The following is a 144,179-nucleotide window of genomic DNA, read 5'->3' as shown; positions in this document are numbered from 1 at the left end:
ACATCATGTATGGCAAGTTGAATCCAATTTCAGCCAAATGTCTTCCACGTCCTCATACAGCAGATCTTCAGTGTCCCTCTAAAGTGTGAGTGAAAAAGATGGGTATTTAATGATGATGTCGACAGATGCACAAAACCAACCCAGCCGGACAATCAAGAACAGCCACCGTCAAAGACAATCTTTAAGCTGCAAGACACATGAGATAAAGGGAGGCTACCAACAAATCTCCACTCATTCAATGAATAATCAATGATTACTCCTTACCTTTTCTCTTCGACAGCAGAGCTTCCATTAACATTATGCCAGTAGACAAACTCAGAGCACTCACACCAACAACAACCCTCACTCCCTCGTACATTGAAATTTACACCTGGCCTGCATCCGAGCTGCTGCTGAGCCATGGGTCATTCATAGTGACTGTGCATTACAACGAAAGGTTAGTTCAAGTGGCAAATCCATGTTTTTAATGGGGCAATGTCCAGTGCATGCTTCCTCAGCTTCACAGCGGCAGCTGATTGGGGACACGTATCCATTAATGACCACATTTGCACTGATCCAGACATCACTCCAAATTTCCGTCACTGTTTCAGGGACTGGGGAAATTAAAAGGTGTTAGAGTACAATTGAACATTAATGAATGTGTTTATCCCATTGCCCAGAGATATAAACGAGTTGCTTTTCATCTACCAAAGGCAGTAGAAAAGAAAATAGCAATGCTGCAAAAAATTGACATCATAAAATGATCCACTGGACCCACCCCGTGGATCTCGTCAGTAGTGGTACTGCCAAAATGAGATAACAAAGTGGAGGTGCGGATTTGCATTGACAACCCTCAATCGAATTGAACAATAGAATGTGAAAGGCACCTAGGACCTCACATAGCCGACATGATAGCATAACTCAAAGGTGCCAGAGTAGTTTCCAAGTTTGACCTGGACAAGAGATATCATCAGCTGGAATTGGAGGAGAATTGTAGATACATTAGTATGTTCTCTACACACATAGGTCTATTCAGATACAAAAGACTGAGTTTTATTGTCTCTCAGCCGTTAAAATCTTTCAAGGTGTAATTCGCAGAGTCATCCAATGTGTATCAAATGGACTTAATTACAGTGATAACATTCAAATATTTGGGAGCACTAAATAGGAACATGACAAGGCGATTTTAAAGGTATGTCAGCTTCTCACCAGTGCAGGCCTCACGTTAAATATCAACAAATGTGAATTCTACTAAAACAGACTGAAATTCTTAGGAAACCTGTTCTTGGAGAAGTGACATGACTCTGGACCCTGATAATGTGAAAGTGATATCATAAACCAAGCCCCCATAGGATGTGGACATGCTGCGATCCTGTCTGGCCATGGCTAGCTACTGCACCCATTACACACATGACTATGCCACGCTGAATACCCCACTACGTGAACTAGCAAAACAAAACATAAAATTTCAGTGATCCCCAGCCTGCGAAAAAAGTTTTCGAATCCTCAAAACTGCCATCAAAAAGCAACAGTCAGGGTCTACCATGACCAAAAAACTTCACACAGAGATAACAGTGGATGCAAGCCCGGTAGGACTGGGTGCCATTCTTGTCCAAGACAGCAGCCATCCAAATGTTCAAAGACGCATTGATGCATATGCCAGCAGTGCCAATCAGACACTGAGTGAGCCTATTCTCAACCAGAGAAAGAGAGTCTACTAGTCGTATGGGCCTGTGAGCCCTTTCATGTTTTCCTATATGGCAAACGGTTCATAATAGTTACTAATCATCAGGCTCTGCTGACAAACTTTGGAAATCCGAAGGCCAAGATGCGCAGAGAATCGAATGTTGGGGGCTACTGTTCCAAGAATATAAGTATGACATCATTCATAAGCTGGGAAAAGCTCAAAACCCAGCCAGCTATTTCTCTCAAGTTCCTGTGCAGCTGCAAGCATTGAAACTCTCGCCTGATGAGGAATACCTGAACTTCCTACTACAATCCAGTGCTCTCCCAGCCTTGTCCATGGATAAAATTGTATCTGCCACTATTGCTGATGAAAACATGACCATGGGCAAGCAACTGATTAACACTCAAACATGCTAAGTGAAAAACAAAAAGTAGGGGACTTGGTAGAGCTCCAAAAGTTCAACTACATTTGTCAAGAGCTGGCAGTAACCCAGGAAGGGATTACCCACAGAGGATCAATAATTATTCTTCCAAAGAGATCCAGCTCATGTGAGACATCGTGGCAACTAAAAGAGCCCTGAGGGAGAGATTGTGGTTTCCGAAGTTGGATGAAAATGTTGAGGAAGCTCTAAAAAATGTCTCATTTGTAACTGCTTGTCATAAAAAACCACTCAACACCCAATAACAATGTCAGATTTCCCGGCTCAAGTTTGGGAAAGGGTTACAATTGATTTCTTTGTACTGTTAACAGATTTTCAATATTTAAGGATCTTTATGAATGAAAATTCTCGCTTCCCTTTGGTAGAAAGCATCTTGTTCACCGGGTATGTGAATGTCATGAGCAGCGTGGGTGACATCTTTGCAACGTGGGACAATCCCTAAATTCTAAAGTCTGACAATGGCCCTCCTTTCAAAAGTAAATAAGTTAAGGAATTCTTGACTTTCTTAGGAGTCAAGCATCAATGGAGCACACCACTATGGCCTCAAGCTAACAGTGTTTTTGAATGATTCATGGACAGTGCAGAGCACTGTTGTGAAGGGAACGGACCCGAGTCAAAGCACTGTGTCAAGTTCTGAGAGTCTATTGCTAAACTCCTTACTCAATGACGGGAGAAAGCCCTGCCACCCTCATGTTTGGCCGAGCAATTCAAACAAAGGTTCCTCAATGGACAGAGGAAAGGAGAGTAGATGTTATAAGACTTCAAGCCAATGGACAGACGAAAGGTGAGTGGATGTTAAAAGACTTCAAGCTTTATCACAGAGACAATGAAGGCGTATGCTGACAAACAGAGGTAAGCCTGAGAGATTGCCATTGGCAGCAGAGAATGGGTGCTAGTCAGAAAAATGCAAAGACAGAAGACAGACACCTGTTTTGCAGTAGATCCGCTACAAGTATGGAGAGCAAAGGAGCCATGATCACAGCAAAAAGGGTCGGAAATCCATCACTAGAGATGTGTTGCATTTCAAGCAGATAACCTGTCCTGTGGAGCCTTCAGATCCTCCCAGAGAAAGCCATCCAAAGCTTTTCATGTCTCCGCCTCACGCAGTGGTGTCCATGGAACCCCTTGAGGCCACACCCCATCAAGTGATCACCACACGGCCTAGAATGCATGTCACCTCGCAGACTGATTGAAAAAAATTGCTTATTCACAGTCTAATTATGTCAGTGCTCAGATAACTCAGGGGGAGATGTAGCATTTGAGTAGTAGGACCCTGCAGAGCAGACCCACCAAGCGCAGTAAGGGAAATAGGTCACAGCTGGGTGTGACCACTTTGGGGAAAAAAGACAGAAGTGACATATTGCATGGATAGAGGTGCTGCAGTTATGATCAAGTAAGAAAACAATAAGAAGGTGTAAATACAGGGTTGGCCAAGATGGCGGAAAAACTCCTGTGAGCTCTGCCACGGCCTTCTAAAAGCGCACCGATCCTGGGAGCGGGCATGTCTGGAGAAGTTACTCAGACGGGGGCCCAAGTGGTTCATGGCCCCCCACGCCATGAAGAGCACTCTCTCCAACCCTACTTGGCCAAGCGGGGACACTGGCATGATCGCGTGGCTGAGTAGGAACCAATCAAGATGGCTGCCCGGGACTGAGACCAGTGCCTGGGCAAGCCAATTAATCAAAGAGAAGTCACCGGGGACCCACTGGGGTAGCTCCTAGGACCACATGGAGCATACCCCACAGGGCCTGGTGTGCAGTCACCTCCAACAACCAGAATCAAAGGCGCATGGGCCCCCAACCGGCCATCGATGATCTGAAGTGACAGTCTCTGACTGCCCGGGAGGGGGCCTCCTTCCGGTCTCGCTGAGCAGAGTGCATGAGGAGTGCCAACTCCAGCTTGGCTGCTAGGGCCACATCGAGCAAGCAAGGGGCAAGCGCTAAAGTCCTGGCACAGATCCCAGCAGCTCGACAGGACATTGATGGGTGACTGCCTGGGGGAAGGCGGATGGCCCCCACTTCCCCCTATTCCTACCTCTGCCCCCTTCCACCCCACCTGGACTGTTGGAGATTCTTAGCAGGGTCCACTGGAGTGGAAAAGGGTGACCTGGGTGGGGGGCCAACATGGACCAGGAAGAGGGAGGCACTCCCCAGGAATTACTGCTCATGCTGCCCCCGGAGCTTCACAGCTGGGACAAGCAGGTCAGATCCCTCTCTCCCTGTGGCTGGGGTGAGAGGAGGTTGCCCAAAAGGGCCTGAGTATGCAGCCAAGGCCCCTACCTCAGCTACTCATCCTTGGTCGCTTCAGGGGGCCCTAAGCCAGAAAAAAATGGATAAACACATGGGTGGGGAGGGGCTCGGCCAGACGTGGGAGAGCCCGGAGACTCGGTCCCTAAAGGTGGAGACAATGATGTAGTCATACTACAGGCCATTCAGGCTCAAAATCGGCTTTGGAGGTTAAGATTGGAGAGGTGGTGGCAAACATCTCTTTGCTGAGAAGTATCTGCTTCAGACCGTTGACTGCGTGACAGAGGCAGAGGGACAGTTCTCTACACTGGAGGACACAGTGCGGGGCTCTTCTTGGAGGTGTCCCACCTCTCACAGTTAACCAGGCAGAGGATGCAATGAACAGGACCTGGTGCAACAACCTCTGGTTTGTCGGTTTTCCCGAAGAAATGGAGGGTACCTCCATGGGGACTTTCCTTGAGCAATGGATTCGATCTTGGATTGGCGGGGCTTGGCTGTTCCTCTGTTTCATCATCGAGAGGGCCACAGGTGACTAATGCAAAAGCCCATACCAGAAGCTCCCCCTAGACCTATGATCTGGGGGAACTGAATCCTCAACTATAAAGACAGGGATTTGATCCTTAATAGTGTGAGGGAGAAGGGGATCCTCTCATATGATGGGGGTCGAATCATGATCCTACCTGATTACACTCGACAGGTTCAAACCCATCAGATATCCTATTACTAGGTTAAACAAAAACTCTGTACCCTTAATCTCTCCTACATGCTTCTTTTGATGCCCGGCTGTGAGTACTCTACAACTCGAGGTCACACTTTGAAATCCCGAGAAGGCATGAACTTGGCTCATGGAGCACCATCATCTCACCCGGCACCAGCCACTGGACTGGCAATCAGCACCGGACTCCAGGCGAAGAGGACAGATGAGCCTAGGTAGGGAATGGCCCAGGAATTGCTCCGAATGAAGAAAACTCGGCCCAGCAGAGGCTGAGGGTTTGATGGATCTTGGGAGTAGCCACCGGAGAAGAAAGACAGCCTCCTTGAAAATTACCACAGGTGGACTTCACCATAGGGCTGAACCTGACCCCTGATTCTTAAGGAGCCCTGATTGGGGCCATACTGTAGCTTTGCTTATTGCACACCAGCACCATTATATGCTTCTGCATCCCCTTTTTCCCCTTTTTTCTTTATTATTTCTCCACAGTTGGGCCGGGTGGGGCTGACGGCCCTTTCCACCTTTTTAAATAATTCCCAAGTTAGCTTTGGTTTTAACTTTGGAGTTTGGGGGAAAGACGCTTCTTCTGCATTGGAAGTATAGAGAGAGGGGTAGTTGGGGGTTTGGGGTTGGTTCTGGGTATGTGGCAGATTTGCCCCACTGTGCTTTGTTGTTAATTTTGCTCTCATGACCACACTATTTGCATCTACAGGCTGCACCTGACGGGTTTCAGTCTGGTCTTGGGACCTGACTCATCTTTGGCAGGGAGGGTTTGGAAGTACTTTACCAGCTCCCTCACTTATGTCAACCACCATAGCCACTATGCATAATTTTACGGTGATGCAGTGGAATGTCAATGGTCTGCTGGATCAGAGTAAGAGAGGCAAAGTGCTGCAGTATGCGCACTGACACTCTCCATGATATTCATGCACCGGGAAACACACCTCTGGGGTGATAATAGCCCCTTCCTGGCTAGGAGGGAATATGATAGGGTGTTCCACACCGTCTACTCCCAGGGATCGTAAGGGGTGGCCATTCTGCACAGACAGGTGCCTGCTACTGGTGATTTCCAAGGTTTCTCAGGACGATGATGGGAGGTATGCCATCCTGAAGGGGTCGATGGAAAGTACCCTGTATAATCTGATTTGTGCATTTGTCCCACCTGCTCTGGCACAGTCCACTCTGGAGAGCCTTTGGGCACTCATACTGGTCCTTCCACAGGGTGTAACTATCATTGTGGGTATTTCAATAATGTCATGTCTGACCAGTTTTGGCACATGTCCACGTCTCTCTCTCAAAGGGTGGGGAAGGAAAAAATGGCATGGGCCGCTGGTCTGGGGCTGAGCGATATAAGGAGGATGTGGAAGCCTGGATGCAGGGTCCATGCTCACACTTCAGCAGCTCATAGCTTGGTTTCTCGCATCAATTTCTTATTACTGATTCATAGCGGCCCATGACGTCCTAACACACTACTGGCTTGGCAATTCTCCCGGGGGGAATATCAGACCATGCACCACTGATGGTGCATTCTGGTGTGCCTGAATGTGGGGTACATCCCAAATGCAGTCTCACTGCATGGTTGCTGATGGGCGGGCATTTTTTTTCCCACCTGGATCTGGAACTTAAAGCTTTCCTGGATGTTAATCAGGGCTCAGTGGATTCCCCTGAATCATTATGGGGCACCTGCAAGGAATGCATGAGAGGAATTGCACGATCTTGCGTCAGGGGGCGAGACAGCGAGCGGCTGGTACAGATTACAGAGCTCAAAAGATCCATTCTATCATGAGAGCTGAAGACCAGGGGAACCCCGACAGAGTTCCTCTTGCGACAATTGGAGCTCCATAGGACCTCCCTGTACCAGCTGTGTCTGGAGAAAGCCCGTAAATGCTGGATGCCCTCTGCCCACCAGCTTTACGAATGGAGGGATAAGTCCAGCCAACTCCTTTATTGGCTGGCGACCAGGGACATTGAGTCTTGATTCGTACCCCTGTATTGGGCGGGTCTGGGATACTGGGGGAGAAGATCACCGAGATAGTCTAAACCTTTGCTCAGTATTACGAAGGACTGTATGCTGAATGAGCCCGACCACCTCAAGAATTGGACTTCCACTTGTGGTTATCTCACTGCCCTGGCTGTCATGGGCAGACAGAGACAACCTTGAACAACCAGACCCCTGGACCAGATGGGCTCCCATTGGAGTTTTGCCTACGGCTTTGGCCTGCAATTCCCCCTCCCATTCTTAACACGTTTATGGAAGTGGTCGCAAATGGATGTTTTCCCACAGAAATAGATCTCGCCACACTGGATGTGTTGCCTAAGTCAGGATGGCAGTCGGACGAATGTGCCTCATACCACCCTAACTCCCTCATTACCATGGAGGTCAAACTGTATGCTAAGTTTCTGGATAATCAACTCCTGAAGATCCTGACCAGCCTTCTCCATTAGAACCATTGCAGGTTCATTCCACACCGTAGTACTAGACATTATATAAGATGAGTACAGCTGGTGCTGGGTGGTATGCATGTACTTGGTGTGTCAGCAGAGATTATACTCAACAACTTCACAAAAGCTTTTGGCACCATCACTGGGCCTTCCTAGAAGAGACCCTTCTTTGAATGGGCTTTGGCTTCAAATATCAGGCTTTTCTTAAAGTACTTTATGCAGCCCCACAGACCCAAGTAAGGGCGAACAGGGTGATGTTCACTAGGTTCCCTGTTCATCGGGGCACCCGGCAGGGCTGTCCCCGCTCCCCACTCCTCTTTGCATTGGTCGTTGAGCACATAGCGACCTGATTACTTTGCGATGCACAGGTGTGAGATTTCGACTGGGGTCTCGCATTGGACGATAGGATAGCCCTATAATCGGACATTGTCCTGTTGTTTCTTTCCCAGCCTGCTCTGAATGGTCCCAGATTTATTCACATCCTGAGCACATTAGGTTCGGCCTCTGGGTTGCGAGTTAACTGGGAGAAATCCATTACGGTCCTCATATGTCAGCTTAATTTCTTATTCTTGGGAGTGCATGTTTCGTGGGAGCCAGGACTCACCTGGATCCTCAACCTCTGTTCACTGCTAGGCTGAGTTTGTGAAAATATGACTAGATAGGGAAAGCTTCCTCTTAACTTAATAGGCATATTCCGCAGTCTTGGTTCAACACTCTGGCATCGATGGTACAGCAATTCCTAAGGGCCAATAAACCCCCCAGATCTGCATGTGGTAAATGCAACAGAGCCACTTACAAGAGTGGGCTAGCCATGGCTGACATCTGGTTCTACTACTGACATCACTCATTCTGGTGGTGAGCAATTGAGTACAAGGGGAATAGGGAGGACCCAGGCTACAGGGGTGAAGTAGCACTCATGGGCCTGGACAACATAACAAACATGCTGGATGGGCCCTAGTCCCAGAGACATTACCAGAGTCACAGAGGTGGTGTTTGTGGCCTGGAGGGCAGCACTGAGGTGGATGGGCTGTGACCAACTGCTCACGATAGAGACCCTCCTTGGGCAGGCCGAAGTCTGGAAAGGGTCACAGGTCTGGAGGGGTTCCGGGGATAGGCCCACGTGGGCATCACACAACTGGGATATGTGTGGGACAGGGGTCACATTTGGTACTTCCAGGACCTACAATTGGAATTCCACCTGCATGCTTCCCAATTCTATTGGTATCTCCAGCTCCTACACACTCTTGCTGATTACCGGGAGGACATTCAGGAGGTCCCAGAACATAACTCCCTGGTTGTGTGGGAACTGATGGGTCTGTTTGGAAAGGGAGAAATAGCACAAATATATAAAAGCCTAGTTGCACATTCCCTGGACCTGCTGCGCCGACCCCAGAGGGCACACTGAGAGGAGGATGTGGGACCCATGGAAGACGTAGGTTGGTGAGATGTCTGTATGGCACCCTGAGTGTTGTGGATCTTAGCACGGCCTTGGTTCTTTCATTTCAAATTTCTACACTGAGCATACCCTACACCCTATCGACTATGGAAAGCTATGGTGGCTGACTCTCCTCCATGCCTACGGTGCCAGGCACCTAGAATGGACTTCTTTCATACAGTGTGGGCCTGCCCCATCATACAAAGATATTGACTTCAAATATTTTCGATCTTGTCTGGGGTGGTGGGCTCCGATGAGGAAGCTGTTCCCAGACTCGCTCTTCTGGGTATAGTGGAGGACATTGGTGATCCAAGAGGAGACAGGATGCTGGTGGGGCTGGAAACTCTACTGGCTAATAAGGATTAGCTAAATGCTGGACCTCTGCTAGTGCTCCTCCTGTGGAGGCGGGATATGGACTAGTGCGCATAACTGCAACATACATTGTGTTTGCTTGATGGCAGCTTATTGGTTGTTTCGGAAAACAATAAAAAGGTTTTATATATATTTTTTTAAAGGTGCAAATCCTGAACGTTGGTGTCAAGCATTATTTCAGTGTCAACCATCACTCTAAATACGGCAATGGGGCCCTCCTACAGACCCCACTGTATGTGATCTGATTCCTAAAAAAATTTGAAATTGGCTCTGCTCCTGATTGGCACATTAAATGTCCTCATAATTTCCCAGTATATAATACCAAAATGTAACCAAGTTCTATAAGTTAAATGTGATATATTATAATAAATAAATGAATAGTATATTGCAGCACTGTGTCACCACTAAAGTAAAAATGCAAACCATGACTGCAAGCCTGCCACAAGTAACTTGGTGGAGCAGGATTTAAAATGCAAATTCGACCTGTCAAAATAATCCTTTTTGACAGGCCCAAATTATCCTTTTAAATGTTGATAAGTCACTCCTAAGTAAGTCTCACTGCCCACTAAGGCAGGGTTGCAATATATTTAAAAGTTTGATATGTAAAAGGTTAAATATAAAACACAGAAAAGGCATAACAATTTATTTTCACTGTAGCAAAGATATCTGTTCCTCAGAAAAATGCAGGAATCAATTATTAAAGTTAATAAAGTTATCTGTGTATAGAACCCAGATAAAATGTATGTTTTGGGTCTTTTACATTTTTTTATTACAAATCCAATTAATTGGTAAAGTTGGATTTGTAAGACATATTTTACAAAAGGTACTCTTGAAAAGTTAACTTTAACCTGCCCAAATCCTCTAGAAGCCCATTTGCCTGAGATAACAACTGCTACCCAGGAGCTGACTAGGTGTGAATTGGCTTCCAGAGCTGAGGAAAATGCCATGTGTTTGGGGAGAAGATCACCTTCCCCTGACAAGATGTCTGATGCCTGTGCCCAGCCACTTTCATTTCTTCAAATGATGTCCACCATGTCTCTAGCAGAGGTAGCTCATACCTGGGCCTACATGCCTTTTCTCTGATTAGTCAAACCAAGCACCCATCCTGGCGAAGACAAACTTCTCCCAGACTGGTTTTGTGTAACCAAAGAGGAGGGTTGCCTCATTTGCCTGGCAACTGCTCTAGAGTGGGCACAAGAGCTCTGTACAAGGGAGGAAAAGTTCTGTCAATCTGGAGTTAGCTAAAGAGGAGCACTGTGGGATTGTTTGCATTAGAGCACACAGGAACTGCTGCAAAAGTTTGTAAGGTTACCCCTGGCAACTTTTTCCCTGTTGATCAATGAGGTGTAAGAAGTCCCCACCACCAATAGTTGAACTAAGCATACATGTTCCACCCCTGGGCACCCTCTTCAGAACACTTCTAGACCTGTGGAAGACAGAAGAAGGACTGCACCTGTTGTTATGACCTGTGAGAAGAACTCTAAGGGCTGAACCTGCTGCCATTTGTACCCAGGGCAAGGAAGTGGACTCCAAGGCTTAGTTGGCTCACCTTCTGTTATGCTACAGGGACACAAAAGCTACAAGAAGACTACTTTCCGGGAAGAGCCCAGGTGACCATTTCGAAATTGTCCGGCCCTGGAACCTGCTGGTGGCTTCTGTTGGAGGGAGTCCTGATCCCCAATTGCTGTTCCTGAGGTCTTGATTCAGAAAAGGGGGTGGTGATGGACAGAGTTTCTGAATTAAGCAGAATACTCGTACCCAGTCAACAGATCATTGCTTGATCCATCACCGTTTTTTAGCTCACTGCACCATCCCAGCTCAGAACCTGGCTACATGCAAATTAGTCTGTCCCTGGCCCAGTGCATCATGGGAACAGGGCAGACCAAACTACCAAGCCAATTCTTTTACTGGAAAGGAAACAAGCTTCCGGGGACCGGTTTCTGGCATTACAGCCGTCTTCGGCCCGGCTTGCTTGAATCCTGATGGTGCAGTGAGCAAGGGACTCATGTCTGAGTATACCCTTCCACGCTTATGGTGGACAAAACGATTCAGAAAAGGGGGTGGTGATGGACAGAGTTTCTGAATTAAGCAGAATACTCGTACCCAGTCAACAGATCAGGGCTTGATCCATCACCGTTTTTTAGTTCACTGCACCATCCCAGCTCAGAACCTGGCTACATGCAAATTAGTCTGTCCCTGGCCCAGTGCATCATGGGAACAGGGCAGACCAAACTACCAAGCCAATTCTTTTACTTGAAAGGAAACAAGCTTCCGGGGACCGGTTTCTTGCATTACAGCCGTCTTCGGCCCGGCTTGCTTGAATCCTGATGGTGCAGTGAGCAAGGGACTCATGTCTGAGTATACCCTTCCACGCTTATGGTGGACAAAACGATTCAGAAAAGGGGGTGGTGATGGACAGAGTTTCTGAATTAAGCAGAATACTCGCACCCAGTCAACAGATCAGGGCTTGATCCATCACCGTTTTTGAGCTCACTGCACCATCCCAGCTCAGAACCTGGCTACATGCAAATTAGTCTGTCCCTGGCCCAGTGCATCATGGGAACAGGGCAGACCAAACTACCAAGCCAATTCTTTTACTGGAAAGGAAACAAGCTTCCGGGGACCGGTTTCTGGCATTACAGCCGTCTTCGGCCCGGCTTGCTTGAATCCTGATGGTGCAGTGAGCAAGGGACTCATGTCTGAGTATACCCTTCCATGCTTATGGTGGACAAAACGATTCAGAAAAGGGGGTGGTGATGGACAGAGTTTCTGAATTAAGCAGAATACTCGTACCCAGTCAACAGATCAGGGCTTGATCCATCACCGTTTTTTAGCTCACTGCACCATCCCAGCTCAGAACCTGGCTACATGCAAATTAGTCTGTCCCTGGCCCAGTGCATCATGGGAACAGGGCAGATCAAACTACCAAGCCAATTCTTTTACTGGAAAGGAAACAAGCTTCCTGAGGTCTTGGCAGGCGTCAGAGTGTCTTCCTGCTTAACCCGTAAACCTGGGACTTTGGAACTTTTTAAAGACTTTTTGCCCAGAGAACCGACAGAAGGCTGGGACAAACCTGCCAAATTATCTGAGCGGGACTTTCTTGCAGCAGCAAATCTGTTTCAGCAGGACATCGCAGACAAGGTATCCAGCTTCATCGAGCCCTGTTCAGCTACAGCTTTCAGGCTTGCCCTTTGGAGGAATTTTAGGTCCAACAAAGTTCAACCGAAAGTAGAAATCTTCGCAGGGTGAAGATTCCGAAATTATCTGGCCAGTGATGGACCTTCCTAGATCGTGAATTGTGAACATCTTCCCCCTAGAGCTATTTCACCATAAGTCAGCAGATTCAACAAGACTTCATCCAGTGGCTATCTGGTTTTGTGGAACACTTCTCGGCCACAGAATGCTGCCTTGCCCTTTTGAGGATTTTTGACTTCCATTTCAGAGACTAAGTTAGAAGGTAAAACCTCTGACTGGGATGAACCTGGTCTCTGCATCTGACCCACACTTCATTGTTCCTAGGTTCTGGAAAGAGAACAATTGGTGGACAAAATGTTGAAAAATGTCAAACATTCACCCCAGTACAGAGATCTAGGCCTTAATTCTTTTTTTGGCTCTCCATGCCATTACAGTTTAAACCCAGTCATATGCAAATCAGTCTTGACCTTGCTCCTCATAGGAGCAGTCCAGCTTGAACTGCCAGCAGGAGCGTGGAATTTAATAAAATATCTACCTGCCCATGGGGAAGGTTGCTTCATAAATCTACTCTACCTGTAACAAAATCTGATTGTCCCTTTGGTGCCATGTAGTGCGGCGACAAATTATGGCAGCAATCTCATTATATAAGAGCTCTGATATAGCCTCTCTGATTATGCCAGGACTCATACCATAGTAGAGTTTGAATATTTGCAATCCCCTTGAAGGACTGGGTTATTTAAGACCCAGCGGTGCCAGGGAACAACACCTGAAACCTTCGTGGGTAACCTGCTCCGGCGTACGAATCACAGAGACACGGGACACTTCCTTCGGCGTCAAAGATTCGAGCTTTATTTACTGCAGGGAACACAGAAGTCACGGCAAGTACATCATGTGCTACTTGTGTAGACTGCTTCAAATTGGTTCTGTGGATCGCTCCTTTTATACACATTTTACCCATAGGGTTACATGGTACACAAAAGTTTATGACCCGGTTCCCACAATTATCCCCCAGAGGGGTCACTTTGGTCCCTTTGATGCACACAAGGTCCGGAACATAAGTGCGGAAACATTTGGCGGTTCCCAACTGTAAAAACCCATCTTCCCACCATTAGTACATTCCAATCAGCAGTAAAACAGATCGAAGAAGGAACAAGGACAGGTGCAAAGGAAGATGGAGACAGTGGGGAATTGGAAAGGGTGTAAAAAGGAAGGTCTCTGGAAACACGGGCTACAGGCATCAAAGGGACGTGCCTAATGAGATGCACGGCTGAAACAATAGACCGGCACGGCGAGATGAGCCTCGAGCGGGGCCATCTGCCTTACAGTATCATCCCCCTCGTCATAAAGACAGTTTCAAAGGACATGTGGCTTCCGCAAGTATTTTTGGGAATCCTAGGGTCTCGAAGCGGACAAAGTCCGTTCGCTGGCTACTTGAGGGCAAGAGACAAAATGGATGCCATATCTAAGATGGAACCCGTGGGTACAGATAGAAATACCCACGTAACAAACAAACGGTTTAGGTTAGCACAGCGAAACTACACACACCCACTAAACTCGTCATTTGCGGTTCATAGATACCAGACTCGACTATATTCGTGCGAGTCGAAAACACCACTTACAATTGTCACGGAACCTCAGACGCTGCTTTTGCCCTCATGTAGGCAAGCACTAGTCGGAATCATACTCGATATTCATCAGACCATCTAGATGTTGCTGTAACATAGCTCTGTCCAATCGAGCTTCTTTGGTAACAGGCGGCTGTCTTATACACGTCGTAGCACAGAGGCCACATAAGGCAGGACCACACTGCACGCAAAGGCAGCACGTGAACAGGAACGCCACAACAACTCCGATAATCATCAGAATCTTCCAACCCCAAGTCGACATCAGGCCCCAAAACCACCCAAGTAGCGTCCAACCCCCTACGTCCACGTGTATGGACTCAGAGATCTTATGCAACTTTGAGATGGCTTGATAAACAGTCGGAGCGTTATCAGGAATGAAAATACAGCAGCTCGAATGGATCACCTTGCATACCCCACCTCGATCTGCTAAGATCACGTCTAAAACCATACGGTTTTGTAACGTCATAAGTCTATCCGCCTGAAGTTCTGTGGTGATATTACCAAGGGCACTGGCAGTAATATTAGCTGTCGATTCCACCACTCGAGTCAACTGTCTCAGGTTCCTACTATTAACCATAGGCCCCCAAAACGGGAGGAAACCCTTGAAAAAGTCTCCTGCCTCTTGACCGGCAGTGTCCTCTTCGTTAATTACGCCTCTCACAACTCTGGTCTTGTGATAATCTGCATCTACGGTAAACGTCGGAGGCAACAAATTTGCGATAAAACATGAGCCCACAAAGTCGAAGGGCAACCATGCATACGCATGATCATGGCAGATAAAGCATGTACCCTTGGCAGCCAGAAACACAGGGGACGAGACCATCGGCAATATGTAATTTTCAGTGCAAGCACTCTCTCCAAGTCGGGCTTTCGATCTTCGGCCACGACCTATGAGACAAAAATTACCAATGTGGGGTACGACCCATATCGGAGGCGAGCTTTTAAGCTGTTTTTCACTAGTGAACACACTATACTCGCCTCTACTCAAAACCCTATAGGCTTGTACCTCTTCCTCGGGAATAAGCGTGGGATCATAGATATCGCTATCTAAATCCTCTATTGCTATAGACAAAGGCTTTTGATACGAGCCAGGGCCAGAGTAGGGAGAACGTGGTTCTCGAATGGGGTGGAAACCTAGTGCGCTTCGAAACATTGTTTGAAATGCTCGAGCAGAACCCTGGGAACTATAAGGTAAAACCAAATATGGAATTCCCTTATCTGTGGTATGTGGCATTAACCCACACACCCAACAATTGGTAGTGTTAACCACTAACTGGTGCTGATGAAGGAGCTGAATAAAGGAATGATTGCGAAATTCTGCACGTCTAGCCTGCTCGTGTTCGGGTAAGATATGGAAGGAATGAGGAGATACAGTAGAGGTGAATTTAGAGTCAGAAGTAGGAATAGGTGTAGGTATGGCAGAAGGTAAGAAGTACGACATCATATAGTACACCCCACCCGCCAAAAATGCAGAAATAATCAGAAACAATACAAATATCTGAAACATAAAACATTTCGTACGACTAAGTCGCTGCAGCTCAAATCTTTGTGCCTGTGCTCTTTCCACATCCATCAGCTTTGAAAACGCCATCCCCTATGACCGTCCGCAACGTTTCTTGACGCACTTCGTTCTGTGTAGCAGTAGTCAATTCCCAGGAGTTCCCAGGAACCGACGGTCTTTAACCTAGCGTCAAGACCTACTAACCAGAAAGAAGTACGCGCGCGGCCCTACGGCCTTTATTTATAATCAATGTCTCTCAGCTGTGGAAGCAAAAATACGTAGAAAAAAACTTTCAATATGTACAAAAATAATTACAATGATACAAGTGTTCAGACTGATCGTGGAAAACGGGATAATGCAATTGTCAAAGGACAAAACAGGATCTTTTTATTAGTCTTTAGTGCGGGATCGCAAAAAGTATCGGATTTTCCCAGGACGTGTCTGCTCGTCAAACAAAGGATCCGTTGAAGGGACAGCGTCCTGCTGATCAGTCGAATGTTCTGGTCTTGAGTCTTTTGATGACAAATGTTCAACAGGACCTTACTGCTGCACTGAGGATTCTCCAACATGCTGCGCGTCGCTGAAAGGAACAAACGCCGACAACCCTTCGGTTTCAGTTGATGCAATTCCTCTCCTCACCCACGAGTCTGCCGGCAACGGAATAGGGACTTTCTTCGTATGGGTGGCGTGCACCCAGTTTTTCCGCCCCTCAAGACGAACAGCAGTTCTCGTGGCAAGGAGGACCTGGTAGGGTCCGGTGAACCTAGGCTCCAAGTTCTTCTTCCGAGAAAAATTCCTGGTAACCACCCAGTCTCCAGGCTGGAGCTGGTGTCCTGGACCCTCAGTCTGCGTCGGCAGTGCTTCGTAAACCTGTTGGTGAATTAACCTCAGTTTAGCAGTCAAGTCATGTAAGTAATCGATCAACATTGGATACTCAAGATCACAGAACACACCCGGCCTAGGGACCCCCCAAACATTCGCAGGACGACCGAACACTATTTCATAGGGGCTAAGCCCTACTCTGGAATGTACAGTCGCCCTAGTTGACAGTAATGCTAAGGGTAAAGCGTCAGGCCACGAGAGACCAGTCGTAGCCTGAACCTTTGCTAGCTTTAGTTTAAGGGTGCCGTTATACCCCTCAACCAAACCAGCTGACTGGGGATGATTGGCGCTGTGGAATTTCTGATTAATTCCAAGGCCCTTACACACACTCTTCATCACACTCCCCACAAACTCACTTCCGTTATCTGACCACACGACTCTAGGCATTCCGTACCGAGGAAAGTATTCCTTCAGTAGGATTTTCGCAGTAGACAAAGCAGTGTTGTCCTTGAGAGGATAGGCTTCAATCCATCGGGAGAACGCGCAAACCACAACTAAAACGTATTTCAGGTTATTGCATCGCTCCATATGGATGAAGTCCAATTGAATCACCTCAAAGGGACATGAAGGGGGAGCAAAACTGCCAGGAGGAGTTGGGGTTCCCTTACCAGGATTGTATAACATACATACCATACAGTTCTTAACCAATCGTTCAGCACATTTCGAGATACCATCATTCTTCCACACAGGAGATAACAACTTGCAAATACCTTTCACGCTAATATGTGCTAACCCATGTGCCATTGTCACAACAGCCAGCACATACGCATCTGGTAACATCCATCTTTTCTGATCCGATAAATCAATCCAACAACCATTCGCATCCAATTTTCCCGTACTTTCTTTCCACTTCTTCTTTTCAGTCTCAGTGGTCTCGTTCTGAATTTCTTTCACACTTTCAATAGTGTCTTCACACATGCTTGACTCTGCAGGCCACCTAACCGAACTCGTCACATACATTCTAGTACTAAGGTTCCGGGCAGTCTCCTTAGCAATCTCATCCGCAAACGCATTACCACGACCAACATCATCCGTCACCTTACGATGCGCGCTGCATTTAACAATCGCTACCTGCTTAGGCAACGTAAGTGCATCCAAAAGATCATTCACAAGCTGGCCATGCTGAATCTTCGTACCATGCGATGTCAGAAAACCTCTCTCTCTCCACAATCGTCCAAAGCTATGGGCGACGCCAAAAGCATATTGGCTGTCGGTAAACACATTCACACGTTTCCCTTTTGCTAACACACACGCTCTAGTGAGAGCGATCAGCTCTGCAGCTTGGGCAGAATTCTGATTTAACCTCGCAGTCTCAACAACAGTATTCAGTGTTACAACAGCATAAGCAGTAGTCACATCGCCATTCGGCAACTTAAAACATGAACCATCCACATACAGCGTTCCATCTGGGTCTTCCAATGGGGTGTTTTTAAGGTCCACTCGACCTTTTGTTTCCTCTTCTGTCCTCAAATAACAGTCATGAGCTGCTATTTCATCTGACTCTGAACTAATTGGTAACAAAGTTGCCGGGTTCAGAACATTGCAACGTTTTATCTGAATATGACTTGCCAGAAGCGTCAACTCGTATCCGGACAACCTCGCACTTGTCAAGTGCTGAGTTTTCGTACGATTTAAAAGAGTGTCGACTGCATGCGGAACCATCACCGTAAGCATATTATCCATGACCAATCCTGCTGATTGTCGGATGGACACCGCAGCTGCCGCTGTTGCTCTCAAACAACTCGGCAATGCTCTAGCTACCGGGTCCAAGGTCGAGGAAAAATATGCACATGGACGTTGCTTACCACCAAAAGGTTGCGTTAAGACACTCAAAGCACAACCTTCCCTCTCGTGAACATATAACGTGAATGGCTTACTGTAGTCAGGAGTGCCTAACACAGGAGCCAAACACAGTGAGTCACGCAGTTCAGAAAAACTTTTCTGACATTCTTCCGTCCATGGTAAAGGAGTAGAAACATCCTTGCACGTAAGAGCCACCAATGGTTTCGCTAGCAATGAAAAATTTGGAATCCATTGCCTGCAGTATGACGTGATACCTAGAAAGGCACGCACATCTCTTTGTGTTGTTGGCACAGTCATTCGCGCAATTGCTGCAATTCTTTCTGGGGTCAACCGTCTTCCCTCCTTTGACAATAAGTGACCTAGATAGGTTACTTCTTGACAACAATATTGGAGTTTAGAAGGTGACACCTTGTGATTTAACTCGCAGAGATGTTGCAGCAACGACACCGTAGCAATTTTGCAAATGTCCTGAGCATCTGCAGCTACCAATAAGTCGTCGACATATTGGATTAAGGCCGCACCAGCCGGCAACGTAAACGCATCCAGTTGACCCTTCAAGGCTTGACTGTAAATCGATGGACTCTCACAGTAGCCTTGAGGAGCGCGTTTAAACCGGAAGCTGCGTCCACCAAGAGAGAAACCGAAAAGGTCTCTGCTCTCCTCTGCAATCGGGATGCTGAAGAACGCATTCTTCAGATCGATCACCGAAAACCAAGACGCAGATGCTGGAATCAGAGTCAGTAGCGCCGTGATGTCAGGCACAACAGGGAACTGAGGAATCACAATTTTATTAACCTCCCGTAAATCGATAACAAAACGATAAACAGGTGGTTTCGAAGGATCAGTACGTTTTAGAATAGGCAGTACAGGGCTGTTGCACACGTTTCCCCGAGTCTCTTCAATAACGTCTTCGTCGATCAAATCATAGATTATCGCTAACAGTGCTCGTTCACCATCAAGAGAGATACGATACTGGGGAATACGTGGCAATCGCACATTGGATTTCAACTGAACAACATAAGGGGAGATGTCAAGCAGGCCCACATCATTCGGACCTGTTGCCCACAAAGATTCAGGAAGGGAACTCAATTCCGGTGGAAGCTTATCAAGAGACAAGTACATGGGAGAGACAACCTTCTCTCCCAACGTAAGCTTTACACCCGCAGGAGAACAATATAAAGTTGCATACAAACGTTTTAGCAAATCCAGACCCAGGAGATTTTCACCACAACCAGTAGTCAAAATCAACGGAGCTTCAAGCTCACGTGGCCCAATTGTAAGAGGCAAAGGGCGTGAAACTGGATTGCTAACGGGGGCGCCAGAGAATCCAACGGAAACATTTGTTAAGCCAGACAAAGGTGCGCCAGGGAGTTTCGAATGCATAATGGAACTTTTCGCTGCACCAGTGTCCAACAGAAAAGGCTCAACGACGCCCGATGTAGCAACTGCGACGTAAGGCCCTCTCTGATCAACCGAAACTGATACCACTCCCTCTCCTTGTCTATGGCTGTCCTAGTAATTACTGTCGTCAGTTCCCTGATCGACATAATAATCATCTACATTGTACTGCGCAGATCGTCCTTGCGATGATCCACGTTGATCAAAACAGTTATTAGAATTCGATTGGTTATCTGAACGATCATTCTGAACACCACGACCCCTACCGCGTGATGTCTGTTGAGAACCACCGCGACCTCCTCTAGATGAATTACCACTATTACGGTCGTTCAAAACAGGACAATTGAATTTTATGTGACCCTCCTGTCTACAATAGGCACACTGATTGTACCCTAAAGAGGATCTTTGGGAAGAGGAGTCATTTCTAGATTGCGGTCGGTTAGATTGCGACTGCGATCTATTTTGTTGCGAAGCATTCTGATTCGAACGTGGAGGATATGCTTGCTGTAACAATACTTTAGTTTTAAGCTCTTTCGTCTTTTTATCAGCGCGGTCATTCTCTTCTTTCTCTCTATTCTCATAATATTGTGCTGTGGCCAATATCTGAGCTGAGGTTGAAACGGCCCATGCACTTTCCGAATTCTTCAATTTATTGCTCAAATCGGGCAATAAGTTAGAGACAAATTTATCCACAAAAAACTGTTGGCCACCCTCAGTACCCATATCCTGACCACTATGGTCGATGAATGCCTCCTCGAATCTCGTAAAGAAGTCGGAGACACTCTCGTCCTTTTTCTGTTTACAAGCCGACAACTTGTCCCAATTTACCCTCATAGCTGGCATAAGAGTTTTCATTAGCGTAATTATTCGTTGAGGAAGAGCAGCAATCAACTGCTCGGGTTTAGCACCACCAGTTTGTCGACCATCTGCCGCTACAATGGCAGCCCAATCACCACCTAGTTCATTCGGATGATTTTCCTGACGAATCTTAGCCCATACCGGTTGCGGTACGACATTGCCAAACAACATGTCGATATCAGCAAGGTTCATTATCGTAGCATCTACGAGCTGCGATAATTCCTTGTAGTACCCTGTAGGATTTTTGCGAGGGTCAGGCAATGATTGCTTCACCTGTAACACCTCCGAACGTTTCCATGGGAGGTGTATCCACACTCTCTGGAAATATGGCAAGATCGGTGGAGCAGCTGCAGGATTACCTGGCATCCATACCGGTGGAACTTCGCGCATAGGAAACTGACCAGACGCATCTAACTGCCTCTCAACGTCCTCAACAAACAAGGCTTGAGGTATAGGAGTGGGACGAAAAGATAGCAACCGCTCAACAGCACGTCGAACGTTAGTATCCACTATCAGTCCATTCGAGAACTGGAGCTGTAGATCAGACAAAGCGGACAGCACCTCGTCAGGTGCATCGGCCGATATCTGATCCCGAAGGACCTTACACATTTCTTCGAACACGTATCTTTGGGTTGGTATATTAAATTGACAGAACGTATCGAGTACAATACGTGGTGGATTTCTAAGAGGATGTGTCATCCAACCCATCGCCATATTATATAGCGAAGCGCGTTCCCTATTACCGGGAAGCTGACTACGTCTCTGAGGACCATCTGAACCAGCGGACCCAAGAACAGGTCCGAGAGAATGAAAGAAGTTAGCCGCAACAGGAGAAGTACGACTACGAACAGAGGGAGAAGTATAGGACACAGGACTAACAAGGGAAGGGGTAGAAACAGAAGCAACAGCAGGAGTTAACAGAGCAGGAGCAGTAGCGGGAGCAGGAGTATGCGGAAGCGGAGGAGCAGTAGGGATGGCAACAGACAAAGGAGCAGGCACAGTCGGAAGAACGGGTGCAGGTTGAGGAACAGGCTGAGGAATAGGCGGTGGAACGGGTACAGGGGGAACCACTGGAGCAGCGGCACCCTGTACATACGGGGGTGGTGACTTCAGAAGATAAGACATTAAAGGATCCTCAACTGGTTCTTCCCTCTTATCCGACTCCGTAGGCAAAGCAGGATAGCATTTATCTATGGACATACGCTGTAGCCTATCGAACACTTCCTTTTCCTTATCCTCCTTATCACGCTGAAACTGCTCTGCTTTCTTTACAATAGTAGCAACACCATCTCTCTGATTTCGTTTAGTCTGTCTGATTTCTTTCTGTCGGGCTTCTTTACGCCACAACCGAAAGGCATCAAACATGGCCGGCCTTGACTTTTTCGCAAATAATTTAGCCTCTAGATTATCTAAGATTGGAGTCTCAAAGCTACCGTGAGGTGGCCAACTAAGGACACCATCCTTCTTAGTATACCGAATCCAGTAATCATTAAAAGTAATCGGGCCCAATCCGTGCTTACTGTACAGTTCATAAGTGGGAGTTCCAACCGGAGGTATCGGACACGAGTCCTCCAGTCGGGAATCCGTACCACAACGTCTGAAACAACTAAACAAAGTACTACGACCAGGCATCTTGCACACTAGTCGAGTTTCACAAACTTCAAGGGTTACGGGATTTACCAAGTCCCAGCAAAGAGCGAAAACCCTCGGTTTTTGGCGTCTGCAGTCGTCAAATATTACAACAAGGTACCAAGACCACAAATGCAATGGAACCATGCAACAACTAAGAACCACAACCAAGAACTCTGGGAGCGACCCACAAATACTTAACTCAAAGATCGATGGCGTCACCAGGAAGGCCCGTCAATCGTCTCGCTATACCAAGGTCTACGCCAGGCGCCAAAACAGGTCTACAGTCAGGGCAGCAGTCCGTCGCAGCCGTCAGGAGGCGGGAATCTTCGCGGGAAAAGTCTTCGGGCCACTTATTTCGACAACAGGATTTTGGGAATCCCAGGGTCGCGAAGCGGACAACGTCCGTTCGCTGGCTACTTGAGGGCAAGAGACAAAATGGATGCCATATCTAAGATGGAACCCGTGGGTACAGATAGAAATACCCACGTAACAAACAAACGGTTTAGGTTAGCACAGCGAAACTACACACACCCACTAAACTCGTCATTTGCGGTTCATAGATACCATACTCGACTATATTCGTGCGAGTCGAAAACATCACTGACAATTGTCACGGAACCTCACCCTTATGTTGCCTCGTTTCCGCAGGCCTATATACTGGGGCTGAAGGTAGTGGTAAGCAATATTTACAGGGTTAGAATGCCCTTTTAAGGCTGTGCAAACCTACAAACATGCATGTTTAAGGGGTTTCAACAACTCTTTTCTAATCTTTTTCAATACTGAGAAATGTTGACAATTTACTCTTGACAATGGCAGATGTAAAACTTCTTCCAGAGTTGGAAAAAAAAAGTGATTGGAGGGAAACTGAACTTGCAAACAATCAGATTTTTGCATGAGAAAACCTACACATGCATATTTGCTCATGTTAAAATGCAGTTCACAAATATTTTCTAGGAGGACTATTTCTTGACCACCAATTCAGACCCACTGGCTTTGCCAATGCTTGTTTCTTTTTGTTTCCCATAATCTGATTGAAATTGGTTACACTGATTTTCCATTCTTAATATTTTGGGGAAATACTAGCATGCATTAACATGTGTTACGAAATGATGCAGCAAACAAATGGTACCTAAAATTTTACAGTAGTTTAGAAATGTTTTTTTTCCTGCTTTCATTTTTTTTATGCAAAAATCACAGTTGATGGACAGAATGCAGAACAATGTCATACATTCACCCCGGTACAGAGATCTGGGCCTAAATCCATCGTTTTTTTGCACTCCACACCACCCCAGTTCAGACATGGCCATATGCAAATCAGTCTGACCCTGTGCCTCATGGAAACAGTCCAGCCCGAACTGACAAGCCATGCCTTATCTGGACCGGAAACAAGCTTCCGAGGACCGGTTTCTGGCATTCCAGCCATCTTCAGCCCGGCTTGCTTGAATCCAGTATTGTGGAGAGCATGGGAATCACGTCTGAGCATACCCATCCCACTCGGGGTGACAATTGCAAAAACCACAGTTGATGGACAGAATGCAGAACGATGTCATACATTCACCCTAGTACAGAGATCTGGGCCTAAATCCATCGTTTTTTTGCACTTCACACCACCCCAGTTCAGACATGGCCATATGCAAATCAGTCTGACCCTGTGCCTCATGGGAACAGTCCAGCCCGAACTGCCAAGCCATGCCTTCCCTGGACCGGAAACAAGCTTCCAAGGAACGGTTTCGGGCATTCCAGCAGTCTTCAGCCCGGCTTGCTTGAATCCAGTGGCGTGGAGAGCATGGGATTCACGTCTGAGCATACCCATCCCACTCGGGGTGACATTTGAAAAAACCACAGTTGATGGACAGAATGCAGAACAATGTCATACATTCACCCCAGTACAGAGATCTGGGCCTACATCCATCGTTTTTAGCACTCCACACCACCCCAGTTCACACATGGCCATATACAAATCGCCCTGACAATGTGGCTCATGGGAACAGTCCAGCCCGAACTGCCAAGCCATGCTCGGGCTGGACTGTTCCGATGAGGCACAGGGTCAGACTGATTTGCATACGGCCATGTCTGAAGTGGGGCGGTGTGGAGTGCAAAAAAAGATGGATTTAGGCCCAGATCTCTGTACTGGGGTGAATGTATGACATTGTTCTGCATTCTGTCCATCAACTGTGGTTTTTGCATTCCTTTTTATGAACATTTTATTTTGAAAGCAAAGAATCATCAATCTTGCTGTCAAGCTCCTGCAAATATTTGCATCAATTCAGGGAGCATTCTGGGAGTATTATACATAGCCTCATATTGCTAAACTGTGAAAACGTGTGTACACCTTTTTATACTGTAACCAATGTCAGTAGTGCAGTCAGAGCTTACAAAATGTACATAAGAGTGCTCACCCTAATAATAAAGGCTTTCAATTAATGAACTATGAATACAAGTTTGAATAGCATTAACACATTGACAAAAATATATCCTTAACTGCAGACAGTGCCCTTCCCTGATCCATAATGTGGTCCTGCAAACTGTCAGCCAAAGGGTTTGTGCTGCAGTGGGTTCGGTGTACTTGTTCCAAAATACACATGAAAACGTGTTGCCCTTGACCCCAAACAATATGTCTCGGGCTTTGGGCTATAGGAATTCCAAATGCCAGGCCAGGTCCTCCCTAGACTGAAAACAAGCATCCTGGGACCAGTTTGGGGGTTTCACCCCTCATCAGCCAGACTACCTTGACTCTAGTGGCATGGAGAGCGCGGGACCCATGTCTGGGCAAACCTGTTCCACTCTGGGTGAGAAATGCAAAAGAACAATTGATGGACAGAATGTTGAGCAATTTTAAACATTCACCCCAGTACAGAGACCTGGGCCTAAATCCATTGTTTTTTTGCCACCCATATCATTCCAATTTAAACCCAGCCATATGCAAATCTGTCTGGACCTTGTTCCCCAAGGGAACAGTCCAGTCCGAAGTGCCAGGCCAGGTTTTTCCTGGACTGGAAAACAAGCATCCTAGGACCGGTTTCAGCCAGGCTAGCTAGACTCCAGTGGCATGGAGAGCACGCGACCCTTCTCTGGGCATACCCGTCCCACTTTGGGGTGACAAATGCAAATAGAACAATTGATGGACAGAATGCTAAACAATGTCAAACATTCACCCCGTACTGAAATCTTGGCCTAAATCCATTGTTTTTTTGCTGCCCATACCAATCCAATTTAAACCCAGTCATATGCAAATTAGTTTTGACCCTGTTCACCATGGGAACAGTCCAGCCGAACTGCCAGGCCAGGTTCACCCTGGACTTGAAAACAGGCATTCTAGTACCATTTCTGTAGTTTAACCCCTCATCAGCCAGTCTAGTTTGACTCCAGTGGAATGGAGAGTACGGGCCCATGTCTGGGCATACTTGTCTCACCCGGAGTGACAAATGCAAAAAGAACAATTGATGGACAGAATGTTGAACAATAACAAACATTCACCCCAGTACAAAGATCTGGGCCTAAATCCATTGTTTTTTTGCTCCCCATGCCATTCCAGTTTAAACCCAGCCATATGCAAATCAGTCTTGACCCTGTTTCCTATGGTAATAGTCTAGCCCAAACTACCAAGCCAGGTCCTCCCTAGACCAGAAACAGGTATCCTGGGACTGGATTTGGGGCATCGCCCCTCATCAGCCAGCCTAGCTTGGATCCAGTGGTGCAGTGAGCATGGGACACACATCTGGGCATAACCTGTAGCAGCCAGAGTATGTGCTTCCGGTCTTCTCAATCTAAAGCTCTTCAACAACTTGAAAGCTAGTGGGATTGTTTTAGAAGAATCTCCATAAGGCTTAAAGTCTATAGCGGGCTATGCCTAAAAAGAACCAATGCCTTATGAAATTGAATATGTTACTAGTTACATGATTTTGTATCTACCTCATTATCTTGACAGCAGATGTCAAAATGCTTCTAATGTCTTGAATAAACCACCTGACTTGAAGGTTTTTTAACATGCCTAAATGTCAAATACACCTCCTGTCTCTCATGTACCTCTGTACTTTCCTCCTGGCTTTGGTACTAAAAATCAAATGGAATACACTATACACATTTCAGCCACTTTGGTACTGGAACTATGGCACCTTTCTGGAAAAGAGTTTGTAAGCCCAATAGCACTGCTCTTTCCTTGGCAGCCTCTTTTGGTATGGCAATAATACAAAAGTGATGCTCCAGGATGACCAGCGAACTCTATGACATAGCTGTTTTGGATGACATCCAATGCCCACTGATCTGACACAAATCAAACCCACTGTACATAGAATTCTTTCAGACAGTGTTATTAATTGTGGTGGTTGGGAAACCTCACCAAGTAATAATGTCACTATTTTTTATTAGGTCTAGTTAGATTACTTTAAGTTAAATACTAGCTCTGTACTAGGTAGTTGTGGCCCAGAACAGTCAGGCTTGATTGAAAGGAAACATGTGTAAAGCATTTGCCAATACCAAAACAGTCAATAAGTAAGAAACACAACACAATAAAAATCATTCTCCAAGTTATAAAACTAGTAAATATTTTTATATTTACATAGACCCCAAAATTCCAAAGGTATGATGAAGAGAACTGGAGATGTGTCTTTCAATGTTTTTATAGATCACCACAATTCACTTAAAAAGTTTCATAAATCACTGCTTTGCACTTGTAGCGGTAGTCTATGAGCCTCAGACTTGAGGGTCAGGGCTAAAACCAGTTTCATGCTGACCGCGGCAGAGGGTGCAGCTGGTATATCCTAGTAAAAGCCTTTTATCTTTGCATTTAAAAATTTTTATGGGTCTTGTCACTATAGGCAGGGTCTTGAACAGAGCATTGGCTCCCAAATAGAGTATGAAGCTATCCACAAACTGGCAAACTTTTCAGCGGATGCAATGTGAAGTCAGCTGCCCGTTGATACCTCAATGACGGCAGAGAGCTGAGTTGGTTCATTTACAAAAAAACTTTCTTATTGAGCACTAGGCTCACAAGTTGCAGTTCTTTCAGGGAAATGTGTACACTGTAGCTCCACCCAGGAGTCCAGGACCTGGGCGCATCTCTTGGGGGCTAGAACTCAATCTCCCCAAATTCATTAGTGGAACCGATCGCCCAGAATGCAGGTTTTCTTGAGCTTTTGTGTTCCTGGAACTTAACAGGAGGCTATCCTCTGTTTCTTGGCACGAGTGGGAGCAGGTCCAGCCCTTAGTGTTTCTCTCCATGACTTTAAAAGCAGGAGTAGTCCTTTCTCTGAAGTTGTCTCTTTGGTTCAGCAGGGCCAGTCCTTCTTGGCGCAGTCTTTTATTCTGTGGTCCAGAAGTTCAGCAGGTGCAATCCTTCTTCTGTTCTTTCCAAGTCCAGTAGTATTCTGAAGCTGGTTTCCAGGGGTGCCACTTGCATGGCAATCTCATATTTGAGGGTGGCGAAGACCCATAGCCAACAGGAGTAAAGTTCTCATGGGCAACCCTACCCACTCGTACACTTCCTTGGGTTTGGCACTAACCAATCACAGTTAATTTCTCTGCCCAATTAAAAAATGTCAGATCTTTTCTCTCATGGGTCAGCGCTATGGGCAAACCCCTAAGGTGTGTCCAGTATAATGAGCAACACCTCCTGTCAAACTGGTTCTGCAGTAGGTTTTCCCCACTGGAAGAGATGCCAGCCAGTCTACCTAGTGAAAGAGTGGGTTGTGCACACCTACTTTTATTGATTTGAATCTAAATTACTCACTTTGAACTTTATGGCGTGCTACGTTTGTCTATGCCTGCCTGGCATGTACTACAACTCAAAAGTGGTCTGGTCCTGCTCGGGCAACCTGAACTCAAACGTGCACCGCTAAGGGGTTAAATACTGTCTAAATCTTCCTATTGTCCACTCATTATTAACAGACTTAGCAGAAAAATAAATTTTGAACATTCTCATTAATGCAATTTATGGTTCATTGCATAGTTAGCAATATCTTAACATTGTATCTTTTTTATGAGTCAATTGCTACATAACTTTTTACATTTCATCATTACAGTACATCAATGTGTGACGATTGAGGATTCAGAATCCAGCCCAATGCATTTCGGGACTGGCGTCCCTTCGTCAGGGGAAAACCTGTGAAAATATACACATTAATTACAGTGACTGGCTTTACGAGGTATATATATATACAGAACCATCTTTGTGTGCCTAGACATAGGAGATGGCAGGCTAAGGTGTGGACCACATTTGGCAGGACAATGGGTGCTCCTTTGAAACTCAGTATCTGCTGGCATAAAACTCTGATCATCCTGTTTGCAGGAGATCATACAATCACCACCAACATATCGTTTTTTCTCCTTTCCTGCCGTAAGTCACACCTCCTGGTGACAGCAACTGGGATTTCTCAGAAACAGCTACTAAAAACTTTAAGCAAGAAGTTGGTGATTTTTCAAAGTCACTTTTACTTTATTAGTTATGGTTAACTTATGCTCATCAGGTGTTAGCCAATTACCATATATATTTAAAGGGTCATAGTTTTCCACAATAGACTTCTACCAGCTATTGATTCCCCAATCAATGTTGTCTATGCCTACATGGAGTCAAAGACTGTATCAAAAAGAAATTGAGCAAGCGGTTCATTTACCCAAGAACTTCTGTAGGGTCCTTACCCTCTTGCAGACAGTCACACAATATATCGAAATGTTATACGGTTTACACTAAAAACGGTACAACTGCGTATTCGGACAACAGAACTTCAGAACTTCAGAATGCAGGGACTGAGTCCTTCTACACCATTAGAGACTGTTTGCACAGTTCTTAGCTAGCTCACAGTGCCTCACCCAAACCCCTAACCTTCCTGGGATGGCAGGTGATTTGGGCAACCTTGAATATGAATCTCTGTTTCTCAAGGCAATTGTGGAAACAGACTTACCCCATTCGTGGTTTACTTATGCATGCAGAAGGTAAACACAAGAAAGTAACAAACAAAGTTTTCAATACATTTATTGAAACAATCGTACTCTTCCATAGAAAGAATGAGCTGTGATTATTAGGCAGATAAAACTAAACAATGTAACCACCATGATGAATATGGTGAAAAGAATAAGCAATTCCACCATTGCATTCTGATTTCTATATATTTCTATCTATCACTATGTCTACTCTCTGTGTACCCTTTGCGCCATCTCTTAGATTATGCCAGCTGCCATGCTTGGATAACATGGTCAGGAAATCAGCCTGAAGTGGAATTGGGAATTCTTCCTTGAAAATCAGCATCAGCAAAGCTGCATGCCGAACACAGCCTTTGTTCCAGGATAGTCATGACCTGAGTGCCCCTCTGCCCTCTGAAGGCTAGTGTACCGTTTATCTAATAACAGCCACTGTGTTAGCGGTACCGCTCTGATGCAATGATATGTCTAGATGTTAGAAGTTGTCTCCAAAAGGGCAAAGCAAGCACTAGGATATTTTGTTCTGTGTTTCTAGTTTTCAATGGAGTATGCTGATTACATAGTGACAAAAGAATTCTAAAACCAAGCAACATGCACAGCAGCGTCTCGGAATAATATCATGCAAGCAAGATATGTAAAAATAACATTGTTAAAACGATGTCTAGTAAAACATGTAAAATATAAAACGAAAATGGAGAACCAAATTGGGCTCAAGAAGGCCTCATCACAGAAGTCCTTCAACATTGCTTACAATGCAAATGTTGCATGTATGTTAGCTCTCAAAGCAAATAGCGACACTGAACATGCTTTTTAATGGCACTACTTACCATTCTGTCTACAGCATCCTGAAGAGCAGACTCCTATGATGCCAAGAAGGAAATCGAGGTCATACTGGCCAATAGGGTATTTACTTTTGGAATCTGATGAAAAGTGTCTCCCCGTTTTTCCAAAGGATATTTTTTTTACAAGAAATCTAGGGAAAGGCACATTTTCCAAATTGTTCCAATATTTTAGGACCATTCTCTTTACAAACTTCATGGAATGGTAGAGCATCATTTTGTGGGGCAGTGTATTGTGCAAAAAACCTTTCTCGTTCTGATGGAGTATTCCTTGAATCTTTATTACATCCCTAATATGTGCTGTCACTTCAAGCAATTATCACCTTTGGATGCATTTCCCGTTGCGCCCTCATCCATGTCTTCCTCGAAATCCAGTTTTTGTCCTTTCTCATGTGGCTCAAACAAAGCTGTGTTTACCATTTGCTTGATCAGAAATTCTAACTCTGACCTAATAATAGACACAACCTCCTTCAGCCCATGATCTGTGGCCGGCTCCTGATGATTCCTCTTTTGTGCACTTTCCTGAGGCGCAATTGTTTCACCTGGAACTAGAGCCTCTCTAGTTACCCAACATCTGTTGATCTCCATGGGCCAGATTTACTAAGCTTTCAAACAATGGAAAACAATGCAGCACAGGAACTTGCTGCACTGCGTTGCATGAAACGGAGAAAGCAGAAATGCACATGTCTACTAAGGTTTGGTGCACTTCTGCTACTTCACAGTGCTGGTGCAGTGTGTGCTTCCAAGTGCCAATGCTACGAGCAGGATTTTCTTTGTACAGGAAGGGATAACTTCCTGCACATAAAACAATCCTTAGCGGTGTATTCCTCTTTCTATGTGTACTGCAGAATGCAGCATACATGAAAAAATTTAATATCAAGGAAAAATAAATATATTTCCACTTGTTACGTCTCTCTGTGGAATGCTGACCATTTTGTTTCAATCATAGGTTTACTGTCTTTAGTAAACCTGGGATTGTACCAAATTCCATGGGTGGATCCACCGGACTTCCCATGCTCCACCCATGGAATGCTTGCCACAATGAAATGCAATGCAGTGCAAACTTCTGCATTGGGTTAAATTTATTTCAAAGTCACGCAAGGTGGTGCAAATCGCCCCTTGCATTTTTTTAATATCCCATTTAAGAACTTGCATTGCCAATGCGACAACTTGCACAATAAAGGACAACACAAGACCTTAGTAAATAAATATGCCCCCAACTGTCCAATAAGCTCCAGCTCGTTGGCTTACTTAAGGAGGGGTGCCAATAATTACCAAATAACAGGCTAATGAAAGTTAATTACTTAATTTGGACCCCTCTGCCCCGCCAGACATCTAATCAATGTGCACGCTCGGATATAGCCACGCACAGAGACAGTGAGCTGATATGAAGGTGGCTCTCGCACAGCATGAAGCTCGTCACTGGCAAATCAACCCCCACCTCAGATCAGCACATGAGTAGGGAGCACGATGGGGGTCTCTTTGCCAGGGATGCACTATAACATTATTTTCAAACGTCCTTCAAAATCTTCAAAGTCATTGAATCTGACACTGTGTTTGGGGATGACCTGCGGGAAGTGCCAAAGGGAAGGAGGTGCCTTATTACGAGGGAGTGTGAAATAGAAGTAAGACTAGTTCTTGTGAAAAACAAAAGAACATGGCAAGGAGCTCTTGGGGGCAGATCCTCAATATGCAGGACTGGGACGAGGAATGATGATAAGGAGGTAATGGCAAAAACTGCAGAAAAAATAAAGGGTGGAAGTATCCATACAATAAAGGGAGTGGGAGACAAAGTATGTTGAGCGAGAGCGAGTTAGGGAGATGGTAGGAGAGGAAGAGACCCGGAAATAGTACAAGTGAAAGTGAGAAAGGAACAAAGTACGAAACAGGGTGGGGAAAAAAGTGTGGAAGAAGATTGAGAGGGAAGGAAAGTCAGGTCAAGAGAGATTGTGAGTGAAACTGATGGGATCAGGAAAGAGAAATAAAAGAATGGGGGGAGGAGCTGCAGAAGAAAAGTGAGAAAAGTGCTTGTGAGCTAACTTCACTGTGAGAAACACGAGAGAAAGAATGGAGAACAAGCATTTACAATGCAATAGTTTCGCCTTTTGAAAAGTTTGAGCTATTGGCATTGTAAATGACAAAATGTATGTGTTGGTTTTGAAAACAGATACATAAATGGCATTGTCATTTACAATGCCAATAGTTTAATCTCTGGCAAATGCCACACAAAAACACACAGACCCCCACACACACACAGACCCACACACACCAACAGAGCCCCACCCACACACACACAGACAGAGCCACACACACACACACAGCCACACACACAGAGCCACACATACAGAGCCACACACACACAGAGCCACACACACACAGACCCACACGCACACAGACCCACACACACACAGACCCACACACACAGAGAGAGCCACACACAGAGCCACACACAGAGCCACACACACACCCAGAGCCACACACACCCACCCAGAGCCACACACACCCACCCAGAGCCACACACACCCACCCAAAGCCACACACATCCACCCAAAGCCACACACACACTATGGAAAGCAAGCACAGTAAGGGGGCAGGGAAGCAAGCACGGCCAGGGGGCAGGGAAGCTAGCACAGCCAGGGGGCAGGGAAGCAAGCACAGCTCCTTAGTGAGTTTAGTGTGCAGGGAAATAAAAGATGAACCCCTGGGGTCTTGTTTGTGTGACTCTCCAGCTGACAGCGAGCAGCACCCAATGTTCTTATAAGTGCAAATATTTTGTGATGCATTGGACGGTGCCAGATCCTGCGGCCACAGAAAGTTTGTCTCCAGACACGGTGGGAAAAAAGGTGGCTTTTATCCAAAGCCAAGGACGTAGCTTCCAATTGTGTACCAGGTGCAGTGGCACCTGGACTGGGTGGTGGGTGGGGGGAGAGGGTGCATTCAACCCTGATTAACCTTATCTTTCACCGTTGAAACTGCTGAAAGCGGGGTCCATTCCTTCCTTACACTAGGGCCCACGACACACTGGGTACTATGCCTTTTTCCAAAACTTTTAAAAAACTGTGCCCTAAAATTGTCTGTTGTCTTGCACAAGTCACCCTTTGTGCACCCTTGTCCTTATGCATACTTGCCCAGCTGTCTGGTAACTAAGACCTGTGCTTCTAGCCCTTGTGCGCGAGTAGCGTTTAAGAATTGTAAATACTAACTCTGTAATTGCCTGCTGTCATATAAACAACTGTTGTCAATGCACATAGCCAGTGGAGAACATCTTGATAAAGCCAGTAGGCAGAAGCTTATTGCTTTTGAAATCCTCTATTTCAGAGTCTGAAGGCAGGGAGTGTTTATTGAAAATCCTGTTGTTGAAGCACATAGGCAGAAGTTTAACGATTGTGTCAACCCATTGTGAAAGCCTAAAGTAAGTTGCGTGTTGATTATGAAACCTTTAGTCAAACCCAATAGGCCGAGAGAGCTACTGATTTCTATTTATTAATTGCTCTGGTTACCGATTCCTTTCATATAGTCATAGGAGCGGGGGGTTAGGGGTGAGAGGGGACATCTGGCCTACGCATTAATCAATTATCCGATCAACCCCTCATGCCGAAAAAACACACAACTTCTACTACCCAACTCCGTGCACTCACTTTTTATACTTTGCAAACATGAACTGACTTCAAAAGGATTTTAACCTGTGACCTTAAAGGTAGCACGCTCAACTTTGAGACAAGCTAAATTCCTGCTGGGCTATGGAACAACGTTCTTGACATCACTGTGTTTATATGTCTCTATTCCCTTCTTATAAGAAAAGACAACAGTGTGGCCATACATTGCACAAACATTAAGTGTTTATGGCCATTAAGTTCTCCCATGGCTTCAGTGTTGAAGCTGGAGCCTTAAATATAAATCGCCCACATTAATCCAATCACAGAGTTAGAGCTCTAATAGGGAGAGGGAAATGAAGTGTTCATTTTACAGTTGCTGCATGGATACATCCAACTCACATTATTCATTTATTTTAAATTTAAGTACAGAAGGCTTCATACCCGTCTTATTTCATAATAATTCATTTCGGCAGCGTCTAACTGATGTGAGCCTTTTTCTTGGGAAATACGTCAGTGTCATTTAGTAAACAAAAATAATTACCACCATTTTTCCTGGGGCAGTGGGTGGAGTATGCATGATTTGAAGGAAGCCTCAAGTGACTCAGTAAAGTGGATAAAGCCAAAGATGTTTGCCGGAAACATTCAAATTACGGCATCCGGAAACATTCCATATACAGAAAAAGAAAATCAAGCATTGACAGACAATAGTTTAAGCGTGGTCCCAGTGAAGGGCATGTTACCACCACGATCGAGAATATATGAGGGAGGGGAAGTGTGGAATTTTAGTTTACGAACTGAACATCATCTGCGCCAGCTTGTCACCCACGTACAACGTGCACGACAACCATTTTAGGTATCATGGTCTCCCTGTCCACGATCGATCGCCAGCGCTCCCCTCTGACCCAGCAGGCATCCTCCGCGCACCCTGGCTCCCCCTCCCTCCCTCTCATGAGCATAACCCTTCTGCATGACCCTGTCCTTGGGAGTCACGCCTGCGCCTGACCAGCATCTCCTTTCCTCCCATGAATGCCCCTCTGTTGATAAACCTTCCCTCCGCGCTCGATTGTCCACGCAGCATGAATACCACTCCTTTGATGACCCCTTCCCCCGTGTCCAGCTGTCCACACAGGTCCGAGGCCATCGCCTAAGCCGGGAGATATCATTTACTGCCCCTTATTGTATGAAGTCACTCTTCTTCAAAGGACCCTCTATTGATCAAGACCTCCCCACCCCCCGGGATATGATCAGGCGCACACATCCTAAGAATCGGCAGAACACTCAGCTGCGCGATGACCCCTTCCTCTTATCAGCAGGTTGAGGATCTCTATTGTAGAGGCATGTGGGGTGGGATTGACACGAGGATTACGGGGATGTCTTTTTCCTTGTTGTTCACAATGTTCTGATTGTAATAAAGAAAGGTCACATGCCATAAACCAGTGTATAAGAGGCCAGGCCTCCGAGAAGCTGTTAGAGCACCTCGAGACGATACCTTGTTGTCTGATCTGATGTGTTCTGCTCCGTCGGAATAAAACTTCTGTTTCCTGCCTTCTGGTCTCCGGCGCCTGCCTCATTGCTTGGTAATTTGAATGGTACAAAGGCGGTTAGCGCCGGGCAAATCTTGAAAAAGGTCATAGCCCTACCCTTTTTTCACAATTGGCGTCCCAAAGCGTGGGGCCCATCAGCGACACGTGGATCCAGTGGGAGAGGTCCCGACGACAGAGTGAACGACTGCAACGATCGGGAGAGCTCGTGTCCGATAGACCCTCGTCTGACAGACGATCATCCGACCTTCACTAGTTCCGAACAGACCTCTCTCGAGTGATCTACGGTCCTGACTGGGAACCATCAGGAGTGCCACGAACATCACGAAGAAGAGAGGACGATCGGGCGCTGGATTCAGAAGACAGGAAACCGTCCATGCGGTCCGGGTAAGGTCGTGTAGACACGACGAACTGAGAAAAGATTGTTTGGTTTGGATAATACTAGTATTACGCTTTGTTGAACCCTCTGGAGATTCACCGTCTGCAAACGGAGAAAATAACAGGCTCTCTCTTTGCAAGCAGTGAAGGATAGGTAACGCAGACTTTTGTCCCCATTGTAATCCGTCGTGCCTATCTTCCTCCCCCACTGTTTTCCCGAACTGTCGTTCGTGGATTATTGTCTGGAGATTCTTTGTCTGCAAACAGGGAAGAACAAGGTCTCTCTTTGCAGGTAGAGAAAGAGTGGGTAACGCAAACTTTTCGTACCCACTTATTCTCCCCACTGATTGTTTGATTGACCGAACACTGATTGTTCGGTATTGGTTCTTTTGAGGTATTCACCGCCGGCAAACAACGGAGAATAGAAATATTCTGTCTAGTCTTTGCCCGCCGTGATAAGATAGGTAGTGCAGACCTTTGTCCCCGTTGTAACCCGTCATGCCTATCTTCTCCCCACTGATTGGTAGCCTGTACAGCCCGGACCGCTTATTAGAGATGAACCATCCGGCTCCACTGGAAGGCACCCCTAATAAGGACATGTTCACTAAGCATGGACTAGTCGCTATAGCTTATACTAAGCTATGGCATAAATATACAAAAAAGAACCCTGAAAGTCAGTGGCCACTGATAGGTTCCTTCGATGAAAACAAAATAGAAACATTGGAAATAGCGCTCCAGAAAAATAAGACCACGCCCACTATGCTCGATAGTATAGGCATGTGGCGCAAAGAAACGGAACAACGAAAGAAAAGAGAAGAAGCAAAAATAGGGAAAGAATTACGAAAGGCAGCCCACCTAGCCGCTAAGCAACTAGAAGAAGAAATAAAAGAAAGAAAGGAAGCTACACAAATCCAAGAATCAGGGTCGACAGGTCAATGTCCTGTTAGGACCCCCTCTGCGCTCTACCCTGAATTGCCCTCCAAACAACGGGCGAACGATGAGTTACTGCTAGGTCCCCCAATCATCTACATGCCCCCTCCATATGCCCCCTGCCAACAAAGCTTGCAAGCCCCGAGTGCGAGCGAAAGGGACCTTAGTGCTAGTGCACCAGCCCTCACGGCCTCCGCACCAGCCACATTAACAACATCGTCAGACGAACCTGAGGCTAGCAAACAACCACCAGCCAGACCAAATAGGTTGAGCAAAGATGAGCGGGATGGGATCGACAAAATAGCAAAGACATTAGTAGAACGAAGGGAGAGCGAAGAATACACAATGAGCATATATAATTCACATGCCGACAGCCACAGACGGCATTTCGTTTTGCGATTCAGCTACCACATCCTGAACGCATATGAAGATAGGTATCAAAGTAAGGGCCCCGCTAAACTAACAACGCTGTATAGGAAGATTGATGTTGGAGATGGGACTGAATGTGAGGCGACGGAGCTCTTCATGCAGATGCTTGAGGTCCTCCGCCACCTCACGGAACAAAAACCAGAAACCAAGGTTACAGTCCCTGAAACGACCTCAGTAGAAGTAGCCAATACTATGATGCCCATCAGAGAGGCGGCCCCTTATTGGATCCCGCCACGTGGCCTGGGAACAAGCGACGATATTAATCACGCAGATGCAAAAGGGAGAGTCGTGTATAATTGGGTTTACCAACCATGGGACCGACAAGATATCCTAACCTTTAAACAAACTCTGCCCGATTTGAGAAAGAACCCGACAGCATTCTATACCGAATTAGGCACAGCCTTGGGTTCGACGATAATGACTTTAGCGGACATTGACTTGTTCTTCGGGTTATGCCTGCCAGCTGACGTGTGGAAGCAAATCCGGAAGGCTGACCACACGGATCTGTTTGGACATACCTGGGACCAACTCGGTAAACTAGATAGACAGCGAGAGCCAGGAAGGAAACCAGTAAAGGACATACTGGAACTCCCAGACAAACTAGTTCAGAAGTTAAAGACACTGATCCCAGAAAGAAAGGTAGACTGGTCGATAGTCACGGCCTGTCGACAGAAACCCCAGGAAGATGTGTCAGAATACTTCTCCCGATTCGATACAGTGTTCTCCGACTACAGTGGCCAAGACATGACCACTGCAACCGGACAGCACCTGTTTGTACAAAATTATGTAAAGGGCCTAACACAAGAGGTCTCCCAAAAACTGCAGACGAGTGAGAGTAGTTGGGGGGCCTCCAAACCCGCAGCTATCCTTCAGATGGCTCAGTATTACGAGCACCAAAAGAATGAGAATGATAGGGCGTCCGAGAAAAAGAAGAAAGATTTAAAGGAAAGGGTAATGATAGCCCAGATACAAGGTATAGCGGTAGGACGGGAACACCAAAGGGGGAACTACCAATCGACCACCCCCAGAAATCTACCTCCTAAAGATCACTCCCCAACACCACACACTGGACGTAGAGGCATTAGCAATGACCAATGCGCCTTCTGCAAAGGATTCGGCCACTGGAAATCCGAGTGTCCGGTTCTGCTAGAGATGAATAGAAATAGGGACCCCAGGGATGTGGCAGGTGGTCAGAGAAACAGAGGACAAGGACGAGGGCACACAAACGACACCAACAATGACAGATCAGGGAGATTGAACACATTTGACCGCCCCGACAGAACCAATATCAACTATCCGATGGTGAGAATGCCCCCGATTTTGCATAGGACTGCCAGGGGCAAGGGAGGGATCCAGTCGAGCTCTGTGTTGACCAGCAAGGTCCTTATGTCACCGCTAAGGTCCTGGGTACAGAGTCTCCATTTTTGGTAGACACTGGGGCGACACGTAGTGTGTTATCAAAACGACTGATTCCAAGGGCACCCTTGTCTGGCTCACACATCACATCGATAGGTTTCGATGGGACGCCCTCCACTAACCCCCTGTCCGTACCTATCACCTTTGACCTAGAAAGCAACACCACTGACACGACATTTCTGCTCTCCTCCAACTCCCCTGACGCCATTATGGGCATTGACTTACTGAAACATTTTCGAGCTACCATTAGGTGTTCCCCAGATGGAATCCGAGTCATCCTGTACGACAACCCAGGCATGCCCAGATCCTGCCCCTCACGACACATGTGCTCCATAACTGACGCTGACCTGTCCTTGCTTGACACCCTGCCTCCGTACCTGTGGGCCAAAAATGACTCTGATGTGGGACGAATGATGATTGACCCTATTCATATAACTGTAAGACAGGACGCTATGCTCCCGAAACTCCCACAATATCGGATATCCCCAGAGGGCGAGAAGGCACTGGTAGCGATCATTCAGTCTCTGGTAGATGCAGGAGTGGTTGAAGAAGTGGTCAGCAACGTCTGCAACAGCCCAATCCTACCTATTGTTAAGAAGCAAGGCGAAGGAGATGAGAAAGCATACCGCTTCATCATCGACTTGCGAGAAATTAACAAAATGGTTGTACCCCAATACCCTGTAGTCTCCAAAATCACCACCATTCTGACCCTCATCCCGTCCACTGCCACCACCTTCACTGTTATCGACCTTAAGAATGCGTTTTTCTCTATCCCCATCCATCCAGACAGCCGTTATCTCTTCGGCTTCACTTTAAAATCCCGCTCGTACCGATTTTGTAGAGCTCCCCAGGGGTACACTGAAAGCCCCAGCATTTACAGCCAGGCCCTCAAAAGACAGCTGGATGCCTTCCAGCTACCAGATGGAGTGGTGTTGATCCAATATGTCGATGATATCCTTTTGGCGGCCGACACCACCCCACTTGCAATCACAGCCACTATCCAACTCCTACACTTTCTTGCAGAGAATGGCCATAAAGTTTCCAAAAAGAAATTACAGTTCTGCCAGCCACAAGTGACATACCTAGGCCATCTCCTGTCCAAAGAAGGGAGGAAACTCACGCCCGACCGAATCCAAACCATCCTAGACACCCCCGTCCCAAAAACACAAAAGCAAGTCCGCTCTTTGGTTGGCCTAACCTCTTTTTGCAGACAGTGGTTACCTAATTTCAGCCTCATTGTAAAGCCCCTACTTGCCCTGTTGGCCAAAGATGTCCCCTCCCCACTCCCTTGGACCCCTGAGTGTCAAACATCCTTTTGTGAATTACGAAATGCACTCTGTTCAGCACCCGTCCTAGGAACCCCGGATTACTCCAAACCCTTCTCCCTCTTCACCCACGAGAGGGAGGGGTGTGCATTGTCTGTCCTGACTCAATCAATTGGTCCTAAGCAGCGCCCTTGCGCCTACTTCTCCGCCACTCTTGATCCTGTAGCCAGAGCTTTGCCTGCCTGCCTTCGAGCAGTAGCTGCCGCTGCTGTCTCTATCCGTCAGAGCGAGGGAATCGTACTTTCCAACTCCCTCACTGTGCTAGTACCCCATGCTGTCGACACCCTTCTGAACCAAACCAAGACTCAACATCTGACTAGCGCACGACTGACAGGGTACGAACTGACGCTACTTGCACCCCACATCACACTAAAGAGATGCACGACTTTGAATCCTGCCACATTGTTGCCCTTGCCTGAAAATGACCCCGACGTTCCTCCCATACACGACTGTGTGACCCTCACGGACGAACAAACTAGGAGTAGAGTTGACCTCCGAGATACTGCTTTCACTGACCCCGATGGAGAGCTATGGGTAGACGGCTCATGCATCAAACTCCCAGATGGCACCACTTCAGCTGCCTATGCAGTTACGACAGCCCGAACAGTAGTTGAGACAGCCTGCATCACACAACGATCTGCCCAGGCAGCAGAACTGATAGCCCTCACACGAGCATGCATCATAGCCACGGGGACCACTGCGAACGTATATACAGACAGCCAGTATGCCTTCGGGGTGGTTCACCATTTTGGGCTCCTGTGGAGGGAGAGGGGATTCCTGACGTCCCACGGCACCCCTATTCTCCACGGAGATCTAGTCTCCGCCCTGATTGATGCAGTTCTCCTCCCCAAACGATTAGCGGTGATCAAATGTCAGGCACACAAAAGGGTGACAGACATAGTCGGACAAGGGAATGCACTGGCCGACATCACTGCACGAGCCACAGCTGAGAATAGGACGGTGACACGCATGTATGTGACCAGGTCACAAGCAGAGAAATGGACTGACGCAAGGGAAATGATCAGAGACATCCAGTCGGCCAGCACCCCTCACGAACTGACTAAGTGGGCAGGGGTGGGTTTGAAGGACGATGAGGGCTGCTGGCGAACAAAAGATGCAAACAAATGGTTGCTGCCTGACTCATACCTGATCCCCATACTGACGATAGCTCATTCCCCCGCACACATAGGATCTGCACCCATGATCGAACTCATTTCCAAAGTCTGGCACAACGACAAAATCCCCGACTCAGCCAGACGCCTAGTCCAACAGTGCCTTATCTGTCTGCAACACAACCCCGGGAAAGGAACTGTGGTACCCCGGGGAGGGTTTGGGACCCCCAATCACCCCTTTGAGGTCCTGCAGATGGACTACATCCAACTAGAGAGATGCCAAAGCTTGAAGTATGTACTAGTCATCGTATGTGCCTTCAGCAAATGGGTAGAGGCCTATCCAACCCGTGACAACACCGCCATGACTACTGCCAAAGTACTACTGAAAGAATTCTTCCCTCGCTATGGCCTTTGTCGAATTTTATGGAGCGACAATGGCCCCCACTTCATAGCTGAGGTTATCCAATTAATCTTAAAGGGGTTGGGGGTGAAGCAAAGGTTTCATGCGGACTTCCACCCCCAATCCGCCGGCCTGGTGGAACGCCATAATGCCACACTGAAGCTGAAATTGTCAAAAATAGTGGCCACCACTGGACTTAAATGGCCGGATGCCCTCCCACTGGCATTGTTATCGATGCGCTCCACTCCCACCAAACATCATTTGACCCCCTACGAGGTTGTATTCGGGCGACCGATGAACCTCTGGACTGCTCCCAAACCAACCTCCATTCATGACGTCCCGGACGTCCTACTGTCTGATTATTTGTGCAAATTAACTAAAACGTTGTCTGTCATTCATCAACAGGTGCAGCAGGCCATCCCCGATGCTTCCAGGGGCCCCGGCCACGACATCCAGCCGGGAGATTTCGTGCTAATACGAAATTTCCAACGGACCAAGAGTCTGGAACCCCGGTGGACGGGCCCCTGGCAAGTGCTGATTACCACACGGACGGCGCTTCGAGTGGAGGGGAAGAGGCACTGGCTGCACGTGCATCACTGCCGGAAGGTCTCTGCAAACCTGGCCACGACAGAAAACGTCAACACCCAAGAAGAGCTCCTGAACAAAGACCGACCGACATTGAACTGTTATCCCGATACTGAGGCACTCGAACTTGCAAAATTCTCTGATCCCACTGTGCCATCCAGAGAAGGGTATTTCCTGCGTCGAAAGGAGGGAGCTTCGGCTAAGTAGGCCTCGGACTAAGTTGAATCTCATAACGGTGACCTAAGCACAACCAAGGGTTGCCGGGAGAGAAGCTAAACGAAGTCTGTGGTTCTGCCCGCTACCGAGCCCCTTGAAGGTGATGGAAGCGCCAGATAAGAAGATGATGGAAGCGCCAGATAAGAAGATGATGGAAGCAACAGGAAATACCCACTATAGAAACCCAAAGACTGACAATTTGCACAAATCAAAGACAATCGCCCTCTTTATTGTCTTCCTCTTCTGCCTCCTCCTCATGACCTCCTTCTGGATTCTGGAGGAAAGCACACCGGCTCATGAGGCATTGCTACCTACTGCACAACCAACACCCCTGAAAGAGCATCACCTAATCTCTCTGTCGCCTCAGCTGCGAGAAAGGCGCAGGGAATTCTGGAACAATTCCTTCGTGCAACTGTTGCACCAACACAACCTTGCTGCAAATGCTACGAACTGCTGAATCTGCGGGTTGCTCCCGCATGCCACTGGACACTCCATCCCCTTCATCCCTTCTCCTTTCTCAGTTCACGGCTCTTGCCTCGCCTGGTTGATCCTCATGCAAGAGAGCCACAAGGACAACGCCACTTCCAGCCAGACGGTGTCGCACTTCTACTCTGGGTTCTGGCTGAACAAAACCGGAAAGACCTCTGCTCCTCTGTGTCCTGCGCTCACAGGCGCCACCTTCCTTAAAGACATTCCAGCCAAAGAACGAGTCGAAGTACAGGTGCTCCACAATCCAGCTAGATCCACCTTCTCTCATCTGCAAAAACAAACCACCGCCACTCTGACTGTGGCTCTGTCTGTTATCAATGCTACAGGTCTTGTGTGTCTCGAAGGCCAGGGAACACAGCCGGTGGGTCGCAGTTCCTGCCGAATCATCAGAACCTTGGACTCAGCCGACCCCCCTTCCTTTGTTGCTTCTCCAAACATGTACTTTGTGTGTGGCACCAAAGCTTACACCTGGCTCCCGAAAGGTTGGAAGGGTATCTGTTACATTGCCTTCGTTTTCCCCCCCACGTATGTAGCCCCTGCCAACCATCACCGGCAGAGGCGTGCAGATGACATTGGACAAGCCGACTCCACTGGAGCACAGTTCCTAGATGCAGCAAAGGGACTTGTTCCTCTGTGGGGCCCAATGGCAAATAGCCGCGCTATCCGACACCTGACCCAGGCAGTAGAAACAACGATCAACATCACGGCTGGCATCCTCGCTAACAACACGGCTGAGCTTCAGGCGGTCCGCCTTGTGACCCTACAAAACCGCCTTGTCCTAGACGTGGTCCTAGCTGACCGAGGAGGAGCATGCCGCATCATCGGATCTAGCTGCTGCACCTACGTGCCAGACAACTCGCCTTCAGTCTACAAGGCAATTGAGCACCTCCACAGACTTTCCTCGGAGGTTCACCAAGAACAAGAAGGATGGTCGCTTGGGAGCTGGTTTTGGGACACTTTGAAGGGCTGGGTTTGGAAGTTGTTTTCCTTCATACTGATACCTGTTGTGATATTATGTGGGTGTTGCTTGGGTATTCAATGTCTACCCTCCTTGTGCAGCTTCGTTTCTAACTGTATGTGCCCAAAGACTTTGGACTTCCGAACTGAGCACATGAGTCCCCTCTATGAAGTAGAAATACGTGGCCTTATGGGGATAAATCCGAACTGACAAGTTGGCGAGACATGTTAAAAGGGAGGACTGTGGAATTTTAGTTTACGAACTGAACATCATCTGCGCCAGCTTGTCACCCACGTACAACATGCACGACAACCATTTTAGGTATCATGGTCTCCCTGTCCACGATCGATCGCCAGCGCGCCCCTCTGACCCAGCAGGCATCCTCCGCGCACCCTGGCTCCCCCTCCCTCCCTCTCATGAGCATAACCCTTCTGCATGACCCTGTCCTTGGGAGTCACGCCTGCGCCTGACCAGCATCTCCTTTCCTCCCATGAATGCCCCTCTGTTGATAAACCTTCCCTCCGCGCTCGATTGTCCACGCAGCATGAATACCACTCCTTTGATGACCCCTTCCCCCGTGTCCAGCTGTCCACACAGGTCCGAGGCCATCGCCTAAGCCGGGAGATATCATTTACTGCCCCTTATTGTATGAAGTCACTCTTCTTCAAAGGACCCTCTATTGATCTAGACCTCCCCACCCCCCGGGATATGATCAGGCGCACACATCCTAAGAATCGGCAGAACACTCAGCTGCGCGATGACCCCTTCCTCTTATCAGCAGGTTGAGGATCTCTATTGTAGAGGCATGTGGGGTGGGATTGACACGAGGATTACGGGGATGTCGTTTTCCTTGTTGTTCACAATGTTCTGATTGTAATAAAGAAAGGTCACATGCCATAAACCAGTGTATAAGAGGCCAGGCCTCCGAGAAGCTGTTAGAGCACCTCAAGACGATACCTTGTTGTCTGATCTGATGTGTTCTGCTCCGTCGGAATAAAACTTCTGTTTCCTGCCTTCTGGTCTCCGGCGCCTGCCTCATTGCTTGGTAATTTGAATGGTACAAAGGCGGTTAGCGCCGGGCAAATCTTGAAAAAGGTCATAGCCCTACCCTTTTTCCACAGAAGAGAGCAGAGAGGGAGGGGAAGAGAGCAGAGAGGGATGCAGTCTTAAATCGGGAGAGGTCCAGAAGAAGAGGGGCGGAATAGGGCAGGAGGAGTTTGAAATGACAGAGGAGAAGCATGTACGGGGAGGGGGGGCGTGGGGGACTAGGCCCTGAACAGAGAGATGGGTTGCAGGAAAAAAGGGCACTCCATCCACACTGGTGACCTGCTGATTCTGCAGGTGAGGGGCACAGCTCCACCGGCCGGGGGGCTACTGTGACCCCGAGATCGACACAAAAGGAGGAATAGACAGGCCCAAAAATTAAAGTAGGTCTAGTAACAACTAGCCACAGCTTGAATGGTAATTAATACAGAGTGGGCTGCCAATTGGAGCTTCCATGCATGTCATATGACTTTAATGAACAAGAGCTGTCCTGAGACAGCGGGAGGGAGGGCAGGAAAGGCACGGACAGCGGGAGGGGGGCGGGAAAGGCACGGACAGCGGGAGGGGGGCAGGAAAGGCACGGACAGCGGGAGGGGGGCGGGAGGGGGGCGGGAAAGGCACGGACAGCGGGAGGGAGGGCAGGAAAGGTGCGGGAGGGGGCGGTAAAGGCACGGACAGCGGGAGGGGGGCGGGAAAGGCACGGACAGCGGGAGGGGGTGTGGGAACGGGCACAGGGACAGCGGGAGGGGGGCGGCGGGAACGGCCACAATCAAAAGCACTCACCTGGACCTTGACTTCCTCCGGCAGCAGTTGGCCACAGAATGACCAAAAGAAACATGGACGACCAAAAAAATAAAACCGCCCACCGCTGCACTGACGTCCTAAAAGGGGCTGGATGAGGACAAATCTCAGGAACGCCCACGAGTCCCCTCGCAGAATGACGGACGCCTCTGTTTTCCAATTGCTAGCCTCCATTTATGGAGCTAGCCAATGGGAAACAGAGGCGGGACAAACATCCATACTGTAACTCAAAAGATATCGCCCTGCGCGAAAATCTGCTGCGCAGCTTTCGGCGAGGCGAAACCTAAAAGAGGGAACTAAACAGTACATATGAACAATAGCAAACCAGACTGATTAATAAATGTAGTAGAGGCAAAGAATGTGATTGGGAAAGAATGGTAAACCATGTATGGGCGATTATCCCTGAAATGGGGGGGTACTGTGACTAAGCATGTGGCACAAATGAAGTGAGCAAGAACACTGAAAGAAAGAGTAGGCACAGTGCTTTTTTTAAATAATAGAATGAGTGCTGTTGCCCAAAGCTCTGCTCTGAAATCTACGGCTGGTGCAACTAAATGTCAGTGCACCTGGTGCAATTAAATGTCAGTGCACCGAATACCAAGGCTGTGTAGTCTTGCACCCACTTCATGTCTCTGTAATCCACTAGCTGACACTCCCTGTCCCTTTATCTCACTCTCACAGTCTCCTGATTTCTCTCTTTATGATGGCTATTTTTTCCTTCTCTTCCTTTGTCTTTCTGCTTTGCTTATCTTTACATCTCACTTGCTCTCTGTAAATGTCTGATGCAGAAAAATATGTACCAGTCCCCTAAAATATGTGCAGTAGCCTCCACTGGTTGCCCCCACGGGCACCCACTGGTTATTTTAAGCAGAGTGGGAGAGAGACTGACGGAGTAAGCAGTAGTGGACGGAGCCTTGATAGTGTGGTGGGACAGGGGGGACAGGTAGATGACGAGACAGATAAGGAAAAACAAAAAAACACTTACCTGCTGCATCGCCGCATCAAGCTCCTCTTCATAGTAGGCCCAGGCTCCCCGAGTCCACTGCGGCCAATCCTTATGCTGCTTTCATGCTGCTGCCAGCTTGAGAACAGCGTCAGGATTGGCCTGAGCGCCCTCAATTTGTGCTCACAGTTAAACTGGGAGCCTGTGCCTGCTCTCTCCAATGAAAAACCAAAGATGATGATGGACGGAGAGTTGACAATACAAACACTCACCCCCAGTCAACTGATCTGGGTATAATCCATCACCGTTCTTTAGCTCACTCCGCCACCCCAGTTCAGACATGGCCGTATGCAAATCAGTCTGACTCTGTGCCTCATGGGAACAGTCCAGCCCGAACTGCCAAGCCATGTCTTCCCTGGACCGGAATCAAGCTTCCCAGGACCGGTTTCTGGCATTCCAGCCGTCTTCAGCCGGGCTTGCTTGACTCCAGTGGCAAAGTGAGCAGGGGACTCACGTCTGAGCATACCCTGCCAACTAAGGGCGAACAAAGAAAAACCAAGACATGGCGTGGTAGTTCGGGCTGGACTGTTCCCATGAGGCACAGGGTCAGACTGATTTGCATATGGCCATGTCTGAACTGGGGTGGCGAGTGAGCTAAAGAATGGTGATGGATTAAACCCAGATCAGTTGACTGGGGGTGAGTGTTTTATTTGCTCAAACGCTCCGTTTATCATCCCCTTTTGTATTACTTTGCTCTCTCCAATGTGGCAAAGCAGCTTGGGTGGAGAGAACGTCAGTGCACATGACCGTTTGCCCGTCCTGAAACAGCCGGCCAAACCATCATGCACACTGATAACATAGCAAAACACTCCCCCTAGTACCTGTCATCCCCTTGACCCCGCCCCCAAGACTTGGCCCCGAGAGCAAAAATTAAACAATAATAAACGTGGGATTATTATTGTTTAATTTTTCATTTGTGGGCTGCTGGCACTCATCCACCATAGCGTATGGGAGTAAATGAAAAAGAGGTCGCATGGGAAGTGTGGAGCGAAAGAGTGAGAGAGGAGATTACAAAGACGAAAGTTTAAAAAACATTCACTCCTAAAGCCAATAGGCCTGAGTTTAACATGCTAACACACACCTTCAGCAATTACCAGGTGCAATAAACTGAGCACTATGTAACTGTGATCGCTATTTACTGGTCGGTTGAAAGCACGCGTATAAAAGGATGCAAGCAGGAGTAGTAGGTATGACAATAGTTGTAAAGTAGTCCCTCATACAGTTCAATGATAGTGAAGGTGGAAAAGATACTCGCAGTCAAATAGCGTTAGGAGAGAAATGCCTACTCCACTGGGTTGAGCCAAGAGGTGATTTAAAAGCCTCAAATCAATGGCTGACAGGTTTAAAGGGGCTGACTGAAAGCTCACTCTATATGGATTGCTAGCAGTTTATCTGTAGGACAGCTCTGATGATAAAACTCAGACCTAAGAATGTGAGAAAAACTTAAGACAGTGTGGGAGAGATGTGAGACTTCAGAATGGGTAATTGTGAGGTGCAGATCAAACCCCAATAGTACCAGCTGTGCATTTCATGCTTTGGAATTTAAAAAGAAAGTGTCAATAAATTGGCTGCCCAGAACACGTATTTGCAGCGCTTCGAAAATCCGGTATTTAGTGCTACAAAAAATGAATTAGTATTAATATTAAAATAGCAGTGTAGTTTAGTGCCCCTGCTACAAAGATCTGTGCCTTAATCCGCTGTTCTCGCATAGGTTGTGAGAGGGAAAGTCAGTGCTTTCTACGCTTCCGAGCCCGATGCAATGTGTACAACGGCTGTTGTAATTTGCATAGTCGATTATAAAAGTGATTCGAAAGCACGCGTTTTTGGCGTCGTATAAAAGTGAACTGTCATACTATAGAGATAAGTGGAGGAAAAAACTGGTTATCAGTAAAAAAAAATAAACAATGAGTGATAAAGAGAGAAACAACAGAAGAGACCATGTTGATCGAGATTATTTGGAATACTGTACCCCAGTCTGCGTTAATAATGAGTGACTTCGAATGTGTTGAGAAAGATACTTTTCTTTCGGCAGACTTTTCGCCAAAGGTCGTCTCTCGGGCAAGCGTTTGACGGATAGCCTGGGAAGGGTAGGCGGGAGCGAGGTCACCCGGGGACCATGAAAGGTGGACTGTCCCGGTGCCAGAATGAGCGCGCGTCCTGTCTGTGATTGAAGCCAACATCTTCCCCTCATTCATTACCATCAATCACGGCCAGCTGTGACAGCTGAATAATTTGTAACCCACCTCAAGTGCTTAACCTGACCGAGAGCCAGGCGAATGACCCTGCAGCCTGCATTCCCCCAACTCTCTCCCTTGATGGATGGCCTTCCTTCTTTTTTGAGGCGGACTTTGAAGGACCAACAGGTAGCAACAGTTCAGAGGGCAAGAGAATGTTCCATTGTGATGCGGGGGGTGAAAGACCATGCCATTGAGATGGGGGTCATTCAGGATTCACTGTCTGACATTCAGCTTCTGTCGATCCTCTCCAGTTTTACCTTATGTAATTTAGTTAGGAGTAGAGCAGATTTGCAAATTTTATGTTCGACTCGGTGATCCGGTGTAGAAAAAACACGGACTCCAATGACAAACAGGCAGCCTGTGTATGTAGACACTCATTCGTGATGTATTAGATTTTTGCCCCAAAGGCACGTTTTGTGGACCCAGACACCCCTAATTTGTGCCAGTGGTTGCAGGTGCTGGGTACCTGCTCTCATTTGGAACTGGACAAGAAGACTGAAAAAGCAGAAAGAAGGATCAATTAAAATAAAGGAAAACAGTGACAACGAATAAAGCAGAGAAAAAACAGGGCCCACAAGAGAGAAATATATACAGCACCGGAATGCTGTGCAACATCATCAAAATAAAAAATTAAATAACATTGATGGAAGCATGCGTCTATAAATAAAAAAGTAAAATCATTATGCTAAGTGGTGTAGTTGTTTTGTAATTGCATTTATATAGCGCTTAATATCCATGATGAGGCATCAAAGTGCTTTTTTCAGCGAGTACCGCGCTAACCTGGAATCCATTAAGGATTAGTGGTAAATTAGTATAGTGAAATATAAAAGCGATCTGAGTGGTGGATAAGTTAGTCAGTTATTTGGATTGAGAAGCTTAGTGGAGGGGTAGAAGAGGGAAAAAGGTTTGCATTTATAAAGCGCTTGCTACCCTTCATGGGGTGTTGAAGCTCTTTTTCAGCAAGTAGCCGGCTACTTCGGGACCCATAAAGGATTAGTGGTGAATTAGTATAGTGAAATATGAAAGTAATTTGAGTGGCAGACATGTTAGTCAGTTATTTGGATTGGGAACGCTAGTGGAGGGATAGAAGAGGGAAAACAGGTTTGCATTTATATAGAGCTTGCTACCCATGATGGGGTGTTGAAGTGCATTTTGGTGAGTAGTACACAGTAGAAGAAGTAGGGTAATCTTGTTATTTATGTAACAAGCATAACACAAAATGACCCGAGTTTCTGCACACGTATCAAATTTAGACCAGAATGACTACTCTTCCCACTAATTTGAAATTCCACATTAGTGTAAGTCTCCAGAAGTAACCCCGACTTGCTAGGCCACTTTCTCCCGATTTCTGGAAGGGCCAAAAATACCCACTGGTTCCACTTCGGATGCCATAATTTCCACTACCTTTGGGGTGGGAGCTTTTTCAAATGCAGGCCAGACGTTTCTTATCCTGCATCTTAATAACTGACATCTGAGATGCATACAGCCCACTTTATCTTCGGATGTACTGTTACCCTATCCTTACATAGCACAAACAACTGCCTCTTAATACAAATCCCATACACAGAGAGGATATTTTGTGCTTGAAGGTACCTTAAAGATGGCGTCTGGCCAAACATGGGTACTATTTTAGGGTTCTTTGCTAATTTATATAGTCATCACTGCCTTCTCGCTCTTCAAACCACAACAAAATGTAATTCCAAACTTGTCTAAGATTAATAAAAGCATAAATGTTAACTCACTCACATTTGGCAGGTGTTACATACGTTGTACTTCTTTTCACTTGCCTGACAAACAAATGCTTTTATAGACTCTAATAGAGTCACCCACACTTGAAACCTGTAACTAAGGTTGCCAGTTGCTACCTGGGGCGGTATTACACATTGGCATTGTTTGCGCCTGGTGCAACTTGTTTGCGCCTGGTGCACCTTTCAAAAGGTGCGCCGGGAGCAAACAATGGCAATGCGCCCTGGTATCTTCTAGGCGCTACCCTGGGGGCAGCGCATTAATGTGAAAACACGGAGCAGCCGCTCTGTATTTTCACAGTGCAGGCGGCACCCGCCTGCACTTTCAAAGGGGATTTGAGATCCCCTTGCAGGAAGGTGAAGTCAATGACTGCGCCCGCCTGCAGGGGGATGTCTGGGGGTCCGTGGAACCCCCTATCCCACCTGCAAAGGGTTGCTGTCAGGAGGCGCACGGATAGTGCCCAACCTTTTAAATGGCGCACTGTTAGTGTGCCTCCTTAGGGCTTCTTTGACTCTGCGCCCACATCTGTATTATGGCACGGGCGCTGAGTCAAAGGAATTCCCTCATTTGCATAGGGCACGTCCCTATGCAAATGAGGGAACACCCTCTGAAGGTAGACCTGGGGCATTAATTGCGCCAACGCTATCAGTATTATTGAAGGGGACGCACAAGCGTCTGCGCCCCTTCTATAAAACCAAGCTGCCCCGCGGGCGCGCAAAGCGTGCACAAACACCTGTTGCGCCCCCAGGGCACCTTCTGCAATATGGGCCCTGGTCAGTTTTCTACTGTCACCACTGGTATTTTAATGTTGCAGTTGGTGCAAAAATAAGCAAAATCTCCTAAAGCCTGTATTTTTAAGCCCTTTTCTGCACATATTTCAGATAGCAAACATGAATATAAAGCACTATAGCTGTGATAACGTATCTGACTAATAATTAAAGTAAACAAAGGCAGAAAAGTCGTGTTACAAATTAATACATGTGATTTTGTTTAAAGTCCTACTTGGTATCATCTCCAGGCCTTTGCAGACTCTTAAAACAACAACAAGGCTGGTATTTTTCTCTTGGAAAGGTAGCAACCCTACCTACCTCCCCTCCATAAGTGTTCATTCTCCATTGATATTTTTGGGATCGCTCTCTTAAATTCCTGACTTTACCCATATTTTCGAAAACAAACACACTATCCTCTCAAAACGCATGTATACCTCTTCCTCCACTTTCCTCCAGAATTTTTAATCAGTAAGCTATCCACTAAATATGACCAGGACGATAGTTGCTCACCCTGAAACCCCCAAACACATCCAGGGGCGGCTCTAGGCTCATGGCGGCCCTGGGCAGGGAGCGTAGGTAGGGGCCCCGGAAGAGGGGGTCCAGGCGGGGCGGAGCACGGAGGCCAGTGAAGAGGGGGGGGTCAGGGTGTTTGGAAGTGGAACAGAGCCGGAGGCCGCCAAATACCTGCCAGGGGCCGCCACGCAAATATGTATTCATCCTCAGAGGATTATTATATTAAGGATATATATTGGTGTGGTGGCCCCTGGGCGTTGGTGGCCCTATGCAGGTGCACAGCTTGCACATGCCTAAGGCCGCCCCTGACACATCCCAGTGCGCAAATCTCAAAACACTTTCCTAAACTGTCCCACTCCCCTTGCCAACTCATCTATCAATTACCAGTTTTCTTTAAAAATGATACAAGAAACTGCATGGACTCATTTCAACAGTTAAAAAAATCCAGCAGGCCTTATTTAGTGTAAGCGATGTTTTAAATGAAACTCTCCAGTTTGGAACTTTTTTTTAATTCTGCATAATTTACTCCAAGTGAAGTCCGACTAAACTGCAGTGCTCAATATCGAGCCGCCATTTTGTCACTGCTCGAAAGAAAGGACACCACACTGAAGGCAGAAGTGAAAGAGGGTCGATTCAGCAGATCTGTCCTCTTAAAAATAGCCAGAGAGATGGTCATGGGGCAGGCATCCATCAACCTCAAAAAAGAAGACAAAGGAAATTTTAACAAGGGCAACTTGAAGGCAGGCTTCAACCAACAGACAGCAGGACATCTGGTTTGATCTCCTTGTGTGTCTGGCTGTTTGATTAATCATGGGCAGGACACCTGCCTGTCACGGGCTTTGAACCCTGCTGGGGTCTTTGATCTGCTGGGTATTACTTGGATGTGTGGGAGTGGCGGGGGAGATTGTGCTCCCAGGTTCTCTTTTGTGCCTGCTGAGGAGGGGGGTCTTGTGGAGCAGAAAAAAAGGAAATGAACATTACACTTTAACAATCGCAGCAGAAAGGAAGAGAAACAAAAAAGCACGGAGGTAGCTGGTGCCGTGGCCGCTGATCACCGTGAAAGCGGTGGGTGATGGGAGTTCATCCCGAGGGGAAAGTTCAACAGTAATCTTGGGACTTTCTGTGATGTTTTTTCCCTCTCTCCCTCCTGGGTGAAATAGCTGAGCTGTAACGGAGAGAATCACTGGGGAAAACAGTTGGAACGAAATTGCATTCTATTGCCTGTAGCTACCTCACTTGCCTGTGTAATCAAGAACAGGTTTCTGTTTTACACAAAGGCTGCTCTCTTTAAATTCAGGAACACCGAAGAGCATAGCAGTCTATTGCAACACAACAAAAACATCAAAAAAAGAATTTTTTTTAAAACCAAAGCAAAATCGTATTTAGAAGACCTTTGTTTAAACACAGGGCCTCGTTTGGGTAGACAGGATGCGACGTAGGGTTGCCACCTGGCTGGGTTTCTACCGGCATGAACAGTATTTTAATGTCCTGGCGGTACAAAAATGAAGGCAATCACCCAAAGATGGTCTTTTTAAGCCATATCAATGCATACGTCGATCAGCAAATATAAAAAGAAAGCTCAGTATCCTGTGATTCTGGGCAAATCAAGTAATCTTCCCGTGCCCACCAAAAATGAATGAATGTGTCCTTGTGTAACGTAACTGATGCTCATGTAAGGCGCTCCAATACTTTCGGGTCGAATTCGCGCAATATAAATCTGCAAAAAAATAAAATAAATAATAATGTGTAGCACAACTGTCTTATTGATCCCTAAATAGTAAATAAAGTAAACACATACAGAAACGGCACTCATCCGGTCAGAAGATGGAACAGGGAGGAAGGGATGAGTCTCAAAGAGCAGTCGGGGTGCCTGGGGGCAGGGCCAGCTGACACTGAAACGAAATGAGGATGTGACCTCATTCAAAGACATCACGCGCACCCCCAATTCAGCGTGGTAACCAGTTAATCCTACCTTTTAAAGAAGCGTGGGGGTACAGCCTCTGGGGAATAAAAGTCATTGAAAGAATTAATGTACCTTGGAGTGAAATAACATTGCCCGAACTGACTACCTGCGATAAAATGATGGGTTTAAACTTGTAACGGAAATGAAAGATGGCCGTTGACACTTACCCCTCCTCTGATCAGGTCTTGGTTTAAAATAGAAATAAAAGAAGGAAATAAACGGTGGCCAGTTTTTTTCCCCTTTACTACAACAGGTATCTGCCTCGTTAAATAAGCGTCATGGGTTTTGAATTGTTGGTGTATGGCTGAGTGGCCAGAGTGCTTGAGTTACACTTCTTTTATGTCTGGGCATGGACTATGCCCCATTGTCTATAGCTTGACATTGTAGTTTGCTTTTTCAGTCATAACAGGGTTACATGCCAGGCAGAAGATAATCTCCACAAATGACTCACTGCTACTTTCAGTTGGATGAATGCAAACCATTTAAAACGCAATTCTGAGAAAACTGAAATTCTACCTCTAGGCCAAGACCACCTTTTCTCACACAAATGTTGGTGGCCAGCAAATACCACCCCTCCTCCAAATACAGTAAATGTGGTTAGGAATTTGGGAATAAAATTTGACACTACTTTGTCATTTAAACAGCAGTCGCTGGCACTTGCTGGAACATGCTTCCATATTATTAAAACTTTAAAGAGATTATTTGATCTGATCCAGTGCTTTAAATGGGCCGGTACTCACCGGTCCTGAGTACCGGCACTTCTACATTTTCTACCCGTCAGTACCGGCACTTTTCTGTAGTAAGGGAAGAGTACCGATACCCTCATTGATGGCACGGCACGCTCGAGTTCGGTATCTCCTCCAACGCAGGACCGATGCAGCTCTGCTTCCGGATCTTACAATTGCACTAAGCCTCCTCTGAAGTAGACTTTTGAAGGGACGCTACTAAAGTCCAGAGGCGCCCCTTTGAATTTCCCCACGCTGCAGGGGTTTGAGCGTGCTTGGATCACACTGTGATTAATAATGCAGGGCCTAGGCAGACCCTGCACTGTTAATTAGGCGTTCAACGACCAATCAGGTGCCAGTGCTTTAACCCCTTCCCCTCCTCCACCCGCCCCCAGCCCACTCCTGCATGAAATGGCCTGGGCTAGGACTGTGGTCAGTAATCCAGTCCTATTTAGGGTATTGCACTGGCCTTACTAAAGTGAGCAGCAGTGCAGCACAATCCTACACCTTCCCCAAAGCCGGTTTTCTTTTCATTTTTGTTTTCTTCAACACAGGAGCTGCTTCCCTTTGTGTCCCCCTACCGCACTAATGGCTGCATTTACATCACAGGGAGGGATCCATGGGTGTGAAGGTAGCCCTGCCGAAGGAGCAATGAATGGGAGGGAACGCTGCAGCACCCCAGGAACGAGCTCCTATGACAACTGGCAGGGGGTCTGGTTGGGGGGAAAACAAATTGAGCAGTGGGTCAGGTTTGGGGAAAAACGAGGTGAGCATAGAAGGAAGGGGGAGCGGGAATGCACAAAAGTGAGGTGACAGGTAAAGTTAGGGTCGACACTTTTTCAGATTAAAAATACCAGATATTTGTTCAGTTCTGAAATCGGGGCTTAGAAATTGCATTTTTACACAAAGGTGTGTAAAGTTGAAACTCTGCTGTATTTCTTGTTAACGTATATATTTATATACAAGGAAATGTTAACATATCCTGTTTGGCTTTCATTTTGTGTAATGAGTTAACCTGTTTTGTTTACTTAAACACATTTCCTGTGTTTTAACCCCTTAAGTGCGGGGAACGTTCAGCGGTCGTCGCGTGCACTACCTCGCTAGTGCTGCGCACGTTCGCTGAACGTTCCATTCCCGTTAGCGCAATCGAACGTCCGCACTGGGGCGGAATTTTCGGCGCGCTTAACGGGTTAATATGCGCTGCAAATGGTATCGAAGTCATTATGTACATCATGTCTTGCCCTTATCCCCACCCCTAGCCCTGCCCACTTGCCACATCTCCAGCTAATTTTAATGAGTACCTGCACTTATTTTTTCCCATTTAAAGCACTGATCTGATCCCCTTTTCAGCAAGGCAAACAGTGGCTGTAGCCCTTATTACATCGACGCTAGACTACTGTAATAGCCTTTATGCAGGTACCAATAAGTCAGTCCTGGACAGGCTACAAATGGTCCAGCATGCTGCAGCACGACTAGTACTGAGGTGACCCAGGAAATCATCTGCATCAGCGGCTCTAAACACACTTCATTGGCTGCCAATTCACAACCCCGTTCTTTTCATGGTCCTCCTCATCACCTTTACGGCCTTCCACTCCTCGGGCACTCAATACCTTCACACACGTTTTAAATGATACGTTCCTTCCTGAAGCTTAAGATCATCAAAGGCCAATCTGCTAAAAATACTGGCTTTTAGACTGGTAACAAAGGGAGGAAAGTCACTCATAGTGCTGGGCTCAAAGGCATGGAACAAACTCCCTCCACAGCTTCGCCAGTTTAATTCCGAGTCCCAGTTCTGGAAAGCCATGATAATCTGGATTTTCAGCGCATCTGATTCTCCCTGCAAAACTCTGATCTGAGGTCCCTATCAAAACCATCAGCAGTCAACCAGGTTTCGTAGTTCATTTCTCTGGTTTCCGCTCAGCGTCATGATGCTCCTCGGAGTGATAGCCGCGCTTTACAAATGGATCATTACATTACATTAAATTACATCTTGATCAATGACATGCATTTGGCGATGTTTTCCTCAATGCGATGTTCAATTTGTTTAACAGGAGGTTTCCTCTACCTTACATGGACATATGGCAGACAAAAGGAGAGTTTGGTCTTGTGGCATTTGCCACGCATGTGCACATGTGATCTTCGGACATTTTGTATTGGCAGGAGACTCGCCAACATTTTAGAGTAAGAAAGTGAAAGATTTTGAGAAGCATAATCGATCGGGGCAATATATTTTCCCCATTAGCTACTATTGAGCAAAGCCAATTTAAGGAGGGAGATGCTAAAATATAGCTTTTTTTGCTTAAAAAACCAGGAGTTTCCACTTTAATCGGTTCTGTTGACACATAATGGTACTTTAGAAGATCACCCAAAAATACATGACAGCATTTTAGAAGTTGGAAAGTGGGAGATTTTAAATAAATTATATGGATAATGTATTTCCTTCATTACTTCTATTGAAGAAGAGGCAATGGCAGGTGGGTGACAGGTAAAATAAAGCCATTTTTGGCTACACAGATGGGGAGTCTCCCGTGCGAATCGGGTCAATTAGCATTGTGCCCAACTCTTCTCAATGCACTTGGACAGCCTTCTCTTATTTAAAAGATATCCAGCACCGTTGAAAAAAAAACATTGAGAGTAGGGTCGTTTTTACCCATGTTACATTCCCATGTGACTATGTATCCAGGGGCCTGGTGTCTAAACATTTTAATTAAAAAGGGGCATTTTTATGTTGTAAATATTGAGTTTGCATGAAGTGATACATACACTCAGTGGATCTTTTTTATTTTCCCCAATACTTTCTCGCTCACACTACTTGCACTAGTGCAAGAATTCCATGTGTCACCTGTTTGACTTCGGAGCCAAAATTATTTGTATAATTGTTTTTGTAAATATGTTCACAATGTTGTAAATTAGTAAAATATGTGTACAGTAAAATCCCAAAAGTAAAAACTTTGAAATTCATTCTGAAACATTAGCACAAAAAGATGTATTGATTTCTTCACCTGACACAATAGTCTTGGTCACATCATACATTTAACTATCAGAAACTGCAGCAGAGGAGATCAATGTATTTTTTCTATCATGTCTTTGTGATTCAGCCTTCTCTACAATGTAAGGATGTTACAAGCAGTAATGTGGGGGCATATTATCAAGGGGGTTTATCTCCGCTTTTTTGGCTTTAAAAGCCAAGAAAGCGGAGATAAAATTATCTCCCTATTACCTAGCTGTCGCTAACACCAGTTAGCGACAGCTAGTAGGAGATAGCGACCATCTTGGGCCCCACTTTGCATGTCAGTGATATTTATCACTAATGACATGCAAAGTGGGCGTGCCAAGATGTTAGCGTCTGGAAACAGTCGCTAACATCGCTATCTCCTATTACCAACTTTTGGAGATATTCGCTCTAAGCTCGAATATCTCCAAAAGCTAACACCTGCCCTGAGCAGTTCTTAGCCATGTTATCCAATGGGAGGTGGATAACATGGCTAAGAGCATTAGCTCGGTAATGCATGAATATCGCTGACTTCTCAGCGATATTCATGCATTGCGGCCGATTTTTATCGCATTTGCGATAAACCTTGGTAATACCAAGGTTTATTTGCGATAAAAATCGCCGCAGCGCAGCGTAAAATTTTTGTCTCTAACCAAGCAATAGCGATAATTATCGCTATTGCTTGGTAATATGCCCGGTGCTTCTTTATTGGCTGCCAGTGCATGTGCTAGATTGTATGTATACTGGAAAGTTCCAGACTTTGATTGGTTGTGAGCTGCAACCTGTATAGACAGGATCAGTCACTCATAGTCGCTGTCTATCAGACAGCCCTTTGAGCCTCTCTACTGTCAAGTCAGTATTGGGGTCTTCTTCAGACCAGTGGAGCCAAGGAAGACATTCTTGCAGACCAGGAAGAGGTATACTTCATTGTTTTGTATCTACAGATCAACAGGCACTTCAGTGAAACTACTGAGCCCAGACCACAACTGTCCTTATTGTTCACTGCTTCAAGTCTGTGCATTATCTTCTCTCCCAGACTACATCCTGCCCCCTCAAAACCTCACACAGGAGTGGTGATTGTCCGGAGGGATGAGTGCCCTTCATGTCCTAATTCTCTTCTACTCCAGAATTCCACCTTTGTTATGCTAGAACTTGCACACTGTGTTGCATGAAATTCCCGCAATTATTCTATGGGCTCAAGAGATGGTGCTCCCTGACGTCTGGGCTCACAAGCCACCATGGCCTGGGTTCCCTGTCTCAAGTGGGATTTCTGTTTTCATTTCTCGTTGGCCATTTTCTTCCACTCTGTTCAACCACTATCATTTCCTTGTGGTTTTTGAGGCATTTAAAGTGTGATATACTGCTGGTGATGGACTTACCTGGGTGGATGGTGGTGATCATGATCATGGTACCTTTCTTACTTGTCACTTTCAAAGGTTCTCTGTATAGAGTGTGCCTGATTTCTTTCTTTGGTGCTGCCTGACCAGCACCAATGCATCCTTCTTCACTTTTGTCTCTTTCTTGAGCTTATCTTTGGGCATCAACTTCCACTTGTGCTTCTATTTTTTAACACATTTTATTGGTTTTGTAACTTTATATATCATATACCATCACGTTACATATTTGTAGCATTAATACTACTCTCTGTATGTCAAATACGTACATTCGCGACATATTCTTGCTGCAATATAATTGTCTATAAACAGTCTATACAATATTTGCAACGTTTCACTTTTCTTTGGGTATCAATCCCAGGTGATTGTAGTGAATTGTCACATTAGTACAATAAACAGTCCCCAACTCCCCCCTCCCATCCCTCCCCAGTCCCACGTATATGTCTGTATCTTGTGCTTTCTGCATCATCCGGCAGATGTACACGTCAAATCTATGTGTGTTCATATTACCTCTCCCTGCTTATGTGTTTTTAACTAGACTTAGGTCCCCCTTTGCACAATTTTTATTTATTTTATTTTATGTGCTTGTATAGCGCCTGAATAAACCCCCGAAGGGGTATCTCCGCGCTTTTGCCAGTTGAAGGAGACTACAATGTACCAGGTCACTTCAGAGGTAGCTACGGCATAAAGAAAATTAACTACTGGTGAAAAGGTGGGTCTTGAGGGTTTTCCGGAAGGATAGGTGATTTGTGATGTGTTTTAATGTAGGGGAGAGCGAGTTCCAGAGAGCGGGTCCAGTGTGTGCCAGAGCACGTCCTCCCTGACGAGACTTTTTTGTTTTAGGGACCTGTAATAGATGGAGATTACTGGATCGTAAGGAGCGGCCTGGGACGTAGGGTTGAAAGGCCTTTGTAAGATATTTGGGACCCTTTCCTATCAGACATTTGTGGATAGTACACAAAATTTTAAACTTAGTGCGTTGCAGTTGTATATTCTGCTTAGGGTCTTACACTTCATCTAATGATTTTATGGCTTCCAGCATCACATCCCATTCCATTGCTATTGGTGTTTTTCGCAGGCCCTTCAGTTCTGCTCTGCGCAATGCCGCACTCTCAGCAGTACCCCATCGCAGTAATTCCGTGTGCCAGACCATTACATCTGGGGGTTTCCGCGATTTCCATCTCCACTTGTGCTTCTTGTCCCAGCTCAGAGTTTGATGTCTTCAGTGTGATGTGTCTACTGTGGGAGCATTGTGTGTATTGCCTCCAAAACGCCAGAGTGGCAGGACATTCACATATTGGCAAGTGCAGAGTACTTCTGCATGCTTCCAATACTTGGCATAGAGCTTTTCCTTTGGACCTCTGTCCTTTGAATTGTGTTTTTCATCATTCTTATCAATCTTTCTACCAATCCATTGGCCTGTGGCCACACGGGTGTTATTCTTCGATGTTCTATCTGAGAAATTCTTGAAATTCCCCACTGGTAAAAAGTGGTCCTGGTTTTAGGGGTGCCTTATGCTGCTAACAAACCATTTAAAGCTACTGTCACATTTGTGGTGTTGGTGGATGATATGATCTTCCCCAGTGGAAAACGAGAATATTCAGCAGTGAACACTAACAGTTATTTTCCAGAGTTCATGGTGCCAAAAAGTCAGTGACTTCAAGGTCCCAAAACCCTGTAGATAGCTCTGATATCTGCAGAGGCAGTGAGGTAAATGAGGCTGAGATGCAGTTTTATAGATGGCATTTCTGCAAGATAGTCTCCAGCATATTGTTCAGCTTAGGGAGACACAGACGTACCCTTAATGCTCTTTTATTTGCCACGACTCCCCTATGCACTACATGTGCAACTTTGATCGCTTGTTTTGTTTGGCTTTTAGGAAGAACAATACTGGAGCCTCGCAGTATCAATCCTTCGCTGATTACTACCAACTCTTTCTGTGCATTGTCAAAAGCCCTAATTTCTACTTAGTCTCTATCTCCTCCCTTCGGTTCAGGCCTTTAACGCAGGAGTGGGCCTTTAATAGCCGGTATAGCCCGCTATGGCGGGCTATAAGGCTATATTATGTTTGTCATTAAAAAGAAGTGCAGGTATTCATCTGCTGATGGTCTGGACTTTGTCAATGTCAACAGACATCATGATCAGTAGTCTAGGAGGATCTGCTCTTTGCCTGGTCTGTGAATGATTTTGTAGTCATACTCTTGTAGTCGTATATCCCACCTTTCAATTGGAGTGAGAGGATTTTGCTTTGGGATTGCCAGAAATAGTTAGTAGAGCTTGATGATCCATGATGATGGTTAATATTTTGCCATACACGAATATATGAAAATGTTATCAGCTGACACTACAGCCTCTTTTTATTTCTCAGATTGCGAGTATGGTTTCTCTACTTCTGACAGGCTGTGACTAGCATATGCTACTAGTTGTCAAGGCAAATCTTTGCCTACAGCATGTTGTGCTAGGGTAGTTTCTAGCTCCACATGCCCAGCAACAGTAGTAATTTATCAGCATCGTTTGGGATCAAAGTATGCCATGATAGCACCCACCTTTACTACTTCTGTCACATCCAGCTGACCATTTAAAGCATTGACCTTGTTTTGTTAGTTCCCAGAGCAGGACAATGCTTGTATTATAGTCTTTGATGTACCATGCACAATAGCTGGCTATTCCTAGGAAGGATCTCAGCACGCTAATCTCCTATTGTGGTGGCATGCTAGCGAATGTCTTGACAGCAATGCACATGACAGCAAAGAGCTCTTCAGCATTGTAAAGGAACTCTCCAACCCCATCGCCAACACCAACGACATCCCTCCCTCACAAGAACTGTGTGACTCACTAGCCATTTTCTTCCTTCAAGATCGCTGACATCCACAACAGCCTCAACACCACGTCTGCTGGGGGCGTGGCTTGGACGCCGATCGGGATGGCGGCGTGAGCTTGCAGCTCCGCGCGGAATCCCGCTAATTCTCCTGATTCCTGCACCCTGAGCGACCCGTGGTCGATCACCCTGCCCCACGAAGTGTAGGGGAGCCACTGGGCATCAGTAGAAAGCTGCTGGGAGTCCGCTGGCCCCGGGGAGACCTCGATGAAAGACGGCCGAGGTGTTGCAGAGAGTGCGAAGAAAATGGCGGTGGAGCGGGCCGACGGCTCCGGACGAAGACATTGAGCAGCCTTGGCGCCGACTGATGGGGGGACCCACTGCTGTGAGATCGACGCTGTGGGGGTTGTGGCGACGGCCCTGAGGATTGGGGGACCGGGAACCCGGCGCTGTTCGGACACTGGGGACGATCGCTCGCCGCTATCCCTCCTCCTCCCTCTCCTCCCCCCGGACCCGGAGGGGGCAAGTCGGACGGTGCTAGCCCATCTGGTCCTTGGAGTTGCGGGCATTGGAGGTGGCACTTGATCCTGTACATTATTGAGACGTTTGCCCCGTCGCATGGCGATTGCCGGGACTAGGCGAGTCTCTATGCCCGTGACGCAGTAACCTAAGATGGCGGCTGCAGGAGGAACGGCGGCCCTGGAGCAGGGACAGGAGGACTTGGCTGCGCTGTCCCAGGTGGGCGAGGCCCCCCCGACGATGTTGGACCAGGAGCAGCGACTGAATCGGCGCTTGGATGCCATACTGGACGCTATCACCTCGACCAAGGAGGCGTTGCAGCAGGACATTGCGCAAGTCGCCACGGGGCTGGGGCTATTGCGAGCGGACCATGCGAAGCTGGCGGATAAGGTCAAGGACCATGATCAACTCCTATCGGACCTGAAACCGTCGGTGGTGACCGCGGAACATAAGATAACAGACATCCTGGCCCGGTTGGACTCGCTGGAACGACGTGCAGAGGATGCTGAAAGCCGCAATAGGCGGAACAACGTGCGGGTTGTAGGCCTGCCGGAACGAATTGAAGGGGAGGATGCGGTGGCCTACATGGAGGACTGGTTTCGAACTGTGGTGGCACCAGAGGGACTCACTCCTTTCTTTACCCTGGAACGAGCCCACAGGGTACCGGCTCGCCCGCCAGGGCTTGGCCGCCCCCCCCGACCGATGGTGGTGCGGCTCCTCCATTATAAGGACCGGGACCTCCTCATCCAGAGGGCTCGGGCATCGGGCCCGTATGAGGTGGAGAACAGCAGGGTTACGATCTTCCCGGACTACACCCAGGCGGTCCAGAGGAATAGGGCATTGTTTCTGGCGGTGAAGAAGGAACTGCGAGAGGAGGGCATCCAGTACTCCTTGCTCTTCCCAGCCAAGCTGCGGGTCATTCTGGATGAAACCACGCACTTCTTTCAGACCCCGGACGAAGCATGGCAGTGGCTGGAATCGTACAGGGCTGGGACGGATAGGTCTCACAAAAGTAGACGAGATCAGCCTAAGCCACCTCGGGTCAGACAATCACAACGGATCCGGTCCCGCAATAGGCGCCAGCGGGAGAAACGGGAGGCCCAAATGGCTGCGGACAAGAGAGAGGCGCTTGCAGCGACGGCGGCCATTACGAGGTCGCAGCAGGAAAGTGAACAGGCGGAGACAGACTCTGGCGACGACGGCGGCAGGACTGGAGAGGACCTTTCGGAGGCGGAGAGTTCGAAGGGGCCGGTGGTCACCCCCCAGACATCTGATGGGATTTTTCATGGTTGATGCTTCATTGGGACTTGGACTCGGTTTTCGGTAGGGTGGTATCCTGTTGGAGCTGGGTGGGTTGCAGGGCAGGGTGCCGCGTTGGCATGATGGGATGGGGAGCGCGGGGCGTGGGCTCCGCTCGCTGGGGTCGGCAATAACTCACCCACCCAGGGCCCTTAAGGCCTTCTGTGGTGGCGACCACAGGTTAGACGGATGTGTGTTTGATTTGAGGTTTGGATTGGGGCTGACACTGGGTTGGTAGGCTCTGTCCTGGGGAGTGGGGTTTGGGGCGTTTTCTGTTTCAAAGTTTGTTTCGGGGGGGCAACTGCTATGGTGGGGGTACGAACTGGCAATGTTTGACTTGGAATGTTCACTGCTGGTATGGGGACGTTACCTAACTTAAAATGCCTGACGTGGAATGTCCGGGGGCTGCGAACTATGGTCAAGCGCCACAAGGTGCATGCGTATTTGTTGCGAAGGGGGTCCAGGTTGCCATGCTACAGGAGACCCATCTGACGGAAAAGGAATGTGCCGCACTGCAAAAAAGATGGCGGGGTCAGGTGTTTGGCACCACTTACTCAGCGTATGCTAGGGGGGTACTGATATGGGTGAGAGCGGGGATACCGTTTCAGGTACTGAACCAAGTGGTGGATCCTGAGGGCAGGTTTGTGGCGGTGGAGGGACGGTTGTATGGTCGGGATGTGGTTCTCTGTTGTGTGTATGCGCCAAATGCTGATCAGGCTCGATTCTTCGATGGCCTTTCCGGGTCCTTGGCCTCTTTCCTGGCGGGCCCGGTGATACTGGGAGGGGATTTTAATTCGATTACGGATGTGGTCTTGGACAGGTCTCACCCTCCCCTTGTTGATTCCCCGGTACGCAAGTTGGCCATGCACAGGAAGGATTGGCAGGATAGGTGGGGGTTGTTGGATGTATGGCCGGAACAGCACAGGGATACCAGGGATTATTCTTTCTTCTCAGCCCTCCATGCACTACATGTGAGAATTGATTCGGTGCTCTGTGGCGGGTCCCTGGCCCCATTGATCTCTCATACGGAGTATTTGGCCAGAACCATATCGGACCATAATCCCCTATTGGTACATATCCAGTGGCAGCGGGAGCGCTCGGCGATTCCAACCTGGCGGCTCCGGCCAGACACGTTGGAGGACTCAGTGTTCCGTGAAGCGGTCCAGCAGGGCATCGATCATTATTTCAGGGAGAATGAGGGTACTGCTACGTGTAGGTCCGCTGAGTGGGATGCGATGAAAGTGGTGGTGAGAGGGGTGTGCCTGGGTAGGTTTTCGAATGCTCGTACGACTGTGTTGACTGCACTTGCCAAAGCGGAAGTGACATTGAGAGACCTGGAGCGGCGCCGGCCGGCCCGACCGGACTTGCAGGCCCGGTTGCTGGAAGCGAAGGAGGTGGTCGCCACCGAAACGGAACGGTTGAGGTGCTACGACTATAGGCAATACGCCATCAGAGCGCACGCTGAACGGGATAAGGTGGGCACGCTCCTGGCCAGACTTGCTAATCCTGAAATTAGGGGCTGCCCGGTCCTTAGCATCAACAACGCACTGGGGGAAGCGGTGTATTCTCAGGCAGCGGTGCTGGAGTGCTTTTGTGTGTATTATGAGGAATTGTACCAGAGCCAGTTGGGAGTGGAGGCCCACGAAATTGCAGAGTACCTAGGGGCGAGGCAGCTTCCGGTCCTTGACGATGAGGACGCGAAAGATCTAGGCGGGCCGATCACACTAGCTGAAATAAGGGCGGCCATTAAGCATATGGCGCGGAATAAAACACCCGGTGTGGATGGTTTGCCAATAGAGTTCTACCAGAAGTTTGTGGATAGTTTGGCGCCCAGACTGCTGGTGGTGTACACGGAGGCCTATAAGACGGGGGGTTTGCCCGGATCCATGAGGGAAGCATTGATAGTGCCGCTGCTAAAGCCTGGCAGGGATGCGACGGATGTGAGGTCCTATCGCCTGTTGTCCATGCTAACGGTGGACTACAAGATACTGAGCCGGATCTTGGCCACCAGGCTGGCTCCACACATGACTGGCCTGGTGCACAGGGATCAGGCGGGGTTCATCCCCACGAGGAGTACGGCGTTGAATACTCGTCGCCTGATTGGGATAATGGACGCTGTAGTGGATGAGAACGGGGCACAGGCGGTACTATCGGTGGACATTGAGAAGGCCTTCGATAGTTTGGAGTGGGGTTTTCTGGATGGAGTGCTGGAGAGGTTTGGTATTGGCGAGGGGTTCCGCAGATGGACGAAGGTGCTGTATTCCTCGGCGACGGCGCGAGTACGCCTGGGTGGCTTGGTGTCCGCGGCTTATCCGGTCGGTAGAGGCACGCGGCAGGGGTGCTCCCTTTCCCCCCTTCTGTTCGCCCTGGCGATGGAACCCTTGGCGGTCCATGCTAGGTCGGGAGACAGATACGCGGGGATAGAAAGCGGTGGGCGGCTACACCACATTTCGCTGTATGCGGATGATCTGTTGCTGTATTTGGACGACACGGAGTGTGCTTTAGAAGGGGCGATGGACTTGTTGTCGGAGTTTGGCCAGTTGTCGGGCCTCAAGGTCAATTGGGCAAAGACCTGTGTGTTTCCGCTGTGAGCGGAGTCGCCCTGCCCTGCTCGTGACTTGGGGGTGGTTTGGGAGCCATCTTGCTTCACTTATTTGGGAATCCGCATCTACCACGTGACCGCGGACCAATTAGAGGGCAATATTGGACGGTGTGTACGGGCGCTGAGAGGTAGTATGTCTTTTTGGGCAACCCTTCCACTGACGGTACTGGGTAGGATTGCTCTCTTGAAAATGGTGGCGCTCCCCCGGCTCCTGTACTACTTCCGGACGCTGCCCATTTGGATTCCCCAGAGGATCTTTAGGGACCTGAGGACGATGGTTATGGGTTTCCTGTGGGGACATGGCCGCCGCAGAGTGGCACTGAACACGTTGCTACGCCCCAAGATTGAGGGGGGGATGGCCGTCCCCGATTTTGAACTGTATTACTTGGCGGCGCAGCTCCAGGTTCTCACGCAGCACGTGGCTCGGGTGTTCAGGGGACCGGAGTGTGATCGAGAGTTGGGGATACAGCGTCATGTGCTGGCCTATATCGTCATGCAGCAGAAACTGGAGCTGCGGGGCCTCACTATGGAGGAACGGACGCTCAGGTTATGCTGGCAGAGGAGTCTCAGGAGGGCGAAGGCGACTCGACCGTATGCCCCGGAGATACCGATTGGCATGCTGACAGCCCTACCGCATGGAGGCGATTGGTCCCCATTGCTGGAATGGGAAGAGGCGGGTCTTCAAGTGGTGTGGGACCTGTATGTCGATGGGACTTTGGTGCTCTTCGGAGTACTACAGGAACAGTTCGGGCTACCTGAAGGGGGTTTCCTCTTACACGCGGCGGTGGTGGCGGCTATACAGAAGCATTGGAGGGGAGGGCTCATCGAACCGGACACGACTATGGCATGCCAGTACGTAGTAATGGCGGCGGGCACCTTTAAGGCGGTGACCTGCCTCCATAACAGGATGTTGCACGAGGGACTGGAACCGCTCCTGGGGCTCAAGGCGAAGTGGGAGGAGAGTGTGGGTAGGCTCATTCCGGACACGGCGTGGAGCCATATTCTACAGCGTACGTGGAAGGGCACGAGGAATGCGCGTTTCCAGCAAGTGCACTTCTTTGTGTTACATAGGGCTTATCTGACTCCGGAAAAGATAAGGAGGTACTTCCAGGTGCAGGACGCACGGTGCCCGAGGTGCTTGTCACCGGAGGCGGACATGGATCACCTGTTCTGGGGTTGCCCGAATCTGGAGGCCTATTGGGCAGAGGTGGGGGACCTTCTAAACGAAGTGACGGACAGGGAGGTGGAATTTGATATGGCGGCATGTCTGTTGCTCTGGTTCCCGCACACCAAACATACTAAGGTGACGAGCAAATTCATTGATCTGGGGTTGATACTGGCGCAAAGAGAGATATCGTGGCATTGGAAGTCTAAGGGAGGGCCGTCAGTACGGAGGTGGAAGAACGACTTGCTGCGGTGGTCTGAGTGTGAGAGTGTGCTCCGAATGAAGCAGGCTATCAAGCTTGATAATGAGAAGGCCTTGGATACAGCGCGTGCGTGGGAATTGGTGGTGCAGGCCTTGCGTGATTCATTAGTAGAGGAGGAGGACTGAGTGGATGGGACCTGAGGACGCCGCGAGGCATACTAGTTTAGAGTTACTATTGACACTGTAGCGGGACCCATACTACAATCAGGAACATGACACAAGCCATTAGCGGTTGCCGGGGAGGGGGCACTAGGGGGTTGTTTAGAGGATGTTCGGGGTGGGTTAGGAGCCAGGAGGTTGATTGACCGCGGTGGCGATTCTGGGGCTGAGACTGGGCCTGTGGGGCATAGGTGGACAGCGGGAGGTAGCAGAGGGGTACGGGACAGTCATGATGGGCCTCACAGACCACGGGGGTGGTACAGTAGCGGTTTTGTAGCATTGAACTGCACATGTAGGATGGCTGATGTTGTTATTGGTTGTGGTTGGGGGGGTAAAATGCAGAAACGTAAAACGTTTTTTCGACCATTGTCCCATAGGGACGCTCACCATGATGTCTTACTGTTCCTTGGGACACTGCGCCGCCCGGCCTCCGGGATGTGGGCTGAATGGCTGTGTATGGTATACGCTCTCACGATTGATGCGGGGGGACACCATGAGTGGACTGGTTGAGTAATTGTAAGCTATGGTTCCTAATTCTGCAATAAAAACTAATTTAAAAAAAAATAAATAAATAAAAACACCACGACTGCTCCGACTATGCCAGGTGCCACCTCCCCTGTGAACACCACCAGCGCCAACCGCCTGACTTCCTGGTCCAACGTCAACGACAACGAGACACACAAGATCATGAACTCCATCCACTCAGGATCCCCGTCAGACCCATGCCCACACCACGTATTCAACAAAGCAGACACAGCCATCGCACCACAACTACAGAAGGTCGTCAACATCTCCTTCGAAACAGCAACATTCCCGGAAAGCTGGAAGCACGCCGAAATCAACGCCCTCCTCAAAAAGCCCAATGCGGACCCCAAGGATGTCAAGAACTTCCGGCCCATTTCCCTGCTCCCGTTCCCGTCAAAGGTCATCGAGAAAATCGTCAACATGCAACTGGCCCACCACCTGAAGACAACAACATCTTGGACCTGTCCCAGTCTGGATTCAGATGTAACCACAGCACCGAAACAGCCCTCATCGTCGCCACAGACGACATCAGGCGCCAACTAGACAATGGCGAAATATCAGCCCTCATCCTCCTGGACCTGTCAGCTGCCTTCAACATGGTATGCCATCACACTCTAAAGACACACCTCCTAGAAGCCGGAATCCAAGAGAAGGCCCTTGACTAGACGACGTCCTTCCTCTCAGGCAGAACCCAGAGAGTCCGCCTCCCACCCTTCCGATCCGAAGCCACCGACACCATCTGCGGCATACCCTCAGGGCTCATTCCTCAGCCCGACGCTGTTCAACGTCTACATGGCCCCCCTCGCACAAGTGGCCGCCATCACGATCTCAAAATCATCTCCTATGCCGACGACACCCAGCTCATCCTCTCCCTCACCAAGGACCCACACACCGCCAAAACCAACCTCCACGAGGGAACGAAGGCCGTCGCCGACTGGATGAGGAGCAGCCGTTTGAAGCTGAACTCGGACAAGATGGGGGTCCACATCCTTGGACCCACCCCCTCAGCCTGGGCCGACTTCTAGTGGCCGACCACGATGGGAACAGCACCAACACCCATCGACCATGCACGCAACCTAGGATTCATCTTCAACTCCTCCCTCTCCATGCCCAAACAGGTCATAGCCGTCTCCTCCTCCTGCTACAACACCCTCCCCATGCTCCGCAGGATCAACAAGTGGATCCCGACTGAAACAAGAAGAATGGTGACACATGCCTTTGTCAGCAACAGACTGGACCACGGCAATGCACTCTACGCAGGAATCCCAGCCAAACACCTACGACGACTACAACGCATCCAAAACGCCTCCGCCCGACTGATCGTCAACGACCCTCGCCGCAGCCACATCACCCCCCACCTGAGAAACCTACACTGGCTCCCCATCGACAAGAGGATCACCTTCAAGCTCCTCACCCACGCACACAAAGCACTCCACAACACCGGACCAGCCTACCTGACCAGCAGACTCAGCTTCCACACCCCCACCCGCCAGCTCCGCTCTGCCAGCCTCGCCCTCGCCGCTGTCCCCCGCATCTAACCTGCGACCTCCGGCGGCAGATCCTTCTACCTCTCCGCCAAGACCTGGAACACCCTCCCCACCCACATACGGCAGACCCAAGACCTACTCACCTTCAGAGGACTCCTCAAGACCTGGCTCTATGAACAGTAGCTGCACCGCCCCCCTCCCCTCAGCGCCTTGAGACCCTCACAGGTGAGTAGCGTGCTTTACAAGTACTCTGATTGATTGATTGATTGACTTTCTCTGGGTCTGGTATCATGCCCTTTTCAGAGAAGATAAGCACAAAGAGTTGAACATTTGTCTTGTGAAACTCACATTTGTCAGCATTAATGTCAGATTTACATCTGACAAGTAGTTGGCACATTTGGTATGGGGATGCATTGCGTTCCCTTTCAGATGCTCCAAACACCAAAATGTCATCAATATAATTTAAGACATAGAAAGCAGGCTGTATAATTCTACGGATGACTTCCTGAACATTTTCAGCACCCTATGACAACCCAGAGCTTAGTCTCTTAATTCTGAATAGCCCTTGGTGTGTTGAAAATGTTGTACTATACTAGCAGTTTTCTTCCAATTTCATCTGACAGTATTCTTTGTTGAGACCCAGTTTGGGGAAGATATTGACTCCATTTAACTGTGTTATCATGTTGGATGCGTGAGGTCTTGGATGTTGTTCTCCCTCAATGCCTTTCTTGGGCTGGCACATGTCAATGCACACCCACACCTTATTTCTCAAGTCCTTTTTCGGTACTACCACCATGTAGGTTACCCAAGGCATGGGTCCTTTGGATGTTTCAGTGGTGCCAAGTCAGAGCAGGTTCCAAATTCTTTTTCCACTTCTGCCTGTAAGTGGAATTCTACACTTCAGTGTCTTTGAGACACAGGGTGTATAGTTTCAACAATGAACATATACACTCAAATGTCTTTCATCTTGCCTAACCCACTTAAGAGTTTTGGTAATTGGTGCAACATTTATGGTTGTCCTCCATGCTAACTCAGCTTAGTTTCTCTACTCCTGGCAAAGGACTACTCAGTGGAGGACCTGGGGAGTCATTGATCCCCTTCCTGCAATCCCTCCGTAATTTGGCCTCATCTTCCAGAGAAAAGGGAAGTCCCATCGCTTTTACTTCACATGTCTCAGCATATTGCGTCCAGGGGGTCCGAGCTGTCTGCTTCTTTCCACGAGCAACGCTTCATCATGGCCGAGACCAACTACCACATCAACGCCTACACAGAGATCTACAGAGGCCTGGACATGACATACCTGACCTTAAAATGGCGGCCGCCTCTGCCTTTGTTTCCTCAGCAGCCTAAATGGCGGCCCCCAGCTCCCTCTCCAATTTGTTTTATACTGCCCCCTTCTTTTACCTCTATCCTCTAGTGAGTACATGTTCTTCCCCTATTTGACTATGCAACTGTGGCCTATGTAACTGATCAAAACTGTTTTCCTGAACGCTGAGACCTGAGCAACATGGCTGATGCCTGGTGGAGCTGCTAGACAGCTATAGAGGAGATTGGCCCTGGTTTCCCCATCGACTGTCACCTACTCAGCCGGACATTAGGCACAGTTCCTCCTCGCCTCCCTGCTATGGGTCCTTCCTCCCCTCCCTCCTACGAATTCTTGCAACATTATTTTTGTTTACTGTACCTTACTATGCTCTTGTAACTGATGTAACTTGTAATGCAATGATCCTCTTGTAAAGCGCTCTAATACCTCCGGGTCTAGCCAGCGCTATATAAAACTCTTAAAATAAAATAAATAAATAAAATGGTTTATCTTGCAGTATGTTATGTTATATTGTTGATTCTCATGTAAAGCGCTCTGATACCTCAGGGTCTAGCCAGCGCTATATAAAACTCTTTAAATAAATAAAATAAATAAATATGTAGTGGACCGCTATCAGAGCCATTTTAGCTGTTGTGGTGAAATTCAGCAGACATGCGGCTGCAGGCACCTTTCCTTTCAGTGCATGTGTGAGGGTTGTCAGAAATGATAATTTGTATTTTGAGGTTCTTTCAAATGATCCTAGACTTTTAAGGGGGTTGGTTGCTGCCCACATGTATACTTGGATATCCAAATGCTTGAGATTTTGCGTGGATTGCATTTTCATGAATTCCTGTGCACACTTCACATTTGTAGATGCTCCACCGGCTAGAATGAAATGCAAGGGATGACTGTTTACCTTCACATGAATCAGGGAAGTATTTTTTTGCTTCTGCCATGGTTATGATATGTGGTATTTCTTCACCAAAGCATTTAATGTCGATGAGCTGTAAATCTATTGCTGATTTTGGCAGACTAATACAGCAGATTCAGGTGTTTTTTTTATCTCACATGTACTTCAGTGACTATCTTTTTCCCTGGAACTCGAGGAGAACCTAACATTTTCCTCTTCATTGTAGTGCCCTTGCGGATGCTTATGTGTCCACTTGCACCTCTGATTATTCCAGTTGTAGCTGGTGACACATTTTCAGCAGTTCTGTGAGTCTAGTGGGATTCAATGTTTCTTGTTCATGAGGCTTACTGACAGGGCCTGCTCCAGTGTGGTTTGTTTGGATAGCGTGAATATGTAGTCCTCTTCTTCGCTACCCCTCAATGTGACTTAGTTGATGAGGGCATTTAGGAGTTTCTCCTGGCCTTTGAGACCATAGCTTGGACGTGGTTTCTCTCTTTCGCTCTTGATTTTCTCATCTGACGTGGAGTCTTTAACTCTCTCTTTTCTGTTAGTCTATAAGCTTCCCAAGTCATTTCTGCATGCAAACAGTTTTAAAGTGATATTCCGTTCCACTTCCCTTGCATTTCTGTCGCCTGGTGAGGCATTTCCCTTCATGTAAATAGGCTAACCATAATCTGTAGCATGCTTTTGGCACCCAACCTATCTGACTTCACAATTATAGACCATATTTGTCCCTGTAAGAGTTCTTGCTTCTTCTGGCAATACCATTCTCACTGGGGGTTTAGACTCCATTATGGTCGGTTGATTCCCTGCCATTCCCTCTGCTCTTGCTGTTGGCAACATTTGTTCCAGGCTGTGAGTTGCTTTGAGCATTCTTCTTCTAAACAATTGTGACTGAAAGCCATCTATGATGTGTAAGCATATGGCTTCGTCATCTCTGAACTCACTAAATCAACTATTTTTGAGGATTTCTCTAGGCTTTATACACATTTACCCATCGTCTCTTCTGGGATTCCTTGTGAACCACGTACCCGTCATGATCAACATTTGTGTCGAGGTCAAATATTTTTGCTAGGACATCTTTTACCTTTTTGATATGTGACAACCTTCTTCTTTTGGAGCTTCTTGATCTGGTGATGCCACTTTGCCCTATTTGGTGCGTCCTTCTCGCTGGGTTCTATGGCAAGCTCAGAGCCACTGCTTATGAGAGCTCTGCTGCGCTTCCTTGTCATGAAACTCAACTTTGTACTATGCCGTGTGTCATTCTTGCTGGTTTATGGGCCATGCTTGGGTGTTCTTAGAGCTGTTGCTCCTGTGGTCTTTTATCATACACTTGAGTTAAATTGCCCTATGTTCTTGTAAAGTTCTGTCCCTTGCACCTGCTTCTTACTGTTTAGGATCACTTACCTGCAGCCACCTTCGCTCCAGATGTTGGGAGCTTTTCTAGACCCAGGGATCACAAGCATGACACTCACACAGACTGTTAAGGAGAATATTTTTTCATTTTGTATCCACAAAACCAACACTTTAGTGGAGCCACTGAGCTCGGATGATAGGGGTCCTCCTTCTTCACTCCTCCAAGCCTGTGTGTCTAAATCCCACTCCTTAGGCCACATCCTGTCCTTCATGACCTCCCAGTGGAGATGCCAGGCAGGATGAGTGACCTCCAGCCCCACATGTCATAATTACTTTATACTCCAAACCTAGTGTGGGTGGCAGGGAACAGCCAGGAGCCCTACAGAGGCCCGTATCAAGAAGAAGTTGAGGACCTGAAGGGCCTCAAAATTAGATGGCTGAAATTTAACCTGTGCAAGCCACCAGGAGGCAGATGATTTAACTGGCAGCCTAACCTTTCAAGCCCACAGAGGCACAGAGAGTAGAGAGGGGTTGCCAGACCTGGACCTGCCCATTCCTTTGAAGGAGATCTTAGTTCACTGCAGATTAGGAGGAAGCAGACCTTGCTCATAGAGTTTAGCCCTCAGCCATTTCTGTAAGCCACAATGGCATGAAAATGTGAAGTGCAATTTGAATGATTACACTTGTCACCTAAGCAAGTGTATATGGACCTGGCCATCCAGATGGTAATGCTTATGCACAGACATCTTTTGCCCTGATGCAACAGAGGCCTCCAAATAAACTTCTAGAACATGGTACTCAGACACACGTGTTTATGTTTGATTCTTCTTCAAAGAAGGATGTTGATATCTTTCAGCTCGAATCGGGACTCAAATTCATAACAAGTTGTTAAAAAACACAAACATTTTAAATGTTCTCTATGTATCTAGTTATGTTGATTTTCTAACAATGGTTCTCTACAAAACACATCAATCCATTCATTTCATAAGGGTACATTTGTACATCATACCCCAAAGCGTTTGTGGACCGTTAGTGTCTCTTCCACATTGGAATGCCATAGTTCACTAGAATCAAGAATGAAACATCATACTCATTACTAATTTCAACCAATAAACTTTAAAATAATTCTCAGATTTTTTATTTTTTTACTAATAATTAGTTAATTGAACCACATTTCAACTTCCCGTAATCTGAAAGGGAAACTCTGGCGCATCTTCAGCCTATGCCTTACTTTTAAGAAGGGGGTCGTGTATCCTGACATTATATCCGGAGCTTTGACAGTCATGTGTTTTATAACTGACTCATTGAAATCTAGATAAAGTAAATCAGAGAAAAAGGGCCTTATTATGAGTTTGGCGGTACATCAGCCACTGTACCCGCGGTCCTACCGCTGGAAGCTCGGCCGTCCAATCACTGCATTACGAGTTGGGCATAGTGCTATTGCTAAGACTGTGGCTGAACCGGCGACACCACTAGCCCACTGCAGACTGCCAGGGTTAGTGATTGGGGAAAAGCAGCTGCCATAGGGCAGTACAAAGGAGTGTAACCGCTGTCCGAGTTGGCTTTTCCACAAGCCATTAGCGGCAGAGGGACTGCCAGCTTCAAGTTGGTGGAAACAAAAGATTTGAGGTGCGTACTCACCCCTTTCCTGTTCTTCTCATCAGAGTTCGATGTGGACCCATTCTTCATGTCCCCCTTTACAGCAGCATCTTCATGCCGAGGATTACGACTCTGTTTGCAGCGATATACAGGTGAATCCTTTTTGTGCCATATACCCATTGCCTGGACTGCCCACACATGGTCAAGACTCCGGTAATGGGTAGATGGTATTTTTCCACATGTATCATGCACATGTGTGTGCATTTGACACATATGCAGTCGAAATGTTCACACAGGCTTCAATACATATGGAATACTAATTACCACTGCCGCAAGATCTCTGTAGCCACACCGCCAGCAATGTGGTAAACTCGTAACGCGGTGGTGTGAAGACCTCCAGTGCTGTGGTCTACTGGCGGCCGCTGCTTTTGGGCAGTTGGACCGCCAAACTCGTAATCAGGCCTAAAGTGTCTTTTGATACACACTTGTCGCTCACAACATATTTTCACAGTGAGTTACTCTTATTGTAATGATAAATTGCATTCATAGAGTGCTTACTACCCTCGACAAGGCATGAGCACACTTTGTGGTGAGCAGTACGCTACATTTACTCTTGTATTTTGAATAGGGATAGATTGATTGAAGTGGATCGATAAAGGGAAGATGTAAGGTGGTATTAGGAGTGGTGGACATCATGTGTGCTTGTTAGTGGGATGAACTGGATAGAAAAGAGTTAAGTTTGAAATGTATGCCTGGGTGTCCATATTAGACAGAAAGTAGAAAGTGTTTGGATGAGTCGGAGTGGAGGAAAAGAAACAGGTGGAATTTTAAAAATGTTTTCTCCACACACACACACATATTTATATATATATATATATATACACATATTGGAGGGGGTGTGGTGCAGTGGCTAAGGAGCCTCACTCCAAAATACAGGGGCTCAGGGTTCAATCCCCAGTGCCGGTGGCAGGTTAGCCCAGCACCATGTGACTCTGGGCAATAGCTCGCTTAATCTTCCTGACGGGCCCCAGCCCCTTGACACCCTTGGGTAATTGTTTGCGCTTCACAAATACTGGATTTCATTATAAATATATAATATGCGAGGTAATTGGGAGCACATGGTGAAGGCACAAGTTGTTGTCAATAATGCATTTTTCTAAAAAAAACATTAACATCTCTTTGAGCTTCAGCTTGAAATGCTTTGAAAAAATGGTAAGCTCTCCTGGGGTCATGGATTCAATGACCCAGGAGACTTATTGCATTTTTTTTGTTTTAAATATTGTTGGGGAGGCTGCTGTGCTCCCCGCAGTCCCTCACAACATTTAAAAAAAAGCTTAGTGGGGCCCCTGCCCCTTCTAGGAGCATCACAAGAATAAAACAAATCTGAAAAAAACCCTTCTGGGAACTAAGCTCCAGAGCTGGATCCCTGAATGTGAAATGTGCAGCTACTCCTCTCATTTCACACTCACTGCTTTTTTAAATCGTTATTTTGGATGGGGTGCATGAGACCCCTCTCACCTAGCAATTTCATGGCCCCGGGGCCCTCATCACCTATGTCGATCAACTTTTTAAAGGGGAGTTGGGCAAGTGGTCCCCCTCCCTGAGTCTTTTCAAGGCCCCGGGGCACCCATCCCACTGGTCAAATTATTTGTTTTTAATGGGGAGACGGCATGCAGTTGCCCTTCCCTGAGTCTTCTAAAGGCCGTGAGACCCCATCCCATGGAGCTGATTGTGGTGTGGGTCTCCCTTCCAGAGCTTCTGAAGGGCCACAAGGACCCCTTTTCTTGTTGACCATTTTCTGAGGGGGGCAGGGTGTGAGAACCCCCCGAACCTTGAAGGGGCTCTGAAGACCCAATCCCTTGTAGTACGTCCAGCACTAAACATGGCCAGTCACTGTTACTGCACCACGCTCCCATAGAAAAGAATCGAGGTAGAATATTAAATAACACCCCATAGGAAGCAATGTTAAATTACATTAAATTATTTAAAATAGTTAAGCATATACATAAATATAAATTCATGTTAAAAATACATAGAAATAGTGTATATGTATTATTTATTTTTTAAATAATAAATATGAACTATTTTTATATATTTATACAGAAATGTAAATAATGTTAAAATATATAAAAAATAACAAATAATTATTTTATTTCTAAAAAATAAATATGTAAAATTTTTGTATATTTTCTTTAACATATCCTCCTGCCAAACATGTCCTCAGCAGGTTTTCTCTTTTTTCCAGATGCCTCTGCTAGAGGAAGCTTCAGGGTTTGTCAAGAAACGTAATTATTATTTTAGCACTATCAACATTTTGCCATGATATTTTACACCACAAACTACGATAGACAGGCTCAGGAGATGTCCCATGCGAAGACCCCTACACTTTTACTAGAGGTGTCAACAGATGTAAACATTTGCTGGTTCCCTCTTCTCATCCTCTAAGAATTGGATCAGTGGATTGGTTGCACAAATCCCAATCATCTCCACTCAATGACCAGTTTCAGGAGAAGGGACAGTTTCACAATTTTCCTACCATGTGAGACAAGCTAAGGTGATGTCTCCTTCTCACTAAAACCCTCCCTCTCATAGACAGTCTTTGGAATTGCACCTGTTCCTTGACCCTACTCCTTTGACAAACAGGTCTAGGAAATGCTCCATTCAATGGTCCACTCCCTAAAAGAAAGTTCATGAGATGTCTGCATTCAGTGATTCTCCACATGTGGTAAGTTTTAAAGGTGTCCCATTCCATGACCTACCTCCTATAAGAAACGTTCTGGAAAAAGCAATTCCAGACCCCTTCTTAAATGATATACAGAATCAGTGGATGAACCCATTCTCTAATTCCCCTCCAGTGACTTGATGTCCTTTTCTTACAGAGGCAGACATATTAGGGAGGTGATCTTGTTCTACAATCTGCCACCCATGATAGATGGGCACAGGTGATGCCCTTAATACTATGAACTTCTTCCCAGGACACAACGGATGTGTTCATCCCATGACCTCCTCCTGTGACAGACAACTTCAGTAGATACCCCCTTTTAATGACATCATACATCCAACATCAGAACGTTTATAGTGATACCTTCCTCTCATTATTGCTCTCCCACAATAGACAGGCTCAGATGATTGACAGAACTGAAAGGCCTACTTGCAATTTCTGAAGATGTCTGTATTTCAAAACTCCAGACACCATTGTTCCACATTCTATTAACTGCATGCGCGCTAGCGGTTTTCCCGCTGAGCGCTGCGATTTTAAAAATAAAGACAGTCACAGGAGTGTTGGAACTCAGTCAATGGGACCAACTCAAGACAGGATCTGATGCTATTTCAACAGTCTCCCCTGTGAGGGCATGTAAGTGAACACTAATATTAATGCTCACCACCGTGATCACCTTAGGGGGAAAAGGGGTAAGGGATTTGAGAGAGAAGAAAGACAAAACATTTAAGATCCAACTCATCTACAGGTTTCGGGATGGACCTCAGCATTTAAGAAATAATCAGTCTAACAGCTCACACTAGAAAGGAAGAGTCTTCAAGGAAACAAAGCGTACTTAAGTATATGATACAGGTCCTAACCTAACCCCATGCTCCAGATAATGGGCCCTTTGACAAAACCCAAACTGTTCTAGGAGACTCCTAGTTCAGGAACACAGGAGACAGCAGTGTGTATGACTAGGTGGAAACTCCCAGTATCTCTAGGAAATAATCAGCGCCACAGGACGTGCAGGTAGGAAATGGAGAAAATAACAAAGGTGCAACACAGCAAGTTACGAGGGACAGAATGTTTCCTGATGCTGCATTACATAGAAGCACCCTCCCTATCCTGTTGACAAAGAGTGTATACTGCCACCTAACATCCTGTTTCTTTCTTTCACTTCTTCACATCTAATCCATATTATTTAAATCTCTCGACAACATTGCTTTCCTATCAACTCCTATACACATTGGTTCTCCAGATATTCATTAGCATTACAATCTTTACATAACAAACTGGACTACATAGGCTGATATACAGTGGCTTTTAACAGAAAAAGCACCTTCAGGTGGGCTGCATCCTAGTCTCTCTTGGGTAGACTCCAGAGATCATATGCATTGGTGGTTTAGACTCAATGGGGCAGAAGTACAACCGTTCTTTTAGGTCGCAAACGGGAATTCAGCACGTTTGCGGCGGCAAAAAAGGCCAGCCCCATGTACAAACCATATTTTGCGAGCCTATTAGCGACTCACAAATATGGTTTGCGACTCGCTATTAGGAAGGGGCGTGCTATGGGTGTCCCTTCCTAATAGCAAGTGCAAATGGCATGTAAGATTGTTTTGCGACCGCATTTGTGGTCACAAAACACTCACTGTTTACCACCCTTTTCAAAAAGGTGGTAAGCCACTCCCTTTGTGAATAGGTGTGTAAATATTTTTAGGAGCAGGCACTGCCTGCCCTTAATAAAAAATGAAACTGAAAAGTTTCATTTTTCTTTTTTTCAATGCATCCAGTTTTCCTTTAATGAAAATGGGCTGCATTTAAAAAAAAACTGCGTCATTAAAAAAGCGGTAACAGACATGGTGGTCTGCTGATCCCAGCAGGCCACCTTCCCTGCGAGGGTGAGCCATTCCCAATAGGGTCGCAAATTTTGACAGCCTCATGAATATTAATGAGGCATGCAATTTGCGACCCCATTGGGAATCGCAAACAGTGTCTGAGACACTGTTGTACATTCATTTTTGCGAGTCGCAAACATGAATGGTCGTAAATCTGGCCCCACAAATAGACATTGGTTGGTTTCTCTATACTTCTTAGATTGACATCCTTTGGCAGTTGTTCAGAAGCTGATGGTTGCACTCATCATTACGGAGGGCGACTCTACAGACTGGCAAACTTTGGTAGTTTTTTGGAATCCTAGGGATGCATCTTTTGTTCATTTGTGGACTCCATTGATGGATTCTAGAAGCTAGTTGTTCATGTGGTTACACTCCCATTAAACTTGGATGGGTGGACTAGATCATATGCTTTAATTTTTCAAGGTGTCTCCCTCCATTGCTTCTGCGGGAACAATATAACTTGATATAGATTGAATGTTTCTTGGATCCATAGAATGATGAGCATTGGTGTTAATTTCTGGGCATCTATTAAATTTTCCTTCTGAAACCTCCCACAAATCAGCTTTCTCCATCATGGTTTCTCATAAACTCACTCTTTTTCGTGCCTCTCTACTTTCTCCACCCCTCTTTCTGTCACTACGCCACCCTCCTCAAGTGCCTCCTGCCTCAACCCCATATTTACCAAGAAGACCTACTTGCCTTTTTTTTGGTAACCACACCATCTTCTCGCCCACACACCAGCACACCTGCATCCTCATTCAAACCTTAATTGTCCCTCCTTGTGTCACCAAACTTACACACTTACCTTGTGTTCTGAATCATCTCATCATTTCCTTCTGTTTCCCTCTTCAGACATCCAGAACTCTTTAAACTTTGTAGTAAGTTTCCTATTGTTTTGGTGTCCACAAATTACAAGTATCATTTTACAACTGGTCGTTTTACGAGTTTGGTGTCTGCAGTCGTAAAATTACAGTAGTACAATTAGACTTGTAGTTTGTGAATACCAATACAGAAGTAAACCTACAACAAAGTGTACGTTTACTTTTATGAATCAGGACCTTCACGTCTTCTACCCACCTCTTTCACTCCTGCTTACTTGACCTTCCGACTAACTCCTTCCTTCCCACCTCTCCTTCTTTCTCCTCACATTTTGTAACCCCTATAAAGTTCATTGTCAGTCACACACTGAACACATCGTTCTGCTACCCCTCCCCTAAAACACCCTCAGAAGCAGCCTGGGGGAGGGGCACCTCCAAGAAACAGCCACAAACTTGTAGCTCGGTTAACCCCACCAGAAATTGTTTTAAATAAACTTTAAACTCTGATGTCATGTCATGGATGCTGAAATAGTCTTTTGTCATTGCTCTTGCATTTAAGGCGGTCCAGTAGTGGTGGTCCAGTAGAATTTATAAGTGATGATATGTAGGGGTGTCCCTTACTGCACAAAACAAAACCATGGTGCAAGGGTTCCTGTGTTGGTGCTAGGCAGCAGTTTGATACATATGGCATATCCCTCCCCTATCCCTTTCACGGAGCACAGCAAATAAAAATTATAAATATGGTCCATCATTTCTTAGGCATTAGGCACATTGCTACAAAACAAATTACATGGATTTCGCCTTTTCCTAGCTAACATGAACTTGCTATCTGGCATTGTAATTGATAATGCTACAGGGATGCTGCCTTGCCTGTGTGCTGGGAACCTAACATGCAGGGATTAATGGTGTCACTGTGCTTTGCACGAAGCTTGTTGTGTTTCCTCAGCTCATTGTTTTTGTAGCACTGCAAAACAATCCCAGCTCACCGATTACTGGGCAGTCAATAAATGCTTTCTGACTGATTGATGAACCTGTTCGACTGACCACAACTTCGGTTTGCATAATGTGCAGTCCTGTAGGCTAACTTTATTCATAGCCGTGCAAGCACAGCTGCCGCCAAGTTGCCAGACATACAATAAACTCCAATAGTTTGATTACAATGAAATGGAAACAGGCAGCGAGAGGCCATTCTAATTAAAAGATCTGAAAGACTTTACAATGGAGAAAGATGTGGCCTGTGTTTATAATCTTGGAGAGTGAGGAGTGCATTATACAGGCCTACATTACTGCAGTCGTAAAGCAGCCATACTGAGTGAAGAAAATACATAAAATGTACCTTAATATCACCGTAGGCTGGAGCAAAAAGTGAATCCTGGGTTAGGGAAATGTAAAACGTGTAATAAAAATGTAAATGTGTTATTTATAGTTGGCTACAGTTAGCTGTGCTAGTGATTCCCCCATCTTTCCTAATGCCGGTGAAGCAATGTAAACAGGGTGGGGTGGGGGATGAAGTGGCGGGGTGGAAAACTAGCTCGAGCATGATGCATGGGGTATAGGTAAAGGCAGGCCAAATCTGAAGAAAAATATGTGAGATTGTACAGAATATTTTCAAATTCCTGCAAGATAAGAACCTAATGTTTTCAGAAAGGGCAGTGAACAATGATACCAATGACAACAAGCATTGGCATAGCCAATAGGTCTCACTTTTGGGACCTTTTAAGTATTTAGTTATGCAGCACAATATCCTTGGTGCAACAACATCAACTGTTGCATGGCTAAACACTTATAAGGTCCCAAAGGCGAGACCTATTGGCTATGCCAATGCTTGTTCATGCTTAACTTCGAGCCTCAGCTAGTGCTATTAGGAAATGCTCTAAGATGAGAGCCAAGATTGGACAGGACCATTTTAAGCTAACCATTTTGTAGAGAATGTCATGGTGACGGTTCAAAACCCAGAGAAATCAGTATGTCACCTCCTGGGAGAATAGTCAAAATTCAGGTAATTTGCAGGATTTAAAATTAGCATAGAAAATATGAGGCACGTCTGCTTCATCCACCACCAACCCAACTACAAAAGCTCCAGAAAGTGTTGCCCTAAAACTGCCTTGCAGTGTAACTGTGCCATTTCATTATTCCGGTGGTAATTACTCTAGTCTATTGATTTCAAAAACTTACTATAGCTATACCGGGAATAGCGACGTGCACCAGGGCCTCTAGTCTTGACTGTGAGAGGCAGCATAGGATACTCACAGGGTTCTCACATGGCGGTGCAGTACAATATTTGTACGAAAGCTCGGTAGCTCAACACAGTTCTGATGTATCTTCCTTCTCTATAATCATGCAAGCGCGAAATGTAGTTTCCGAAAAAGGCAGAAGTACAGGTGTTAAACAAACTGGATGCAATACTAAATATTAAACAACAGTGGTACTTTGTGATCCGTAAAAAGAAACCATGAGCTGACCCTTAAAGAAGAGCTCCATGGTGATTCTTAAATTAAACTAAAGGTGGTATACCTGTGGTTATCCAAAATATCCCTCTTGAGGTTCTGAAAGAGGAGTCTCTTAAACAAAAACAGCTTAGCTTTTGAAAGATGGTATACAAAATTACTAAGAGGCAAATGAGTGATTGCAACAGAAACACGTTACGAGGGAGAGGGTGCTTCTCGCTTGCATTCAAAAGGTGCAATTGGCAGGGTACACACCACTACCTACGACAGAACCCATAGCACTGCGACTGCTCTCGTACACTGGCATATCTTTTGACAGGGTCAGTCCTGTTGTGATCCGCTGGCAGCCAGCTGCTGCCTCTGAAATAAATGGATTAGTCCACTACGGTGTAAAACGCGGGTTCCAAGGGATGGGTTATCTTGTGTGTCAAACACAACCCTCTAAAACAGTGCCAGATATCATGCCCATGAACTTCTATACAAACCCGCCTTACTGCCTGACGATTCTTTAGCAGGATAAAAATAAAACTCCAGACAGTCATTCCCCCCATTTTTAGCACGCAGTGGTTTTGCCCGTTCTTGAATTTGGAGCTCTTCCGGGAACGGTGTACTGGGGCGTGGGGTAAGAAAAAAAGGCGGACGCTGAATGCAATGTGGATAGTGTGTCACATCTTTAGTGGAAAGTGTCACGTCGCCCGTTTTTTGTGTTAACACGTATTTTTCCCTTTTACGAGCTCATCATAACTATGTTATGGCCATAGTGGAAAGTATGTCAGTAGTCTACCCACCCCTCCTGCACCTAGGAACTGGTATATCCCTTCGTCGGGAATATTAGGGAGCGTCCATTCTTGTTGCTATGGAAAATGTAGGGGTGGTTCAAAGTGGTCTAACTGTATTTCTTAACCAATAATACGAAATGAAACTACAGTTTTAACTTTGATCCTACAGCTAGAGAAACAATGCCTGCTCTGCGCTTTCAGCAAGAGTCCCCGTGATGCCCTTTTTAAACCCTTGTGAATGGCACGCTCTCCCCCGGAGGCTGAGCTAGTGAGGCTCTTTCACTCAAGTCGGGGTTAACGCTGCATAGCTGAACTTTTTTTTCTTTTGAACTTTTCATATAACATTGGCCATATAAAACTAAGGTTGAAGGAATAGTAGAATCTTCGAAGCAGGCGGTTCTCACCTTACTGACATTACATCTATTGCCCGTAATATTTTACAAAACGTTACGATAGTGGCTCTGACGCTGTACGAAAACAAAGTTGCTCATGGCTTGCTTAGACAAATCGCATCGCTGCAACCTGATACGAAATGTCAGCATGGCAAGTGTTAACGAGCATTGGCAGCGCGGCCGTAAAAGTAACGCATCGCAGCAATAAAAGAAAAAAGCGAGTGGTGCGCACGCACGACGGGAAAAAGTGCTGTGCACGTAGCGCGCGCTTGTGCGCGTAATAGCAAGCTGGTGGCTGGCAAGGTAGCACTTTTTAAAGCAGCTACTAAATGTCTTGGCCAGACCAGCGCACGCGCTGGATCAGGCAAGACCTAAAAACGAGGAGAAAGTTCACCAATCTGTGCTCATTATATTAATTTTATACATGATTGAATCCTTTCTTGTCTTGTAAAGTCCTCCCTGCCTAGGAGACATACATGGACCAGATTCAACCACCAATGGTATGCACATTGTACATTAGGTTCAGACTGGGATTACTTCATGTAAAGTATTTCGCACATAAATGGAAGTGTCACCAAACTACTTCCCCAACCTGTGTTACTTGTATACACACCATTGAGGATGTTGAACATGTCCTCTTTCTTTTGTCCTACTTATGCCAGACCCAGGCAGCGGTGGATCCAACCAGTGTGAACTCTCTGGGGTGTGCTGGCATAGCGGGTGGCTTACCGTATTTTGAGATGGGACACTAGTCAGGCGCGTGTATTTGCTGTTAGTTGATACCTCTATACAATGTGACTATATAGGTAAAAACAGGATGGTATGTTTTAATTGGATATATATACTTGCTTTTATTATAGACTAGTTCTCTTACATATGTCCCACGATGGCCCTTTGGGCGACGTGCTTTGGTAAATGCAGCATTGTGCTTTTAAATGGAAATGTGTTAGCTGCTATATTTATTTTTATGATATCGCCCCTTTTTTGGTCACTTACCTGCGGAAAGCAGTGAAGAACTGTGTTTGAGACATTTTGCTTTTATTCGTTTTAATTGATTTTCTACCCATTAACAATGGTTTTATGGTTTAAAGAACCGAAATCAAGATGAAACAAACAAACATTAATTAATGCTTAGAAAAAAAGCTAATTGAAATATGTATTTTTTTTTCTTTTTTCCTTAACTCACTCAATGTGAGGTTTTCCAATCCTTGTACATCTTTCCAAGGCCGTATTTTGAGATGGGACACTAGTCAGGCGGGTGTATTTGCTGTTAGTTGTTACCTCTATACAATGTGACTATATAGGTAAAAACAGGATGGTATGTTTTAATTGGATATATATACTTGCTTTTATTATAGACTAGTTCTCTCACATATGTCCCACGATGGCCCCTTGGGCGACGTGCTTTGGTAAATGCAGCAATGTACTTTTAAATGGAAATGTGTTAGCTGCTATATTTATTTTTATGATATCGCCCCTTTTTTGGTCACTTACCTGCTCAAAGCAGTGAAGAACTGTGTTTGAGACATTTTGCTTTTATTCGTTTTAATTGATTTTCTACCCATTAACAATGGTTTTATGGTTTAAAGAACCGAAATCAAGATGAAACAAACAAACATTAATTAATGCTTAGAAAAAAAGCTAATTGAAATACGTATGTTTTTTTTCTTTTTTCCTTAACTCACTCAATGTGAGGTTTTCCAATCCTTGTAGATCTTTCCAAGGCCTTGTTTTACATGAGTGTACCCCTTTTCATTTATCTATTTAGTAAATTGTACGACGCACAAAGTATACAATGCCTAAAATGGTTAACATTATGTAAAAAACGTTATACAATTGATAACAAACATTCAGGTTATCCAGCGAGTAAAACAAAGCCATTACATGTGACCAGATTACAAATTCCTGTGCATACAACATAAGTGATATATAAAGAGAATGTAATTGTAATCGTAAATTGTATTATTATAATGCTTATTATCCATGACGAGAAGTTGAAGTGATTTGGGGTAAAGAGGATAGAGAAGAATTTAGCACATTTTTTTCCATTCCTTTTGGATTAGTTGGAGTTTGTGTTAAGATATTGCCCTTTGAGATCTCATGCATTTACTTTATTGTTTTGAAAGAGATTAATTAACTACCGTGGAATAGTAAAGAGAAGATGTGAGCTGTTACTGGGAGGGGTTGACAATTGTGCCTGTTAGTTGATTAAGTGAATAAAGAAGGGAAGAGTTTGTAAAGGTGATTGGGAGTCCATCGTAGTAAGAGAGTTTTGGGATGAGTCATAGAGTGGAGGTATGGGAAAAGGTTGAAGGGGATCTCCTGTAAAAAAAAATATTAATATATATAGAGAGAGACATCTTCACACATCTATATTAATCTCAATATTGATACATACATAAGCCCATTATAATAATGCATTTTTATGTACAAGATATACATCCCACTACATAAACACGCATATGTATATTAATGTAGTAATGTTTACATGCTCAGACATTCCCATGGGTGTTGTGTATAAATACACATATGTTTTTTAACTAAATAAACTGTTAAACACTTACACCTACCTTCCCTATGATCATATTTATATTCTGTGATGTATATGTATAATAATAGAAAAAAACACAAACACATAAGCACACATTAGTTTACGTATACGTTGATGCTCATTAAATAGTGCAAGGCACACAAACAATAAAAGTGGACAAGAACAAAACTTACCTTTCCATGGAAAATTCAATAATAAATTACCCACTTATTGCTTGCAATTTGTAAACCTCCAGTCTTACAGCTGAGATAAGAACAGTGAACATCCATGTCTACATTGGCTTTGAGGTAGAACTGAATACCATAATCAGGGATGTAATGGCATTACAATGCAAGTCCTTTGACCTTTTGACAGTGATTAAGATCAGGTAATCTTCTTTCATTCTTTACCAACTGTATGATAATCAATTAATAGATGATTTGCAGTATTTTTTGAATAACACAACAGAAATAAATTTTGAATTTAGTTTGGAACGCTTCTCATAGGCAAGACCCTTCAAGGATAATACATCACTTGTTCTTAAAAGTAACCATGACCACAATAATTGGCCATATCCCGGTAATAAACCTAATCATGTCTAATTCTAATGTTAACGCTTAATTGGAACACATTTTCCTGATTACCAGGTATGATTTCCAAAGTGAACTTCTAACCTGTGTAAAAGATTGTAATCTGAATTGAATTTTTAATTCAGAGGCATAGAGTAGTATACCAAGGATCTTTGCTACGTAGACCTTTAATAGAGCATAAATATTGTGCTGGCCACATGAGCTAAAAAATCGTAATTCGGCATTAGCAGAACTTGTGCCTTTAACAGCCTGGACTATTGCAAACTCTTTACTAGAAAAGTTGCTCTGTAATAAAACCCCTAAATAAATATAGTGGCACACTACTTCCAGTGGCTGAGAATTAATAGACATTTTATAGTAGTTTGCATGAACCTCCTAAAACCAAAATCTTATATTTATAGATGTTAATTTCTGAGCCCAGGGTTTCTAAATATTGGATGAAGTAATGTAACTTATTTTGAAGGCCAACAATGGTTAAGTCTAACCAGACTATGTCATCAGCATACTTTAAAGATTAATCTTTTTGCACTTAAGGTAGTAGAAGATTCATCAGTTGTCAAATACTGTCGGAATCGACAATATAAATAAAAATAGAGGGGAGCTAAGATGCATCCCAGCTTTATTTTGTTCTCCAAAAATATTTTGTATTCATTTGAACTGCTCTGGAGGACCCTTGTTCATTTCTTAGAGTGGAGTTGTATCAACATGGCTAAAATGAAAGGGGACATTTTCCAGCTGAAAAGTATAGTCCAGAGTGTTTGCTGGGGAACTCAATTAAAGGCTAAGGAAAGATCCACGTCTACAACATTCAAATTAATCTTCTGCTAAAGATTGCATTTCTCTTTAAGAGTGTTATGTATCAATATGTTGCCAATGGTCAATTATTCATTGCGAAAAAATACTGATTATTCAAATGGAAGAAGATCACTGCATTCCAGTCAATCTGAAAGAGCAGACAATAGAGTTGATCAGAACTGTTTACCAGCAGTATCAAGCAGGGTAATTAGGTGATCATTCTAAGGCAACTCTCTTGGGGCCAGATGTAGGTGGCCATTTACCGGCCGGTAACGGCCGATTTCGGCCGTTACCGACCGGTAAATGGGTGTTTGGGATGTAGGGGGTCAATTTTACCGACTCGGTAAATTTACCGAATCGGTAAAATACCGATTCGCTATTTTTACCGATTCGGTAACTTTTAGATGTAGGTGGGACTCTTCTGAGTCCCAAAGGCCTTTCAGATTCGGTATTTTACCACTCAATCCAATTGGGTGGTAAAATACCGAATCCAGGTGTGCATGCACATGTGTGCATGCACACCTATGCCTTGTGACAGACAGACATGCCCTTAGGGCATGTCTGTGTGCCACATGGCACACATGCCTGTATTTGGGGTGCTAGAGGGTGTCAAAGTGACACCCCCTGCACCCTTGCTGGAATCGGTATTTACCGATTCTGTAAATACCGATTCAGTAATGCCCATTGATTCCTATGGGCTTCTATGCCCATAGGAATCAATGGGCATTACCGAATCGATATTTACAGATTCGGTAAATACCGAATCTTAACGATTCGGTATTTACCGATTCTGTAATACCTACACCCCCCCCTCTATTTTACCACTTCTTAAATACCGAATCGGTAAAACTCGGGTTTTTAAGAAGTGGTAAAATAAAATTACCTCATTCCGGGTGCCGCAGAAGGACGAATTGGTCCAAGGAGGAACCAGACCGCACTACTCGGTCTCTTTCTCTGCCAGGTGACCCATGAGGCTTTTTACAGAAATTAACAGACTAAGCCAGAGGGAATCCCCCTCTACCAGTTACAGCGCCTTAGCGTGTGCAACACATAAACAAAAAATAAACACAAACACTTAATATAGTTTTTTATTATTTAACTTGCACTTTTCACTTATCCTATCGGTCCTGAGGAAAGCCAGCTTAGAATACAAAAGGCACTGGCTGAAACATGTAGACCACACTGGACGTTGGAGGTCATCATAACACTCCTATTCACGTCCCTTTGCCTTTTTAACCTGCTAACAGAGGCCCAGTTCATTAAAAATGTGTTAACCCTCGGGTGCTGGGACCTCTTGTATAGCATTTTAAACTTCACTTATCTCACCCCTTCACTGCACACTCAGCAATATACCAGCTCCGCAGTCACCTGGCGTTGTAGCACACCCGGGGCACATTCGGTGCCACTGTGGTGGGCCCGATGATGAAGCATGCCACCGACTAGGTCGGTGGGTGAGGGCTTTATAAGGAAAACAGTGTTTTTCCTTATCACCATTGACTGACGTACCTGAGTCTCTCTCTCCCTCCCCCCCCCCCTTTTTTTTTTTTTTCCTAAAGTAGCTAGTCCTTATTGATTTAAACATATAAACCCGGGGGATCCGGGCTAGCCTATCTAGTCCTCTCTCTCTCTTTGATCTGCGTAAAATAAAATTACCTACATCTAGGCCTTGTTCCCTTCTTGATCATGATGATAATTAGAGAGTCTCTCCAAGTAGATGGTAGGGAGAGCGCTTGAATAGAGAAATGAAATAGTTGAAATGGTAGCTTGGCCCATTGAAGGTGGTATTCTGAATACATTGGTAGACTATCAGACCTTCCTCTCATGGACGGTTTGCTAGACTTATATTATTGATGTTATTACCCTCTGTAAACCATAATTCTAATGCAGCAATTTTTTACTGTGAACAACTTGCGAACAACAGCAAGGATGTGTCTGGTTGGCTATTTTCAAATAAAAGTGTGTACACCAGGCTGCGTCACTTAAGGCGACCAGCATTTTTGGAGTGGCAACTCCTGTGATAGTAGCAACATAAAATGAAAACTGTCTCACAATCGCCTTTATTAATGAATGTATATAATTTCAAGCTTTTGCAATTTCTTGTTCTCGTGTTTGCTTAACAGTGAAGCTGGAGCAGAAGTGTGATTACATTTTCTTCTAGGGATAATTTTTTTACATCCTGTTTGTGGATCATATTGCACACTTTCAAAATCAATGACTAAAAATTCTTCAAATTCTTTAACTTCTGAAAGCTAAGGGTGTTGTCTTCAGAAATGTAGTTAATGAGTGAGTGAGTTATAGGTGAGTGGTATTATCTCACTTTACTATATAGTTTAAATGATCAAACTATTCAACTGCTTCCATGTTTAAAGTTTTTAAAGTCAATGTTAACTCAATAAAATTATCAAGGTTGGTAGACTCCATTCTAATTAAACTCCTGAAGCATTCACATTCATATGAAAGTTGTACATAAATTGTAGAGGATTTACAAGTCCCTCGTCCCTAGGTGAAGGAACCCCAAAAAACTTCTCTAGCATGCTCATTCATAATGGCAATATTTATTTTTAAAGCCCAATTTAAAAGGTTGATTCCTCTTGTATCAATGTAAGAATAACTTATCACAGGAAGATCCAAATCCCCTTTTGCATCCAACTGCACGTGTGCTCGAGGTCATATGGACATTGAAGTCACTCACTATAAATACAGTAAAAATAGGGTACAGGTTTATGTTTGAAATTGCAGCCATGATGTAGTCAACAGTAAGGCTGAAAAATAAATAGAGGTTGAAATTATGTTTATTTTCATGTCTAATTTAAGTCAATTGCATTATATAATCAAGGATATAATCATACAAATTCCCTGGTGCAATGTAAATATTAAACAACAGTAAGGCTAAAAAATAAACAGAGGTTGAAATTATGTCTATTTTGATGTCTAATTTAAGTGTCATGTAATAGTCAAACAATTCAAATTAATATTTTAGCCAGTAGAATTGCTAGGCCCTCTTTCAATTGACCCTACCTCGAGGAGATTGAAAGATTGTAGAATGATATATAATCTGGGAAATCATGTTTATGGATTGGGCAAGTTTCGTGAGATAAATTATATTGGTTTATGATTATGATGCTTAAGAAAATATTAACTTGTAGTTTATGGAAACCTGCAATGTTCCATGAGGTAATGTTAATGTCTATATTAGGCTGATGATCAGTCTGCCACTCTTCTCCTAAGAATGTAGGTGAGACGCCGGCATTCAAGAGAAGGCCCTGGCCTGGACCACATCTTTCCTCTCCGGCAGAACCCAGAGCGTCCGCCTCCCACCCTTTCGCTCAAAAACCACCGAGATCATCTGCGGCGTCCCACAGGGATCCTCCCTCAGCCCGACGCTGTTCAATATCTACATGGCTCCACTCGCCCACGTTGCACGACAACTTAACCTCAACATCATCTCCTACGCCGACGACACCCAGCTAATCATAACCCTAACCGAAGACCCCCACACCGCCAAAGCCAAATTCCACAGATGAATGAGGGCCATAGCCGACTGGATGAAGGACAGCAGACTGAAGCTGAACTCAGACAAGACAGAGATCCTCATCCTCGGACCCGCCCCATCAGCTTGGGACGACTCCTGGTGGCCCACATCACTAGGCACTGCCCTGGAACCCACGGACCACGCACGCAACCTGGGGGTCATCCTCGACTCCACCCTCTTCATGACCAGGCAAGTCAACGCCGTCTCCGCGTCCTGCTTCAACACCCTCTGAAAGCTCCGCAGAATCTTCAAATGGATCCCTATCGACACGAGAAAGACCGTCACCCAGGTCCTTGTCACCAGCTGACTCGACTACGGGAACGCCCTCTACTCAGGAACAACAAACAAGCTCCTGAGATCACTACAACGAGTCCAGAACGCCTCAGCTCGACTAATCCTTGACGTTCCCCGCTGCAGCCACATCACACCCCACCTGAGAGGCCTGCACTGTATCCCCGTCAACAAGAGGATCACATTCAAGCTCCTCATCCACGCACACAAAGGACTTCACAACACCGGATCTGCCTACCTCAACAACCGACTCAGCTTCCACACCCCCACCCGAAGCCTCCACTCAGCCAACCTCGCCCTCGCCTCAGGCCCTCGTATCCAGAAAACCACAGCCGGCAGAAGATCCTTCTCCTACCACGCCGCCAAGACCTGGACACTCTCCCAACCAACCTACGACAGACACAGGGCTTACTGGCCTTCAGAAGACTCCTCAAGACCTTGCTCTTCGATCAGTAGCAGCCCCTCCAGCGCCTTGAGACCCTCACAGGTATGTAGCGCGCTTTAGAAATGTAATGATTGATTGATTGATTGATTGAGAATGGAGGATAGGAGTTACGTTTTTCCATTCTAAGACACATCTTTACATTAGCTATACAAGATGTGATTCTTGAGTTGAAACAACTAGCCCACAGGAAGCCTCAGAAAAATAGAACCTGGATGTGCGTAATATCCAGTGTATGGATAAATGACGTTACCACGCGTACTTTTAGCACGCATACCACTACCACAGATTTTTTACAACGCAGGTCATGTTACAACGGATTCCCTTACAACGCAATACACTACAACGCACATACTATTACAACGCATACCATTACAACGTAAGTATAGGTAAGTATAAATATATTTTAAAACATTATTTATGTAATTTTTAATTTAATTATTCATTATTATATTTTAAATAATTATTTTTGTAATATTTAATTTAATTATTCATTATTTAATCATTAAATAATTATATTAATGAAATTAATTTTAATTGTAATATTTGTAAATATATATTAAAAATACCCCTGTACCCCAAAACCCAAACCCAGCCCTAAAACCTAAAAATACCCCTGTACCCCAAAACCCATACCCAGCCCTAAAACCTAAAAATACCCCCTGTACCCCAAAACCCATACCCAGCCATAAAACCTAAAAATACCCCTGTACCCCAAAACCCATACCCAGCCCTAAAACCTAAAAATACCCCTGTACTCCAAAACCCATACCCAGCCCTAAAACCTAAAAATACCCCTGTACCCCAAAACCCATACCCAGCCCTGAAACCTAAAAATACCCCTGTACCCCAAAACCCATACCCAGCCCTAAAACCTAAAAATACCCCTGTGCCCCAAAACCCATACCCAGCCCTAAAACCTAAAAATATCCCTGTACCCCAAAACCCATACCCAGCCATAAAACCTAAAAATACCCCTGTACCCCAAAACCCATACCCAGCCCTAAAACCTAAAAATACCCCTGTACTCCAAAACCCATACCCAGCCCTAAAACCTAAAAATACCCCTGTACCCCAAAACCCATACCCAGCCCTGAAACCTAAAAATACCCCTGTACCCCAAAACCCATACCCAGCCCTAAAACCTAAAAATACCCCTGTGCCCCAAAACCCATACCCAGCCCTAAAACCTAAAAATATCCCTGTACCCCAAAACCCAAACCCAGCCCTAAAACCTAAAAATACCCCTGTACCCCAAAACCCAAACCCAGCCCTAAAACCTAAAAATACCCCTGTACCCCAAAACCCATACCCAGCCCTAAAACCTAAAAATACCCCTGTACCCCAAAACCCAAACCCAGCCCTAAAACCTAAAAATACCCTTGTACCCCAAAACCCAAACCCAGCCCTAAAACGTAAAAATACCCCTGTACCCCAAAACCCATACCCAGCCCTAAAACCTAAAAGTACCCCTGTACCCCAAAACCCAAACCCAGCCCTAAAACCTAAAAATATCCCTGTACCCCAAAACCCAAACCCAGCCCTGAAACCTAAAAATACCCCTGTACCCCAAAACCCAAACCCAATACCCCAAAACTTACCTTTAAACTTACCTAAACTTACGATGTAATGGTATGCGTTGTAATAGTACCAGCGTTGTAAAAAAATGCGTGGTAAAGGTATCCGTGGTAATGGATCCTGCGTGGTAATGGATCCGTGGTAACGGTACTATTGCTAAAAAAAACGTGGTAACAGTTACATACCCCAGTGTATATATGGTGTGGGCTTTGTTTTCTCTGTAGTGGCAGATTACTGTCAATACCATGACAAAACTTGTCAAGAAAAGCTCAGATCAATACATAAACTGGGACGGACCAGAAAGTGGCATTAACACATTGAAGATTTGTAATAGATTGGTCGTTAGTTGAAATTCTACGCGTGTAATGTCTGATGATTGATTTGCATTTAGTTTTGGAATTAGGTGTAAAATAACAAGAATATATGTTCATTGCTAGAATTTTGGCCTGGCATATGATGTCCACTATTCTAGTGGGCACCTTGCACCAGTCCAAACGACCCTTATTGATGGTAGGTTTAGACAACCTTTATAGAAAGCTATCCTAGTGGTAGCTGTGGAGAGCAGCCTTCAGACTAAGTCTTGAAGGAATGTAAAGCAGCTTGTTTTACCAGTCTATAATCTCTTGAATGATCAAATGAAAGTGCACCACACAAGGTATATATCTAATATGTCTGTATTTATTCTAAACACAGCCCCCCTAGTCTCTTTATGAGGCTAGAGGCAAAAGTACAATACAAGGACTTTAAATAGCACACAGTAAATAGCACCAGTATACGTTATGCCCAAGGGGCCATACAAACCACGAGAGAGATAGAAGTTAGGCCTAGGGCCTGTAGAACCACTGGGGCAACCAGGAACCAGGAACCAACCAAAGTAGGGAACGCATGCAGTGTTTAAACACAGCCGCGGGTTTCCTATTGACTTCTATGGAAAACGAACAAGTTACAATTTTAAAGATTAAGGGCACTTAGGGACGAGCTTCGATGGAACCCTTTTAGACTTAGACACTTCGAGAGTCAAGACCCATGGGAGCACCGGAGTACACGTGTTACCTCACCCACGGATGCCGGGTGCATAGGTGTCTTTTGGTGTCAGGTTTCGTCGTTGATTCCAATGGAGAGCTGCGAAGAAGTGCTGCAGGCAACCAGAGAAAAAGTGTCTGAGAGGATCCAAGGGTGGGTCGGAGATCTGAAGAACCTGAAAGCAGAAGGGACAGAGTCTGGGTTACTAGCCAGTGACTAGGATGGCAACAGGAAGATTCCAGCCAATGTCGGGTGTTTTCAGGTGAAGTAGGTGAAGCTTGACTCTTCAGCCACGGGAGGCGTCGACAACAACCAGGAGCTAGATTCGAGCTGTCCCACAAAGGATGTTGAGTGCTGCAGCATTGGTATCTGGATTGGACCCAACAAGCCTTGGCAAAAGCAGCCCACGCAAGATGGCAAGATTGGCTTCGGTGCAGACCAGCAATGTCTGAGGGACTCACCCTTTGGAGGGGAGTCAGAGCACACCTGGAGCAACCAGGAACGCTCAAGAAACAAAGGACTGTCCTTCGTGGCGGCCCACTAGCCACGGACTAGGAACCGCCAAGAAGCCTCAAGCTGCGGTGAAGAAAGGGGACTCACGGGTCACTCGTGGAGTGCTGGCCTCTGTACTCAGGGAGGAGCTTCAAGTACCCCAATGCACAACATCGGGAAACTTCGGGAAGTAGGTGCAGTGGCAAAATTGCAGAATGTCTAGGAATTCCGGTCCCACATCTCTTGTGTCGACGGCGGGTCTCAGCTTTGCTGGGATCTCGTGTTGGCCTCAGACATGTCTGGAAGTCCTTGCCCTGTGTCGCAGATTCTTCAGGATCCGGCGGGAGCCTCAAAAATGCAGACTGGCAAGATGCTCTTAGGTGCCTGTTTGAACAGGGAGGTCACTCCTTGACCTCAAGGGAGATTTCTTCTGTCTTCCAGTCGAAGGTCAAGATTTATGTTTCATAGTTTTAGTCCAGGGTAATCTAAAGTCCTAGTGACTGGGTTCCCATACTTATACCAAGTTTAGGGGTTGGACTAACTCTAAGGTCCCACCTATGGGAGGACCTGGGGAGTAAGTATGAGCGGAAAATCCGTTCCGCTCGCGGATTTTGCGAATTTTCGGTAAATTCGCGATCCGCGAACTCCCGCGAATTTACTGAGAATTCGCAAATCCGCGAGCGGCGGATTATTCCGGGGGCAAAAGTTGAACCTGTTGTAACTATTTTACGATGGCGCCGGCAAGCTGCCAGCGCCATCCTAAAATAGTTACTAAGTTAGCTTCAACAGGAAGCTCTAATAGATAAAATCGAGCAGGTGCTCTATTAGAGCTTCCTGTTGAAGCTAATTTAGTAAGTATTTTAGGATGGCGCTGGCAGCTTGCCGGCGCCATCCTAAAATATTTACAACATGCCCTTCCTGTGACTCATTCATCAGCCCAAAAACAATCGTGAGCGTCGTCGAGGCAGGTGTGCCTTCTTCACAAATCTACAGTGGAAAATCAGCTGTGATGCTGGATAGAGGCTTTTGCATCCGTGACTTTCACGAGCGCAATACCCGTGCTGTTTCTGTGACCAGGAGCTTATTTCTCTTCATCTGCTGAACTGATCTTTCTCTGACCTTTTATTCACACAAGAAGCATGTGTGAACTCGCATGGTAGCCCTGCCCGTTTGGCCCCGCCCACACATTCAAGGTTTGCACCGTCTTCCCGCCATTCACCCACTATGATGGACAGCTCACTCAAGGGACCCCTGCGCCCTTCGGGGCGATTGCATAGTAACACACACATGGTCGCTCGAACTAGTTGATGCTCAAATTCAGTGACTCATTCATTAGCCCAAAAACAATTGTGAGCGTCGTCGAGGCTGGACAGGTGTGCCTTCTTCCCAACTCTACCGTGGAAAATCAGCTGTGATGCTGGATAGAGGCCTTTGCATCCTTGACTTTCACGAGCACAATACCCGTGCTGTTTCTGTGACCAGGAGCTTATTTCTCTTCATCTGCTGAACTGATCTTTCTCTGACCTTTTATACACACAAGAAGCATGTGCACTCGCATGGAAGCCCCGCCCCAAATCCGCGGATCCGCAAATCCGCAAAATCCGCGGATTTTGCGGATCCACGATCCGCAAATCCGCAAAATCCGCGGATCATGGATCCGCAAAATCCGCCCATGCTTACTGGGGAGGGAGTGGTTACACCCCGTCTCCTTTGTTTAGTTTCAAGCCAGAGCAACCGGTTGGAACTGGGAAATGCATGGAGCACCTTGTGTGCCCCAGGAAGTGTCTGAAAAGCATTCACTGAATGCAATCCACCCTGCCCCAATACACTAAAGCCTGTCTGGGGAGGTGCTGGCACCTCCCTGGACAGCAAACCTATTGTCCGGGCATCCCCTGCCGGAGTTTCGTCCAGCAGCAGGAGGTCAGACTTGTGTCTGTGGCAGCAGCATCCATTTTGTGGTGTTGAGGCTCTTTTTAACTTTAACCGGGTATAACAGTGTGTACATGTCTTCTCCCTCTAGAAGGGTGGAATGCTACCCCCGCCACCAGAATTGGTGGGGGGTAGTATTCCAAAGTGTTTGACACCTTACATGACATGGTTTGATAAAGCCAAACCAAAGTTAGCATTAACCGCGAGGATTATAATGCATTTAAGAGTATATGGTATGGCTATCTCATAGAACAGCTATAAGGAAGGATTTCCGAAAGCTGCAGATGGGCTCAGCTCATGTTAGGGCCCCCTCCCACACAAAACTAAGCACTCTGCCTTCAGGATTGTCAAGGCCTGCCATAGGAGTGACTTATAGGTTAATATGTGTCTATAAGTAAAGGTAGATATAGGTATACAATATCTAAGTAAGGAGTGCTTACACCACCTTACCCAGGCTGCAAGTGCAGACCTGTGGTGCCATTTTGGAAGGCTAACCAGGGGTGGCATAATACATACTTCAGCCCCTGGTAGGCCTCTGGGGTACCTAGGCCCTTGGTGCCTAAGGTACCATATACTAGGGGCTCACAAGGTAACTCAGTAACCAATCTGGTCTGTCCCTAAAGTAAATGGTATCAATTTAGAGAGAGAATAGCTAGGCTGTGGTCCTGATTAGAAGGGCCACAGCCAGTCTAAAGTCGAAAAACCAGTGAAACACAGCAAAAAGTGGGGGTAACCATAGGAAGCAGATCCTACTCTCCTACATTCCGTTCATTGGCTGGTCTTTGTAAGCATCCAGAAAAAGGTTTTCAAATATTAAATTAAACATGGCGGCTGAAGTTATCATTTGATTCTTAAACAAGATTAAGCAAGCTTGATCCAATAATTGATTAAGGGGAAGAAAGATCAAAGCTCTTGGGATCAGAAATAGCACAAGACTCAGTTGAAAAATGATAAGTAAATGACTCAGGAGGAAAAACACTTGAACTATAGAATTCAGGTCTGTAGGTAGAGCAACAGAATGTCTTGAAGAAGTTTTGAAAAGGTCTTGATCTGAAGTGAGAGAAAGAAATCTGATTTTTAGGGATGTATTGGTTCCCAAGACTTTGCTATTACTGTTAAATTCATTCTCTTAGGGGACAACTTAGAAAATGAGGGCAAGGTTGAGGAGGGGGTGGTAACCTTACTGATAATTTCATCATTAAGATTAAGGAGGGAATTGAGTTAGAATTAGAGAGTTCCTAAGGGGTTTTATACAGATTTAGATGGTATGTCCTGACCAGAGAGCTGCTCACTTCAAGACCCAATATAGGCTTTAATGATTGGAAGCCCTCCAACAAAAAAGAAAATATGTACATGTAGCTCACTTGTGTTGCTCACCATATAGTCTCATTCTAATTCTAAAATGTACATAAATTGAGATCAAGCTTAGGATTGTGGGTACCTCGATGACTCTGCACCAGGACAAACTGCTGGGCCAAAAAACACAATCTTCTCTGCTCGGCCCAAACTACAGGCAAATGGTCACAGCCCCGTTTTCCTGAGGGAGTTCTTCCTCATATCACTGTGAATATTCCAGCAACTGTGGCACAAACCAGAAGCAAGGAGCAACTGGGACTAGGTCACTGCAACACTGTTGACTTCTGACCTTCCAAACTTCTTCGCCGGCTGCTGTTGGATGTTAAATACAGGCACTGTCAAGCAGGCCAAAAAGAGGACAATTTTTGAGAAACATCATTGGCCTGCAGTCAATCAGTTTTTCACCAAATCAGAAGCCAGAGTAGCAAACAATAAGCAACTAGATAGGCAGGAACAACAGCAAGATCACAATGGAGGAGCGGGGAGGGCACGAGAAGGCTACTATGGAATGTTTGCGCACCTCTCAGGATGCACACCATTGCTGCATTCACAAAGTGTGGATAGCACTGCCTGGATAACTGAGGGAATTGTCAGAGGGGTTCCTTGAAAAAACGGATTCTCCAGGGGTGCACTCCTCTCCCCAGACTCTGACTCAATTGAGTTCCTATAAATATTAATGAGTATCTCACTCAGTGTGTGTAGTATTTTCCAGCTTCTGTTAATGGCTGCCATTGAGGCAATGCCTCTATGGTCGCGGTCATTCCTCCTTTCTCGGATATGTTTACATACTTTCTGTAGGCTCGGAAATGCAGGCAGCGACTGAAAATCTGCACATCTTTTCCAAAACATAAAAAATGTGCAGAAAATGTGTAAAAAGCCTAAAACCTGTATGGAACTTGGACATTTGCAGGAAACAAAAAATATGAGTTTTCTGCAGAAATATCTGTGCCACAGAGTTTGACTCTGCCATAGGCATGGGCACTAGCTGTGCAAGGTATGACACGATATTATATATGGAAAGAAAAACGAGTGAATTACTTTTTTCACATTATGTTTAGTTTAGATAGAGTGGTAATTTCACGTTAAAGCATATGGAGCCTGATGTTTCAAGATACTGGTGGCAAAAACGGGTTGCAAATTGTGACTCTGCTTTTTTGATGATTATCAGGTCAGTTGCTAAAATTCAGAATCATAGGGGTCTCAGACTGACCTGCCTAAAGAATGTTAGTTAACACAGATAGGAACATAAGAGGGGTGTGGCTCATACATGCACCATGCATCATGGTATATCTGTCATGCAACCCCACGCATTACCAATGTCAAGGAACACAAAGTCACAATGGCTGCCATTTAACAGTGGGTGGGTAGAAAGCAATGCATTGCTGGCCCAAATGCTGTGTTGCATCACTGTGTTCCATGGGGGTTGTGGGGGGTATCTACAAGCCATCCCATGGTTCATCAGGCATGTCATGCATTCCACCAACAACATCTGTGGTTTACCATGGACATATGCATGTGTCAGTGCAAGGCATATCTCATATGCCATGATCTACCTAGGGAGGAGAAACTAACCACATATTAGGCTTCAAACATGTAGTGGGAGCCCATAATACAGAATTGTCAGGAGCATCTCCAAATAGACATCACATAAAACTACAGGATCAACATGATAGTCTGGATGTAGAAGTGTACAATGTATCAGCACATAACGTTTGCTAAAATGCAGAGTAATGGAAGAGACATGTGTCAACCTATGAACAACTGTATAACTAATACATATTGAGAAAACAGTGTCACAAATCTCTATGACAATGTAACTGCACATAACTCACATGGTCTGCCATGTATCAGTAACATATAACAAAAGTATTGACACTTCAGACTGCTCAAGGCCAGGTTCTGCCGTCTGGACATTTCAGGGGGTACATTGCTCTACTTCCCCCCCACCAATGGTCTGCAAAACAATACTAGTGTGTGCCATTCTGCACAATATATGTGTGCCTACTATTGTCCCCTGGGATGAGGACCTACAACAGCAGGACCTGATGGATGAGGAAGAGGAGGAGGAGGATGCCGATGTTGGAGACATCTAAAACACTGCTGCTGGCAATCGCTGATTCACATACATTGTGCAACATTTCTTTGCTTTAACCACATCTTCGGGAATTGAACATTAGCCAACATGTCATAAAGGTTCAACATGGCAATAAATGTTTGAAACCATTACTTGTCTCTGCATTTATGTGATATAAGTCCTAGGGAACATCTACTTATACACATCTTGTCAACTAGAAGTAGCCGTCAGAAGTTTGCAATAAGGTCTGAAACCAGCCATCAACCTATAAGGGGTCGATTATGATGTCATCCGGAAAGGCTCCTAACGGCATACGATTAGTCTGAATCTGATTGGGAACCCGCATTTACAACGACTCGGACACGTTTCCCAACGAGCCATTACGATGGCAGTGAAGCGTTCAAACTGTCCGACTTGGTCCTGAAAGGCATTGGGAGTAACCAAGTCATTCAGAGCTGAATTGTAGTGGTCTATGGACCGCATTTCCAGCCGAGTGATTAGGATGTCAGATTCGGACAGCCTTTCCGAATCAGTTGTTCCTAAATGAATCAGCTGTTGGAATCTGACTTCACCAGAGGTCCTCACAATCAGGCCCGAGGGGGTACCGATGGGTCCCCCCTACCCATACATGTACAGTGTGGCATGCACCATGGAGTGCCCGCCACAGGGTGCATGGTTTTCCCGAACCACCCCCTTGGTTAATGGAAGCCTGTGTTCTCGTTTGGAACACAGGCTCCCATTGAAGTCAATGGGAGTCCGATTGAATTGTATCCATAAGCATCTGGATGCATCAAAATCACTTGGTCTGACTCCCTCGATCCGAATCGTTCGGAAAGCATTCCAGAACCGATTTGGTCGGATTACTTTCCGGATGAGATCGTAATCGGCCACTAAGTGTCAGAAACAATGAACTGTGCATTGTCATATGTTGTGTGTCACTTGCACCTTGCCCATTACCATAGCAATGTGTCAGTAAAAAATCACGGTTGAGTGGGAAAGGTGCCACTTTTCTATGAAAGGTGACTTAACAGTAGTAAACGTGAGTTTTTTGTATGAAAAGTAGCGTTTTACCACTAATTGTCATGCTTGAGTAGAAAAGGTGACTTTTCAGTAGTAAACATGTTTTTTTTGTATGAAAAGTGGTGCTTTACCACGAAACATGACACCTGAGTAGGAAAGGTGACACTTTTCTAGGAAAGATGAATTTTTCAGAAGTAAACATGAGTTTTGTGTATAAAAAGTGACACTTTAGCACTACACGTTACGCTTGAGTGGATAGAGCGTAGGGCGGAAGCCACGCGTCAATGCCAAACCATCAAAAACAATGCGTTGGGCATAGTACAACTCCCGATTTGGCTATTACTCTAGTGAAGCGTCAGAAAAAACAACGCTTTAGTATGAAGCTTGACACACACGTCGGAAATGTGATGCATCCGCATAGGAAATTGTGCAATGGCTTAGCCATGCTGTAAACCAGGAATTGTGAAGTTCCTTTAACTTTCACTTACTGTCTTTTCATCTGTGCTGGATGGTGGAAGTGTTTATTGTTTGCTGGAGTTTTTTGTGCTGTTTCTTGGTCTTGTTGGTGTCTGTGCTGTCAGTTTCGAGACCCAATACTGTCACATTTGTCCTGGAATTATATTTCGTATTGTTTTGTTTTGTGGGATGTTTGTCTTATTACGGGCTAATAGTTATAGGGGTAGTGGGAAGGGATAGTGGTTTTTGTTGTTGGGTTTAGGATAAATAGTGGGTGTAGGGAGATGTCAGGCAAGGGCAGGGGCAAGAATCTGACAGAGGAGGAGCCTGGGGGCCTGCTATGACTCTTGGTTAGGTAATTGCCCAACATGATTGGAAGTGGAGGCAGGGTTATCCAAGGCTACCCAACCCATGAGAGGCAGCACCAGTGGGAGAAGGTACACTGTCAGATGAACCAAGTTTTTTTGTGTCGAGCAGACTATCCACCAATACATGCACAAGTGGGCAAATATTGTCAGCCAGGAGCAGGATCACCTGGGGATAGAAGTTGCTGGGGCTATCGGAAAGTTCCTATATAACATGAGCTTGTTGCTGTGTGGCTGTAGCAAAATACTCAACTGTTTTGTTTCTGGAAGGATCAGATATTTATATAGCTTACTGTGGCATGATGCTGGATAACTCCTTTATATTCAATGAACATGCCACATGGGCAGGTTCACAGGGGCATTACAATAGCCAAAACAGACCATACAGTACAATGGAGGCCCATAGCTGATGTAGGACTGATCGCGCACTGTGCAGGGAGTATTGTCACCCGGCCTGCTAGGTCATAACTGACTCGAAAGTGTGGGGGCCACCCACCATGTAGGTTGCAGGGGAGCACATTCACATATTTCTAGACCACAAGTTGGACAAGGTGTTTGTTTTCCCCCTAAACGTTCACACACATGTCTCTTTTACATAAAAACATCAGCATACCTTTTATGAGCCGTTATGGGTCTTGATTGGTCATTGTTCATTTGCAGTGCACTGGTCACATGTAAGGAGCTGAGTGAAGGAGAGAAACAAGCATGGGTACTGTCTGATGTGTGTAGCATGGTAAAGTACACATATGAACTTGAGAAGGCCCTAGTATTGTAAAACTATGCAGAGTGTGGTCAATAAAATTGAACGGTTCACATAGGCATCAAAATCTGGCACCCTTGCACCATGTTGCAAACTAGGCTAAACTTTTAGCTTGTCTGCATTCTGTGAACCTCATATGTGATGTGCCTGCTATCATCTGAATACACTTCAACATGGCATACATATGTCCATCATGAGGGCATTCTAACTGTACCTCATGCTACATGTCTAACGTACAGACATAACCAGGCATGTTTTAAGTAAATGTGCTGTGCTTCATATGTACACGGTGTACAAGTTCAGCATTCCCAGATCTATGCACCATGTTTTTTGTTTTGCAAGTGGACCAAACTCATACAACATTGATGAGGTGGTGACATTGTGAAATCTCAACGCTTCCTTGAGTGTCACCTCATTGTTTCTGTGATCTGTAAGGATTGTGTGTGTTTGCTGAAATGGGTGGCAGTGAGATGTGCAATGTGTATCATCAATGGACATCTTACCAATATATGTGTTCTCATACTCTGTGTTCACATCATACCAAGCGCATGCCTGCAGATTACTGGCCTCCACCCTACCAACATTGGTACCGTCTAAATGAATGAAGGCATGTCAAAAATTCATGCCACTCAAACAGAATATTGTTTAGTGTTCCATACATGTACCTGTAGTACAGCATCTAGCCAGTTTGGACTCCAATTGAGTTGGGTGACCACGTGAGCAGGCTACGCATACAAAAACATGATTCCATTCAGGTATATATGCTGCATATGTATTTGTGAGGTGGTATAATTAATATGTATCATTCAAGAACGCATAACCAGCGGGCAAGTCACATATGCCCATTAGTTGCTTTGGGGGCATAAGTCCATTGTCCATGCCAACAACTTACTTGGGTTCACCCCTTAGCCCACATTGATCATGATATTTGGCAACTGCCATCCCGCATCATGGGTGCCAGTGCATCCCTCAGAATACTGCATATCGGTGACATGTGAGATGGGACGCCAGAGGAGAGATTGGCAAAATAGTATGGTTGATCAAAGGAAGTTGTTATTAAACTCAATGTGAACATGAAATCAGAGGGATGAACTACTATCTTCCTGTCTGCTACACATTGCTACTGCCTGCATACACATGGTAATTTATAGAACTCTTGTGTTGCAGTTCCACACAAGCTGTGATGAATCCTACACCAGTGCAGACCGAATAGGTATGAGTGAATGTGGGACATGTCACAAGTCCACACATGGCAAGCAATCCTGTTACATGCCTGTCTCCTGCCCCATATATCCAATGGCCTGTAATAGACATATTTCCATACCTTTGTAGTGTTTTGTGGGACATAAGTCCAATGTGTGAAGTACAACAGGCATGTATGCCCTGTAGTGTAGGCCTACAGGCCACTCCATATTCCACCAAATGCTGTCGTTATTCATACTTCTTCCCCAAAAATTGTCTCCATTGAACAATTTCTGGCCAATTACCTGAAAGAAACAGCTCAAAACACTCAAAACATCTGCGCCCTACAGTATGCATGTACACACTCATCACATAGAGTAAGTATGAGTTGATGACCTTCTAGGTAACAATCTGTTACAGGAAGGTTGGGACAGACTATTGGGTATGTCAAGGAGCACATGGTTCTGTCTGATATTCAATAGGTGTTCTATGTTATAGTGTTGCAGGAGTGCCCATGTGTCAATCTTGGAAAAAAATCCAATTGGTCTGTTGAATGGTAGGTAGCTAGCCATCTTCTGTCTATCTTTCAACTATCTGGCACTGAGTCAATCTATGCCGCTATGTGTTTGGCCTTGTGTATATGCCATAACAGTGAAGCATTGTTGAGAGGCTATATGTGTACTTGCTATACATCACTTATTTCACATATCTGATTGGCTGTAGATTGTACCCTCTTGCATGTTGCATGACAGTTCCTAGGGAGCACATTGATGGACCATGTGTACCATTCCATGTATACATAACTGCATAAATCCAAATCTGTCTTCATATGCACATGGGTACATGGTAAGGAGGCCAGACTCTGCCATTTCCTGTACCTACAAGTCCAAAATCTGGGTTATTTACCATTGTAACCTTAAAGGTGGCACATGCTTTTCATGATGGTTGGCCATGATATGTTACATAGATTTAATTATTGTTGGCAGGCCACGCCAGTTGTGCTGCTAATAGTAATTAATGCAAGTAAAAGTTGACAATTTTGAAAAATACGTTTTGTCTGATTCATGTGCCCTTCCTCTCCAGCGAACATGACCCCAGAGCAGAAAAGGGCTTATTGGATCCACCTGGAGATGTACAGGCACATATTTATTTATTTATTTATTTATGAGCTTATAAAGCGCACTTTTGCCCAAGGGCGTCCTGGCGCTACCTACTGACTCCTGAAAGGGAAGGGGGGTCTACTCCATAAATAGCCAGGATTTAAGCCCCTTTCGTAATGAAAGTAGCTCTGAGGCATTTCTAAAATTCACCAGCAGATTGTTCCAGGCTTTTGCAGCACAGAAGGAGAAGCTGTTTCCTCCCCATCTGGCCTATTTTACTAGCGGCACCGCAACTAATCTGCCTTCGGCCGATCGAAGCGCTCTGCCCGGCACATACCACTTAATACAGCTGCTCAAAAATTCTGGACCAATGCCCATCAGCGCTTTGAAGACTGTGCACAGAGCCTTAAACTGAGCACGTCTTGTTATCGGCAGCCAGTGTAGTTGCTTAAGACCCTCACGTACTGATGCATATCTAGTTATCCCTAGCAGAAGTCTTGCTGCCGCGTTTTGAACCAACTGCAGTCTGTATCCATGCTTCTTTCTCAAATTCAGGTACAGACTGTTGCAATAGTCCAAGCGTGACGGTATAAGGGCAGTAACTGCTGTCCTGAAACCCTCCGCTGGAAGGAAGCATTTTATTTTCTTAATATCCTGAGGATATGGAAACAGGACGACACTACTCCACTAACCTGATCCCGGAAGTCCAAATTTTGGTCCACAATCAGACCCAGATTTTTAGACTTCCCAGTAGGGATTGGTAGACTTCCCAAGGCCTCAGGCCACATATCAGGGGTCCATTGTTAGGATTGTTTCCAAACATAATGACCTCGGTCTTCCTGGTGTTTAATTTGAGGCAATTGGAGGCCATCCATTCTGCCACGTTCTTTAGACAAACGTGACATCTCGCTGCCGTATCCACTTGAGACCCTTGTTGTATAGATAACACAATTTGAGTATCGTTTGCATAAGATGTAAGTTGCAGACCAAAATGATCTTATCAAGGCCGCCAGTGGGCTGACATAGATATTAAAGAGTGTTGGGCTCGGGGAGGACCCTTACGGCACCCCACAGGGAAGGGCAAAAGCCTTCGATTTATCTAACCCCAGGTCAACTGTCCGTATTCTGTCAGTCAGAAAGGACTTCAGGAGACTCCAAGCCGAGCCCTCCAGCCCTGCCCCGACCACCGGTCCATCAACACTCCATGGTGGACCGTGTCGAAGGCTGCCAACAGGTCCAACAGTATCAGCACAGCAACCCCTCCCTGGTCCACAGCCGCTCTAACCTCCTCAGTGGCCTTGATAAGAGCCAGCTCCGTGCTATGTCCTGCACGAAACCCAAATTGCGTAGGGTCTAGGGCATTAGTCTTCTGAAAGAACATGCTAAGTTGTTGGTTAATAGCCTTCTCTAAAAACTTAACCAGAAGCGGGAGACGTGATATTGGTCTGTAGCTGTTAGGATCCTTTTCATCCAAACTGGGTTTTTTATTAGGGGAAGTATAAAAGCGGATTTCCACTTCCTAGGTTACTCACCCATGTCAATAATCATATTAAACACGGGTGTAAGAGTGGATGCAATGATCTCAGGACAGATCTTAAGAACGGCAGCCGGACATGGATCATTAGGAGATCCGGACCGAACCGTACGCAGTAAGTTTAGGACCTCCGTGTACTGTAAAGGACTAAAGCAATCTAATCCATCTTACGGCGTCCTTAGCTTTAATTCCGTACTGGTGGTTGCTACCACCGCCTCTCCTTGGACATTGGAAAACATATGCCATGTTGCTAAGTGCTTTAGGCACATGGGGCACATGTTTAAATAAAGGAAGGGAGGTCGACACCTGGAAGTCGACACCTCAGGGACAGGAAGCTACTAACAGGGCAAGCAGCAGTCGTCAAGTGGAGTATTCCCATGGTGGAGTTCCAGGACCAGTTGCAGGACATTCCACAGTCCCACCAGCAGTGGCACCACAGCCGGTTGCCACTATCTCACAGCAGCCTACAGAAATAGAGAGACAGTTGCTGAAGGGCCAGCACGAGAATGCTTTGAAGTTGGTAGGACTGCAATTGCAGGTCACAACCCTCATGAAAATGATTGAGACTTTACAGATGACTGTGGACTGGATTGAGTACAAGGTGTAGGCCTTCCCACCAACTTTCTGTCCCTCATATGTTCTTCTCCATTGTTTTTATAGCGTAAACTTTTAGCATAGGTTAGGATATGTCTTAGCATAGTGGTAGGTTAGGGTAGTTTTAGTGTTTTTCTCATTTTTACTATTTATCTGTTATTAGGTGGGGGTATGGGCAGGTAGGTTGTTAAGTGGGTGTGGATTAATTTTAGTACTTTTTAAAATAAACAAAATATATATTTGTTTAGGTTTTAATGTTTAGTTAGTTTGTGTATAGCAGCAGTTTGTTATAGGGGTGTGGGGGTTGATGTTTAACCTGTCTGTTGTGTTATTTGTGTAGAGTGGCTAAGTTAAAGGTAAGTCGGTTAGGTTAGTGTTAAAATAGAATAGTGTAGGTAAGTTAGAATAGGTTAGTTTTGGCATAGTTTAGATAGGTATCATTAGTGTAGATTTTAGTTTTTAGATGTTGAGAATGGTAGTGTGTATAAAATAAGCTTGCCAGTTGTGACATCTGCTTAGGCTGAGTTACACACATGCTGTAGGAATTCCTGCCAGTGTTTGTATACATGTGTTATTAGGCAGAGTACCTAAGGAGTAGAGCATTTCAAGTTAGCAATGGAGTCACTTACGGGATATTCTAACCTGATTGGTCACTGTAAGTGGCACACTTGCTGTGAATGGGCACACAGCCCAAAACAGATAATAATTTAATGTAGCACTGTGTTTGTATGTGATACTTCATGTATTGTATGTATGATTGAGTCAAACTATTGCGACTAATCTAGGATGTGTTTGTTGACACACTGATGGCAGCCACTTACACACTCTCCCTAACACCATTTTGTAGCTGCACCACTGTTGTTTGCTGGCTAGTATGCATGGAATTATCACCCACCTAGGCAGAAACAACCTTCCGTATTACAAATGACTGATTGACAATTGTTGCACTTCATGCATGTGACCTTCGGTAAGGACTTGCTAGTTTAGTAGCAGATAGGGATCACATAGAATCTTTCACATGGCTTGTGCATATGTATTCTGCACATCCACCAAGCTCTACTTGCACTGCGTTGCCTCACTCTATATCTAGAAGGCCATGAAAAGCCATACAGTGTGGCTTTACGTGACCATGTAGCTATGGATTAGCCCAGTGTGTTGCCTCATCGTAATTAAAAGTGAAGTTCTGGTGGCGCACTGGACTTGTAGTTCAGTTCAGTAAATCTTTATTTCGACGATTAAAAACCATCATAAAAATACATTACACAATAAAAATTCCATTAAATTACATTTCTGAACTTTTGACAAATTAAAACTACAGGGAGTAGAAGGTACAATTCATAGAGAGAGATAATAATTATGTACAAAGGTTGGTTAATTTCTTGTATTTCTCAGTCTTACTGCTACTTTTAAAAATCTTATAATAGAGCATAAGGTGTGCATATCACTAGCTCTCTGTAAGAAAAGCAGTGCAGCTCTTGCATGGCGAAATTTCTGCTTCCTGAGGATGTCAACCAAAAATCTACGCCTAGGATTTCGATAAAATGAACATAAAAGTACAAAATTAAGGGTGTCCTGCGTAGACCTTTTGTCGCAGCTGCAGGCACCCTTCTGCTCAATCGTTACAGTAAAACCAGAGGTTTAAGCTAAAATGCTAGGTAACAGATTGAGCCTAAAACGACACATTATAAATCTATCATGCTGGTTGTACATCAAGAACAGATAGGGTTACATGCCTGCCCCATTACTAACTAGACCATGAGCTGCTATTGATCTCTTTAAGGGTCCAGGACCAAGTCTAACAGTTTCAAATTTTTCTAAAAGCAACTTTTTGACCCTTGATTTACAACTGATAGAAATTGAGGAAGGATCACTAAAAAGGAGATGCTGGTCTATATTCTCTAAAGTGCATTTAACATATTTTAACCAGGGAATTTGTAACCCCTTATCCCTTTGCAAACAGTCTGTGACAATTTCCCTGCTCAATGCTGCCTCCGGGTTGGTCCAAATTCTGATCCATGCTATAATTGGCCTCAGCTTGACATAGTCTGAAATATATGGAATTCCAAGTTCTGTGTGAGCAATTTCGGCAGAGGTGGAGTGTGGGATTTTCAGGATTCTGCTGAGAAATTTATCTTCCTCTACTTGTAGTTGTTTACAGTCCCTGAAGCTCCACACCTCCGCACCGTACAGGGCCTTTGCCATAATAATTGAACCATATAGAGTTATTACTTGTTCGGGGCACCATCGTCCCAGCCTACTAGCAAAGCTTAGTATTGCACTGTTCGAAGAGACTAGCTTATTACAGTGTTCCTCGACCAGTTGGCTGAATTGAATTTCACCATCAAACAAAAGGCCCAGATAGGGAAAAGTGTTTACTGTATCCAAGGTGTGTGCCCCTATTTTAAACACAAACTTATTGGAAGGTTTTTTGCCGGCCACCATGACAAAGGATTTCTTCAAATTTACAGACAGATCTAAGTTGGCCATGAACTTGACAAATCCGTCCACCAGTTGTTGTAGACTCTTTGATGTTCGAGCAAGCAGGACCGCGTCATCCGCGTACAGAAGTACTGGGATTTGACGAGATCCTACTTTAGGGCAGTCCACAGCTAGGGAGATGAGGGTGCTCTCCAAGGCGTTGATATAAAGTGAAAAGAGGAAAGGGGCGAGAATGGACCCTTGCCTTACTCCACCCGAGCACGGAAATGGGTCAGTACGCCCCCCCCTCTGGGCTAAAGCGGACCCTGGCAGTGGTGTTCCAGTGCAACTCTTTTTAGATGTTTATCAGCCCCACATCTATGCCTATCTTGTGCATCATGGCCCACAGTTTATTCCTGGACTTGTAAATATACCCCATGTATTTGGACGTATTGAGATCACAACTATGCACAATGCACCCAATTCCCTGGGAGCCTGCATTCCCTGTCACCAATACTCAGCCTCCAGGGGGACTGCATTCCCTTTGACCAGTACTCAGCAGTTAGCTCCTGTGAAAGCTATGTTGCTTGGGACATTAATTAGTTATGTACCTGCAGTCTGCCTTTCACACAGTACACCACAGCACTCTGCCTTGTTGTGCTGTCTTGCATGCACATTGTGCATTCATGAGCCCAGGGGTCCTGTATTTCACACATATCCTGCATACCTCTACACAGCTTCCAACCTTGATACACTGCAGGAATGTGTGAGTGCATGTTCTTATTATGATTTTCCTAGTGGTGTATACTCATGTGAGTTCATAACACACATAGTTGACTCCATATTAGTGGACAGTCAGCACAGTTTAGCAACTCTGACGGGATAGGCCCAGTGTAGGTATGTATATTGCTAGCACTGACGTTCACCCCATTTCATCATTTCAAGAGTAGTTTCTCTTCAAAGTATCACACATTATTTGACTCAGGCCTCCTCACTTGTATGTGTACATGTCTCCTCTGGCAATACTTATTTTGGACCAGGGATACAACTTACTACCACACACTGATGGAACCCAGATCCTACATGGACTCTCATGTGCCAACAACACCAACAATATGCGTGCCCATATCTAATAGACTGACATACCCGGCTGTGTTTGAGGGCTCTGGGTCAACCTGAACACCACATGGTAGTAGTGTTGGAATTGGTGACATGTACCTACCCAGGTTTGCCACACAACTTGTCCCATCCACCTCAGCCTCCTATCATCCCTGACTCAAGGGCTTTGTGATGGCAAACTAGTTCTTCCTATAGTTTTATTGATCCTTGTTTCACATCCTCTGACTTTGACATATGTGGCATGGTAAGACACTTTGAGCCTCATGTACAAGCCCCTGTGCGCCATTGGAATGTCACTTTTATTGAAGTTCCGGCAGTGCATAGTGCAGACCCATATCTACAAGGCCACATAATGCAACCCTGCATACCTTTTTATGGCCTTGTAGATGTGGTGTGAGGCAACGCAGAGCAAGTCGCTGCATTGCCTCACACTGCGATGGGGAAGCATGCCGTGGGCGTTACAGTGGGTGTTCCTACGTAACACCCATGGAATTTGACACATTCTCAGATTTACAACATTCTGTAAACATGGGACTGCATCAAAAGCCTATGCCTTTCCACAGGAGACCCAACAAGGGGATATAACTTTATTTTTCCTTGTTTTTTCCTCTTTCTATGAGTCCTGCATTCAGCACCAAACATATTAAAAGGAAATCGTCTCCATTGATTGTTTTTGTACAGGAAGGTGTTCCTTCCTGCACAAAACAATCAGACGCACAATGCAGACACGCTTGCACCATGGTGCAAGGGTGCTTGCGTTAGGGCATGGCAGCCAATTGTGCATCATTCTGGGGAAGAGGACAGGAATGCGCCGTATCTCATAGATACAATGCATTCCTGCCCTTTTTTAGGTCTCGCCTGTCAATGCGCATGCGCATTGAGCTTGCGAGACTATGGGGACTTAAACAGACTTCAACCAACTTGCGATTCCATGGCGATTCCTTGCAGTGCCCGTCAAATTGAAGCTCAATGCGCAAGCGCATTGACATTAAAAGCGTGTGCACATGAAAGCGACAAGGCTCCCTCCCACGGCAATCCCCAACCCCATCCGCCAGCACCTCCCCTCTCTCTCGCACCCACCCCCAGCCGCCAGCACCTCCCCTCTCTCTCCCCGCACACAGACAGGGTCGCATTCCTCCACAGCCAGGCTGCCATTTCTCATCCCCCTCCCCAGCCACCAGCTCCTCTGTCTCGTCTCCCTTAAACATGCACAACTCACACACTGAAACACACTTTTTTTAAAACAAAATTCGACAGACTTCGACATCTGTTCCCCAGCCCCCAGCCGCCAGAACCTCCCCTCTCTCTCCCCGGACACAGCCAGGCTCGCAATTCTCCTCCCCCTCCCCCTCTCTCTCCCCGGACACAGCCAGGCTCGCAATTCTCCTCCCCCAACCCCATCCGCCAGCACCTCCCCTCTCTCTCCCCGCACACAGACAGGGTCGCATTCCTCCACAGCCAGGCTGCCATTTCTCATCCCCCTCCCCAGCCACCAGCTCCTCTGTCTCGTCTCCCTTAAACATGCACAACTCACACACTGAAACACACTATTTTTAAAATAAAACAAAATTCGGCAGCCTTCGACATCTGTTCACCAGCCCCCAGCCGCAAGAACCTCCCCTCTCTCTCCCCGGACACAGCCATGCTCGCAATTCTCCTCCCCCTCACCAGACGCCAGCACCTCCCCTCTCTCTCCCTGCACACAGCCAGCCTCGCATTTCTCCTCCCCCTCCCCATCCGCCAGCACCTCCCCTCTCTCTCCCTGCAGTATCACGGACGTGTCTCGTCTTAAACACGCATTTCACAGCTTCGCATTGAATACTAAAACATGTTGGAAGCATCATGTTCTTAAAAGAATTTTTATTAACTAACACACATTAATTTGCATGGTACCCAAAACAAAACAAAAAAACTATCTACATGTGTGGGAGTGAACGGCAGCGTTCAAATGCGGGTTGCAAGTTGCAGCCCGTTCCTTTCTGCTGATACTTAGTTTGTATCGAGTGCCGAGCCTGCATACTTAAAACCAGGGCTTCAAACTGAGCCTGCAAAGGGAAGCCGCATTGAAAGCCCCCTCAGCCACCCACCCCATCAAGCCACACGAAACAGAGGCTGCCATTGTTTTTTGATTTGGGTGGGCTCGCCAGCATTTGAACGCTAGCTATTGGCATTGTTCTAGACTCGCTAGAAATGTTGCTTGTTTAGCAACGGATCCTTTCGTACAACACACACTCCGTTCAGACCACTTTGCCACACCACAACAAACTTTTCATACACACATTCCCGGATCGAGGGGACTTTCACACACACCCTCTATTACGTCTCCTTGTGTTGCATTTTTACGCACACACAACACACAACACATACGAAATTACACGCACAACTTATGGATTGCTAACACAGCTTCTGCTTACTTAACACTAACAACCTGCTAGACAGTGGCCACAGCTTCTAATTACACTTGGGACACAAATCTGGCACACAATCTCTGATTCATATGCATAGTAACAGACATCCCTATACACCAGGCGTACCTCCTCACCCACTCGGCATCTATCACCCACTAGGCATCTATCACCCACTCTGCATCTATCACCTCTGCAGCTTTCACGCACTCTTCAGCTTGCACCCACTCTTCAGCTTGCACCCACTCTGCAGCTTGCACCCACTCTGCAGCTTGCACCCACTCTGCAGCTTGCACCCACTCTGCAGCTTGCAACAACTCTGCAGCTTGCACACATACACACAGGAAAACACAACTCACAGACAATACTTTACTGCTGATCAGTATACATCCAGACTCGCTACAAATGTTGCTCGTTTACCAACGGATCCTTTCTTACAACACACACTCCGTTCAGACCACTTCGCCACACCACAACAAAGTTTTCATACACACATTCCCAAGTTGCAGCCCGTTCCTTTCTGCTGATACTTACTTTGTATCGAGTGCCGAGCCTGCATACTTAAGACCAGGGCTTCAAACTGAGCCTGCAAAGGGAAGCCGCATTGAAAGCCCCCTCAGCCACCCACCCCATCAAGCCACACGAAACAGATAGAGGGCTGCCATTGTTTTTTGATTTGGGTGGGCTCACCAGCATTTGAACGCTGGCTATTGGCATTGTAATTTATTGTTCATTATCAGACTCGCTAGAAATGTTGCTCGTTTAGCAACGGATCCTTTCGTACAACACACACTCCGTTCAGACCACTTCGCCACACCACAAATAACTTTTCAAAAACACATTCCCGGCAGCTTGCAACCACTCTGCAGCTTGCACACATACACACAGGAAAACACAACTCACAGACAATACTTTACTGCTGATCAGATAACACAACTCACAGACAATACTTTACTGCTGATCAGTATACATCCAGACTCACTAGAAATGTTGCTTGTTTACCAACGGATCCTTTCTTACAATACACACTCCGTTCAGACCACTTCGCCACACCACAACAAAATTTTCATACACACATTCACGGATCAAGGGGACTTTCACACACACCCTCTATTACGTCTCCTTCAGTTGCATTTTTACGCATACACAACTAACAACACATACTACATTACACGCAGAACTTATGGATTGCTAACACAGCTTCTGCTTACTTAACACTACCAACCTGCTAGACAGTGGCCACAGCTTCTAATTACACTTGGGACACAAATCTGGCACACAGTCTCTGATTCATATGCATAGTAACAGACATCCCTATACACCAGGCGTACCTCCTCACCCACTCGGCATCTATCACCCACTAGGCATCTATCACCCACTCTGCATCTATCACCTCTGCAGCTTTCACGCACTCTGAAGCTTGCACCCACTCTTCAGCTTGCACCCACTCTGCAGCTTGCACCCACTCTGCAGCTTGCACCCACTCTGCAGCTTGCACCCACTCTGCAGCTTGCACCCACTCTGCAGCTTGCACACATACACACAGGAAAACACAACTCACAGACAATACTTTACTGCTGATCAGATAACACAACTCACAGACAATACTTTACTGCTGATCAGTATAGATCCAGACTCACTATAAATGTTGCTCGTTTACCAACGGATCCTTTCTTACAACACACACTCCGTTCAGACCGCTTCGCCACACCACAACAACATTTTCATACACACATTCACGGATCAAGGGGACTTTCACACACACCCTCTATTACGTCTCCTTCAGTTGCATTTTTACGCACACACAACTAACAACACAGTTTCTGCTTACTTAACACTAACAACCTGCTAGACAGTGGCCACAGCTTCTAATTACACTTGGGACACAAATCTGGCACACAATCTCTGATTCATATGCATAGTAACAGACATCCCTATACACCAGGCGTACCTCCTCACCCACTCAGCATCTATCACCCACTAGGCATCTATCACCCACTCTGCATCTATCACCTCTGCAGCTTTCACGCACTCTGAAGCTTGCACCCACTCTTCAGCTTGCACCCACTCTGCAGCTTGCACCCACTCTGCAGCTTGCACCCACTCTGCAGCTTGCACCCACTCTGCAGCTTGCACACATACACACAGGAAAACACAACTCACAGACAATACTTTACTGCTGATCAGATAACACAACTCACAGACAATACTTTACTGCTGATCAGTATACATCCAGACTCACTAGAAATGTTACCCTCACTCACCCTCACACAACATCACACACCCTCACACCCCCTGAACATCACATCCAATCACCCTCACACCGTCCAAGTCCACCCTCACAACCCTCACACCCTCACTCATACTCACATCGTCACCCTCACTCACCCTCACACACCATCACACACACTCACACCCCCAGACCCTCACATCCACTCACCCTCACACTCACACCATCAAAGTCCACCCTCCAACTACACCCTAAAACTACAATACCACACTACAACTCTACCCTCCAACTACAACTCCACCCTCAAACTACACACATAAATAACGTTAGGCAACATTTACACTCACCCCCTCATCCTCACACACACACACACAACACTCACACCCTCACTCATACTAAAACAGTCACCCTCAATCACTCTCACACACCATCACGCACCCTCAAACACCCAAAGACTCACATCCACTCACCCTCACACTCACACAGTCCAAGTCCACCCTCCAACTACACCCTATACCTACAATACCACCCTACAACTCTACACTCCAACTACAACTCCACTCTCCAAATCCACACATAAATAACGTTAGGCAACATTTATTTTAATACGTAAAAATCGGATTACACACTTGTAGCTATTAAAAAATTAAAACTTAATGCAACGCAAGGACAGTGCAGCAATTAATACACAAAAATAAAGAAAGGGATTGTAAAATAAAACAGTTCTTTCACAAAGATCATAAATGCACACAAAATAGCCAAACATATGAATACACAGCAAATAATACAACAATTTTAAAGTGGACAAAGTGAGCTAAAGGAAAAAAATTCACAACAGAAAGCACTTACTAAAGTAAGGGGAAATAAACCAGTAAACAATGCAAGAAATAATCAAAAACACAAACAAAATGCGTCATCACAAAAGCACAAGACTCTGGTGTTGCTCTGACTGATGCTGCTGTTGCACGAAGTGTTTTGGTGGTGCTAAGTGCACAACCACAGGAACACCGTACACCAAAACAGCATCAAACAACATCAAAAGAGCACAACTCGACAACACAACAGCCAACGCACCTTACCCACGCAGCTGTTCACAAAAATTTAGGGAAGTACAGAAAATACAAAAACATCCTAAGACGTCTACCCTTATGCCCATAAATTCGAAGCAACACCCTTATTCTCACTGTTGCATACATCAAAAATAGTTCACATACACATTCTGATCTAACACATACAAAGCTAAAAAACACAAAACACGTTTGGGAAAGAAAATAGACTGCATACAGTACTACAAATTCACACATACTGTGGCAAACTCCAAAAGGCTCACATGCACTCACCCTCACACTCACACCGTCAAAGTCCAGCCTCCAACTACACCCTATAACTACAATACCACTCTACAACTCTACACTCCAAATACAACTCCAGCCTCCAACTGTACACATAAATATCGTTAAGCAACTATTTGAATTATACGTAAAAAGCGGATTACACACTTGCAGCTATTCCAAAATGCAAACTTAAAGCAACGCAAGGAGAGTGCAGCTATTAATACACAAATATGCAAAAAGGGATTGGAAAATAAAACAATTCTTTCACAAAACGCATAAAATACACACATTACATCACTGTACATCCTCTTAATACATTGATAGGGAAAATAAATTCAGCAAATCCAAAAAGTTTCCATTAATACATCGAGTACCTCAATAACATATAATCCGGCTACTTCAGCATCACAGGAAAAAAACAATGCAAACACAACATACATAAATATAATAGAAACTAAATAGCACTTCAAAGTTCAAACAACAGCTCTTGTACGTCAAATAACAAACACCAGCAAAAAATACATTACATTACAGTTTTCGAAAACATATACATTACATATCGACAATTGAAAACAAGACTTTAATTTACATTACATTATAAACATTTACAAATATTACGATCGGGAATAAAAAATTTCAACAGTTATAAAAATACACTCCTATTCATTCGTTAACTTAAAGATACTATAGATACTACATTACATTACATAAAAAAACACTTTGGAATAAATTCTTACCTGTCAAACGACGCAGCAACAGCACAGGAACAAGAACACGCCTTCCGCGCACCAACATTCTCGATCTTCTGGGGAATTCCACCGTTGACGTAAGCAAATCGGAACGCAACGTCAAAAACGTCGCGCTCCAATTGGCTACAAATAAACGTCAAGGAAACGTAAACACTCACAACACAAAAATAAACTAGAACGCTAACGTAGGGAACGTCAAGGTGACGCATTGCGTCGGCCATTTTAAAAATAATACAATTAATACGGGACTCCACAGACACCAAAAACACACATAACACCACACAGTAATTAAAAAACACACACAGTTCTATTACATACAAAAATACACATAAGGCAGGACAATTACAAAGGGAAGATCTATCACGTTTTTTTTTACACAACACATACTAAAAAATTATTATTAACATACACACACTCATAACATCACCCTCACACCCCAAAACTATCACACTCCTTCACACACCCTCAATCACCCTCACACAACATCACCCTCACACACCATCACACACCTTCAGCCTCACACCCACTCACTCACCCTCACCCTCACACACACTCACACCCCCTCACACTCACACACACTCACACACCCTCACTCCCCTCAAAAAATAACATCCCTCACAACAAGCTCACACTCTCTACACCGGACAGCCTCACCCACTCACCCCCCTCACACTCTCTCACCATCAACACCCTTCAGCCTCACACAGCCTTACCCTCATCCCCTCACACACCCTCAATCACCCTCACACCATCACCCTCACACACCCTAACTCTCAACCTCAACAACTCACACACACTCACACTCCCTCGCTCACCCTCACCCTCACACACACTCACACCCCCTCACCCTCATACGCCATCACCCTCACACACCCTCACTCCCATCACAACATCACACCCCTCGCAACACTCTCACACTCACTACACCTCACACACTCACCCTCAAACACCCTCACACCCCCTCACTCACACTCAGCCTCACACACCCTCACCCTCACACACCGTCACACACCCTATGCCTAACAACACCTATCTCACTCACCCTCACACACACTCACACACTGTCACACACCCGAAGCCTCACACCCCCTCACTCACCCTCACACTCACACACACACGCTCCCCTGACACCCATCACAACACTCTCACACTCACTACACCTCACACACTCCCAGCCGCAAACAACCTCACTCACACCCCCTCACCCTCACACCCCATCACCCTCACACACGCTCACTCCCCTCACCCTCACACACCCTTACCCCATCCCCTCATTCACATTCACCCTCAGTCACCCTCAAACACCCTAACTCTCAAACTCACCCACTCACACACCCTCACACTCCGTAACTCACCCTCGCACACCCTCACCCTCACACCATCACACACCGACACACTCACACTCAATCATTCACCATCAAACACACACACTCACCCTCACACACTGTCACACAACCTCATCCTCACAACAGCTCACTCACCCTCACCCACACTCACACCCCCTCACCCTCACACCCCTCACTACACTCTCACACTCACTACACCGCACACCCTCACCCTCACAGACTCACCCCGCTCACCCTCCCTCAACATCAACTCCCTCAGACTCACACACCCTTACACTCATTCTGTCACCCTCACACACCCTCAGTCACCCTCACACACTCACCCTCACACACCCTCACTCCGACCCTCACCCACTCACACAACATCACACTCCCTCACTCACCCTCAAACACACTCACAATCACACAAACTCACACAACAACACCCTCACACCCCCTCACTCACACTCACTCACACTCACTCACAATGACTCACACTCACCCTCACACACCCTCACACACCGTCACACACCCTCTGCATAACAACACCTCTCTCACCCTCACTCACCCTCACACACACTCACACTCACGCACCCTCACACACCCGAAGCCTCACACCCCCTCACTCACCCTCACACTTACACACACACACCCTCACCCTCAAACACATGACATTCACACACACACGCTCCCCTGACACCCGTCACAACACTCTCACCACTCACTATACCTCGCACACTCACCATCAAACACCCTCCCACACACTCACCCACCCTCAGCCTTGCAACTTGTCACAATCAACACGCCTCACACTCACACACCCTTACCATCATCCCCTCAGCCTCATTCACACTCAATCAACATCACAACACCTAACTCTCAAACTCACCCACTCACACACAATCACACTCCCTAACTCACCCTCACACACCCTCAGACTCACACCGTCACACACCCACGCACTCACACTCCCTCAATCAACATCAAACACCCTCACTCACCCTCACACACCCTCACCAACACACACCGTCACACACACTCCGCCTCACAAACACTCACTCAACTTCACCATCACACGCACTCACACCCCCTCACACTCACACTCCCTCACACTCACAACACTCACGCTCACACCCCTCACACTCACATCCCTCACTCTCACACCCCTCACCCTCACACCACTCAAGCCACAGATGGGTGTGCGATGGGAGGACGCTCAGCTTGCAGGGCTGTGCTTCTATCCCCTGCTGCACTCTCCTGCTCTCTAGAAATGTGGCATAACAACATAGGCTGCCATCAAAGTCACGTCAATACAAATCATGTGGCATTCCAAATGCTATAGGTGTCACATTCACAAAAATTAAAACTATTGGCATTGTAAATGACTAATCTATCAATGTAGCTATTTGGAAAAACTACACACAAAAAAAAATCATTTACAAGACCAATAGCTCCCACTTTTCGAATGCGAGACCTATTGCATTTCCAATGCTTGTTTATGTAGGGCAATGCAGCTAGAAGGCTTCCAGCACCGCCCTACGCCAAATGCTTGTAAATGGGGCTCCCTGACTCTAGACTCCCTCCTGCCATCTGCTACATCTTCACCCAGTCCTACATCACATGTAAGATGTAGAGCTCTTATGGGCTCCTCTCTGTCATCCCCTCCCAGCTACGGCACAAGTGTGACACTGTCAGACAGAGCAGTGCATGTGTATTTGTCAGGCTACATTGCTGTATGCATATGCCTTTTTACCTCCTTCCGATACAACTATGTAGTGTATCCCCATCCACACTTATGGTAGTTGTACGTGCTCAGTCAGTGCCTACAATGCACTGCACTAACAGAGGCCCGTCAGGGCCACACACCATCTTTAGTTTCAACATACATGGTCCTCTGGTGTTCATCACTTGCATTCACCCCCACACCCAGGTGCCTATTTACATGCTCAGTGGGCCCTTAGAAGTTTTTGTTGTTGTTGATGTTTTGGAGGCTCACAGTGCAGAACCATCTCTGGGAGGGCCATGCTAAGCCACGTGAAAGTAGGGTAAGACAAGGCAGCTCTTTGCACTGTTTTTCCATAATTCATAACTATGAAGCCATTCAAGGCCACGCATGTGGCTTAGCGTTGTCTCATGGATATGTGCCACAGGAGTGTCATTAAAAGTGAGAGTACAGCAACACAGGCCTTTTGCAACTGAAGCCCCATGCATTTTGCTTAGTATTGTAGAACTTGTATTTCTGGAGACTCATGTTGTATATATGACTACAAGTGCCAGTTTACAGAGGTGACCGTAGGCTGGTGCTCCACTTCACACATGGAAGGGAGAAACATGACAGAGCTAGAGTGAGCTGTGCAACATGTAACTGGGCCATGTGACTTACATTTAAGTTATGCTTAATGGTACATGACCCACATACCTGCCCTTTGTCCTGCACATGGCGCAGTAGAGAGCTGGTACTTAGCTTGCTGCACTGCACAACATGATTTTTTTGCCCACATTGCCCCTTGTTGTGACTTACCCTGTAGGTCTTGTTCTTCCTCATTGGCTGCCCTGTCTTGTCCTGGAACTCCTGCCACCAACTCCTCTTGGAGGACAGCTGCCACCAGCTCCTGCAAGACATTCAGCTCCTTCTATTGCCCTTGACTTCCTCCCCCAGTCTGCATTGCTGCCTTCAGGTTGTTGGCAAGTTTCTCCTTTGTACCGCGCTTTATGTCATGCCAGTGTTTTTTCAAGTTGGCCAATGTCCTCTTTGCTTGTCCCATGCTGTTGACCTTGACTAATATGGACTGCCAAACAGCCTCTTTCTTTCCTAATGGCATTTTCTAGGTGACAAATAGCTAATGTTCGTGGCCTGTCACCTCTGTGATCAGGATCTAATTCACCTCCTCACTGAAGTTGCACTTCCTCTTCGTCTTCCCCTGGCAGTCCGTAAGAACATCCTGGCTGGTGCTGGGGTTGTTTGGATTGCTTCCCTGGCTGCTGGTCTCTTTGCCCTACTCCATAGCTTCCTTCTGTGAAGTGTGGTAGTTTTGGCACGTTACTTCACCCAAATCTGCCTTACAATACTTTTCTGGCTGATACGTCAGTTTTTGCTGTGCCATAATGCCTGTGCCAGCATAATTTTTTTTACATAGCCCGAAGCTTACACCATACCGTAAATATGGAGAATTCATAGCGTTTAAAAATGACGTAACATTTCAGAAGTAATTTTGACTCCCTGGTGATGCAGCGCAGTGATGCGGACCCTAACTTCATCGCCTGGTGCATGTAAAAGCAGGGGTGCTGTCCGACAGACGATTTGTTCCGGAGCTAGAGGTGTGACGGCCAACGGCCAACTTGTTCTCAGAGCGGGGGGGTGGTGGTAGTCGAAAGACAAGACTTGCAGCCCCTCCACCGCCCCCAAAAACAGTGCCGCAAACCACCCCCCCAGCAGCGCCACTTATTTGTCATGTGAATGAATCTGACAAGCATCCGTCACTAAATCTCAGATGCAGAGCATCTTCATTATTACATTAATTGAAATTAGAATGACCGATGTGAGTGTCGAGTCTCTCCACAAATTTATCAATGTTTTCATAAACTTTCTGGCGTTCTTGGTTGAAAATGTACTGTTCGTAATCAACATTTGGCACTGCATTAAACTTGAGATTCAACACTCCTTTAATTTGACGATATGGGACGTTTTTATCAGTTTGCGGCATTTTCTTTATGACTTCTTTTACATCAGCTAGATTTTTGAGATACTTGATAATCTTTTTGTTATCAGTCTCTTCAAGTGCATCGATGAAACCATCAAATGTCTCTATCCAAGAAGTCCATCTATCTGCAATGTTTTCCTTTTTGGAGGTAACGAACGGTGGTGGTGCTTTCAGGAAAGCAGAAGCATTATAACCATTTTTAGGAGTGGTTGATATCGAGGGACGAGCTCTCTCTGGCTCCCTCTGTAGTTCATCTTTAATCGGTTCATGTGAGTCATCTCTAAGACCCTGAGATGCGCTGGCCTCTGGATCATCCTAGGTGACTTTGGAATGACAGCCTCAATCTTTGCCTCCATTCACTCAGCCTTCCACAGCTCCAAAGATATGTTCTGTTGTTTCGGATTGTCACCAGCTTGTTAAACACAATCCCAGTGCTACTTGGGTTGCAGCACCTGACGCTGGGGTAGTCCCTACTCCCTTTACTCAAGTTTTGGTGAGTACATATCTGTTTTATTCTTTGATGTCTTTTTGTGTGCACTCTGTCTTCACAACTTTCAATTCATTAATAGCTGCTCTTTGAAAACCTGGTTGTAACTGTCTTTAGTGTTAACGCTCTGGATTACGTATGACTGTATATTGTGTAACAGCCTGGTACCTTGAAGTACGATCTGACCAGCAGGTTCTTGGTCACGGACATGTACATTTTTTTGTGATGCTTTCATTGTTTTCAACTCTTTACAGTGGCTGGAGTTGCGCTTTGACTCCACATGCGTTAGACCTCAATGCCGTACTTCGGCTGCAACACATGTGGCACAAACAAGCAGTTTGCTTGCACCCGGGTCAATATACCTAAAACAAATATATTCACTACCCTAAATATCACCAAAAGGTTTGCAGCATTTGGTGTAGAGGTTCTATTATAAACTGCAGTGGGTTGATATTTTATTGAACAATATTTAGATCACATTTTGTTTCAGAAGATATTTAGGCCAAGCTATTATTGTACTCACCCATTGGCCTAATGTCTAACTCTGTGTGAATAGCATCTGCTGATCGAGTCCCTTATTTATCATTCCACAAAATGTGCTGCTCAAATGTAAGATGATACCCGATGACCTCACTCCATTTTGCTTTAGACCTTATTAAATATAGAAATGTTTAATAGGTGCATTTCCATTTTTAGAGCCATTTACCTGTAGTCATTGAAGTTATAAAAGAAGGCTAAGCGGTATATTCACAAGAACCAATCCTAAACGTCACCCAAAACAGCAAACACACCTTTACAAATCGCAGCCTATCGCGGGAAAATAACCCTGTGTCAACGTGGAATTCACAACAAGGCGGTAGCATGTGATAGTCTGCCGAAACCACAACCAAAGTCCGCGATACAACCACCTCGATAGAGATAAAAACACAAACCACAACACAAAAAAAGTGCGATGAGACCATTCGCGATGAGGAAAGCAGGGATAAGCACCGCCAGGCCCGCAACACACACGCCAGGTGGGAATAAGTACAAAAAAAGCCTTAAAAAAAGCGACAATCCAAACAGAAAACAACAGCCAAGCACAATGGAGGCAACCCGAGCCAGCATACAACCTCACAAGCCCCATTTGCAACAAAACATTGTACATGGCAGGCCATCTCGGACATGGTCAATGCAGCCTGAGAGCCGAGGTGGACAATGGAAGAAAAGCAGAACATCCAGAATGATGCAAAATGCACAAACAATCAGAAACACGCCGACAACAAGAAGGCAGCAATGCACACCGGAGTTGGGAGGCCAGCGCCACACCAGGAGCTGTATGACATGGTGTCGACCACATCAGTCTGGAGACAGTGGCAGGACCAGGGACCGGCAACTGACCAAAACAGTCACAACAGCAACAGGGAGAGGAACCAACAGGGACCTGGATGAGATGGGCACAGTGGCACACATGCACAATTAAGCTCAGCACCACTGCAGATAGACCATGACCAAGAGGGACAACACCAACCAAGAACACAACCCAGCAATATCACACCTCAGAACAAGCACAGAAGTGGAAACCACACTGCCTGAAGGGGAGAAGGGTGAGTCAAATCAGAGCTGAAGGGACATCTCACACACAATGCAGCAAACACACATAGGAAGCAGAGCACCACAACCTCGAACACACTGTGGCACAAACACCAACATTTGCACAACCAAGCACAGGCACAAATGCACCCGCCTGGTGCCGGTAAAGGGCCACATGCATCTGGCTAAGCATGACACACGGACACAACAATGCACAAGTACAAACCCACAGTCCTGATGGGGTAGCAATGCACGTATGGCAGGGAGCCAGAGAGTCAGTGACACACACATTGGCATACAAATCAAGACACAACACAGTTGGAGACAAGTTAAAGTGCGTAAACTTTATCAACAAGTGCATGCCAGTATGTTAATGTTAATGTTAATGTTAATGTTAATGTTAATATGGATTTGTTAAGCGCTCGTACGCCCGGGGGCTTCATGGCGCTGTAGAAAGGAACGCAACACACCAGTTAAAAGTAGAAATGAAGCAGCTCAGCAATATGCCAGAGAGAAGAGCCAGGTTTTCAGGGAGTGTCTGAAACTGAGGATATTGTCACACAGTTTTAGTTGAAGGGGAAGGGAGTTCCATAAGGTAGCTGCAAGATGGTCAAAGCAGCAACCTCCGAGACGCTTCCTCTTATAAGAAGGGACGATCAGGAGGGATTTGTGGATGGACCGGAGATTGCGGGAAGGGTTGTATCTCTTGAATAAATCTCTAATAAATAGAGGGCCAGAGTCGTGCAGAGACTTGAATAGAATGCACCCGGTTTTAAAAGCTACTCGCTGCTCGACAGGCAACCAATGTAGCTGTTTCAACCCTAATCTAACATACTGCCTTTTAGGTAGATTCAGAATAAGTCTGGCTGCCTAGTTCTGAACCAGCTGGAGGCGTTTTAACTCTCCAGCTTGAAGCCCGAGATAGAGGCTATTGGAGAAGTCTAATCTGGACAGGACCAGGGAAATGACAATCTGCGTGAGGGCAGCCGGAGAGAAGAAGCAGGCAATTTTCTTAATTTTCTTCAGTTGGAAAAAGCTAGATGACACAACTGCACCTACCTGTTTTTTCAGGAAGAGATCCTCGCTGATAAAGATTCCTAAGCTCTTAACTGAAGATGACTTAGACGGAGGGGCTCCCATGCTAGATGGCCAAAAGCTAGGGTTCCAACTAAGTGCACTCTGTCCAGGCAAGACCAGTTCAGTCTTGCCTGGGTTGAGTTTCAAATGACTGCAGTTCATCCAACTCAGAATGTGAGACATGGTGTTTTGGAATTCTACCACTGAGTCCTTGGTGTTTAAAGGGAAGATGAGCTGCAAGTCATCTGCATAGTTGAAGATGGTAACTTTCGCTTTCCTAAGAGAATACAGAAGGGGGCGTAGGTATAAATTAAAAAGCAAAGGTGACAAAGAAGAGCCCTGAGGTACTCCACAGATGGTAGGTATAGTGGGAGCTGTGAAAGAGCCCAGTCTAACAGATTGAGTGCGGCCGGTAATGAATGAGCGGATCCAGCTCAGCGCAGGGCTCCTGAGACCTGCCTGCTCGACACGGTCGACCAAGATGGTATAGTCAACCGTGTAGAACGCAGCCGAGAGGTCCAATAGCACCAGAGCCTGATGGATCCCCTCATATGCGTTCCACCTCAAAGTGTTCTGCACCGAAAGGATGACTGCTTCAGTTGAGTGACAAGGGCGGAAACCCGCCTGGTTGGGTGCAAGATACTCTGATTCTTCCACAAATTTGGAAATACTATCGCAGACATGAGCCTCCAATAGTTTGGCACAATAAGGCAGCAAAGATATGGGCCTGTAGTTAAGCGGGTCGAGCGGATTGGCTCCGGCTTTTTTTATCAGGGGAATAAGGAGGGCTTTTTTAAAGTTGTCTGGGACTTTACCCTGTGAGAGAGATCCATTCAGCATGGAGATTATACCCGCAGGAATGCTGGTTCCCACTTCTCTCAGAATGTGTGGGGGGCAGATGTCATCAGGGGAGCCTGATTTGACCTTGGCGAGAAGTTTAGACAAAATGGCGCCATCAATAAGGGGAAGAGATTCCAGAACAGCAGAGTTGTAAAAGGTGTCAGCCAGAAGGGGGGGATACAGAGTGGTGGGGATACTTTGTTTTATGGTGCAAATTTTATTAAAGAAAAAAGAATTCAATGAGTTGCAGAGATCCTGGGTGGGGGCCACAGGTTGAGAAGTTCTATCGCTGCCACTAAGATTTTCCACGATGTTAAACAGTTCTCTTGATTTATTGTGGGCATTAAGGATTTTTTCTGAGAAATAATCGGTTTTGTGTTTCTGGATGAGTTTCTGATAGTCCTTTCGGGCCCTGCAATAGTTGGCTTTGTCTGGTTCTGAGTACGCTGTTCGCCACTTCCGCTCCTTTTGACGAACTTCGAGCTTTAAAGCTTTCAGATGAGGTGTAAACCACCTGAGAGCGTCATTGGGGCGGGAGCGGGGAAAGTTAGTACAAGGGGCATGTACGTCAGCTGCCTGAAGTAGCCAGCTGGAAAAGGCTTCTTCAATCCCTTCAATATCCTGATCTAATGAGGGAAGGGATGAAGTTAAGGTGTCAATAAAAGCGGAGATGTCGACATTCTTCCATATTCTGACTTTCCCTCCTTTCTGAAAAGGAAGCTTTCTACTTTTTTCAGTGGTGATGGTGAAGTGGATCAAAAAATGATCCGACCAGATGCAGGGCGTGATGGAATTAATAGCCAGGAGGATGTTCTGTGACCAAATTTGATCAAGGCTATGCCCTTTTTCATGGGTTGGGAGGTGTATCTGTTGGGTAAGGTTCATGTCTAGAAGGGTCTCTTTCAGCGCAGCTGCCTGAGTATCCAACTCAGCAGAGTTCAACCAGAGGTTGAAATCGCCCAGCAGCACGATTTTTTTGTGATTAATTATTAGAGGGGCAAGCTGTTCTGCTAAAGATGCCGCAAAAGTGGGCATGTTTTGAGGAGGACGGTAAATGAGGATCATAAGTAGTGATCCACTATTAGTGTCCATTTTAAAAGTCATGTTATCAGAACCTATGAGATCAAGGGACGGTAAAAGAGAAAATTTATGGGTGTTGCGAATAATCGCAGCAACCCCCCCACCCCTTTTGTCAGCAGGTCTGTTAACATGCAAGATGTAGTAATCAGAGGGAACTGCTGCTAAAATGTCGGGCAAGGAGTCTGCATTGAGCCAAGTCTCTGTGAGGAGTAAGAGATCAGGTTGCTCAGCCTGAAGCAGGAAGAAAATGTCCATATGGTGTTTAACCATGGACCTAGTATTTAAGTAAAAACAAGTATGGCCAAGAGAAGTGCCACAATATGCAGACCAATGCAGGAGCATGTCTGAATGAGGAATGTAGGACAGCGCCCATGTCCACCTCAGGGGAGTCCATCACCAATACAAGTTCGTGCCAACCCGCATCGGTTGTCCGTGCATGGATCAGGAGTCCAGGAAAAAGCAGCCATGTCCACTGTTGTTTTAAGACATGTGACCAGATTCCCAACATGCAACCAGGCTGTGGGACACGTGCAATGGGTCACATCCAGTTGAGTCTGCGTGTACCTTGTCACTCGTCCATGAACATGACTGCAGCTGCGTAAGCCAACATCTCCAATGAGCGCTCGTCTTCCACCATATCTGACATGTCGTCGACGTAATCCATCAGCTGACCCGGACAGATGTGCTGAATCCAACCACTGGACCCAATGTGCACCAAAGCCCAATCGGGTAGTGGCTCAATGTGCTCACTGCACACGAGGACTCGTGCAATCTCCCAGGTCCAGTGTCCAGCCTGCATGCCAAACATCCATGCATGCCACAAACGGGCATCACTGTGACACTCCTGGTCATGGGCCAACAGGGGGCGTACACACAAGTTGTAATCCAGGTCAGCTACCCTCACGTTGGAGAGGCAAACATCCATGGACCACTCGAATATGCAAGAGCGACAATGCAACACAGGCTGAACGCAGGTGACATCCGCTAAGTGGAAGCGTAGCCGATTACTGATCCGCAAGACGGCCAACGGGAGTGCCCCCAGTACATGCAGCAGAAGTGCATGGTACAAGTCCACGTGACTAGATCCGGGCATGTTTTCAGGATGGTCTGCCATGGCATCAGAGGCTCTGCTAGAAGCGGCACTGGCTTGCCCAGCGCCAGTCCTGTGGATGAAATGGCACAGGCCGGTGCAATGAGCAGTGTCTGTGTGCAATGGGTGCAGTCCTGGGGTGGGGTGGGAGTACGTGTGAAGGTCATATTATACACGCCAACTACGACCAAGGACTACTTCAGGCAGTGCGTAGGGTGGGAGTCGCAAGCAAATGCCATTGTGTCTGTCAGGGGGTGCTGTCCACAGGCCAGTTCCTGCTCGGAGCTACAGATGTGCTACCGCCTGATAATTCACACAAAGGACCTTTCATCCGTACAGTTACTTCGCCATCTGCATGCATTCAAGAGATGCACAGGGCCTGGCGTGGGTGTGCTGGGATGTCTGTGACCCTGGGAACATTGTAACGCTGGCCTTTGAAGGTGTGGGGCCACGTGAGCGTAGGCCAATGGGCCAAAGTGGGCAAACACAGGTGTACAGCACATGGCTGGCTGGGATCGCGCTGCAACTGAGCCCAGGCAAATGACTCATGCATCCGGAGGGCTGATACACCAGGAACTTGGCATGCATGTTCAAAGACTCTGTGCGACTTAGCACTCCTATATGTGCCCGTACGTGTGGACCTGCCCTCCTGGTGCACGCCACATTGCAACATCGACTACTGTGGCCCTGGTGGCAACTACACCCCAACACAGAGACACACGTACTCTACTTCCTGCCAAGGCCAGGTCCGAGGCACGCTCTGCTCCCCCTGACGATTCTGCACACCCCTGCGCAGACCTGATGTACACCGGCCCAGCACACGCTGCTAGTGCATGCAGGGGGGTGCGTGTGAAGCTACACGTCCAGGGTCACTGCCAACGCTGAAGTGACATGGTAACGTCTGCTGAAGACAGCACACTGTGATGTTGCAGGGCCCGTGCCCATCATGCTGACACTATAACCACACGGACACACTTGCTCAGATGGTGTGAATGGCTACGCCCACGTGCCCACTGCCACATTTATTAGCTGGCACACATATTGAGTGACACCTGTGTTGGATGTGTGTGGGGTGTGTGCACACCAGCAGGCAAGGGCTGCCTTGTGCAGTCACAAATCAACAACAGTGTACATCGCAAAGGACACAACCATTCCACCATAAAGGCCCCATGACTTTTGCTGCACAGAGTTAGTGGCCTCGGATGCACAGGGGCCTGCACGGGCCTACCGCCATGGGACGCTGACTTGCGGGGCACTGGGGCAGGGTCATGAGTGCAGAGCAGGTTCTCATAGATGTGAAAGGAGCTTGCCACGGAGTGTCTTGCTGGACAGTGGAAGGTGTACCCCCAGGGCACGATGCAGAGTCCTGGACGACGCTGCAACAGTCACAACGGTGGAGACGTATGGAACAGACACATGTCGGACACCAAGTCCAGTCCAGCATGTGAAAGATGCAGGAAACCACCAGGCCATGGACTCAGACGCCACCAAGGTACAACCAGAAAGTGCCCATGACTCATTGCGCACAGAGTTAGTGGCACAAGTGCTGTTGGGGATGCTGGCTGCGATGAGACGTGTCCAATGGTGTGGACTCCTCCACATCTTACCCAGGACACAGTTCCACATGTGTGACCTACTGGACCGCAGTGTAGGCCTGAGGCAGCAGTCAACGCAGGGCCTCAGACACATGGCGTCTATGAGCCCAAGACCACCGTCTCAGATGTCATCCAATATATCAGAAGAAGGGGTCCTGGACATGACCAGCACAGAGTTAGTGGCCCAGGATGCACTGTGGCCGGAACAGGAACACCGCCATGGGACGGTGACTTGCGGTGCAGTCAGATGGGCCATGCGATCTGAGCGGGTCCTCATCAATGTCTGAGGTGTATGTGGCGGAGGGTTGTGAAGGACAGTGAGAGATGCCCTTCAGGGCAAGATGCAGAGGGTAGAGGCTTTCCGGAAGCAGTAAATGTAGGAGTATGCCACCAGAGTCCAGCCAGAATTTGTCGTAGGTCTCAGGAAACAGACTTAGTGGCACCGGGGCTGAAAGGGGATGCAGTCTGCGATGAAGCCTGTACAATGACGTCAAGTAAGCCATAAATGAATCAAAGCGGTATTCAAATTTGTGTGTGACCTACTCGACCGCAGTGTAGGCCTGAGGCAGCGGTCAGCGCGTGCCATTCACTGAGATTTGCCGGCTTAGGTTAGATGGCCCCACCGGCCTGCCTAGTTCAGGTTCAGTGGCACCATGGGACGCGGACTTGCGGTGAATAGGGTTGATGGCACCAAGTCAGTTGTGGAAGAGGTGTGGCGCAGCAGCCAGGGTGCCTGACTCCGGACTATGGGGTTCACAGTTCGATCCCCACGCCAGCGGCAGGTCAGCCCAGCACGATGTGACTCTGGGTAATAGCTCGCTTAATCTTCCCGAGGGCCCCCATCACCGGGAAAATACTTCGGATGTAGCTGTGCGCTTTACAAATTCAAGGTTATTATTGTTGATAGTGTTCATTCACCTCTGTGACTCTGATCCGGCTTTCGTCCGGACTGAGCCGCATCTTCCTCTTACTCCTCTCCGTGCATTCACTGGTGGGGACTCCGCCATTCTGTTCTTGGTCTTTAGTCAGCCCTGAATAACTGGCGTACCTTTATTTTGCTCTTCCCTGTGGACAGAGTGCAAATGTGTGGTCTTCGTTAGTGGCTAAGGTAAACAACAAGATTTTGCTGACTTCAGAGTCAGAAGATTGTCCAAGACTTTGTATGTGGCTATAACCATTTCATAGCCTTGCCCCAGAATGCCCCTTAATTGAATCCCTGAGTCTGCAGTGCATCTTTTCCACCCTGGCTTTCTCATGACCTGAAGGGGCCTAGACCTGTTTTGGCATTGGTAACCTTTGGCAGGGTCACTCAGCATACATTCTAAGGTGTTTGCCTTTGCTCAATGAAATTAGGGGACCTATCAAGGTCCAACCACAGACTGACAATGGTTCACTCTTTCATCAGTGATTGATGTCATTGGCTGATGAGTGTGCAATACTTAAAAGTTAGAAGCCTGGACCCGACAACGCAATCGCCATCCCCGAAGGCTTCAAGAGCACACAGAAGGACCGTCCCAACCACCCGGAGGAGGCATCGCCATCACCCACAAGTCCAACCTGCACCTGAGCACCCACATCAATGAACCTACAGACCAGATGGAACACTTCCACTTCAAAATACAGACCAACCCGTCCACCACCTTCCAGGGCACCCTCATCTGCAGACCCCTGGGCCTTAGGTACCTTTCTACGAGTCTATAACCAACATTATCACCCTGCAAGCCATCACCTCAACCGACTACACCCTGCTGGGCGACCTCAACTTCCACCTCGACAACCTCCAAGACCCCAACTCCGCCTCCCTCCTGGACAACCTCCACAACATCGGACTCAAACTGATTGTACGAGAAACAACGCACACAGCAGAACACACCCTCGACACACCCTTGACGCCATCTTCACAACTGGAAACTTCGTCGACTTCAGCCACACCTCAGAAATCCCATGGACTGACCACCTTCATCTTTTAAACCATCACTACGCGCAAACGTCCTCACCAGCTCCAGCGCAGGAACTGGAGCAAGATCCCCGACGACCAGCTCATCGCATCCCTCAGCAGCCCCGCGCCCACCACTACAGACGATGACCCAACGACTGCCGCCCGAACCCTACACAACTGGATCACTGACTGCACCAACACCATTGCCACCCTCAAGCAAATCTCCAAATTTCACAGTAAAAAAAAGCCTGCTGGTTTTCCACCGAACTCCGAGCATCTAGGCGAAACTGCAAACGCCTCGAAAAGCTATGGAGGAACTCCAAAACAACAACAGACTTCGACAGCTTCAAAGCGTCGACCACAGCCCACCACAAGCTCATTAGATACTCAATGAAGAATGCACTCCTAGATAGAATCTCCACCGACGCACACAACAGCAAGGAACTTTTTGGCATCATCAAAGAGTTTGCCCAGCCTAACAGCGAGACTGCTGACATCAGACCCTCCCAGGATCTCTGCGACAGACTCAGCACTTTTTTCCATCTCATAATTAAGACCTTCTACAACAACTTCGACGACAACAACCCCCATGCAGAACCCACACCCACTACTGCCGCAACACACAGCGGATAATTGACAGCTGCACCACCCTCCAGGGCCGGACTGGCCATAGCGGGCACCGGGCGTATCCCCAGTAGGCCGCCAAGGTGGGGGCCAGATTTAGGCCCTGGGGGGCCGTTTCTGTTACCGGGGGCCTGCAATATCGGCCCCCTGTAACAAAATGGGGTGTAATCCGCCGTGCACACAGCTTGGCCGCACCTCCCTCCCCATCCCCAGGGGGGCTGGCCGAGCAGTGTGCCAGGGCCGGTTTCGGTTCCCAGTCCGGCCCTGCCACCCTCAGCATTGAAGACACCCTGAAGACCATGAAGTCAACCCACTACACGGCGCCCACAGACCCCTGCCTCCACCACATCTACCACAGAACTGAAGACATCATCGCCCCGTGCTCCAACAAATCATCAACTGGTCTTTCGAGACCGCCTCCTTCCCCGATGACTAGAAACACACCGAGATCAACCCCCTCCTGGAAAAACGCTTGGCGGACTCCACTGAACTCAAGAACTACCGACCGATCTCACTACTCCCGTACCCGGCAAAAGTAATGGAAAAAGCTGTCAACAGCCAACTCGCCTCCTTCATAGAAGAAAGCAACATCCTCGACTCCTCCCAATAAGGCTTCAGGAAGAACCACAACACCGAAACTGCCCCTTTTGCTGCGACAGATGACATCCGCTCACTCCTCGACAGAGGAGAGACTGTAGCCCTCATCCTCCTGGACCTCTCCGCGGCCTTCAACACGGTCTCTCATCGTACCCTAGCCCACAGACTTAATGACGCGGGAATCCGTAACAAGGCCTCAACTGGATCTGCTCATTTCCAACATAATGCAACGGATCAGACTCCCCCTTTCCTCTCAGGACCCACACCGATCACCTGCAGTGTCCCCTAAGGATCCCTCATCAGCCCAACCCTGTACAATGTCTACCTGGCCTCGCTAGCTTCCGCCGTCAGATCACACAGGCTCAACATAGTTTGTATGCTGACCACACCCAACTCATCCTCTCCGTATCCAATGAACACGACATCTACAAACACAACTTTAAAAAAGGGAATGGAAGCAGGCACCAGGTGGATGAAGAACAGCTGTCTAAAACTTAACACTGAAAAAATGAAGTGCTCATCATGGGCCCACACCCCGAGGCCTAGAGCGACACCTGGTGGCCCCCCGCCCTTGGGAACCCACCCTCCCCCACAGACCATGCATGCAACCTTGGAATCATCATGGACTCCGAACTCACAATGGACCGTCAGATCAATGCTGTAACCTCCTCTTGCTACCACTCCCTCCCTCCGCCTCCTCCAAAAAACTTTCAACTGGATTCCCCTTGAACACAGGAAAACAGTCACCCACGCCTCATCAGCAGCAGACTGGACTATGGTAACTCACTCTAAACCGGGATCAACAAGAACCTCACCCGTAAACTCTAGAATGTCCAGAACGTTGCGCCAGACTGGTCCGCAACCTACTCCTGCCAAATCAGCCAACACCTATGGACGCTACACTGGCTCCCCGTTGAGAAGAGAATCACTTTTAAGCTCTTCACCCATGCCCACAAAGCCCTCCGGACCAGCCTACATGAGCCAATGCCTTTCATTCCACACACCCCAAAGACCCTCCCCTCCGCTCAGCCCAGCTCTCTCTTGCGACGGAACCCGGCATCAAGGAGACAAGAAGAGGAGGACACTCCTTCTCCTTCCTCATGGCCAAGGCATGGAAACACCCTCCATCTTCACCTCCGACACCCTCACTCACCAAGTTCCTGAAGGGACCCAAGACCTGGCTCTTCGCCGATGCGCCATAACATCTTGGAGAAGCCCCCCCCCTCAGTGCCTTGGGACTCTCTTGGGTGAGTAGTGCGCTTTACAAACCCCTGATTGATTGATTGAAGTGACCTAACTGGCCACATAGCCAACTAAGTTGCTTACCCAGCTAAAGTTAGAATAAATTAAATAGCAATTTAGTAACAAACAAAACCACAATAAAAATCAATAATCAGCTAAATTAAAAGGTGCTGAAGTATCTGACATTTAACAAAGACTCCTGTAAACATGGGTGGTGTGGTCTAGCATGATGGCAGAATGAACGTGCTGAGCTCCTGCTCCCAGGACCCTTTTCAAAATCCATCACAATCCTGCTGCAAAAATAGCTAATATATTTAACACCCCCCAAACTAATGCAAAAAAATATTAGATGATCTGAAATTTGCCAAACCTTTTTAAATAATGAAGAATGCAGTTCCAGTGAAGGGCAGCTGGGAGGACCGGGACTAGAAAGGGCAGCTGCGGTTTGCTAGAGCAGAACTGAGTAAAGGAAAGCTGCTTGCAAACCAAGAACAGTCGCCGTTGTGTATGGGAACCTGTGAATGGATGCAGGAGATACCCGGATTAGATTGGACTTGTTGGGCTCAAAATGTGGATTGTTGGGAATTCGATTCTGTGATCAGGGCCCTGAAGGACCATTCGTAGCCTGAAGAGGAGAAAGCCAGCTTGAAGATGGAGCTTTGTCACCATCACTGAGAGACGCCGAGCTCAGCTGGGACATCCTGAAGCTCAGGCTCCACCCAGCTGCATCCAGGCATCTGGAAGGCCTGGTAGAAGCTGGAGAGGCATCATGGCGCCGTTAGAGGAGGTGGGTGCACAGTGAACCGAGGTACCTATATCTATAGGGTGCGGACTGACAGGAGCCCTTACCACCACTCTTGTGAAAATATTGTAAGACGTAGGGACACCGTAAAGATCTCACATCAGAGACTCTGGTACCAGCATAAACGAGCCGCATCACTTGCTCAAGGTGGGTAAATAGAGGATTGGGGGCATCTGAAGTTTCACTTCTCCATTCTGGGTTCACAAATTGGATATAACAACACTCTGGCTGCATTATTATTCTAAAACAAGGTGGATAATAAGGACGCATGGCATGCCAGCGGCCTGGCGCTCAAGCTGAAAATTGAAATGAACAACATCAAAAACTGGGAAACTTAAAAGAGGAAAACGAGGCTGCAGACCACTAACCCACAAAAATGGCATGGAAAAAAGGCATAACAACTGAGAATTCACATTTCTCACATACTCCACTGGGCCCAGCAAACCTTGATGAGTGGGGTGGAAGGCATCCTGGTTCGGCTGGCTCGCGTTTTCTAAACTCCTCCAGCAGAGAGTGACTGAACATAAAACAACTATCATATATTTTGCGTTGATCCAATAACCTCTCCCTCAGAGATTAGATGCATAATGATCATTTCATAACATGGGGAGAGATGCACCTACTAGGACAACACAGCAGTCTCAGATGTAGCAATATATAGAGGATCAAATAACAGAGAAACCCAAAAGGACTGAGGAGGTACTGGTGGCCCCCCTGATCCCTCACTGTCCCACAATTGGCAAGTCCAAACAATCACTGGGACAGAATATTGACTATATATCTATTGAAGTAAACTTCCTGAGAGCTGACCTCGAAAAAATTAATGAACGTTCCTTGGAAACAGAGAACTCGATGATGCTTCGACTACAGAGGTGAAAGACCTGAGTTCTAGAGTCTGTTCCTCTATGGATCAGACCTAATGCATGGATGACAAAATAGAAGATGATGAAGGCAGATCCAGTCAAAATAATGTCTGCTTTGTGGTATTTCCTGAAAGATATAAGGAAATGCCCCTGAACATATTTTAGAGAACTGGATTCAATCCATTCTGAAGTCAGACAACCTACTGGTGCCTTTTTGGGTAGATAGAATGCACAGAGCACGGGACCCACCTCCACTCCCTGGGCGGCCAGCAAGAGCCACAATAACAAAGTTCCTTAGTTATCTCGACAGGCACATCTTCCTCAATGTGCCTCTTGAAATGAGAGAGTCAGGTACGTAAATCAGGTATTCTGAATCTTTCCAGACTATACTCAGAAGGTACAACAATATAGTCAATCAATCATTAAAGTTAAATAGAAACTGAGAGCCATGAATTTAAAAACCATGCTCCTGTTCCCAGCCTAGCTAAGGGTGTTACATGAAGATTGTTCATATTTTTTGAGTAGCCTTGAATAGGTATGAGAATGGCTTTAGATCAGAAACAGAGCCCGGCCGGCAGCACTCAGCAACAGATCCAGGCGACTCAGCAATCAATCACAATAATCAACAAAATAAGAATGAAATGACAGAAGATCCCAGAGAAGGACCCCAGATGACTTAAGAGTAGACGTTCAATGGGATGGCACACTGGGTTTAAAGAGACAATTTGATGTTGGTACGCTGGATCAAATGGAAATACCATACACAAATCAGCATGATACACTGACCTAATCAGAAGTTGTAACTATATCTTAAAGTTACAAGACTCATGAATGATGACTGGGTGGGGTTGAGGGGCTTAAGTGGTGTGGGGGTTCTGATTGTGGTTCCTCCCTGTGGGCTTGCCACCATCTCATCCCTCTCAGATGGGTTCACTTGATTGGGGTTGAGTTGTCAAGAAACATTTATTTTTATAGCCTGTCATCTCAAGTAGGCTGGGGTGCTGCTAAAGGATTCAGATACATAGGGGCATATTCTCAAGGAGTTATCGCTGAGTTAACGGTACTCTATCGCAGCCAAAGTGGTGATAGAAACATCGCCATATTTATTCACCAGCTGGTGCAAGCAAGCCATATCACCAGTTAACCTGCGATGACCCCCGCAACTATCACTAATGAGATGCAAAGTAGGCATTCCAGTGCAAAAAGCCGCAACAACACCACTCCGCAACATTCTCAACAACCAGCTAGATTGGTGATAAGAACCCAAAACAGGCGATAAGGCGTGTTAGCAGCAGGAAACTAACACCTGATCGGACCTGGTGTAAAATCAGATGACAGCCTGCACCAGAACAGGGAGCCCAGCCCAGAGCCACACCAGGGCTACGGATGCCATGGAGCCAACGATCATGCGGCTTGGAGCCCCAACCAGGCCACAACACCCACCACCACCACCCCCAGGACCTCCCCTCCTCGGGCACCCCCACCCCAGGCAAAGACATGCCACATCAACTACACAAAACATGTACCTAATAAACCGCCTGATGTTGCACAATTACATTTGGTGACATGCATGTGTCATCACAAAAGTGAACATTACACATTCACCTTCCAATTAACAATCGAAAATGTATTCAAATAAACACAGAACAGAAATGTAGACACATGGCGGCTCTCCTCGGGACAATCTGTAGGTCACAGCTTGCAAGACAAAAATCCAGATGAGAAGGTGTGACTTGCACTCATCAAAGGACAGAGAGAGAGCAAAGGAGAGAGAGATACAGAGAGAGAGAGAAAGAGAGGGAGAGAGAAAAAGATGACAGAGAGGGGGAGAGGGAAAGATGGACAGAGAGGGGTAGAGACAGAAAGACGGACAAAGAGGGGGGAGAGAAAGACGGACAGAGAGGGGGAGAGAGAGAAAGACGGACATAGAGGGGGATAGAGAGAAAGAAGGACAGAGAGGGGGAGGGAGACACAGATAACAGAAGAGATGGACAGAGAGAGAGAGAGAGAGTGCTGACACTGCACACCAAGGCCTCACTGCTCACCTGCTGACACTGGTGTGTCTCCAACCACATGCCAGTATGTAGTGCAGTTCACCAGGTCCCACATCTGAAACAGATCCGTCCAGATACATGAATGGCAAAGTACATACAATTGCACACACTACATTATCACCTGTCTGTCCCTGCGCACCCCGGCAGCTGCACCTCAGACCCTCCTGCCGCCCAGCGGTACATGCCTGCCCCTGAGCACCCAGGCAGCTGCACCCCAGGCCCTCCTGATGCCCGGCAGTGCATGCCCGCCCCAGCCCACCCAGGCAGCTGCACCCAGCCCCTCTCGCCGCCCAGCGGTGCATGCCCGCCCCTGTGCACACAGGACTCACTGCTCACCTTCCACCACCGGCGTGTCGCAATGAGGCCCCACCACGTGCCGATGCAAGCCCCGAAGCCCGGGGCCCAGGAACATGGCACCCTCCACATCATGCAGCCCCGCTCCGTAGGCCACCAGGTCTCACATTTGATTCTGAGTCTTCATTTCGCCATGGCAGAGGGGAAACCAGTCCACCCAGCAACATCGCAGGCTGCAAACCCGCTCAGCCCTTGAGGTTCCATTAACTCCGTGATCCTGAAGGTGACGCCACGTGGCAGTAGGCCCGCCCTGCCCACTGGCTCTGGCCTACACTGCGGTCCAGCAGGGCACACAAATCCTGAGCAGTCCGGACCACCGGGACAGGGCATCATCGCAGGCTGCACACCCGCTCAGCACTTCAGGTGCCCCTACCTCAGTGCACCAAAAGTCACCGTCCCGTGGCGATGTGCCTGTGCCGGCCGCAGTGTATCCAGTACCACCAAGTCTGTGCCTCACAAGTCATGGACCCTATCTGATTGGGTATCGTGGTGAGGACGCCATTATGTCACCTCCGGGCCAGGGGAATGTGATGTTGCAGGGCCCTGGGAACTCATGCCTACATGAAAACTACACGGATACCCCCAGAAAGAAGGTGCAAATGGCATTGAGCGCGTGCGTCCGGCCCTTTTTATTGGCAGGGTCACATGTCCTGTGACGTGTGTGCAGGATGGGTGTGGTGTGGGTGTACACCAGCTGTGAGGGAGTGGCTGTGGCATGCTAACAACTAGACCTGTGATCAGCAGATCACTACAGAGTAGACCTGGGACATGTAGCCGTGCCAATCCCCCGTGAGCGTAAGCGGAGTGGGCTGGCCTGGCGTATGACAGTCCAGTGTAAGAGTGTGAACAATGACCTCAGGGCTCTGGGCATGGTTCAGTACGGGGCTGGACAAGGAAGTAACTAATGCGTATGTCCCTGTTGTTGTGTCTGCCCCACCCGGACCTCATTCAGCAATGTGTCACCCTGTGACCCAAGTTCTATGACATGAGCCACATGGATGTAAGAGGAATTCACTGAGCCTACATTCATTCATACTTCCACACTTGAAAGACCAAAGACATGACACATCTGTGTGTTAGGAATGTTTAATGCACATTCAGTGGAGTGTTGCATCTGGAGCAATACAAGTCCCTGTAAACCCCAAATGAAGATGTTGGCCCGTGGAGGGCCAGCCAGAGTCCTTCAGGGAATTACAAGTCCAAAGGAAGAGGAAGAGTTCAGTCCCCAGTCTGATAGCTGTGTCATTAGCGATCAAACAGAATATGGCAGTCGATGTCGAGGTCCAAGGTGAGTGTCACAGAGTGCATTGGGGGACAGTGGAAGGTGATGATGCAGAGGGCAGAACTAAGCAGAAACCGGCCATTTGGTGGAGAAGAATGCTACTGCGTCCTTCGTACCACGAAGGCAGGTTCATCTGCATCTTCATCCACTGCTGTTTCATGTGCCTCATGTGGGGGTGTTCCTGGACTGTGTGGCAGTGACACCTCAGGGGTGGAATGTCTGCTGCACTGTGTCACACAGACACTTCAGGGGACGGAGATGTGGATGTAGTGGTAGCAGCTGCATGCATCAGCGCCAGGCTTTGTGGCAGCAATGCCATGAGGATGGTCTTGAGGTCATTGAGGAACCCAGCTACCACCAACTTTTTTTGCAATGCGCTGACAAGACAAAAAAACAGACCAAGAGAACTATTTGACATCATCAAAAATCAAACCTCCAAACCGTCGAATTCCCTCGTCCATCCCTCTAAAGCCTTATGCGACAACTTCATCAACTTTTTCAACGACAAAATCGACAAGATCGAACCTTCCCTTGACATTAACCTACCTCTTCCAGGCAACAACCTTATAACTATTGAATCCTCCTCCAGTAGGCTTCCCGCACGTACCTGGTCCGCCTTCGATCCCGTCTCGGAAACTGAGATTCTCAACTTAATCGCCTCGTCGAAGGCCTCATCCCATAATATGGACCCTCTACCCTCCCAATTGGTCAAAGATCTGAAATTCGTCCTCACTCCTATCTGGTGCGAAATCATAAACAGTTCCTTAAAAAACGGTACCATACCCGAATGCCTCAAGATCGGACAAGTTACCCCTCTCCTAAAAAAAACAGGCCTTGACTCAAAAAACTTGAACAACTTCAGACCGGTCTCCAATCTCCCCTTCTTGGCCAAACTTCTGGAATAATGTGTGCTCCACCAACTGAATAAACAGATTGACACCATCAACCTGCTAGATCAACATCAATCAGGTTTCATAAAAGGCTATAGCACCGAAACTGCAATCCTTAACATTGTCGACGACATCCGTCACTCCCTTGACTCAGACCAATGCTGTCTACTCATCCTCCTCGATCTGTCAGCAGCATTCGACACAGAGGATAATAATCTTCTCATCAAGGCCCTCAAGGAGAGAGTTGGAGCTGAAGACCAGGTTCTACAATGGTTCTCATCCTTCTTCCAGAATCGTTCCCAGAGAGTCAAAATCAAGTCATACACCTTCGACCTTCTCCCCGTGAACAGAGGCGTCCCCCAAGGCTCTGTTCTTTCCCGGCAACTGTTCATTATCTACATGTTACCCCCTCGCTTCCATTCTGAATAAAGCCAACATCCCCTTCCACTTATAAGCAGATGACACCCAGATTTACCTGGAATCCTCCTCCATCAATGACATTCTAAGGCTCAATAATACTCTCAAAGAAGTCCAAGAATGCCTATCATCAAACCACCTGAAACTCAATCAAGGGAAAACAGAAATCCTACTGATCTCCAACAAGGAAGAAAACCCGCAAGTCTCTGAGTGACTAAAAGCTATTGATACTCTCAACGTGATGCCCACTCTGACTAATTCTGTAAAATCACTAGGAATCACCCTAGACCACAAATTATCCATGGCGAACCACATTAAAAACTCTGCCAAGAGTGCCTTCTTCAATCTGAAACTACTCAACAAAGTCAAACCCTACATTCCACCCGCGGATCTCAAACAAGCCACCCAATCTCTTGTGTTATCCAGACAGGACTACGGGAACGCGACCCCCTCTGGTACCCCCTTCTCCCACCTAGCTCTTCTAAAATCCACCTTCAATGCAGGGGCCAGAATGGTCTCAGGAGTGAAAAAATTTGACCACATTTCTCCCGCACTCAGAGATCTAAAATGGCTCGCAGTGGAAATGCGGACCAGCTTCAGAACAACCAGCCTTACTCACAAAGCCTTGCACACAGGGAAACCAGAATACCTTGCCTTGAAACTCAAGAAAGCCGGTCAAGCAAGAACACTCAGAAGCTCAAACTCCCTCCTGCTCATCCCCCTAAGAACTCGGAAACAGAAAACGGCAAACCGCTCCTTTGTGGGGAATGCTCCAAAAATCAGGAACGCCATCCCGGTCGACATCAGAACTATTTCCTCCTTTCTAAAGTTTAAACGCCTCAACCTCAAACATGCCTTCCCGAATCCAATTACGTAACCCTCTAATCCAAACTTTTGTTGCCTCCAGATCGCAAGTTCCTGCAACCGACCTCTCCCTCCCCCCCTTCACATTTCCTGAGGTCGGCCTCGCTACGGATATGACTTTGCCCTCACTGCCTCGGGGCCAGTTGAATCTCTTATGGTATGGGTATGGGTATTCTATTTGTGGTGCTGCTATATGCTCACTCTGTGCGCTTTCGATTCGTTATATGAGTTATACATGTTGGACTTGTTGTTCGCTTAGCCTTCTGTGTATTGTATCTGCTATTTGGACCTACACATATCTGGTTGTGAAGCGCTCCGATGCCTTCTGGTCTGGCCAGCGCTATAGAAAACTCAAAAAATAAAAACTGGTGTGCAGCCGTGGCAGCCGCTCTTTCTGCATTCACCCGCTCCATGGTCTCCATTAACCTTCGCATGTTTCCCAACTCCAGTGTGACATCAATGTCAGCCATGGTCCGTAGGAGTGCATGGAGCAAACTGTGGGTGTCCGTTAAGGACTGTGAGTGGTCCCTGATGGGACTTAGACACCTATGTATGGTATCTAGTTTGTCTGCCATGGGGTCGAAGCCCACCCGCACCTGTTTGGTAAATTCTTCTGGGAACCCAACACATGGATTTGGAAGGCCATGTGTTCTTTGTGGGATCCGGGGAGGCAGCCATGGTGGTGGGTGCTGCCTGCTGTGTGGTCTGTGTAGGGGGTGGAGTCCCATTGATGCAGTTGAGCTGCCCAGCTCCTGGAAGTGGGCTGCGGAGGCTGTCCCCAAGCTGTTGCAGGGTGTCAGAGTCGAAGCTGTGGTGGTCCTCTTCGTCATCGGAGGTGTTAATTCTCCCTCTGCAATGTGAAGGGGAGAACTAGTGTAACAATGTGTCCACATGTATGTTGTCGCATTGTACATGCTTTCATACAAACTGCATGACTGTGTACATTGTGGCTGTTTGGGAGGTGCTGCCTATTTGATGGGGGACATTGGACATTTCGACAACATGACGTCTGTGTGTTTGTACTTGTACATTATCAACTCACATTTCCCTGCAACGCCAAATGTGAATGGCCAGTGTCTACACCCAGTCGGCACCAGTTGTGTCCTGTGTTCTGTTGTTGACGTGTTGCGTTTTGTACCACTTTGTTGCCAGTGTTGATGTGCTCTGCATGTTATGTGTGTGTGCTGCATTTCGGGGGAGTCGCCCCTGCAGCTCAGATTTTGCTGCCCCTTCTCTATTTCATGTGTTGTGCCCTTGACTTCTGTGCTGATACAGTGCTGAGATGTTGCATAATTGGGTACATTGGTCTCTTGGTGGGAGTTGGGTGCTGGGGCATGGTTTGTCTGCAGATGTACTCAGCTCAATTGTGCATGTGTGCCATTGTGCCCATCTCCCCCGTCCCCCCAGTCCCTGTTCTTTACTCTCCCTGGGGCTGTTGTGTACGGTCATGTTGAGCAGTATCCGGTCCCCCAACTCCTGCCACCGTCTCCCCACTGATGACTGTGGACACCATTTCCTCTATATCGTCCAGCTCCTCCTGTGGCGCAAGACTCCCACCTCCAGTCTGCATTGCTACCTTCCGGTTGTTGGTGAGTTTCAGCTTGGTTTTGCTTTTGACATCATTCCAGCACCTCTTGACCTCTTCCATTGTCCTATTCAGCACTCCCACTGTATTCACCTTGTCCACGATGAACTACCATAGTCCATTTTTGGTTGCCAATGACACAGTGGAGGTGACGAACAGTTGTTGATGGTGTTTTATCACCTCCGTTATCAGGATCCTGTTTTCCTGCAGACTGAGCTGCTTCTTCCTACTCTTCTTCTCCTTGGCCTTCCCTGACCCAGAGGTCCTAGGCACGTCCTCCTGGGGGCTTGTGGGGTTCTGGTTCTCCTCCGTACTTACTCCGGCTTCGCTGTTGTTTGGCATTTGTTTGTCTGTTTTTTTTCTACTTTCATGGTGATTTTTCCCCCCTGACACGTGTGAATTGCACGCCTGTCGCTGGTTTTTGCTGATTTTTGTATTGCGAT

The sequence above is a fragment of the Lissotriton vulgaris genome, chromosome 11 (genome assembly GCF_964263255.1).
Source record: "Lissotriton vulgaris chromosome 11, aLisVul1.2, whole genome shotgun sequence".
NCBI classification, from domain to species: domain Eukaryota; kingdom Metazoa; phylum Chordata; class Amphibia; order Caudata; family Salamandridae; genus Lissotriton; species Lissotriton vulgaris.
Note: the sequence above shows the minus strand (reverse complement) of the source record.